Source organism: Bufo bufo, chromosome 3 (assembly GCF_905171765.1).
Source record: "Bufo bufo chromosome 3, aBufBuf1.1, whole genome shotgun sequence".
NCBI lineage: Eukaryota > Metazoa > Chordata > Amphibia > Anura > Bufonidae > Bufo > Bufo bufo.
This window is the reverse complement of record NC_053391.1, coordinates 202,729,203-202,873,381: the sequence shown is the minus strand read 5'-3', so window position 1 is coordinate 202,873,381 and position 144,179 is coordinate 202,729,203. Positions and strand designations below refer to the sequence as shown.

Below are 144,179 nucleotides of genomic sequence, written 5' to 3'. Positions count from 1 at the left end.
ACGTCATCTGAGGTCCTTGTCATCCTGGATCGCCTAGGCTCGCTCTGCCTCTGCCATCCAGGATCGTCCTGGATCGCCCAGGCTCGCCCTGCTCCTGTCCTCCTGGATCGCCCAGGCTCGCTCTGCTCCTGTCATCCTGGTTCGCCCAGGCTCGCTCTGCTCCTGTCATCCTGGATCGCCAAGGCTCGCTCTGCTCCTGTCATCCTGGAACGCCCAGGCTCGCTCTGCTCTTGTCGTCCTGGATCGACCAGGCTCGCTCTGCTCTTGTCATCCTGGAGCGACCAGGCTCGCTCTGCTCCTGTCATCCTGGAGCGACCAGGCTCGCTCTGCTCCTGTCATCCTGGATCGCCCAGGCTCGCTCTGCTCCTGTCATCCTGGATCGCCCAGGCTCGCTCTGCCTCCGCCATCCTGGATCGCCCAGGCTTGCTCTACCTCAGTCCTCCCGATCAGACAAGTTGCTGCTCATTTGCTTCCCGAATTCTTCAGGTATCATGCATACGCCTTCTGTCTGTCTTCCCTGCTTCTTGACTCACTCTCACGTCATCTGAGGTCCTTGTCATCCTGGATCGCCTAGGCTCGCTCTGCCTCTGCCATCCAGGATCGTCCTGGATCGCCCAGGCTCGCCCTGCCTCTGTCTTCCTGGATCGCCCAGGCTCTCTCTGTTTCGTTATCCTGGCTGGCCAGGGCTCGCTCTGTCTCTATCATGCTGGTTCGCCCAGGCTCACTCTACCCTTGTCATCCAGGATCGCCCTGGCTCGTTCTGTCATCCTGGATCGCCCAGGCTCGCTCTGCGCCTGTCATCCTGGACCGCCCAGGCTCGCTCCGTCTCTACCATCCTGGATCGCCCAGGCTCGCCCTGCTCCTGTCATCCTGGATCGCCCAGGCTCGCCCTACTCCTGTTATCCTGGTTCGCCCAGGCTCGCCCTGCTCCTGCCATCCTGGATCGCCCAGGCTCGCCCTGCTCCTGTCCTCCTGGATCGCCCAGGCTCGCCCTGCTCCTGTCCTCCTGGATCGCCCAGGCTCGCTCTGCTCCTGTCATCCTGGTTCGCCCAGGCTCGCTCTGCTCCTGTCATCCTGGATCGCCAAGGCTCGCTCTGCTCCTGTCATCCTGGAACGCCCAGGCTCGCTCTGCTCTTGTCGTCCTGGATCGACCAGGCTCGCTCTGCTCTTGTCATCCTGGAGCGACCAGGCTCGCTCTGCTCCTGTCATCCTGGAGCGACCAGGCTCGCTCTGCTCCTGGTATCCTGGATCGCCCAGGCTCGCTCTGCTCCTGTCATCCTGGATCGCCCAGGCTCGCTCTGCCTCCGCCATCCTGGATCGCCCAGGCTCGCTCTACCTCAGTCATCCTGGATCGCCCAGGCCCACGTTGCCTCTCTCACCCTGGATCGCCCAGGCCCACATTGCCTCTCTCATCCTGGATCACCCAAGCTTGCTCTTCCGCTGTCATCCTGGACCGTCACGTTACTAACTACCCAGTGCCTTCCCGAATCGCTCAGGTCATTTAACAACCCAGCTCCGGCCTGAATCTCTAAGGCCCTAGTTATCTCCCGTGTCGTTCGGTTCAATTAACTATTTCCCTCCTACAGCGTGGGTAGTCTTCTTGCCCACTTATTCGGGCCTACCCCGCACTGGCTCCAGGCACAGTTCAGCCAGATAGATCATGGAGGGTGATAGGCATCCCTCCCGACTCCACGCCAATGTACACCTCAGCCCCTGCCACAAGTATTAAGGCTGGTTACAGCCTGTATTTGTGGGCAGGGCTGCTGACTATATCTTCCCTCGTGTCCTCACTCATGCCCCACCCTCCCGACCCTTCTTTCTTTTTATTCCACTCTCTTGGGTGGCCCACTTATTCAGGCCTACCCCGCACTGGCTCCAGGCACAGTTCAGCCAGATAGATCATGGAGGGTGATAGGCATCCCTCCCGACTCCACGCCAATGTACACCTCAGCCCCTGCCACAAATTTGGTTTAGATGGTGTCAAGTGTTTTGGCAGCAACCAAGTGAGGAGTACAAAGACAAGTGTGTCTTGCCTACAGTAAAGCATGGTGGTGGAAGTATCATAGTTTGCGACTGCATGAGTGCTGCCAGCTGTGGGGAGCTACAGTTTATTGAGGGAACCATGAATGCCAACATGTACTGTGACATGCTGAAGCAGAGCATGATCAACTCTCTTTGGAAACTGGGCCACATGGCAGTATCCCAACATGATAACCACACCAAACACACCTACAAGACGACCACTGCCTTGCTAAAGCAACTAAGGGTAAAGGTGCTGGACTGACCAGAATGTTTCTAGACCTAAATCCTATTGAGCATCTGTGGGGCATCCTCAGATGGTAGGTGGAGGTCTCTAACATCCACCAGCTCCATGTTGTCATCATGGAGGAGTGGAAGAGGATTCCAGTAGCAACCTGTGAAGCTCTAGTGAACTCCATGCCCAAGAAAGTTAAGGCAGCTATGCAAAATAATGATGGCCACCCAAAATATTGGCACTTTGGGCACAATTTGGCCACTTTTTCGCTTAGGGGTGTACTCACTTTTGTTGTCAGCGGTTAAAACATTAATGGCTGTCTGTTGAGTTATTTTGAGGGCACACCAAGTTTACACTGTTATACAAGCTGTACACTGACTACTTTACATTGTACCAAAGTGTCATACACATTGGTCAACTGTAACCAGAAAGTGATCAATCGCTTTAAGATGAAATAATAACCAAATAACTAATTTATATAAAGCAACTTGTTACATACTGTATAACAGTCAGAAAAAGCTGCTAGGAGCTGTATATCACTTTTATATAGAGGAAGAAAGCTTCTTTAAGGTCCAGAAAAATGAAATGAAGTAAAACGGTGTTCATCGCCATTTTACTGTGCATGTTGGTTGCAAAAAGTATGAGAGAAGAAGAAGAAGGAAGCTCACATGACCCAGAAAGTGGTGTGTGGGGAGGGCTTGTGCTGAGTGGCTCACAGGCCAACAGACAGTCTGGATGAGCAAATCAGTGCTGCAGCAGACAGGGAGGTTCCCTTGCAGAAAAAGGAGAACGTGATTCTGTGTTGGGCTGTGAATAAGGGTGGTCTATGCAGCGTCTGACAGAAAACAATCTTAGGGACAGTATACAGTCATAATTAAGCTTCTATTCTAGTGTGAAGGAGATTGAAGGGAAAGGCCAGAAAGAAGAAAAATTGTGTACCATAGGAAAAGGCAGGGAAAGTTGTCAGCCAGGGAGTGCGAAGTAAGGAGCAGAGACTGGATGTTCCCCCTTTTTTTCATGCATTTTAACTTTTAATTTTTATTTTGCAATGCTAGTGTGCAACATGTGTCTTACAATACAGAAGGTAGCATTTGAAATCACTGAGTGATAACATTAAATACTAGTCAAAAATTCATATCAGGGCATCTTCAGACAGTTCTTTTTTTTGTATTGCTAAATATAGCAATACAGAATACAGACAGTTCAAGTGGGATAATCTCATAGTAGGTTGACAACCTGTGTTTTACACTTGGGAAAGCTTTTTCATGAATTTGCATATTTGAACACACATAAGACATAATTCCCAAATCTGTTAGTGGCACTGATACTGCATTATTTCTAAATTCAATTGTCAGTACTAGTGTAAGTGGCAATGTTTTCAGTGTATTTGTGGAAAGGGAAGGACATTTTATTGCACCTCTCTGTCTTTAAGTTCCAGAAACAGACTTGCAATCATTTCCATATTTTGTCTGACTGTGTACATTAGGCCCAAAAATGTCAGGCATACGGAAAGGGTTCAAACAAAAGACCAAAGGCAAGGACTTGTTCTCCCAGAGTTATAATGTGGGCAGCAGCAGCAGCACTGTCATAAATAGAATTAAGCGGACACCTGGATGTTCGGGTTCGACGAGAAAAAAAAGTTTTTGGGCACTAAATTGGCTCTAAAATAGTCCTGGAAAGGGCTAGAGGGCTGCAAAAGGCATTAAAACGTGCTGGATAGGGAAATGACTTAAAATAACATAAAATACAGAAAATTTTTAAATAACAATCTGGATCTAGGAGTAGGGATGAGCGAACCCGAACTGTATATAATTTTGGGGTGTCCGTGACACGGACCCGAACCCGAACATTTTCGTAAAGGTTCGGGTTCGGTGTTCGGCGCTTTCTTGGCGCTTTTTGAAAGGCTGCAAAGCAGCCAATCAACAAGCGTTATACTACTTGCCCCAAGAGGCCATCACAGCCATGCCTACTATTGTCATGGCTGTGATTGGCCAGTGCAGCATGTGACCCAGCCTCTATTTAAGCTGGAGTCACGTAGCGCCGCACGTCACTCTGCTCTGATCAGTGTAGGGAGAGGATGCAGCTGCTGCTGTTACGACGAGATTAGCCAGGGATTTATTTACTGAAGTGATCGATATACAGCTGTGTATCATACAACCTCTGCTATTCAATTGCTCACTGTTTTAAGGCTGCCCAGAGCGTTTTTCAGTCACTTTTTTCTGGGGTGATTGGCGGCCATTTTGTGTCTTGTGGTGCCACCAAGTCCATTTTTAACCATCAATAGTGGCTTGGCTTGGCTGTGCTTGCTATTTTATTGAGGGGTAAAATACAATTGCCAAAATAGCAGTACCCTAAGTCTGGTGTTTCAGCTGTGGCTAGCCAATTGTAATACTGTCTGCTGTCTGCCGAAGCACAGTTTTTGTTCTGGGTTGAAATACAATTCCCAACATAGCAATTCCCTAAATTAGTGGTTTCTGCTGTATCAGGCAAGGTTTAAATCTATCCATAAAAGGGTATATTAGATTGAAGGTGCGGATAGGGTCATCCTCAATAACTTCACACGCTACCGTGCATTTCCAAGTCTAATTCTGTCGGTAATTCTGTCATCCAGTGCCTAAATACTAGGCCTACAATTTATATTCAGCTAAATCTGTCGTTACTGCTGTGCCTGTATTAGTGTAATATGGTACCTAAATAGATAGCCAGATAGTGTTAGATGCCTGTAAAAAAAGGCCTGAATTTGAATTCAATACATTGGGCCAAATAATTTTTTTATTATTGTGGTGAACGGTAACAATGAGGAAAACATCTAGTAAGGGACGCGGACGCGGACATGGTCGTGGTGGTGTTAGTGGACCCTCTGGTGCTGGGAGTGGACGTGGTCGTTCTGCCACAGCCACACGTCCTAGTGAACCAACTACCTCAGGTCCCCGTAGCAGCCAGAATTTACAGCGATATTTGGTGGGGCCCAATGCCGTTCTAAGGATGGTAAGGCCTGAGCAGGTACAGGCATTAGTCAATTTGGTGACCGACAGTGAATCCAGCACGTTCACATTATCTCCCACCCAGTCTTCTGCAGAAAGCGCACAGATGGCGCATGAAAACCAAGCCCATCAGTCTGTCACATCACCCCCATGCATATCAGGGAAACTGTCTGAGTCTCAAGTTATGCAGCAGTCTCTTATGCTGTTTGAAGACTCTGCTGGCAGGGTTTCCCAAGGGCATCCACCTAGCCCTTCATTAGGGGTGGAAGAGATAGAATGCACTAACGCACAACCACTTATGTTTCCTGATGAGGACATGGGAATACCACCTCAGCACGTCTCTGATGATGACGAAACACAGGTGCCAACTGCTGCGTCTTTCTGCAGTGTGCAGACTGAACAGGAGGTCAGGGAGGAAGACTGGGTGGAAGACGATACAGGGGACAATAAGGTCCTAGACCCCACAAGGAATGAAGGTCGTGCCACTGACTTTCAGAATTCGGAGGAAGAGGCAATGGTGAGACCGAGCCAACAGCGTAGCAAAAGAGGGAGCAGTGGGCAAAAGCAGAACACCCGCCGCCAAGAGAGTCCGTCTGCTACTGGCCACCGCCATCTGGGACCGAGCACCCCAAAGGCAGCTTCAAGGAGTTCCCTGGCGTGGCAGTTCTGCAAACAATGTGCTGACGACAAGACCCGAGTGGTTTGCACGCTGTGCCATCAGAGCCTGAAGCAAGGCATTAACGTTCTGAACCTTAGCACAACCTGCATGACCAGGCACCTGCATGCAAAGCATGAACTGCAGTGGAGTAAACACCTTAAAAACAAGGAACTCACTCAGGCTCCCCCTGCTACCTCTTCTGCTGCTGCCGCCGCCTCGGCCTCTTCCTCCGCCTCTGGAGGAACGTTGACACCTGCCGCCCAGCAAACAGAGGAAGTACCACTAATACCACCACCTCCGTCACCAAGCATCTCAACCATGTCACACGGCAGCGTTCAGCTCTCCATCTCACAAACATTTGAGAGAAAGCGTAAATTCCCACCTAGCCACCCTCGATCCCTGGCCCTGAATGCCAGCATTTCTAAACTACTGGCCTATGAAATGCTGTCATTCAGGCTGGTGGACACAGACAGCTTCAAACAGCTCATGTCGCTTGCTGTCCCACAGTATGTTGTTCACAGCCGCCACTACTTCTCCAAGAGAGCCGTGCATTCCCTGCACAACCAAGTATCCAATAAAATCAAGTGTGCACTGTGCAACGCCATCTGTGGCAAGGTCCACCTAACCACAGATACGTGGACCCGTAAGCGGGGCCAGGGACGCTATATCTCCCTAACTGCACACTGGGTAAATGTAGTGGCGGCTGGGCCCCAGGCGAAGAGCTGTTTGGCGCACGTCCTTCCGCCGCCAATGATCGCAGGGCAACATTCTTTGCCTCCTGTTGCCTCCTCCTCCTACTCGGCTTCCTCCTCCTCTTCTTCCACCTGCTCATCCAGTCAGCCACACACCTTCACCACCAACTTCAGCACAGGTAAACGTCAGCAGGCCGTTCTGAAACTCATATGTTTGGGGGACAGGCCCCACACCGCACAGGAGTTGTGGCGGGGTATAGAACAACAGACCGACGAGTGGTTGCTGCCGGTGAGCCTCAAGCCCGGCCTGGTGGTGTGCGATAATGGGCGAAATCTCGTTGCAGCTCTGGGACTAGCCGGTTTGACGCACATCCCTTGCCTGGCGCATGTGCTGAATTTGGTGGTGCAGAAGTTCATTCACAACTACCCCGACATGTCAGAGCTGCTGCATAAAGTGCGGGCCGCCTGTGCGCGCTTCCGGGGTTCTTATCCTGCCGCCGCTCGCCTGTCTGCGCTACAGCGTAACGTCGGCCTTCCCGCTCACCGCCTCATATGCGATGTGCCCACCAGGTGGAACTCCACCTTGCACATGCTGGACAGACTGTGCGAGCAGCAGCAGGCCATAGTGGAGTTTCAGCTGCAGCACGCACGGGTCAGTCGCACTGCGAAACAGCACCACTTCACCACCAATGACTGGTCCTCCATGCGAGACCTGTGTGCCCTGTTGCGCTGTTTCGAGTACTCCACCAACATGGCCAGTGGCGATGACGCCGTTATCAGCGTTACAATACCACTTCTATGTCTCCTTGAGAAAACACTTAGGGCGATGATGGAAGAGGAGGTGGCCCAGGAGGAGAAGGAAGAGGAAGAGGGGTCATTTTTAGCACTTTCAGGCCAGTCTCTTCGAAGTGACTCAGAGGGAGGTTTTTTGCAACAGCAGAGGCCAGGTACAAATGTGGCCAGACAGGGCCCACTACTGGAGGACGAGGAGGACGAGGATGAGGAGGAGGTGGAGGAGGATGAGGATGAAACAGGTTCACAGCGGGGTGGCACCCAACGCAGCTCGGGCCCATCACTGGTGCGTGGCTGGGGGGAAACGCAGGACGATGACGATACACCTCCCACAGAGGACAGCTTGTCCTTACCTCTGGGCAGCCTGGCACACATGAGCGACTACATGCTGCAGTGCCTGCGCAACGACAGCAGAATTGCCCACATTTTAACGTGTGCGGACTACTGGGTTGCCACCCTGCTGGATCCCCGGTACAAAGACAATGTGCCCACCTTACTTCCTGCACTGGAGCGTGATTAGAAGATGCGCGAGTACAAGCGCACGTTGGTAGACGCGCTACTGAGAGCATTCCCAAATGTCACAGGGGAACAATTGGAAGCCGAAGGCAGAGGAGGAGCAAGAGGTCGCCAAAGCAGCTGTGTCACGGCCAGCTCCTCTGAGGGCAGGGTTAGCATGGCAGAGATGTGGAAAAGTTTTGTCACCACGCCACAGCTAACTGCACCACCACCTGATACGGAACGTGTTAGCAGGAGGCAACATTTCACTAACATGGTGGAACAGTACCTGTGCACCCCCCTAACGTACTGACTGATGGTTCGGCCCCATTCAACTTCTGGGTCTCCAAATTGTCCACGTGGCCAGAGCTAGCCTTTTATGCCTTGGAGGTGCTGGCCTTCCCGGCGGCCAGCGTTTTGTCTGAACATGTATTCAGCACGGCAGGGGGCGTCATTACAGACAAACGCAGCCGCCTGTCTACAGCCAATGTGGACAAGCTGACGTTCATAAAAATGAACCAAGCATGGATCCCACAGGACCTGTCCATCCCTTGTGCAGATTAGACATTTATAACTACCTCCCCTTAACCATATATTATTGTACTCCAGGGCACTTCCTCATTCAATCCTTTTTTTATTTTCATTTTACCATTATATTGCGGGGCAACCCAAAGTTGAATGAACCTCTCCTCTGCCTGGGTGCCGGGGCCTAAAAATATCTGACAGTGGCCTGTTCCATTGTTGGGTGACATGAAGCCTGATTCTCTGCTATGACATGAAGCCTGAATCTCTGCTATGAGACCTCTCTCCTCTGTCTGGGTGCCGGGGCCTAAAAATATCTGACAATGGCCTGTTCCAGTGTTGGATGACATGAAGCCTGATTCTCTGTTATGACATGAAGCCTGATTCTCTGCTATGGGACCTCTCTCCTCTGTCTGGGTGTCGGGGCCTAAATATCTGACAATGGCCTGTTCCAGTGTTGGGTGACGTGAAGCCTGATTCTCTGCTATGACATGAAGCCTGATTCTCTGCTATGACTTGAAGCCTGATTTTCTGCTATGACATGAAGCCTGATTCTCTGCTATGGGACCTCTCTCCTCTGTCTGGGTGTCGGGGCCTAAATATCTGACAATGGCCTGTTCCAGTAGTGGGTGACTTGAAGCCTGATTCTCTGCTATGACATGAAGCCTGATTCTCTGCTATGACTTGAAGCCTGATTCTCTGCTATGGGACCTCTCTCCTCTGTCTGGGTGCCGGGGCCTAAATATCTGACAATGGCCTGTTCCAGTGGTGGGTGACGTGAAGCCTGATTCTCTGCTATGACATGAAGCCTGATTCTCTGCCATGAGACCTCTCTCCAATTGATATTGGTTAATTTTAATTTATTTTATTTTTATTTTTATTCATTTCCCACATTTGTTTGCAGGGGATTTACCTACATTTTGCTGCCTTTTGCAGTCCTGTAGCCCTTTCCTGGGCTATTTTACAGCCTTTTTAGTGCCGAAAAGTTCGGGTCCCCATTGACTTCAATGGGGTTCGGGGCGAAGTTCGGGTCGAGTTCGGATCCCGAACCCGAACATTTCCGGGAAGGTCGGCCGAACTTCTCGAACCCGAACATCCAGGTGTTCGCTCAACTCTATCTAGGAGTAGGAGGTTGAGGAGGCGGTGGATGTGGCGGTGTAGGTTGACGTGGCGGTGTAGGTGGAAGCGGATGTGAAGGAGGAATAGGTAGCCAACACTGATTTGTGTTATTTTTTATTTTTAAATTGGGGTATCCCCCAAAATATTGGGACATATAACAAAATAAAACAAAGAATAAGTGCACTTGAGTACAAGAATGGATGGTATAAATGTCTATTCTGCACAAGGTACGGACAAGTCCTGTGGGATCCATGCCTGGTTCATTTTAATAAACGTAAGCTTGTCCACATTGGCTGTGGCCTGTGATAATGCTCTCTGCCGTGCTAAACACACGTTCACACTATACACTGGCTGCAGGGAAGGTCAGCACCTCCAAGGCTGACAAAGCTTTTCCACATTTTGGCCATGCTAACCCTGCCTTCTCAGGTGCTGGCGGTGCCCCAGCTGCGTTGGCGACCTCTTCCTTCTCCTCTGCCTTCACCTTGTGCTTCCACTGTGCCCCCGCTGTCAGGTGGGAATGCTATCATCAGCGTGCGCTTGTAGTCGCGCATTTTCCGATCAGTAACAGATGTTTTCACTAAATTTTGTTCCCGGTCAGCAATGCAGAGCAGGGGTTCATTCACGGCAAAAGAGGCTTCATGTCACCCAGCAATAGAACAGAGGATTTTGAGAGATTTAGGCCCCTGTCACCCAGGCACAGCAGGGGTTCATTCACGGCAAAAGGTGGTTCATGTCACCCAGTAATAGAACAGAGGATTTTGAAAGATTTAGGCACCTGTCACCCAGGCACATCAGGGGTTCATTCACGGCAAAAGGGGGTTCATGTGTAGTGTCCCACTAGGTAAATGTGAGCACTACACAAGGGTCAATTGGGTCACCTTGTTCTCCACCTCCTGTGGAACATGGTCCCTGTATTTTATATGGCATTTTAATGTGTATTGTCATGTTATTTATGTTATCTCCTGCGTACCAGGCCTATTAGGGGTGTAGTTCCTCCTCCTAGACAGTAGAGGGAGCTAGGGAACCCCCTAGTAGAAATAGCCAGGTCCAGATCAGAGAGATAGGACAGAGTGTGTACAGAAGCCAAGAGTCACCTTAGCCAGCAGAGTAGCTGAGGAGCAGCTTCTGACATGCAGCTAGATAGCCCAGGCTTCTAGCTTGCCACCAGGAGAAGAACCTGCCTCCTGAGAAACCCAGTTCCTACAAAAGTACAGTGCAGAGCCAAGTTTGTTCCAGCCAAACAGAGAGCTGAAGGGCAGAAGGATATATTCAAAGCAAAGAGTCATATACGAGAGGAAGTTTTCCCTAACCAAGGATAAAGCCAGCAATAGGGCATACGGGCCTTAGGATAAAGACAGACAGGATCTGAGGAAAAGTTTTAACCCTCTGAGTATTTTGCAAGAACATTGTGCCTGCCATTTGATGTGAAGCCTGCCTGTTATCAACCTATTTACATATGGAACTGACCAAAGACTGTAAATAATTAATTGTTCAGTAAAAAGAAGTTTTGGTTCACTGCAACGTGTGTTCCTCACTTATTACTACAAGAAATCGGTGTGCCACCGTTACCGCACTGGCATCACAAACTTTAAGGGATCTTGCCACAGGCACATTAAACCTACAACACCCAGGGCACCTCACCTACCACCTGGCCTGGTCCCTATACACAGAGAGTGCCCCAGAGGATCCATGTGCTAGCCTCTCCATCACTGCTGTACACCTGCCCAGGGTCTTCTATAAAAACTGTGAGTACCAAGAGCAACCCTCGTTTTGCCTATTAACCGTGACCTCACATTCGCTCACCCTGCAGGGCTGCGTACTGCATATTTTGGCGTCACGAACAGGATTTATGGATTATTCCTACGCCATTGTGGAATCTAAACTGTGTGCCGTTATTGCCCATTAAGTGATGAAGCCCTATATGTTTGTTTTCAAATTGTGGGGCCAAAGAATTGTGAAAACCGCGGTGTGAAAATTGTATTGTTGTGGACTGTTTGCCGCTTCTTAAGTCACCGCTTTCTGTCAGTGAATGGACAGCGTTATACTTAAAGATGGCCGCTTAAGCTGACTGAATTACTGCTGCGTCATCTCTGTATTGTGTTGGCGTGAAAAATTGGCGCCTTCTGCTGAAGGGAGCGGGAAAAACTGTATGTTTATGCCACCGCCTTATCAGTTAATTTGCATGTCTGCCAGTATGGACTCCGCCTCCCCATGTTGGAGTACCTAGGGGGCGACCTCCCGGAGCAGTGGGAGGTCTTGGGCGAAGTACTGGATGCCGCCCTGTCGCTCTCCAGAGAAGGATCGAGCATGTTAAAGAGTGAGGATTGCTCTGATTTAATGGCTTCATCTGTCGTCCGGACTATGGAACCTACAATGTTGGAGAAGGAAGAAGCCCCACCGGCCTATACTCCGGGACCGGTGAGGCCACCCTGCCTGCCACAGGGGTCGCAGCCCGAGCCGTGCCTTGGCTCGTGGAAAGATTTTGCAAGGCCCAGTGCGCAATGGTCTACACGGATGGCTGAGATACGAGCCTCGGCCATTCAGAAGACTACCCTCAAGAAAATATATTTTGAATAACTTGCAAAAACAGTTTATGAGCGCCACGCAAACACTCAACCCCGCCTGGAAAGGAGGATGGGGTAGTGGTGGCATTTGACAAAAGCCGGGGGTTTGGATTCATAAAGGACTACTCCACAGGCCGAGATTTATTTGTGAACCGGAGGTCTGTTAAGCGCAGCTATCTGCCGGAGCACCTACACAACCTCCGCGAAGGAGAAGAGGTGGAGTTTACCCCCGCTGAGGGCCTGAGAGGGCCGTACTCAACGGCTGTAGTCCGTCCCAAGCCGGGACCAAAAGATTGGGAGGAGCCCGAAGAGCCCGTCAGCCCGGAACGTGAGCCCGAGCGCCCGGTGGAAACGGCGCATAACACTTACCAAGAGAGGGGTTCCTTCACCGGCCCCAATGTCTTCTGGCAACCTACGGTACTGGAAAAGTGGGTGAGTCCTTACCCCTCACCTGAGTTGCCCCGCTGGGAAAAGACTCATGCAGATATGGAGAATCTGGAGAAATTCCATGCATCGCTTGATACCCTACGGAGAGGGAAAGGTTCCGACCCAGCGCCTGAACCTGCTGTAACTGTGCCGGAGACCTGCAGTGAAGCAGCACCTGAGAGACTGGAGGATCAAATTGCCAGGTTAGAGATCCACCTTCATGGCCTGCGCCAGCTTGTCGCGTCCAGAGTGGCACCGATACTACCGGACCATACTGATTTCCCAATGTACTCTAATGTCCCCGAGCCTGAGGTCAGAGTTCCTGTCCCCGCCAGCTCGGCAACCTCCATAGATGTGCCCGCCGCTGCGGCACCAGAGAAATTTTGTTATGCAAGAAGTCGGGTCCGTCGCCTGAAGCCAGCGACACCCAGACCCGTGGAGCCTCTTACAGTGTTAACCCCCAGGCCCATGGGGCCTATACCAGTGACAGGCCCATTTATGCTACAATTGCCTGCCAATACCATTTTGTGTGCCCAGCCATACATGGATCCTCATGTCAGGTCAGGATTCCGAGCAGAGCCAGGGTGTACCACTGATGACCAGTGTGAACTAGACACCTATTTGTAAGTAGGCCTGCTAGGCCGTGTTTTCTTGCTGATGGACCCTCACAGTCAACTTAACTGTTTCAGGACAGGAGTCCTTTGTTTTGGCCCAAAGAGCTGCTGCCAGTTACCCACGGCCCAGAGGTAGTTGAAAACCACTCAGAATAACAAATGCCCTACTGCCATCCTTCTATCAGGACATCCTGCCTGCTTTATAGTGCCAAACCAAGTTGTGCCTGTTATTTTTTCACTTTGCCCTTTTAACCCCCTTTTCAGGTTTAGTAGGGGATATTACAGCACTTTTTATATACTAGGACTTGCCAGGGAAAAATGTCCCTGGGATATGGACTTTTTGTGCTGTGACTTTTATGTGCAATATTAAAACTTTAAAGAAATGTGCCCAGAGATGACCACAGTGCTTGTGGGTCTCTGAGATGCTGTTTTATGGGACTATTGTATTTTTATTATCATGGACTATCCTGGTTATTCCTGATACGCTGTACCAGGTCAGCGCCCCTGTTCCCTATATTATCCTGAGTGAAGAGAACAACGCCCCTTTTCACCCCACTTGTTCCTTTGCCAGCGGATGTGCCTGATATTTGTATTGCAAATGTAGATGTATGTGCCTGCATTGCATTTTTGTCTTTAAGGTTGCAGTGTCCAGCTGGGCGGGCCCCATGTGTTGCGCCGAGGATGGGCAACGTCAAAGCAATGGGGTATGTAGTGTCCCACTAGGTAAATGTGCGCACTACACAATGGTCAATTGGGTCATGTTGTTCTCCACCTCCTGTGGAACATGGTCCCTGTATTTTATATGGCATTTTAATGTATATTGTCATGTTATTTATGTTATCTCCTGTGTACCAAGCCTATTAGGAGTGTAGTTCCTCCTCCTAGACAGTAGAGGGAGCTAGGGAACCCCCTAGTAGAAATAGCCAGGTCCAGACCGGAGAGATAGGACAGAGTGTGTACAGAAGCCAAGAGTCACCTTAGCCAGCAGAGTAGCTGAGAAGCAGCTTCTGAAAGGCAGCTAGATAGCCCCGGCTTCTAGCTTGCCACCAGGAGAAGAACCTGCCTTTTGAGAAACCCAGTTCCTACAAAAGTACAATGCAGAGCCAAGTTTGTTCCAGCCAAACTGAGAGCTGAAGGGCAAAAGGATATATTCAAAGCAAGGAGTCATATACGAGAGGAAGTTTTCCCTAACCAAGGATAAAGCCAGCAATAGGCATACGGGCCTTGGGATAAAGACAGACAGGATCTGAGGAAAAGTGCAGCCTGATCTGTAAGTGTTTTAACCCTCTGAGTATCTTGCAAAAACATTGTGCCTGCCATTTGATGTGAAGCGTGCCTATTATCAACCTTTTCACATATGGAACTGACCAAAGACTGTAAATAGTTAATTGTTCAGTAAAAATAAGTTTTGGTTCACTGCAACGTGTGTTCCTCACTTATTACTACAAGAAATCGGTGTGCCACCGTTACCGGCACTGGCGTCACAAACTTTAAGGGATCTTGCCACAGGCACATTAAACCTACAACACCCAGGGCACCTCACCTACCACCTGGCCTGGTCCCTATACACAGAAAGTGCCCCAGAGGATCCATGTGCCAGCCTCTCCATCACTGCTGTACGCCTGCCCAGGGTCTTCTATAAAAACTGTGAGTACCAAGAGCAACCCTCGTTTTGCCTATTAACCGTGACTTCACATTCGCTCACCCTGCATGGCTGCGTACTGCACATGTCACCCAGCAATAAAACAGAGGATTTTGAGAGATTTAAGCCCCTGTCACCCAGGCACAGCAGGGGTTCATTCACGGCAAAAGGGGGTTCATGTCACCCAGCAATAGAACAGAGGATTTTGAGAGATTTAGGCCCCTGTCACCCAGGCACAGCAGGGGTTCATTCACGGCAAAAGGGGGTTCATGTCACCCAGCAATAGAACAGAGGATTTTGAGTGATTTAGGCCCCTGTCACCCAGGCACAGCAGGGGTTCATTCACGGCAAAAGGGGGTTCATGTCACCCAGCAATAGAACAGAGGATTTTGAGAGATTTAGGCCCCTGTCACCCAGGCACAGCAGGGGTTCTTTCACGGCAAAAGGGGGTTCAGGTCACCCAGCAATAGAACAGAGGATTTTGAGAGATTTAGGCCCCTGTCACCCAGGCACAGCAGGGGTTAATTCACGGCAAAAGGGGGTTCATGTCACCCAGCAATAGAACAGAGGATTTTGAGAGATTTAGGCCCCTGTCACCCAGGCACAGCAGGGGTTCTTTCACGGCAAAAGGGGGTTCAGGTCACCTAGCAATAGAACAGAGGATTTTGAGAGATTTAGGCCCCTGTCACCCAGGCACAGCAGGGGTTCTTTCACGTCAAAAGGGGGTTTATGTCACCCAGCAATAGAACAGAGGATTTTGAGAGATTTAGGCCCCTGTCACCCAGGCACAGCAGGGGTTAATTCACGGCAAAAGGTGGTTCATGTCACCCAGCAATAGAACAGAGGATTTTGAGAGATTTAGGCCCCTGTCACCCAGGCACAGTAGGTGTTCTATCACGGCAAAAGGGGGTTCATGTCACCCAGCAATAGAAAAGAGGATTTTGAGAGATTTAGGCCCCTGTCACCCAGGCACAGCAGGGGTTCATTCACGGCAAAAGGTGGTTCATGTCACCCAGCAATAGAACAGAGGATTTTGAGAGATTTAGACCCCTGTCACCCAGGCACAGCAGGGGTTAATTCACGGCAAAAGGGGGTTCATGTCACCCAGCAATAGAACAGAGGATTTTGATAGATTTAGGCCCCTGTTACCCAGGCACAGCAGGGGTTAATTCACGGCAAAAGGGGGTTCATGTCACCCAGCAATAGAACAGAGGATTTTGAGAGATTTAGACCCCTGTCACCCAGGCACAGCAGGGGTTCATTCACGGCAAAAGGGGGTTCATGTCATCCAGCCATAGAACAGAGGATTTTGAGAGATTTAGGCCCCTGTCACCCAGGCACAGCAGGTGTTTATTCACGGCAAAAGGGGTTCATGTCACCCAGCAATAGAACAGAGGATTTTGAGAGATTTAGACCCCTGTCACCCAGGCATAGAAGGGCTTCATTCACGGCATAAGTGGGTTCATGTGCAATGAGCAGGACACTGGGTCAGTGGGGATGCTATGCAGTGGGTCACTTTATATGTGTAATAGTTTGTGATGCCAATTGCAGCTTGCGCAGGTACTGTAGCTGGGCCCTTTAAGATGTTATGAGCTCACGTACCAGGTGAGGAATGCCAGAGGGGGATATTGTCTCTGTATAGCAAATATGGTAGTGTCAACGGTGTCTCCTACCTTGGTACGGCTGGACTCCTGTATCCTGGCTCACATGCAATAAATTGAGTATGGTCAGTAGGAGTAATTCAGGAATAATTGAGTTCCAAACAGGTAATGGGATCCAACTCGTCTTTACTTAGTGGTTTGCAGCTTTGATCCATACAAGTTACAGCAATAGTCTGTTGTCCCAGCAGGTATTGGCAATATGTGGCAGAAATTTATATCTATTCTGCTTCTTATACATATGCTTAGTAGATCTGGCAGGTATCTGTCTTCTGCTCTGTCTGTAGTCTGCTTAGTTTGGGTCTGACTAGCTGAAGAGGTATTTAGCTTCTCTTTGTCTTTGGATCTGTACTTACAGGACTGCTTGCAGGGTATGGTGTTGTCTTCCTGGAGATCTATTGTTCTGTGGATGGCTGCTTTCTTTGTCCACCAGCTGAGATAGGTGATTTAGGCTGGGAAGGGTGATCTTGGGCCTCAGCCGAAGCTTGGATCCTAGGTTGGGATCCTTGTTTCTGGGAGCTCCTACTAACACAGCCTACCCCAGCAGGGGGGCTGGTTACTCTCCCCTAGAACTTTCCTTCCTCCCCCTGAAGTAGGATGTGGGAACATTCCACTCCTTCTCAGAAAGGGGGGAACTAGCCTGGAATGAACTATTCCTGTCTAGATACTTAACTAGCTATGATCCTGTTACATACTGCTGCTACCTGCTGGTGTACATTGAAATTACGGCATATATTATGAAACAGGCATATCATGGCAATGCACAGTGAGTTTACACAAGATGGAAATACACATTTACACTTGACATTATTGTAACAGGGATAAGAAGTTTCAGTGACATACTTCAGGATGTTACATACCCGCTTACTTTAAGTGACGCCGTCCTCTGCGTATGTTAGGCGGTGAGGAATAAGCTCTGGGTACCCAATACAATACAAAGTGCTGCATGAATATACACAAAATGACATACAAAAACAAAACATTTAACGGTTTCCTAGAGGTTCCTGCCCGCTAGAGTAAGGTGTCCAACACACAGTTTCCTTCTCTTGGTATAACCAGGTAAACCTAATACTGCACAAAGCAAACATTACTGACTGACTTTTTAGATATTGTCCACCAATACCAAAGAAAGCATGGGGGTGTCTTTACTCTGTAATCCCACCATTGTGTAATGCAAAGCCCACAAATAGAAGGGTGGCTTTATCCTGTATTCCCTTCCCTGCACCATAGCCTGAAGAAATTTGGCTTGTAGCACGATCACTATGATGTCTATGAGGAAGCTAGAATATATGGCTCTAAGGCTTGAGGCGCCTTACCTTAGGCAAACGCTCAGAATGGGATGTATTTATCGTCTCCATGTCTTCTGGCAAGTCACAGAAGGAGGGCAGTACGTTCTCATGGATCTCCTGGAAATGAGACACCTCCGGGTGGGAACAATCCGGAACATAAAACAAGCGGGAAGGAGCAGCCTAGGGCTTCTAACGATTCCCGAAGCAGCAGGGGTATCTGTGAAATTGGATCTGCCTGGACTTACCACTTGGTCCTACCCTGGGTACCTGTGGGTATATATCACCGGGTGTAGGCCATTAGTATTCAATGTCCCTATGATGACAGTCCGTATGAAGGGGGAAGAGAACATGAGCTGTAAAAAGGCACACTTTAAGTAAATTGCTACATTTTTGTTAAGTGCAATGGTTAAGTGCAATCATTGTAAACAGTGCATAAATTCACATTGCGGCATCTGGAATGATAATACACACAATGGGCAGGTTACTTGAACGTTACATAACAGTAAACTTGAAAAATTAGTGCAAAAACATTATGCAAATATCAGTGTAATAATACTCTCAAATATCACTTGAGTCCTTTTTCTTTAAGTGCTTGACTGTGGACAGGAACAAAAAGTCCATAAGTCACTTGTAATCCAAACAAGGTAGTGGGTAATTTGCTGTCTTCAGCAGGCAGCTGAGAAGAAGACTTGGAGGCTTCATCACTAACCATCCTCTGTATCTTTTTCCGTTCTTCTGCTACTTTTAGAAAGTCCTGTAATTTACTCCACCTGTAAGTTTTCCATTGGGCAAGGTTATCCTGCCAGGTGACTTCTTCATTGCTGCAGGAACTGTTGAGGAACACAAGAGGGCGCTCCTGCATCTTATATCTCAGTCTGGCTGCTGTGATGGAGCTACACTGACCTCTTGTGGCAATTTCTGGTATTGTCTAAGTAGTGAGGCTGGTCAAAGCAGCGGTGTGCTGCTGTACATCGGGAACTCCTACCGAGAAGGACTCAGAACTCCTGGCTGCAGTGGCACTGGCAACGGTATCGCCAGTGGTGGTGATGGCAGGGAAGAAGCGCTCTCTCCGGGCAGCGGAGTGGCAACTGGCGTGATGAAGGATATCTTACGGACCTCTCTGGGTAAGACGTGCCCCTGTACTCTGGGACTGAAAGTCATTACTAAGTTATTTATTTGCGCCACCTGTAGAGTTAAGGCCTCAGGGAGTTCAGGGATCACTATGGGGACCTCCAGGTTCAAGATTCCCACTCTGGCGGTATTGGTTCTGGGCAAAGCAGGCCTAGGCCTGTTTGGGGTATCGGGACCCTCAGGGAGCGGTGCAGGGGCAGGTACAGACCGGGCCTGGGCCTCAGGGAGCGCGTCTGCTCCTACCTGTTGTCGCGGCTGGGCGGCCGGTTCCGATGCCTCCTGGTGGTCATCGCGGGGGTCCAATCACCGTCTGCGGTGCAGGCTGGTCCAAAGCCTGGGCTACTGTATCAGCGGCATCCTCCGCGGGAGCAGGCTCAGCATCGGCGGCCATCTTTCTTGCTTCCTCTGTCATGAGGAGTACAGGAGGTAAGGGCGGAGCCTGAGGGGAGGAGTCTTTACTCCCTTGGCTCACAATGCAAAGTTCTAGGTGGGCAGGCTTTAGATTTCCCGCTTCTAGGGGGGCGTATTCATGTCACCCAGCAATAGAACAGAGGATTATGAGAGATTTAAGCCCCTGTCACCCAGGCACAACAGGGGTTCATTCACGTCAAAAGGTGGTTCATGTCACCAAGCAATAGAACAGAGGATTTTGAGAGATTTAGGCCCCTGTCGCCCAGGCACAGCAGGGGTTCATTCATAGCAAAAGGGGGTTCATGTCACCCAGCAATAGAACAGAGGATTTTGAGAGATTTAGTCCCCTGTCACCCAGGCATAGCAGGGGTTTGTATACGCCTGACAATTGAAAATAAGATTTTTTTCAATTTAGGGCACTAAAATCGGCACTTTTTTGCATTAAAATGACTCTAAAATAGTCCTTGAAAAGGCTAGAAGGATGTAAAGGGCAGTAAAATGTGCTTAAGAGCATGGCAACTGCTCTGCAAACAAATGTGGATAGGGAAATAACTTAAAATAAAATAAAATAACAAAAAATTACAAATTATTAACCTGCAACTCAGAGAAGGAGGTGGATATGGAGTCGGAGGTTGAGGAGGTGGTGAATGTGGTGTTGTAGGTGGAGGCAGCAATGGAGGAGGAGGAGGTAGCTAACAATGTTTTATTTTTATTTTTTATTGTGGTAGGTAGCCCCCAAAATATTGGGACAAATAAAAAAAAAGAAAACAAAGAATCATTGCACTTGACTTGAGTACAAGAATGTATGTTTGATGGTGGTATAAATGTCTATTCTTCACAAGGTACAGACAAGTCTTGTGGGATCCAAGCCTGGTTCATTTTAATGAACGTGAGCTTGTCCACGTTGGCTGTGGACAGGCGGCTGCGCTTGTCTGTGATGACGCCCCCTGCCATGCTAAACACACGTTCAGATAATACACTGGCTGCAGGGCAGGCCAGCACCTCCAAGGCGTAAAGGGCAAGCTCAGGCCATGTGCCCAATTTGGAGACCCAGAAGTTGAAGGGGGCAGACCCGTCATTCAGTACGTGTAGGCATGTGCACACATACTGCTCCACCATGTTGGTGAAATGCTGCATCCTGCTAAGACGTTCCATATCAGCTGGTGGTGCTGGTTGTTGTGGCGTGCTGACAAAGCTTTTCCACATTTCGGCCATGCTAACCCTGCCTTCTGAGGTGCTGGCGGTGCCCCAGCTGCGTTGGCGACCTCTTCCTCGTCCTCTGCCTTCGCCTTGTGCTTCCACTGTGCCCCCGCAGTCAGGTGGGAATGCCACTAGCAGCGCAACTACCAGCATGCGCTTGTACTCGCGCATCTTACGATCACGCTCCAGTGACGGAATTAAGGATGGTATGTTGTCCTTGTAACGGGGATTCAGCAGCGTGGCCACCCAGTAATCAGCACAAGTTAGAATGTGGGCAACTCGGCGGTCGTTGCGTAGACATTGCATCATGTAATCGCTCATGTGTGCCAGAATGCCCGGAGGCAACGAAAAGCTGTCCTCTGTGGGAGGTGTATTGTCTGTGTCCTCTGTATCCCCCCATCCACGCACCAGTGATGGCCATGAGCTGGTCTGGGTGCCACCATAATGTGAACATGGTTCCGCCTCCTGCATCTCCTCCTCCTCATCCTCCACCTCGTCATCCTCCAGATGCCCTGGCTGGACAATTGTGTACCTTGGGTTTGTGGGTGCAGGAACCCACCCTCGGAGCCACTTGGGAATGACTGGCCGGAAACCCTACGAAATGATCCCTCTTCCTCCTCCTCCTCCTGTGCCACATCCTCTTCCATCATCGCCATGAGCGTTTTTTCAAGGAGGCATAGAAGTGGGATAGTAACGCTGAGAACGGCGTTATCTGTAGGGATGAGCGAACCCGAACTGTATAGTTCGGGTTCGTACCGAATTTTGGGGTGTCCGTGACACGGACCCGAACCCAAACATTTTCGTAAAAGTCCGGGTTCGGGTTCGGTGTTCGGCGCTTTCTTGGCGCTTTTTGAAAGGCTGCAAAGCAGCCAATCAACCAGCGTCATACTACTTGCCCCAAGAGGCCATCACAGCCTTGCCTACTATTGGCATGGCTGTGATTGGCCAGTGCAGCATGTGACCCAGCCTCTATATCAGCTTGGGTCACGTAGCGCTGCACGTCACTCTGCTGATTCAAGCATAGGGAGAGGTTGCAGCTGCGACGTTAGGGCGAGATTAGGCAGGTTAACTCCTCCAAAAGACTTCATTCTGTGATCGATCTGCAGCTGTGGATCATTGAAGTGCTAATATCGACTTGCTCACTTTTTTGAGGCTGCCCAGAGCGTTTTTAGATCACTTTTTTCTGGGGTGATCGGCGGCCATTTTGTGGCTTGTGGTGCGCCAGCACAAGCTATCACCAAGTGTATTTAACCATCAATAGTGTGGTTATTTTGTGCTATATCCTACATCAGCTGCAGGCTGAGCCTGTGTCACCCAAGTGCATTTAACCATCAACAGTCTGGATATTTTTTGGCCATATACTACATCAGCTGCAGGCTGAGCCTGTGTCACCGAAGTGCATTTAACCATCAACAGTCTGGTTATTTTTTGGCCATATACTACATCTGGTGCAGGCTGAGCCTGTGTCACCCAAGTGCATTTAACCATCAATAGTGTGGTTATTTTTTGGCCATATACTACATCAGGGGCAAGTTGAGCCTGTCACCCAGCGCCTAAAAAATAGACCTGACATTTCTATTCAACCAAATTTGTACTGTTTTAGCTGGTCAAGTTATTTGTAGTGACCGTAAAAGCACACTTTTTGTTCTGGGTTGAAAAACTATTCCCAAATTTGCCATTCTCAAAATAACTAGTTTCTGCTATATGAGGCCTACTTGAAATCTATCCCAAAAAGGATATCTTACATTGAAGGTGCTGATAGTGTCATTCAGAAAAACCTAACACACACGCTACCGTGCAGATACAAGTCTAATTCTGTGATTAAACCTATACCTGTCACACAGCGCAAAAAAAAACCAGGCCTCACATTTCTATTCAACCAAATCTGTACTGTTTTAGCTGGTCAAGTTATTTGTAGTGACCGTAAAAGCACACTTTTTGTTCTGGGTTGAAAAACTATTCCCAAATTTGCCATTCTCAAAATAACTAGTTTCTGCTATATGAGGCCTACTTGAAATCTATCCCAAAAAGGATATCTTACATTGAAGGTGCTGATAGTGTCATTCAGAAAAACCTAACACACACGCTACCGTGCAGATACAAGTCAAATTCTGTGATTAAACCTATACCTGTCACACAGCGCAAAAAAAAAACAGGCCTCACATTTCTATTCAACCAAATCTGTACTGTTTTAGCTGGTCAAGTTATTTGTAGTGACCGTAAAAGCACACTTTTTGTTCTGGGTTGAAAAACTATTCCCAAATTTGCCATTCTCAAAATAACTAGTTTCTGCTATATGAGGCCTACTTGAAATCTATGACAAAAAGGATATCTTACATTGAAGGTGCTGATAGTGTCATTCAGAAAAACTTAACACACACGCTACCGTGCAGATACAAGTCTAATTTTGTGATTAAACCTATACCTGTCACACAGCGCAAAAAAAAACAGGCCTCACATTTCTATTCAACCAAATCTGTACTGTTTTAGCTGGTCAAGTTATTTGTAGTGACCGTAAAAGCACACTTTTTGTTCTGGGTTGAAAAACTATTCCCAAATTTGCCATTCTCAAAATAACTAGTTTCTGCTATATGAGGCCTACTTGAAATCTATCCCAAAAAGGATATCTTACATTGAAGGTGCTGATAGTGTCATTCAGAAAAACCTAACACAGACGCTACCGTGCAGATACAAGTCTAATTCTGTGATTAAACCTATACCTGTCACACAGCGCAAAAAAAAACAGGCCTCACATTTCTATTCAACCAAATCTGTACTGTTTTAGCTGGTCAAGTTATTTGTAGTGACCGTAAAAGCACACTTTTTGTTCTGGGTTGAAAAACTATTCCCAAATTTGCCATTCTCAAAATAACTAGTTTCTGCTATATGAGGCCTACTTGAAATCTATCCCAAAAAGGATATCTTACATTGAAGGTGCTGATAGTGTCATTCAGAAAAACTTAACACACACGCTACCGTGCAGATACAAGTCTAATTCTGTGATTAAACCTATACCTGTCACACAGCGCAAAAAAAAAACAGGCCTCACATTTCTATTCAACCAAATCTGTACTGTTTTAGCTGGTCAAGTTATTTGTAGTGTCCGTAAAAGCACACCTTTTGTTCTGGGTTGAAAAACTATTCCCAAATTTGCCATTCTCAAAATAACTAGTTTCTGCTATATGAGGCCTACTTGAAATCTATCCCAAAAAGGATATCTTACATTGAAGGTGCTGATAGTGTCATTCAGAAAAACCTAACACACACGCTACCGTGCAGATACAAGTCTAATTCTGTGATTAAACCTATACCTGTCACACAGCACAAAAAAAAACAGGCCTCACATTTCTATTCAACCAAATCTGTACTGTTTTAGCTGGTCAAGTTATTTGTAGTGACCGTAAAAGCACACTTTTTGTTCTGGGTTGAAAAACTATTCCCAAATTTGCCATTCTCAAAATTGTGGTGAACGGGAACAATGAGGAAAACATCTAATAAGGGACGCGGACGCGGACGTGGACATGGTCGTGGTGGTGTTAGTGGACTCTCTGGTGCTGGGAGAGGACGTGGCCATTCTGCCACAGCCACACGTCATAGTGAACCAACTACCTCAGGTCCCAGTAGCCAGCAGAATTTACAGCGATATTTGGTGGGGCCCAATGCCGTTCTAAGGATGGTAAGGCCTGAGCAGGTACAGGCATTAGTCAATTGGGTGGCCGACAGTGGATCCAGCACGTTCACATTATCTCCAACCCAGTCTTCTGCAGAAAGCGCACAGATGGCGCATGAAAACCAAGCCCATCGGTCTGTCACATCACCCCCATGGATATCAGGGAAACTGTCTGAGCCACAAGTTATGCAGCAGTCTCTTATGCTGTTTGAAGACTCTGCTGCCAGGGTTTCCCAAGGGCATCCACCTAGCCCTTCCCCAGGGGTGGAAGAGATAGAATGCACTAACGCACAACCACTTATGTTTCCTGATGATGAGGACATGGGAATACCACCTCAGCACGTCTCTGATGATGACGAAACACAGGTGCCAACTGCTGCGTCTTTCTGCAGTGTGCAGACTGAACAGGAGGTCAGGGATCAAGACTGGGTGGAAGACGATGCAGGGGACGATGAGGTCCTAGACCCCACATGGAATGAAGGTCGTGCCACTGACTTTAACAGTTCGGAGAAAGAGGCAGTGGTGAGACCGAGCCAACAGCGTAGCAAAAGAGGGAGCAGTGGGCAAAATCAGAAAACCCGCCGCCAAGAGACTCCGCCTGCTACTGACCGCCGCCATCTGGGACCAAGCACCCCAAAGGCAGCTTCAAGGAGTTCCCTGGCATGGCACTTCTTCAAACAATGTGCTGACGACAAGACCCGAGTGGTTTGCACGCTGTGCCATCAGAGCCTGAAGCGAGGCATTAACGTTCTGAACCTTAGCACAACCTGCATGACCAGGCACCTGCATGCAAAGCATGAACTGCAGTGGAGTAAACACCTTAAAAACAAGGAAGTCACTCAGGCTCCCCCTGCTACCTCTTCTGCTGCTGCCGCCTCGGCCTCTTCTGCTGCTGCTGCCGCCGCCTCGGCGTCTTCCTCCGCCTCTGGAGGAACGTTGACACCTGCCGCCCAGCAAACATGGGATGTACCACCAACACCACCACCTGCGTCACCAAGCATCTCAACCATGTCACACGGCAGCGTTCAGCTCTCCATCTCACAAACATTTGAGAGAAAGCGTAAATTCCCACCTAGCCACCCTCGATCCCTGGCCCTGAATGCCAGCATTTCTAAACTACTGGCCTATGAAATGCTGTCATTTAGGTTGGTGGACACACACAGCTTCAAACAGCTCATGTCGCTTGCTGTCCCACAGTATGTTGTTCCCAGCCGCCACTACTTCCCCAAGAGAGCCGTGCCTTCCATGCACAAACAAGTGTCCGATAAAATCAAGTGTGTACTGCGCAACGCCATCTGTGGCAAGGTCCACCTAACCACAGATACGTGGACCAGTAAGCACGGCCAGGGACGCTATATCTCCCTAACTGCACACTGGGTAAATGTAGTCGGGCGGAGAGCTGTTTGGCGCACGTCCTTCCGCCGCCAAGGATCGCAGGGCAACATTCTTTGCCTCATGTCTCCTCCTCCTCCTACTCAGCTTCCTCCTCCTCTTCTTCCACCTGCTCATCCAGTCAGCCACACACCTTCACCACCAACTTCAGCACAGCCCGGGGTAAACGTCAGCAGGCCGTTCTGAAACTCATATGTTTGGGGGACAGGCCCCACACCGCACAGGAGTTGTGGGGGGTATAGAACAACAGACCGACGAGTGGTTGCTGCCGGTGAGCCTCAAGCCCGGCCTGGTGGTGTGCGATAATGGGCGAAATCTCGTTGCAGCTCTGGGACTAGCCGGTTTGACGCACATCCCTTGCCTGGCGCATGTGCTGAATTTGGTGGTGCAGAAGTTCATTCGCAACTACCCCGACATGTCAGAGCTGCTGCATAAAGTGCGGGCCGTCTGTTCGCGCTTCCGGCGTTCACACCCTGCCGCTGCTCGCCTGTCTGCGATACAGCGTAACGTCGGCCTTCCCGCTCACCGCCTCATATGCGACGTACCCACCAGGTGGAAATCCACCTTGCATATGCTGGACAGACTGTGCGAGCAGCAGCAGGCCATAGTGGAGTTTCAGCTGCAGCACGCACGGGTCAGTCGCACTGCGGATCAGACACACTTCACCACCAATGACTGGGCCTCCATGCGAGACCTGTGTGCCCTGTTGCGTTGTTTCGAGTACTCCACCAACATGGCCAGTGGCGATGACGCCGTTATCAGCGTTACAATACCACTTCTATGTCTCCTTGAGAAAACACTTAGGGCGATGATGGAAGAGGAGGTGGCCCAGGAGGAAGAGGAGGAAGAGGGGTCATTTTTAGCACTTTCAGGCCAGTCTCTTCGAAGTGACTCAGAGGGAGGTTTTTTGCAACAGCAGAGGCCAGGTACAAATGTGGCCAGACAGGGCCCACTACTGGAGGACGAGGAGGTGGAGGAGGATGAGGCTGAAGCATGTTCACAGCGGGGTGGCACCCAAAGCAGCTCGGGCCCATCACTGGTGCGTGGCTGGGGGGAAACACAGGACGATTACGATACGCCTCCCACAGAGGACAGCTTGTCCTTACCTCTGGGCAGCCTGGCACACATGAGCGACTACATGCTGCAGTGCCTGCGCAACGACAGCAGAGTTGCCCACATTCTAACGTGTGCGGACTACTGGGTTGCCACCCTGCTGGATCCCCGGTACAAAGACAATGTGCCCACCTTACTTCCTACACTGGAGCGTGATAGGAAGATGCGTGAGTACAAGCGCACGTTGGTAGACGCGCTACTGAGAGCATTCCCAAATGTCACAGGGGAACCAGTGGAAGCCCAAGGCGAAGGCAGAGGAGAAGCAAGAGGTCGCCAACGCAGCTGTGTCACGGCCAGCTCCTCTGAGGGCAGGGTTAGCATGGCAGAGATGTGGAAAAGTTTTGTCACCACGCCACAACTAACTGCACCACCACCTGATACGGAACGTGTTAGCAGGAGGCAACATTTCACTAACATGGTGGAACAGTACCTGTGCACACCCCTCCACGTACTGACTGATGGTTCGGCCCCATTCAACTTCTGGGTCTCCAAATTGTCCACGTGGCCAGAGCTAGCCTTTTATGCCTTGGAGGTGCTGGCCTGCCCGGCGGCCAGCGTTTTGTCTGAACGTGTATTCAGCACGGCAGGGGGCGTCATTACAGACAAACGCAGCCGCCCGTCTACAGCCAATGTGGACAAGCTGACGTTCATAAAAATGAACCAGGCATGGATCCCACAGGACCTGTCTATCCCTTGTGCAGATTAGATATTAACTACCTCCCCTTAACAATATATTATTCTACTCCAGGGCACTTCCTCATTCAATACTATTTTTATTTTCATTTTACCATTATATTGCGTGGCAACCCAAAGTTGAACGAACCTCTCCTCTGTCTGGGTGCCGGGGCCTAAATGTGTGACAGTGGCCTGTTCCAGTGGTGGGTGACGTGAAGCCTGATTCTCTGCTATGACATGAAGACAGATTCTGTGCTGACATAAGGCCAGATTCTCTGTTACGGGACCTCTCTCCTCTGCCTGGGTGCCTGGGCTTAAATATGTGACAGTGGCCTGTTCCAGTGGTGGGTGACGTAAAGCCTGATTCTCTGCTATGACATGAAGACTGATTCTGTGCTGACATAAGGCCAGATTCTCTGTTACGGGACCTCTCTCCTCTGTCTGGGTTCCTGGGCCTAAATGTGTGACAGTGGCCTGTTCCAGTGGTGGGTGACGTGAAGCCTGATTCTCTGCTATGACATGAAGACTGATTCTGTGCTGACATAAGGCCAGATTCTCTGTTACGGGACCTCTCTCCTCTGCCTGGGTGCCTGGGCCTAAATATGTGACAGTGGCCTGTTCCAGTGGTGGGTGACGTGAAGCCTGATTCTCTGCTATGACATGAAGACAGATTCTGTGCTAACATAAGGCCAGATTCTCTGTTACGGGACCTCTCTCCTCTGTCTGGGTGCCGGGGCCTAAATATGTGACAGTTGCCTGTTCCAGTGGTGGGTGACGTAAAGCCTGATTCTCTGCTATGACATGAAGACTGATTCTGTGCTGACATAAGGCCAGATTCTCTGTTACGGGACCTCTCTCCTCTGCCTGGGTGCCTGGGCCTAAATATGTGACAGTGGCCTGTTCCAGTAGTGGGTGACGTAAAGCCTGATTCTCTGCTATGACATGAAGACTGATTCTGTGCTGACATATTGCCAGATTCTCTGTTACGGGACCTCTCTCCTCTGCCTGGGTGCCTGGGCCTAAATATGTGACAGTGGCCTGTTCCAGTGGTGGGTGACGTAAAGCCTGATTCTCTGCTATGACATGAAGACAGATTCTGTGCTGACATAAGGCCAGATTCTCTGTTACGGGACCTCTCTCCTCTGCCTGGGTGCCTGGGCCTAAATATGTGACAGTGGCCTGTTCCAGTGGTGGGTGACGTAAAGCCTGATTCTCTGCTATGACATGAAGACTGATTCTGTGCTGACATAAGGCCAGATTCTCTGTTACGGGACCTCTCTCCTCTGCCTGGGTGCCTGGGCCTAAATATGTGACAGTGGCCTGTTCCAGTGGTGGGTGACGTAAAGCCTGATTCTCTGCTATGACATGAAGACTGATTCTGTGCTGACATAAGGCCAGATTCTCTGTTACGGGACCTCTCTCCTCTGCCTGGGTGCCTGGGCCTAAATATGTGACAGTGGCCTGTTCCAGTGGTGGGTGACGTGAAGCCTGATTCTCTGCTATGACATGAAGACTGATTCTGTGCTGACATAAGGCCAGATTCTCTGTTACGGGACCTCTCTCCTCTGCCTGGGTGCCTGGGCCTAAATATGTGACAGTGGCCTGTTCCAGTAGTGGGTGACGTGAAGCCTGATTCTCTGCTATGACATGAAGACTGATTCTGTGCTGACATAAGGCCAGATTCTCTGCTATGGCATGAAGAGACTGATTCTCTGCTGACATGAAGCCAGATTCTTTGCTATGTCATGAAGAGACTGATTCTCTGCTGACGTGAAGCCAGATTCTCTGCTATGGGACCTCTGTCCAATTGATATTGGTTCATTTTTATTTTTTTAATTTTTATTTTAATTCATTTCCTTATCAACATTTGTTTGCAGGGGATTTACCTACATGTTGCTGCCTTTTGCAGCCCTCTAGCTCTTTCCTGGACTGTTTTACAGCCTTTTTAGTGCCCAAAAGTTCGGGTCCCCATTGACTTCAATGGGGTTCGGGTTCGGGACGAAGTTCGGGTCGGGTTCAGATCCCGAACCCGAACATTTCCGGGAAGTTCGGCCGAACTTCTCGAACCCGAACATCCAGGTGTTCGCTCAACTCTAGTTATCTGCACTGGCCATGTTGGTGGAGTACTCGAAACAGCGCAACACGGAACATAGGTCTCGCATGGAGGCCCAGTCATTGGTGGTGAAGTGGTGCTGTTCTGCCGAGTGACTCACACGTGCGTGCTGCAGCTGAAACTCCACTTTCACCTGCTGCTGCTCGCACAGTCTGGCCAGCATGTGCAAGGTGGAGTTCCACCTTGTGGGCACGTCGCATATAAGGCGGTGAGCGGGAAGGCCGAAATTATGCTGCAGCGCTGACAGGCGAGCAGCAACAGGGTGAGAACGCCTAATGCACGCACAGACGGCCCGCACTTTATGCAGCAGCTCTGACATGTCGGTATAATTTTTAAGGAATCTCTGCACCACCAAATTCAGCAAATGCGCCAGGCTAGGGATGTGCGTCAAACCGGCTAGTCCCAGAGCTGCTACGAGATTTCGCCCATTATCGCACACCACCAGGCTGGGCTTGAGGCTGATTGGCACAAACCACTCATCGGTCTGTTGTTCAAGGCCCGTCCACAGCTCCTGCGCGGTGTGGGGTTTGTCCCCCAAACAGATACCGTATTCTTCGCTTTATAAGACGCACTTTTTCCCCCCCAAAAGTGGGGGGGAAATGGCAGTGCGTCTTATAAAGTGAACACTGCCATGTTTACTTTGGTGACGCTGATACATCGCAAGCCGCGATGTATCAGAGGGGTGGGAGGAGGGGACGGAGGCTGGCAACACTCGCGGCGGGGCCCGATGCAGTCACTGTACTGTAATACATCGGGCCCCGCTCACGCCAATATTCTCATGTACAGTCTATAATCTTCAAGCAGTATCTCTGCTTTAAATTAGGGCAATCCTCTGTAGTAGTACAACTCACTATGAAAGCGGCAGCAGGGCGGCAGCGTAACCTCGCGATTCTCACTCATTCACGGTCCTCCCACTTCATTCATGAAGGAAGTGGGAGGAGCGTGAATGAGTGAGAATCGCGAGGTTACGCTGCCGCCCTGCCTGACGCTTTCATAGTGAGTTGTACTACTACTGAGAATTGCCCTAGTTAAAAGCAGAGATACTGTTGGAGATTATAGACTTTACATATGAAAACTGCTTCATTACAATCTGCTTTCTTCTATACCAGTACTCACCATGAAAGCAGCGGTCCAGCCGGCGCGTGACGTCACTCACTCGGTCATGCTTCTCCCACTTCATTAATGAAGCTGGCAGGAGCGTGACTGACTGAGTGAGTGACGTCACGTGCTGGCCTGACTGCTGCTTTTATAGTGAGTACTGGTATAGAAGAAAGCAGAGCATTTAAAAGATTTTACATATAAAGTCTACTGTGTGCCCTGTGGTGTAATGGGGGTCACTATTCGCACAGGGACAATATACTGTGACACATATGATACTGTGACCAGCATAAGATCATCTTATGCTGGTCACAGTATCATATGTGTCACAGTATATTGTCCCTGTGTGAATAGTGACCCCCATTACATAAGATGCTATATATGATGCTACATCCCCCATAGTAGTGTATCATCCACACATCCCCCTTATAACAATGCGTCATCCACAGGTCCCCCCATAACAGTGTCATCCACAGGTCCCCCCATAACAGTGTCATCCACAGGTCCCCCCATAACAGTGTCATCCACAGGTCCCCCCATAACAGTGTCATCCACAGGTCCCCCCATAACAGTGTCATCCACAGGTCCCCCCATAACAGTGTCATCCACCAGTCCCCCATAAGTGTCATCCACAGGTCCCCCATAACAGTGCGTCATCCACAGGTCCCCCCATAACAGTGCGTCATCCACAGACCACCATTAGTTCAAAAGCCAGCAAAAGCACACCTTTTGGTTAAAATATTTTTTTTATTATTTTCCTCCTCAAAAATCTAGGTGCGTCTTATCATCAGGTGCGTCGTATAAAGCGAAAAATACGGTAAGTTTTAAAACTGCCTGCTGTCGTTTACCCCTGGCTGTGATGAATCTGCTGTCGTTTACCCCTGGCTGTGATCGGTGAACTCAATCTCTTCCACTTCTTGGGCGGGGCAAGGTGGATGGCCCTTGGAAACCCTGCTAACAGAGTCATCAAAAAGCAGAAGAGACTGCTGCATGACTTGGGGCTCAGACTGCTTGGCTGATTTGCAAGGGGGTGAGGTGAAAGACTGATGGACATCGGCTGCAGGTGCCAACTGTGGTCTTTCAGCATGAGACTGGGTGGGAGACAATGTGAAGGAACTGGATCCACTGTCAGCAACCCAATCTACTATGGCCTGTACTTGTTCAGGCCTCACCATTCGTAGAGCAGCATTAGGCCCGACCAAATACCGCTGCAGGTTTTGTCGCCTACTCGCACCTGAGGAAGGGCTTTCACTTGTGCGTGTAGCTGGCACAGATCGACCACGTCCTCTCCCTGCAACAGGAGCTCCACCAGCAGCACCACGACCTGGCCACGTCCATTATTTGACGCTCGCCTTATATTTTTTGAATTTAGGATCTTGCCCTAAATGGGTGTTTAATTAATTGTAGAATAGAACGACAGTATGTAAAGGGTGTATCTCGCGTGAACCAGACTAGGCCTCAATAAAAGATTTTTTGGCCCAAAATGGCTGTATTTCAAATGCCTAATTCAAACCCCTGTATGTAGAGGTAGTATCTCAGAGGGCTTGAACCTCTGTAGGCCTGCAGTAAATATATCTTTGCACAAAAAGGCTGTATTTCAAATGGCTGTATTTCAAATGCCTAATTCAAACCCCAGTATGCATAGGGGGGATCGCACAAGCCCGGAACCAGTGTAGGCCTGAAGTAAATATATCTTTGCACAAAAAGGCTGTATTTCAAATGGCTGTATTTCAAATGCCTGATTCAAACGCCTGTATGCATAGGGGGGATCACACACGCCCTGAATCAGTGTAGGCCTGAAGTAAATATATCTTTGCACAAAATGGCTGTATTTCAAATGGCTGTATTTCAAATGCCTGATTCAAACCCCTGTATGTAGGGGGGTATCTCACACGGTCTGAACCTGTGTAGGCCTGCAGTAAATATATCTTTGCACAAAATGGCTGTATTTCAAATGCCAAATACAAACGCCTGTATGTAGAGGGGGGGTCACACACGCCCTGAATCAGTGCAAGCCTTCAGTAAATATATCTTTACACAAAATTGCTGTATTTCAAATGGATGTATTTCAAATGCCTATTTCAAACCCCTGTATGTATAGGGGGGGATCACACACGCCCTGAAACATTGTAGGCCTGCAGTAAATATATATTTGCACAAAATGGCTGTATTTCAAATGTCTAATTCAAACCCCTGTATGTATAGGGGGGTCACACACGCCCTGAACCAGTGTAGGCCTGAAATAAATATATCTTTGCACAAAATGGCTGTATTTCAAATGCCTGATTCAAACTCCTGTATGTAGGGGGGTATCTCACACGGTCTGAACCTGTGTAGGCCTGAAGTAAATATATCTTTGCACAAAATGGCTGTATTTTAAATGGCTGTATTTCAAATGCCTAATTCAAACCCCTGTATGTATAGGGGCTATCTCACAGGGCCTGTACCAGTGTAGGCCTGAATTCAATATTGGTGCACCAAATGGTGGTATTTTAAATCTCTGAATGTAACCCAAATGTATTAAGGGTGTATCTCACAATGACATCTGCATCAAAGGCTGCCAATGAAATTTTTTGCACCCAAATGAGTGTTTGTTTAAAAACTGAATTTGACAGCAGTATATAAGCCTGTAATTTCACACGTGCTGATGCTGCAAGGACTGAGAATAGTGTTTTTTGTCAAAAGAGTGTGTTTTTAAAACCTCAGAAAATGATGGGTGTATTTCTTCCTTAAATTGCACACTGACTAATACAGATGTTGTAGATTGCCAAAAAAGTATTTTTTTGCTAACAGAATATGAAAGCTGTAAATATTAAACTTGAATTTAACACTTGCAGATCTGGAAAATACTTTAAAAAAAAAAAAAAATAATAAATTGTGTGTTTTTCAAACCCCAGAAAATGATGAGTGTATTTCTACCTTAAATTGCACACTGACTAATACAGATGTTGTAGATTGCCAAAAAAAAGTCTTTTTTTGCTAACAGAATATGAAAGCTGTAGATATTAAACTTGAATTTAACACTTGCAGATCTGGAGAATACTGTTTTTGGAAAAAAATCGCGTTTTTCAAATCCCAGAAAATGACGGGTGTATTTCTACCTTAAATTGCACACTGACTAATACAGATGTTTTAGTTTGCCCCAAAAAAATGGTAATTTGCAATGTCCCAAAAGCTCAGATGCAGTGCTGGTGCACTGAGCATGCATAAAATGGCCGCAGCTGCCGCCACCCACCTACAGAACAGAATTCTAAAAGTTAGTATTTTTTGGTCAATGAGCTCAGGGCAGGGTAAAACGATAGTGCCCTGCACCCACACAACTATTTGTCTGTAGATCGCTGAGTTAGATTCTGTCCTATTCTTTCCCTGAAATCACAAGTCCAGCAGCATCCTCTCGCTACACTTGTAACAGCAGAGTGACGTGCAGCGCTACGTGACTCAAGATTATATAGAGCCTGGGTCACATGCCGCTCTGGCCAATCACAGCCATGCCATTAGTAGGCATGGCTGTGATGGCCTCTTGGGGCAAGTAGTATGACGCTTGTTGATTGGCTGCTGTGCAGCCTTTCAAAAAGTGCCAAGAAAGCGGCGAACACCGAACCCGAACTTTTACGGAAATTTTCGGGTCTGGGGTCCCAAAATCCTAAAGTTCGGTACGAACCCGAACTTTACAGTTCGGGTTCGCTCAACCCTATTCATAAATAGTAGTAATAGTATGCCACATTTCTCCCTGGCTTCAGAAAGACATAACATAATAATTAAGGAGAAAGAGTATGAGATTGCAGATTGGATGGCTGACTCCTCCTCTCAGTCACAGCAGGATGACATGGAGGTGACTTCTGAGTCAGACACCATGGTTTGCAGCCAGAGGTCACAACATTACTCCTGCTCCTGCTCCTTGCAGCCCCAGAGAAGGCTTTCAGTGGAATCTTCTCTGTCTTCACTGCCCCTTCCTAGTGGGGAACCTTCCTTTTCTTAAGAAGTGGCAAGAAAACCCTACCATGCCCTACGGCTGATAGTCAAGAGCAAGGATGGCAAACCTGTGGCTCTCTAGCTGTTGTAAAACTACAACTCCCAACATGCCCTGCTGTAGGCTGATAGTTGTAGGCAGTGTGGGCATGCTGGGAGTTGTAGTTTTGCAGCAGCTGTGCTGGTCGGGCCCATGCTGCTGACCGCAAATTGCAGTCCACAATACACAGGCACCGACCGTAGGGCAGCCGCATGCGGATCACAGACCCATTAACTTGAATGGGGTCCGCGATCTGCATCCGACGGTCCACACTGCAAAAAAGTAGTGCATGCACTACTTTTTTGCAGTGCGGAGGCACGGCCAGAAACACTACGGAAGCACGCCGTGGGGTTACGATCAGTCATTCCACACCGCATCTCTAGATGATGCAGGGTGCATACGGACGGTTCCCCGTATTATTGCGGACCATTTGTATGCGGGACGCAATACGGCCACGACAGGGCAATGGCCGTGTGCATGAGAGCTTACTGTGAACACTGTAAGCAAAGGAAATTTTCAATTGTTTCCATTTACCTGTGCAAAAAGGAAGGATATAGAAAATAAATTTAGTCAAACTTCTTATTTCAATGAGGTTTTTATTGGTGTATGATCTGAACTTTTCCTGTTTTGAATCAAGAAATTAAAAAAGCTTCAAAAGCAATGCTTTAATTAAAAAGGGAAAAGCAATTACCTAACGTCACTTCAGATCACAGAAATAACTCTTAAGCTTATAAATGCTGAAGACACAATGTAGTATGTTTCACAAAACAATTCTAAAAGTGCAATATTTCATCAAATTTATACAGTCTCTAGTTACAATATTTCTTGAAAGGAGAGGTGTGCGCACAAGTGTGGGGCAAGTGTGGGGGTCTTATAGCAAAGCTTAAAATAGGTATATTTATGTTCAATTGACAAGAAAATTCCTGGTGTAATCCTGAAAATAGTGCTAACATGGGTATGGTCTGATGTAGCCTCATCAAAAATTCATAAAAGTTTTATACAGTCCAGAAAAATCATCTGAATACATAAGCAGAATTAAATAATGTCCATGTAAACCTAGATAATCCCTTTCAACGTGTGTCTCCCAGTTCAATCAGTTGATTGAGCCAGGCGCCCCTCCTAGAACCCCAGAAAACTGCTAATTTTTTTGTTGGGTAAATTAAGTAGCTAAGCTTTTCCCCTACAAGGACTCATGAAGTATTTCTTTGCAGTTATACATGAATAGCTATGCTGCCCTTGTAACACAAAGATAATTTAAAAGAGTTGTCCGAGATTTTAATATTGATGACCTATCCTTCGGGACCCTCACCGATCAGCTGTTTGAGAAGGCACAGGTGGACCCCTACTGATCAGATACTGATGACCTATCCAGAAGACAGATCATCAGTTAAAAAATCTCAGAAAACCCCTTTAATGCCACCAGAAAGGGAGCTACTCAAACAGGTTCTTAGGGAATACCCACAATTAGGGGACCCCACTCTAAGTTGTCTACAGTCGTGGCCAAAAGTTTTGAGAATGACACAAATATTAGTTTTCACAAAGTTTGCTGCTAAACTGCTTTTATATCTTTGTTTCAGTTGTTTCTGTGATGTAGTGAAATATAATTACACGCACTTCATACGTTTCAAAGGCTTTTATCGACAATTACATGACATTTATGCAAAGAGTCAGTATTTGCAGTGTTGGCCCTTCTTTTTCAGGACCTCTGCAATTCGACTGGGCATGCTCTCAATCAACTTCTGGGCCAATTCCTGACTGATAGCAACCTATTCTTTCATAATCACTTCTTGGAGTTTGTCAGAATTAGTGGGTTTTTGTTTGTCCACCCGCCTCTTGAGGATTGACCACAAGTTCACAATGGGATTAAGATCTGGGGAGTTTCCAGGCCATGGACCAAAAATGTCAACGTTTTGGTCCCCGAGCCACTTAGTTATCACTTTTGCCTTATGACACGGTGCTCCATCGTGCTGGAAAATGCATTGTTCATCAGTTGTTGTTGGATTGTTGGAAGAAGTTGCTGTTGGAGGGTGTTTTGGTACCATTCTTTATTCATGGCTGTGTTTTTGGGCAAAATTTTGAGTGAGTCCACTCCCTTGGATGAGAAGCAACCCCACACATGAATGGTCTCAGGATGCTTTACTGTTGGCATGACACAGGACTGATGGTAGCGCTCACCTTTTCTTCTCCGGACAAGCCTTTTTCCAGATGCCCCAAAGAATCGGAAAGAGGCTTCATCGGAGAATATGACTTTGCCCCAGTCCTCAGCAGTCCATTCACCATACTTTCTGCAGAAGATCAATCTGTCCCTGATGTTTTTTTTGGAGAGAAGTGGCTTCTTTGCTGCCCTTCTTGACACCAGGCCATCTTCCAAAGTCTTCGCCTCACTGTGCATGCAGATGTGCTCACACCTGCCTGCTGCCCTTCCTGAGCAAGCTCTGCACTGGTGGCACTCTGATCCCGCAGCTGAATGCTCTTTAGGAGACGATCCTGGCGCTTGCTGGACTTTCTTGGACGCCCTGAAGCCTTCTTAACAAGAATTGAACCTCTTTCCTTGAAGTTCTTGATGATCCTATAAATTGTTGATTGAAGTGCAATCTTAGTAGCCACAATATCCTTGCCTGTGAAGCCATTTTCATGCAACGCAATGATGGCTGCACGCGTTTGTTTGCAGGTCACCATGGTTAACAATGGAAGAACAATGATTTCAAGCATCACTCTCCTTTTAACATGTCAAGTCTGCCATTTTAACCCAATCAGCCTGACATAATGATCTCCAGCCTTGTGCTCATCAACATTCTCACCTTAGTTAACAAGACGATTACTGAAATGATCTCAGCAGGTCCTTTAATGACAGCAATGAAATGCAGTGGAAAGTTTTTTTTGGGATTAAGCTAATTTTCATGGCAAAGAATATGCAATTCATCTGATCACTCTTCATATCATTCTGGAGTATATGCAAATTGCTATTATAAAAACTTAAGCAGCAACTTTTCCAATTTCCAATATTTATGTAATTCTCAAAACCTTTGGCCACGACTGTATATGACTCTGTATGGGGATAATTCTGCATAGCACTGACCAGCCACTCCTACAGTATAGTGCACATGAACTGAGTAGATCTTGAGTAGAAATGAGCAAAGTTTTAAAAAAGATATTTGGACGATTTGCCAAATTTCACCAAGAAATTTGCTTTGTTCTGAATTTATTTGTCACAAAGCACGTTAAATCAGCTATATCCTGGCCTGCAGCTAAACTGCAGGGAGAATGTATCTCAGTGTAGATCGCTGTGCATTGCAGCATCATGCATAGCTAGTTCTTTCTGGTAGTGAAACAGTTACTGTGACGGGCAGGTCTTAGGGTACTTTCACACTAGCGTTATTCTTTTCCGGTATTGAAATCCGGTAACGGGTCTCAATACCGGGAAAAAAAGCATCTGTTTTGTCCCAATGCATTCTGAATGGAAAGCAATCCCTTCAGTATGCATCAGGATGTCTTTCATTCCGTCCCTTGTACGGTATTTGACCAGACAAAAGTTTTTACGGACAGAATCCTGGAACAATACTGAACTTCTATAGAGATGTATTAATGCCGGATCCGGTACCAAGTGTTCTGGAAATTGCCGCATTGCCGGATACGGTGTTCCAGTCTGCGCATGCGCCGGGATATAGAAGGAGCGGGTTTCTCTTTTGACATTTGAAAAAAAATGTAATACCGGATCAATTTTTCCAGATGAGACGGATCATGTATTTCACCGGATCTGTCTAATGGATCTGGAGAAAAAAGCTTTCTGTTTGTATACAGATTGCTGGATTCTAACAACGCTAGTGCAAAAGTACCCTAATACAGTATATAGAACAAGATAGGTTATTTGCCCCAATTTGAGAATAAAGACCTTATAGAATTATTTATCTATTAAACAAGGTGGACACCCTAATAACAGTAGAACAAAACAGCTTATTCATCCCAATTTGAGAATCAAGGCCTAATGGAATTGTTTATCTATTAATCACTGTGGACACCATTTAATTAGATAACTCTGTGCCCTATACTACGATTAATTCAAACTGCGCTGTCTCCTATGGATTCCTTCAGCTCATATTACAGTCCCTGCACTGTCGGCACAGATCGTCAGCACTACTATCTCTAGCACAACAGCGATTCCACGTCTCTCCCTATGCTCAGCTCACAGTGAAAAAGCGGAAACCGAGTGGATGAGGCTTTTAAAGGGCTGTGATATCACAGGGGATGGCGGATTGGCTGGATGCACGGCATTATTGATGATCTCGCATTCCCGAGCTTCTTACTTTCACTTTGTGATAAGTGTAGCTGCCATTTTAGGAAAAAATCAATTCATTATCATGAATCATGAGGAAATTGGATTAGTTGCAAAACTTCGGATTGAATTTGACTTTGGATGCTTCGATTCGCTCAACACTAGTCTTGAGTATTGTGTATTGAAAGTACAGAGTGAGCTGTCAGGTGTAAGAACTTTGTGCATGGGACTGACAGTGTAGAGTAGAGCAGGACTGGATCTGTGAAGTAGAGCCCTACCACCATATGCTGAAAAAAGGTGGAGACCCTGAGAATCCTACTGAGTAATTGTGGACAGCTATCAGAACATTGATCTGGAGCCATGCTGTTGTGTTTCTCGAGTCTAATGGGGAGGAAGTGCTCCATGATTGGAAGAGAAGACTCTTTATCCTGCAAGTGGCTGTGGACCCCCCTAGCATAAGACGTTTCTGGATGCTGAGGCCCTGCATCGACTGGTACCAAGAATTGCTTTGTTATAGTAACATAAATTGTACTACTATGTTGTATTGAGACCATAGCAACCATGCTGTGTACTGTTACTGGTGACCACCAAGGTGTGTGCCCAATAAAGACTGTAAGAACTAATCTCAAAGTTGTGAGCCAATCCATGTAACCGCCAAGTTGTGTGCTCAATTTTGGCTGTTACTGTGAAGCTCTGTGCAACTGTTTGTAACTGTAATGCTTGTTGCCCCAACTTGAGTAAAATTTTGTTCTTTTGTGTCATCTTCAAGTCGTATTAGGTCTCAGTACCACGCTCAGAAAACTGACCTACAACAGCGCATATTCACAGAGGTTGAGGCTACACATTTAATTCCATATTGTCAGGGTATAAGGCGATGGCCTGGTTTTGATAATGGTACGGTATGTAAAATAAGTTTTCATCTATTTCATTTTTTAGCTTATACTTTGTTTACCTGTACAGCTGTTTAAAATAATAAGACTTTCACGAAGTACGGTACATATAAACTTTACTTGCACATTGATTATATTGTTAAATTTTTTAACAATAACGAATAAAGCAGGACTGGAGGTTGTCTTAGCGTAGTCTCTGTTATCACAGTAGTTTCCCTGAATACTAATATGTGCCGGAGGGAAGTTTAATAAAATAACAACAAGAAACCTCAGAAGAGATCAACCAATATGTGAAAATTCACTTTGGTGGTGTTTTGCCAATGGGCAAATGATCTATTAAAAATCCGTATTTTCATGATTATAAGATAAAGGAGGCTCAAATACGTTAATTCATGTCTCTAGTTCATATATTATCTTTTTAGGGAAAATAAGGATTCTAAATAGAAACTTCCTCTGCAATAAAGCAAATTTATTAACAACAGATTCACAGCAGACCATAGCTACCAGACCTCCCAACACTGTATATATTCACAAATATATACAGTACTGATCATAGGCATCAGTGCATTCCCTTGCACCTCCATATATATATATATATATTTAACTTTCCCCCTTTTATGTGCTCTGTTCATCTTCTATTCATAAGTTTTAGCCAAACTCTCACCATGTGCTCTACTCTCTCTATGTCCTATGTTTTAAGACTTTTCTAGTACCCTATTCATGTGCTCTGCTCCCCCTTTCATGTGCATTGCTCTCCTATTCCTGTTTTTGTGCACTGCTCCCCTGATTCCTTCTTCATGTGCTCTACTCCCCAGGTCCTCTGTTCCTACACTCTTTCCCTTCTCTCCCTCTAGAGTGTTAGCTGAGTGCTCCGTGACTGTGCCACTGGTCCTAAACACTGGCACGGGCGTCAGGCTCCCTCATTCCTTCCTGCTGCCGTGCACCATACTGACAAGAGCAGGCAGCAGGTAGCTTAACTGTTCTATCTATGCTCCCTACCAGAGTTTACTTCCTGCTTGAATCCTGAACTGTTGTTAGAGCATGCACTGGTGTTTCTCTCCTTCCATGTGAGGCAGCAAATACACACCCTCTATCTCGCCAGCCTATGGCTGGGTTGCAGGAAGTATTTAAAGGCGCTTCCTGCCCCAGGAAGGCGCCAGAGCAATCTTGGTCACTAGCTTGTCTAGTTCCTTGTGTGAAGGTGTTTTGTAGTTCTGCTTTTCTGTGTACCGGACCCTGCTTCTTGATTCAATGGACTTTACTTTATTGCCATCTGCCTCTGACTTCATTTATGGACTTTGCTTGAACGCGGCCTGCCCTGACCCTGGACTTCCTGACTGCATCAACCCCCTTGGTGCTTTGCACCCATATCTCTGACCCCTGGTCAGCTGCCACCGACTTGGGGACTGCTCTGGAGTGGCACCTGGTGACTACCTTAACGGCCCAAGCCTATCCTCACCATCAGAGGCTCTAGTAAAGACCAGATAGTTACTTAGTCATGCCCCTCCAGGGTATAGCTGGTCAATGGCACAGTGGGTCCACACCCGCTGTCATAACATAGAGTTCTCCTGTGCTGATCCCTCTGGTCCTGGGTTTAATTCCCTTGCTCCTCCATACTACCAAAATAATGAGAGAATAAAATAAGATAGAAGATGTTAAAAAATGAATTAGAAAATTGGCAATAACACAGCTAATATTTGTATTATTAATTTATTAGCCTGACGTTAAAAGCCTTAAAAACTCTCAAAGTGTCATTGGAAAAAGTTCTTAAATGTTAGCAGGAAAGGAGAAGGTTGTACAGCAGTGTCTAATCATCATCATTTTCCATCCATGACAGGAGTTTGTGTCTCCCCTGAGGCTGTAAGTAGCAGACCACTTATGACATATGGGGCTAAAACCGAAAACATCATGTAATGACATCACAGAGGAGGAACACAAAATTTGAGAGATATAGCTAGGGTAAAGGGACACTTGTGGGGCATGTGTCTTGGGTGCCGAGTAATACTGGGGGGGAATCATTCTGATAGGTCAGGGCTTTTAGATAGATAACTATGGCAGTAAACTGAATCTTTGCTTGAGTAAAGTAACTACTGTAGCTAGTTCCCATATTGCCTGCATGGGTGACACAAGAAGAATCTTTAATCTTGTGATAGAAGCTAAATCCTGAAGAGAGCACAAACCATACTGTCAATTTAAGGTGGGTTTGTCTTTAAGAAATGAATGAGTTTAAAGATCTTCCAACATTTTGTTATGCATATACTGGAAGTACAAACAGTTCAGGCATAGATGATTTTCTAATTCAATCTGACATCTTATATTGGGAGAACACATGAAAATAGGGATGACTTCTTTATTGGTTCTATTTGCAGACAGCATTATTGGCAAAAACATTAATCACGCCAATGACGTTCTGGGATGTAAACCAAGGAAATATATTGATTTATGGCATAACTAAGGATTAAGTGCTTAAAAATATGCTATTATGTAACATGCATAAACAGAGATAATATTTTCCAAGTTCTTAATGATAAAATTATTTGAAAATGACCCATTCGGCTGTCAGTATTAATGTAGCACTACTTATATTTTATGCTAGAGTATCAAAAATTCTGGCGAGATGTTTGACTAAAGTGATTCCTTAACTAAATATTAATTTGCAATATAGACTGCAAAAAATTATGTTGCTCTAAAAAAAACAAAAAAAAAAAACGCAGTTTTAATTATTGTCTGACCATTTTTTCAGTGGTTTTTTTTCCAGCCATGTGAAATTCATTAAAAAGAATAATTTGTTATTAATTTCACAAAAGATTGTAATTTTGTGATTTGTCTGGCAGACTTGATTTTACAGATTAGAAGACAGAGAGGAAGGCACCTGTCTCCAAAAGAAATTATTTTTGGACTTTTATTTTTGTTTTTAAAAAGCATAACAAATCTGACAGAGTAATGTGTTTTTAAATAGGTTGTTTGTTACCACTAGTGTTGAGTGAATCAATGTATCTGAAGTGGACTTCGATCCAAATTTCAGTAAAAATTTGATTTGTCACGAAGGCGAATTTCCTAGTGCAGTAATTAATAAATTTTTCCTGAAATGGCAGTAGAAAACAAAAAATACATACCACATCCATTTGCTTGCAGAGAAACCATTGCGGCCATCTTAATTGAAGAAAATGCCTCAGATCATGCTGGCTGGGCACAGTGATGTCATCAGTGGTGCGTTTTCTTCAATCAAGTGGCAGCAACGGCCTCTCCGAAAGCAAATGGATGACGTGAGTATGTATTTTTTTGTTTTTAACCACTGATTAACTCCTGAAAGGCCTTAATGTGATAGCATCTGAGGGGGTTCAATGACTGGGAGCGGCACATTTTCAGTTCCCCGTCATTGTGCCCGCTAAATACAGTGGAATGCGATTTGTTATAAAATAATTCGTAATTAATCAAATTTCTTAAGGAACTTCGCCGAATCAAATTTTTGATAACTTCGCTAATCTCTTAGTTACCACCAGCTACCAAGTACTTATCTACAGTAGAGTCCATAAATTTTGGGACATCGACACAATTGTAACATTTTTGTCTCTATACACCACCACAATGGATTTGAAATGAAACAAACAAGATGTGCTTTAACTGCAGACTGTCAGCTTTAATTTGAGGGTATTTACATCCAAATCACTCAGGTGAATGGTGTAGGAATTACAACAGTGTGTATATGTGCCTCCCACTTGTCATGGAACCAAAAGTAATGGGACAGAATAATAATCATAAATCAAACTTTCACTTTTTAATACTGGGTTGCAAATCCTTTATAGTCAATTACAATCTGAAGTCTGGAACGCCACCAACTAAAATTCTAATGGTTCTGCTAAAGATACAAAACAAGTTTACAGGTATGCCTTATAAACCCTACTGGAAAAGACATGCAAATTGTTCATTTATGCCCTTGTAGCCATTTACAGTTGCAAGAAAAAGTAGGTGAACCCTTTGGAATGATATGGATTTCTGCACAAATTGGTCATAAAATGCGATCTGATCTTCATCTAAGTCACAACAATAGACAATCACAGTCTGCTTAAACTAATAACACACAAAGAATTAAATGTTACCATGTTTTTATTGAATACACCATGTAAACATTTACAGTGCAGGTGGAAAAGTATGTGAACCCCTAGACTAATGACATCTCCAAGAGCTAATTGGAGTGAGGTGTCAGCCAACTGGAGTCCAATCAATGAGAAGAGATCGGAGGTGTTGGTTACAGCTGCCCTGCCCTATAAAAAATGCACACCAGTTCTGGGTTTGCTTTTCACAAGAAGAGTTGCCTGATGTGAATGATGCTTCGCACAAAAGAGCTCTCAAAAGACCTACGATTAAGAATTGTTGACTTGCATAAAGCTGGAAAGTGTTATAAAAGTATCTCCAAAAGCTTTGCTGTTCATCAGTCAACGGTAAGACAAATTGTCTATAAATGGAGAAAGTTCAGCAATGCTGCTTCTCTCCCAAGGAGTGGCCGTCCTGTAAAGATGATTGCAAGAGCACAGCGCAGACTGCTCAATGAGGTGAAGAAGAATCCTAGAATGTCCGCTAAAGACTTACAAAAGTCTTTGGCATATACTAACATCCCTGCTAGCGAATCTACGATACATAAAACAGAAAACAAGAATGGATAGCACAGAGGAAGCCACTGCTGTCCAAAAAAAATTGCTGCACGTTTACAGTTTGCACAAGACCACCTGGATGTTCCACAGCAGTACTGGCAAAATATTCTGTGGACAGATGAAACCAAAGTTGAGTTATTTGGTAGAAACACACAACACTATGTGTGGATAAAAAGAGGCACATCACACCAACATTAAAACCTCATCCCAACCGTGAAGTATGGTGGTGGGGGCATCATGGTTTGGGGCTGCTTAGCTGCGTCAGGGCCTGGAAGGATTGCTATCATTGTTTATCAAGACATTTTGCAGGAGAACTTAAGGCCATCTGTCCACCAGATGAAGCTCAACAGAAGATGGATGTTGCAACAGAACAACGACCCAAAGCATAGAAGTAAATCAACAACAGAATGGCTTAAACAGAAGAAAATACACCTTCTGTAGTGGCCCAGTCAGAGCTCAGTATGTGTGTCTGTCATTGAGTGTCTGTGTGTGTATGTCAGTGAGTGAGTGTATGTCAGTGAGTGTGAATGTCTGTCGGTCAGTAAGTGTCTGTGTGTTTGTCAGTGAGTATGTGTGTGTGTTTGTCTGCCAGTGAGTGAGTGTCTGTCAGTGAGTTTCTGTGTGTGTGTGTTTCAGTGGTTAGGTGTATGTCTGTCAGTGAGTGTCTGTCAGTGAGTGTATGTGTGTCTGTCAGTGATTAGGTCTCTCAGTGAGTTTCTGTGTACGTCATTCAGTGAGTGTCTGAGTGCGTGTTTGTCTGTCAGTGAGTGTATGTGTCTGTCAGTGAGTATATGTGTGTCTGTCAGTGAGTTTCTGTGTACGTCATTCACTGAGTGTCTGAGTGCGTGTCTGTCTGTCAGTGTGTGTGTGTGTGTCTGTCAGTGAGTGAGTGACATGAGGGGGCGGCAAAATGGATCTTTGCCTAGGGCGGCAAAAATCCTTGCACCAGCCCTGCTCCTGACCGTTGTGCACGTCCGATCTGCAACTACAGGAAGCGTTTGGTTGAAGTTATTGCTGCCAAAGGAGGTTCAACCAGTTATTAAATCCAAGGGTTCACATACTTTTTCCACCTACACTGTGAATGTTTACATGGTGTGTTCAATAAAAACATGGTAGCATTTAACTCTTTGTGTGTTATTAGTTTAAGCAGACTGTGATTGTCTATTGTTGTGACTTAGATGAAGATCAGATCACATTTTATGACCAATTTGTGCAGAAATCCATATCATTCCAAAGGGTTCACATACTTTTTCTTGCAACTGTATACTCTATACTGTAGCACATTGCATAAAGCACAAGTTCAGGTACTGACACATGGTAGATTAAGGAACATTTTGCATTTGGGCTCAACTTCCAGCTGAGATTTTTTTTTTTTTGAGATTCTGTCATTTTAAGCTTGGTAAAATGTAGCAATTTTGAATCATACACTTGTTTGAAATGTTGTTCAAGGAAATTGGTGTACTCCATAACATTTTAGACTACGGAATGACTGGCTTTTTCTCATCTTGAAAAATGCTATTTACCATGCAGTAACTTCTCATGCCCAAGAGATTCCTTAGTGCATTTTTAAATGAGCAAGAAAATATCACCACTAAATATTTAATTATACCCAGTTATTGATAATATCTGATTTCCAACTACATGTGTATGAATTTAAATAGTTGAGTGCAAATCAGATTACTATGATCCTATCTTTAAGATACCTTATGTAACTTACAAATAAAGGGGTTATCTGGGTTCAGAGCTGAACCTGGACATACCCCCATTTTCACCCAGAAAGCCCACTGTATATATATATATATACAGTCCTGATCAAAAGTTTAAGACCACTTGAAAAATGGCAAAAGATCATATTTAGCATGGCTGGATCTTAACAAGGTTCCAAGTAGAGCTTCAACATACAACAAGAAGAAATGGGAGTGAAACAAAACATTTTTTGAGCATTCAATTTAATGAAAACAACGAATAAACTGAAACAGGCTGTTTTTCAGCTGATCAAAAGTTTAGGACCACACCTCCAAAAAAAAAACTAAACCCCCCCAAAACAGAAATCCAACTTCCAAACATGAACTCAGTAATGAGTTGCTCCGCCGTTATTGTTATCACTTCCAAAATTTGTTTTGGCATGCTTGATGCAAGCGTTTCCATGAGGTGAGTGGGAACATTTCTCCAAGTGGTGAAGACGGCCGCATGAAGACCATCTACTGTCTGGAACTGTTGTCCACTTTTGTAAACTTCCCTTGCCATCCATCCCCAAAGGTTCTCAATTGGATTTAGATCAGGGGAACACGCAGGATGGGCCAAAAGAATGGTGATATTCTCCTGGAAGAAGTCCCTTGTCCTGAGGGCATTGTGTACTGTAGCGTTGTCCTGTTGAAAAACCCAGTTGTTACCACACAGACGAGGGCCCTCAGTCATGAGGAATGCTCTCTGCAACATCTGGACATAGCCAGCGGCCGTTTGACGCCCCTGCACTTCCTGAAGCTCCATTGTTCCACTTAAGGAAAAAGCACCCTAGACCATTATGGCGCCCCCTCCACTGTGGCTCGTAGAAAACATCTCAGGTGGGATCTGCTTGTCATGCCAGTAACGTTGGAAACCATCAGGACCATCAAGGTTAATTTTTTTCTCATCAGAGAATAAAACTTTTTTCCAGCTTTGAATGTCCCATGTTTGGTGCTCTCTTGCAAAGTCCAAACGAGCAGTTCTGTGGCGTTCAAGGAGACGAGGTCTTTGAAGACGTTTTTTGTTTTTGCAGCGCTTCAGTCTCAGATGCCGTCTGATGGTTATGGGGCTGCAGTCAGCACCAGTAAGGGCCTTAAATTGGGTCGAGGATCGACCAGTGTCTTGATGGAGAGCCAATTGGATCCTCCGGCTCAGTGCTGATGAAATTTTGGGGTCTTCCACTTGACTTTTTTGTTCCATAACCCCCAGGATCATTTAAGAAATTCCAAATGTCTTACTGCGTCCCACCTCAGCAGCGATGGCGCGCCTTGAGAGACCCTGCTTATGCAGTTCAACAACCCGACCGCGTTCAAAAAGGGAGAGTTTTTTTGCCTTTGCCATCACAACGTGTGACTACCTGACAGAAAATGACAATGAATCCACATCTTTGCACAGATTTGGCCTTTTAAAGGCATGTGGTCCTAAAATTTTGATCAGCTGAAAAACAGCCTGTTTCAGTTTAATCGTTATTTTCAATTAATTGAATGCTCAAAAAATGTTTTGTCTCACTCTCATTTCTTCTTGTTGCATGTTGAAGCTCTACTTGGAACCTTGTTAAGATCCAACAATGTAAAATATGATTTTTTATATACAGTACAGACCAAAAGTTTGGACACACCTTCTCATTCAAAGAGTTTTCTTTATTTTCATGACTATGAAAATTGTAGATTCACACTGAAGGCATCAAAACTATGAATTAACACATGTGGAATTATATACATAACAAACAAGTGTGAAACAACTGAAAATATGTTATATTCTAGGTTCTTCAAAGTAGCCACCTTTTGCTTTGATTAGTGCTTTGCACACTCTTGGCATTCTCTTGATGAGCTTCAAGAGGTAGTCACCTGAAATGGTTTTCACTTCACAGGTGTGCCCTGTCAGGTTTAATAAGTGGGATTTCTTGCCTTATAAATGGGGTTGGGACCATCAGTTGCGTTGAGGAGAAGTCAGGTGGATACACAGCTGATAGTCCTACTGAATAGACTGTTAGAATTGGTATTATGGCAAGAAAAAAGCAGCTAAGCAAAGAAAAACGAGTGGCCATCATTACTTTAAGAAATGAAGGTAAGTCAGTCAGCCGAAAAATTGGGAAAATTTTGAAAGTAAGGGCTATTTGACCATGAAGGAGAGTGATGGGGTGCTGCGCCAGATGACCTGGCCTCCACAGTCACCGGACCTGAACCCAATCGAGATGGTTTGGGGTGAGCTGGACCGCAGAGTGAAGGCAAAAGGGACAACAAGTGCTAAGCATCTCTGGGAACTCCTTCAAGACTGTTGGAAGACCATTTCAGGTGACTACCTCTTGAAGCTCAGAGAATGCCAAGAGTGTGCAAAGCAGTAATCAAAGAAAAAGGTGGCTACTTTGAAGAACCTAGAATATGACATATTTTCAGTTGTTTCACACTTGTTTGTTATGTATATAATTCCACATGTGTTAATTCATAGTTTTGATGCCTTCATAGTCATAAAAATAAAGAAAACTCTTTGAATGAGAAGGTGTGTCCAAACTTTTGGTCTGTACTGTATATATATACACTGTTCAAAAAAATAAAGGGAACACAAAAATAACACATCCTAGATCTGAATTGATTAAATATTCTTCTGAAATACTTTGTTCTTTACATAGTTGAATGTGCTGACAACAAAATCACACAAAAATAAAAAAATGGAAATCAAATTTTTTAACCCATGGAGGTCTGGATTTGGAGTCACACTCAAAATTAAAGTGGAAAAACACACTACAGGCTGATCCAACTTTGATGTAATGTCCTTAAAACAAGTCAAAATGAGGCTCAGTAGTGTGTGTGGCCTCCACGTGCCTGTATGACCTCCCTACAACGCCTGTGCATGCTCCTGATGAGGTGGCGGACGGTCTCCTGAGGGATCTCCTCCCAGACCTGGAATAAAGCATCTGCCAACTCCTGGACAGTCTGTGGTGCAACGTGACGTTGGTGGATAGAGGGAGACATGATGTCCCAGATGTGCTCAATTGGATTCAGGTCTGGGGAACGGGCGGGCCAGTCCATAGCATCAATGGCTTCGTCTTGCAGGAACTGCTGACACACTCCAGCCACATGAGGTCTAGCATTGTCTTGCATTAGGAGGAACCCAGGGCCAACCGCACCAGCATATGGTCTCACAAGGGGTCTGAGGATCTCATCTCGGTACCTAATGGCAGTCAGGCTACCTCTGGCGAGCACATGGAGGGCTGTGTGGCCCTCCAAAGAAATGCCACCCCACACCATTACTGACCCAATGCCAAACCGGTCATGCTGGAGGATGTTGTAGGCAGCAGAACTTTCTCCACGGCGTCTCAAGACTCTGTCACATGTGCTCAGTGTGAAACTGCTTTCATCTGTGAAGAGCACAGGACGCCAGTGGCGAATTTGCCAATCTTGGTGTTCTCTGGCAAATGCCAAACGTCCTGCACGGTGTTGGGCTGTAAGCACAACCCCCACCTGTGGATGTCGGGCCCTCATATCACCCTCATGGAGTCTGTTTCTGACCATTTGAGCAGACACATGCACATTTGTGGCCTGCTGGAGGTCATTTTGCAGGGCTCTGGCAGTGCTTCTCCTGTTCCTCCTTGCACAAAGGCGGAGGTAGCGGTCCTGCTGCTGGGTTGTTGCCCTCCTACGGCCTCCTCCACATCTCCTGATGTACTGGCCTGTCTCCTGGTAGCGCCTCCATGCTCTGGACACTACGCTGACAGACACAGCAAACCTTCTTGCCACAGCTCGCATTGATGTGCCATCCTGGATAAGCTGCACTACCTGAGCCACTTGTGTGGGTTGTAGACTCCGTCTCATGCTACCACTAGGTTGAAAGCAGCGCCAGCATTCAAAAGTGACCAAAACATCAGCCAGGAAGCATAGGAACTAAGAAGTGGTCTGTGGTTACCACCTGCAGAACCACTCCTTTATTGGGGGTGTCTTGCTAATTGCCTATAATTTCCACCTGTTGTCTATCCAATTTGCTCAATAGCATGTGAAATTGATTGTGACTCGGTGTTGCTTCTTAAGTGGACAGTTTAATTTCACAGAAGTGTGATTGACTTGGAGTTACATTGTGCTGTTTAAGTGTTCCCTTTATTTTTTTGAGCAGTGTATATATATATATATATATATATATATATATAGTGGTAATGTGAACAGAAGAATATATAATAAAGTCCTGGAAGGGGTGTATATCTCACCCAGGTTCCTCAACTGGGTGAGGTAAGTAAGATCCAGGATGGTGGCTGGCTTCAGCAAACATAGTTGCTGAAGCTATTTTCTTTAGTAATTCACGGGCTGGATTTTATTGGACTGGGGAAGGTAGGTTTGGTGATGGGACCTTCCCAGTACACCCCATTCCAAGGCGTGTTTTCCCCTAGCCTGAGGGATCTCTAGCTGTAGTCATCTGGGATTGTTAAGGGGAAATGAAACATGCCCCAGGCTGTCAGTCTAGAGAGTGATGTCTTGAGATAAGTCCAGGAGGCTGGCTGCCGTCCTGCCTAAGAAAAGCCTGATTCTCAGTGTGACCTGTGTTTAATAGGTGAGCAGGATTTGGTTTTGAAGTTTTTGCCAAAAATGTAAAGGCTCTTTATTTTGCTGTTTGTACCACAATAAAGTGGAACCTTATTTAAACTTTATCCTGTTGGCTCCACAAGAATCTGTAATCGCCGCCCTGCTTGAGAGAGCAATCCGTGACAATTGTTGGAGAATGCGGACAAGAGAAAGTTGCTAAGGGCAACGGCGTGGCAGTTGGTGCTTTAATGTTCTGGGTGAAAGCTGCTGCAGCTGTATAAAGTTCATTGGATACCATGGAGGAAATGATGATGATGTTTTTGCAGGCTAATGCACAGCAACAACAGAGGCATGAACAGGCCATGGAACAGCAACAGAGGAGACATGAAGAGGCATTACATGCACAACGGCAGGCTCAGGCCTAGCAGCAGGAAACCAACCTCTTACTGTTGGAGCAGGTTGCTGTATTGAGAGAGGCTGTTGTAGCACCAGCCCAGCGAGTGGAGGTAAGCCCCCCAGAGACTTTTAATGTGAGGAGGGCTGTGCAGCAGGCCTTGCAAAAACTGATGACCGTTGACGACATCGAGGCCTATCTGACCGTGCTTGAGCCAGTGGCGGAGAGAGAGAGACTGCCAGAGTGGGTAGAGGTCCTTGTGCCCTTTTTGTCCGGTGAACCACAAAAGGCCTACTATGACCTCAGGGAGCAGGATGTCCGGGTCTATGCCAAATTGAAAATGGAAGTCCTTGCTCGCCTGGGCGTTACGCCGGCTGTTCGGGCCCAGAGGGTCCACACGTGGAGCTACCCCATGGACAAGCCTGCCTGATCTCAGATGTTTGACCTCCTCCATCTCGTAAGGAAGTGACTGGAACCTGAGTCTTCTACGCCAGCCCACATTGTGGAGAAGGTAGTGGTGGATCACTAGTACTACTTCAGTGCCCTTCCTGAGGAGCTACAATGGTGGGTCGGACATGGAGACCCCAAAACAGCAGATCAGCTCGTCAACCTGGTGGAAAGGTTCCTGGCAACTGAGGACTACCTCCGTGATGTCCCTGCATCACCAACGCCTCCCCGGAGTACCCGACCCGTGTAATCTGTGGGTAAGAGAATTCCAGCTGTGGGGTGTGTGTGGAAGGGTGCGAGAGGGAACAAGGCTCTGGAGGTTGGGTGTGGACATAAGACTGAGTCCCATGGGCAGTATGGTCCCGAAAAGGTTTTCCCACCGAGGAGACCTGGGATAGTGTGCAGTTAGCCAGAGACAGTCGCTGTATGCAGTGCCAGTGTGTGACCTTACCGGGACTAGAGACTGAGTCGCAGATATGTCCCCTGGTGATAAATGACTGCTCCGTCAAGGCTCTGTTGGACTCCTGTAGTCTTGTCACCTTAGTGCATGCTAGCTTTGTGGCTGGAAATTATGTGCCGGACAAAAACATAACTGTGCTGTGCATCCATGGGGATGCTAAATCTTATCCGGTGGCTCGAGTTAAGCTGGTGACTCCAGCTGGGATTGAAACCTCTGAAGTCAGGGTAGTAAAAAACTTCATGCATACTGTAATATTGGGCCGGGACTTCCCATTATTTTGGAAGTTATGGGAGAAGAAAAAGACTTCTGCAGCCAGTAAGGTGCACTTTGAACACCCTGGTATAAGTGAAGTGTCCATAGGGAACCATGGTATCAATATGGGACAAAGTGAACATGTTGAGCTTGATGAAATGCATAGTGAAAATGTGGGGTTATGGGACATGCCTGATGTTGACACTTTTCCGTTGCAGGTGTTAGCTGGGGAAGAAGAAACTTCCCCATCTGGGAAAAATGTCTTGGACTTAGAAGTGTCTTGGGGTAACTTTGGTACGGAGCAATTGGGAGACCCACTCTCCTGAGTGCTCACGGAAATGTTACCGTGATAGATGGTGTACCACAGGAACCAGAAGCTGACCAGAAATTTCCGCATTTTGCCATGAATGGAAACATACTGTATCGAGTTACCAAATGCAACAATGAAATTGTGGAGCAGCTTCTGGTGCCTAAACCCTATCGACGTATGGTACTAGACCTTGCACATAGCCACTTACTTGGGGGTCATTTGGGTAGTAGCAAAAGATAGGAAAGGGTGCTACAAAGGTTTTACTGGCATGGAGTGTACAGGGAAGTAGAATTATACTGCGAGTCCTGCCCCACCTGCCAGATAAGTGCCCCGACCTCACGTTTTCGGAGTCCCTTGGTGCCTATTCCCATCATTGAGGTACCTTTTGAAAGAATTGCCATGCATTTGGTTGGTCCAATTGTTAAGTCGGCTAGGGGATGCCAATATATCCTGGTTGTGTTGTACTATGCCACTCGGTATCCAGAAGCGGTGCTCCTACGAAACATGGCATCCAAAATATTGCCTGGGAATTATTTTTCATGTTCTCCTGCACGGGAAACCCTAAAGAAATTGTCACCAACCAGGGTACACCTTTTATGTCAAAAGTCATGAAATAATTATGCTAATTATTTAAAATTACCCAAATGCGTACATCCGTGTACCACCCCCAGACCAACGGCTTGGTCGAGAGATTTAACAAGACCCTGAAACAAATGTTAAAGAAAGTGGTAGAAAAGGATGGTCGGGACTGGGACTGCCTCCTACCCTACCTTATGTTTTCCATCAGAGAGGTGCCCTAGGCTTCTACAGGGTTTTCGCCATTTGAGTTACTGTATGGCCGTCACCCAAGGGGTTTACTAAATGTGGCCAAAGAAACCTGGGAGACCGAGGCTACTCCCTATAAAAGTGTCATCAAACATGTGGCTCAAATGCAAGATCGGATAGCGACCGTGATGCCCATAATTAAAGAACATCTCAGATGGACCAAAGCAGAATCTATAACAGGTCAGCCAGGGTAAGGGGCTTTAATTCTGGAGACAGGGTCCTAATTTTAGTTCCCACTGTAGAAAGTCAATTTCTGGCAAAGTGGCAGGGTCCCTACGAGATTGTGGAAAAGTAGGTGAGGTGAATTATAAGGTGCACCAACCAGGAAAGAGGAAACCCTTCCAGATTTACCCCGTAAATATGAACAAGCCGTGGAAAGATCGGGAAACATTGGTGGCCACACAGACCATGATTAAGGAGGTGTCGCAACCAACTCCTCCAGTAAAAATCTGTGAGGCACTGTCAGTGCACCAGAAACAGGAAGTAAAAGAGTTCCTGCAGAAAAATAGAAGGAGGTTTTCTGACCTACCAGGCTGTACCCACCTAATAAAACATTACTTAAGAATTGAGCCCCACAGTAAGGTGAATCTGAAGCCCTACAGGATACAAGAAGCATGCAGAAAAGCTGTATCCTCTGAGGTTAAGCACATGCTTTAACTGGGGATCATTCAGGAATCTACCAGTGAGTGGTCGAGCCCTATTGTATTAATCCCGAAGCCCAATGTTACTTGGAGGTCCTGCAATGATTTTCGGAATCTAAATGAGGTATCAAAATTTGATGCGTACCCCATGCCCAGAGTAGATGAACTGATTGAGAGGCTTAGGAAAGCAACGTACATCACGACCCTTGACCTTACAAAGGGTTATTGGCAAATACCATTTTCAGATGAGGCTAAGGAAAAGACGGCATTCTCCACTCCAGAGGGGCTGTTCCAGTACACAGTGATGCCGTTCGTTTTACATTGATCTCCTGCTACATTTCAGAGGTTGATGGACCTAATCTTGAGGCCACATCGTGACTACGTTGCCGCTTAGCAGGATGATGTGGTCATTTTTTCACCTGATTGGAAAAGTCACCTCTGGAAAGTACAGGCCGTGATAGACTCCATTAGTGATGCGGGCCTAACTATAAACCCTGAAAAGTGTGCGGTAGGTCTAGAGGAAGATAAATACCTGGGCTACATTATTGGAAAAGGGCTGGTTAAACCCCAGGTCAATAAACTAGAGGCAATACAGAACTGGCCTAAGCCCTAAACGCAAAAAACAAGTCAGGGCCTTCCTTGGCATAACTAGGTACTACTGTCGGTTCGTACCGAATTTTGCCTCCATCGCAGCACCATTGACTGACTTAAAGAAAGACCCTAAGTCAGTAAAGGTAAAATGGACCCCAGAGGCAGAAAAGGCTTTTCAGAGCCTAAAGTCTGCCCTCTGTCAACAACCAGTCCTTATTTCCACAGATTTCGGATAAGAGTTTTTGGTCCAGACTGATGCATCTGATACAGGCTTGGGAGCTGTCCTGTCACAAGTGGTAAATGGGAAGGAGCACCCAGTGATGTACCTAAGCAGAAAACTGAGCCCAGCAGAGAAAAATTACGCCATAGTGGAACGAGAATGTCTGGCCATTAAATGGCACTGGAGTCTCTGAAATATTATCTGCTGGGTAGAAAATTTGTCTTGGTGACAGACCATGCTCCTTTGGCCTGGATGAAGCAAAACAAGGAGAGAAATGCAAGAGTGACAAGGTGGTTTCTCTCCTTGCAAAATTTAAATTTCAACGTAGAACATAGGCCGGGGAAATTGCTGGGAAATGCAGATGCTTTGTCCAGGATCTGCTGCATGGTTGCTGAAAGTGCCCAGACCTCCAGTCTGGAGAAGATGGGGGGGGGGGATATGTGTTAATTAGTGTTGATCGCGAATATTCGAATTTCGAATTTTTATCGCGAATATAGGTACTTCGAAAATTCGCGAATATTTCGAATATAGTTATAAATATTCGTAATTTCGAATATTCAAATTTTTATTTTTTTTGGGGGGATTTTTTTGATTTTATCAGTACACATGATCCCTCATTGCTTTTAGCTTGTGGGCCAATAAGAAGGCTGCAATATACTTGACTTTAGGAGTAGTAGTGTTTGCGAATTTTGCTCTATATTAGTTTTTTTCGAATATTCGCTATATTGCTATATATTCTTGTTTTAGAATATTACGAATATTCGAAAAAACAATGTTATAGCAATATAGCGAATATTCGAAAAAAATCGAATATAGAGCAATTTAGCTAATATAGTGCTATAATCTTCTTTGTCTAATAGTTGTAAGTTGAAAATTCGCAATAAAAATTCGAATCCGAAAATTCGAATTACGAAAATTCGCATATTACACAATCATTACCTTTCCAATTTTTCAAGAAAAAAAAAAAAACGCGAATTTTCGAATTTGCGAATATTCGACGAATATTCTACAAAATATTTGCGAAATATCGCAAATTCGAATATGACCCCTGCCGCTCATCACTAGTGGTAATGCAGCGTACTCAAGTTGTGTGTAGAAATGTGTTCCTGGGTGTAGTAGTGCAATAGACACTAACCTGAGACGGCTGACTCTCTGCATAGGCAGGTGATGGTAGGAAAATGTTCGTGACGCCAGTGCCAATTAAACGGTGGCACGCCGTTTGCTGATAGCAGGAATAACTGAGGAACCACGTGATGTTAAAACAAAACTCCAACTTTAGTAGTTTCCATATAGAGACATTAACGGAAGCACAGTTCCTTTGCATACAGTTGATTTTTCAATACGGTCGATGCAGGCAATACAGATTAAGCAAGGTGACTTCAGAGTGTGAAACACAGGACTTGCAGTACAGGAGCTTGCACTCTATTCCTGACTGATCCTGGGACATCGAAAATCTTCTCCAAGGCCCAATACCTTAACTCTGGCGTATATCCTTGGTTCTCTCTTTATAAAGTACTTCCTCTGTTATCTTGAATACCTCTTGCTTTCCTTGACATGCCTCTGTCTCTCCCTCAGCTTCCTCAGGCTCTAGAAACTTCTGAGCTCTACACTAGACTGACTTTTTCTTCCCTGACTGGGCCTTATATAAACTAGGGCTCTCTAGCTCCCTCTAGTGACTAGAAGCTGGAATGACACCCCTAGCAGGCCTGTACATGCAAGTGTCACAGTAACAGGGAAATACATAACATTACATTACATGACAATTTATAAAGATGACATATACCGACTTCCCCATAAATAAGGGGGGACGACAGCACACCAAGTGACACTTTTGTAGTGACGGGCATTACAGTCCCCGTACACTACACACCCCACTGCTTTAAGCTGAGTACGACCTCGTACTCCATCAGGGCTCGCCCAACTGGAATCTCTACCTGAAACAGAAAAAAGAGACATGCAGGCATACATACATGTAATTCATCTGCATTTACGTTCATATCAGGTCCAATTGGCAACGGTGAAGGGTGGTGACAAGGGGCGTCGTTCTCTTCTTCTCAGGATAGTGAATGGAACTGGGGCGCTGACCTGGCACAGCGTAACATTATAACCAGGATAGTCCATGACAATGAATAAGTCCATAATAGAACAGCAAAATAGATAAAACAGTATAAAAACGGAACTACCCAGGAGTTTCCTGTGGGTGTATCACAGGCAAGGGCTCACGTGGAGGAGTCCATTCTTGCGCACAAATGTCAAGTAAGGTATTGCCAGTGGCAACTGTTTGGGAGGAGACACCACCAGAATAATCAAAGTCTCCTAAACGGACTGGCGGGCGTCCCCTGGTCATCCGGGTAGACCTTCTCAAAACAGGGGTCTCCTCTTCCCTTAGCAACGAGGTAGAAGAGAGAGAAACAACAGGAGGGTCTCCATCAGTGAGATCTTGGTCAGGAACAACTGGAACAACTGGAACAATTAGATCCACTAGAGGGGGAACTGGATCCGGGGCATCTTGAACCAGCTCTTCCGGAGGTGAAGTTACAGTAGGTGCCGGAGCAGGCACCAGCAAGTTCAACCAAGGTGTCAGAAGCCAATGCATGGGATCAGCGTCATACCTCAGATTACTAACAGCCTGCATAGGATCCTCGGGCTGTATTGCTGACTCTGACACAGGATATTCAGATCCAGAACTCTCGGCACTAGGTTCTGGTGTCAGGCAGAGCTTTAACCGGTTTCGGTGTACAATTTGGGATCCCTTGTCTTCCCGGGTGATCTCATAAGTGTGAGTTCCAACATTTGGGATTGCCGTGACAACATAGGGACTTCGCTCCCATTTACTGTCCAATTTACTGGTACGGCGGTTATTCTTTAACCATACCACGGCCCCTATTGTCAAGGGTTCTGCATGGGCTGCTTGATCATAGTCTCTCTGCTGTCGGTCCCTAGCATAGTCCATACGCTCCTGAACAATGGCTTTGGCTGTATTCAATCGCCTTTGATGTTCAGCAACCCAGTCGGTGTTAGGTAATGGGTTAATGCAATCAGGTACGTGTATGTCCAATGAATGATCAGCAGGCAATGTCCCTTGGCGCCCAAACATCAAGTAAAAAGGGGTATACCCGGTGGAACAATGTATGGTATGATTGTATGTGAACATGAGCTGTGGCAACAGACTGGGCCAATCTCCTCTGTTCTCAGGAGGCACGGCCCTCAGCATCTCTATCAAGGTCTGATTTATTTTTTCACATAATCCGTTACTTTGAGGATGGTAGGCCGTTGTCCGGATCTTCTTACAGTTGTGTAAGAAGCACAGTTCATGGAACAGATGGGACTCAAAAGCAGGTCCTTGATCGGTGAGGATCTTTTCTGGACATCCGTAGGGCAGGAGGAAGTGCTTCCAGAACAGTTCGGCTGTAGTCTTGGCTGTCTGGTCTCTCATAGGCACCGCTACAACAAACTTAGTGAAATGGTCAATAATAGTCATGGCATAAGCATACCCTGAGCGACTAGGCTCCAGTTTCACATGGTCGATGGCGACAAGTTCAAGAGGACGGGTACTTACAATGGGTCTCAGTGGTGCCCTCTGATCATGGTGCTCACTCCGTTTTAAGGCACAGGCTACACACTCCCGACACCACTTCTCCATGTCCTCTCTCATGCCCACCCAGTAAAACCGCTGGCGGATAGTAGCCTCAGTCTTTTGGACCCCAAAGTGACCGGATTGATTGTGGTACATCTCCAACACCATACCTGCATCTCGTCGGGGTATGAGAATCTGGTGCACTCTCTCGTTGGACACTGGGTCTAGGCTTCTCCGTAGCAATAGGCCCTTTTGTATGAAGAGTTGATGGCGCTGTCTCCACAGTTTGATGAGCTCAGGATCTGCACTCTTACGCCGAATCCTCTCAGGGGCTCTGCCACTAGTAATGAAGTCCAACAACTCACCCAGCACTCTACTTTCAGACTGTAGTTTCACCCACCTTTCTTCTTTAGGATCAGGCCTACTGGAGGGTGAAGGAACTGCAGCTCTGTCATTGGTAGCTCGAGCCTGATCCTGTTGAGCAAATTTGTTATAGAAAGCCGGCATCTCTACATCTTCCCAAGCATCTCGCACATCATCAGGAGCTGTCTCTGTGGGAAGCCTGGATAAAGCATCAGCATTATCATTAGTACGTCCAGCACAATATTTTACAGAGAAATCATAGTTGGCGAGGCGAGAGGCCCATCTCTGCTCCAAGGCCCCTAATTTAGCTGTATTTAGATGTGCCAGAGGGTTATTGTCAGTGAATGCAATGAACGGGGTGGCGGCTAGATAATCCTTGAATTTTTCTGTCACTGCCCACACTAATGCCAGGAACTCTAGTTTGAAGGAACTATAATTCTGGTCATTTTTCTCAGCTCCTTTCAGGGAGCGGCTTGCATAAGCTATCACTCTTTCTTTCCCCTCTTGGATCTGGGCTAACACAGCTCCCAGGCCTCGCTTGCTAGCATCAGTATACAGATGGAAGGGCTTGCTGTAGTCTGGATAACCTAACACAGGAGGCTCGGTCAGTTTCTTTTTTAGCAATTGGAACGCTATCTCTCTTTCCTCATTCCACTCAATGGGCACAGGAGTTCTAGGACTCTTTTTGGGTTGCCCCCTCAAGAGTTCCTGGATAGGATCAGCTATTTGAGCAAAATGGGGGATAAAACGTCTAAAGTAGCCGGCAAAACCAAGGAAACTCCTCACCTCTTTGACGGTAGTAGGAACCGGCCAATTACGGACAGCTGCTAATTTATCAGGGTCAGGTTGCACTCCCTCTCCGCTTACTACATGCCCCAGGTATCTTACTGCAGGTTTGAGCAGGTGACACTTGGATGGCTTTACCTTCAAGCCATATTTGATAAGGATTTCAAATACTTCTGCCAAATGTTTCAGATGGTCCTCATATGTTTTTGAGTACACAATGACGTCATCTAGATACAGCAGCACTGTTTCGAAGTTTTTGTGACCCAAACAGCGTTCCATTAGTCTCTGGAAAGTTCCTGGGTCATTACATAGCCCGAACAGCATACAATTGAATTCGAACAGGCCCATGGGAGTAGTGAAAGCAGTCTTTTCCCTATCTGCAGGGGCCATGGGTACTTGCCAGTAGCCACTGGTCAAGTCCAATGTGGAGAAATAGGCAGAGGAGCCCAGAGCAGTTAGTGACTCCTCAATGCGGGGCAGTGGGTATGCATCTTTGTGGGTTATTTGATTAATTTTCCTATAATCCACACAGAAACGGATACCACCATCCTTCTTCTTTACAAGGACCAGGGGTGCAGCCCACGGACTACGGCTGTCCCGGATTACATTAGAGTCTTTCATCTCTTGGATCATTTCTTTTACAGTCTGATATGAAGTAGGTGGTAAGGGTCTGTATCTCTCCTTGATAGGAGGATGAGAGCCAGTAGGTATGGTGTGTTGTATGGCACTCACCTCTCCATAATCCGTAGCATGCTTACTGAAGGCCTGGTGGTACTCTTTGACAAGCTGTATAATCCCTTCTTGTTGTTGTTGGGGGGTAGTCTCGTCCCCGACATGGAGCTCTTCCCACCAGGGTACTTGTGGCTGGGTCACCGGCGAACATCCGCTGTCTGCAGCTGGCGGCTTTTCTGTCACTGGAAGACGAATGATGTCTTGGAAGGACACCTGGGACAGCTGGGCAACACGGCAATGCTTAGTAAGTGCAACAGGATGATTGCTCAGGTTAATCAGACGGACAGGTACTTTACCTTGGGAGACGTTCACCAGGCACTTGGCAGCTCTCACATAAAGGTAATCCTCCATCTGGATTGGTTCCACCAGGGCTGGATAATCTCGGCCTTGGACTCCCAGGACAGCACGACACCATAAAAGAGTTTGAGAATTAGGAGGCAAAGTCACAGGCTTAATATCACTAATCCTGGCAGTACAAATTTCTCCTTTCCCATTAGCAAACCTCTGCTGGGCACTTAACACAGTAATAGTCTTTTGAATCACCCTCCTGGATGCAGAGGAAGCAGTGGGCAAAGTCTGGTGTAATACGGCAAGTACTTCTGAATAACAGTTTTTGAAGACATTGGTGCCTAGAATGACAGGATGTCCTCCTCTGTCACCGGCCTGTACTACGATCACTCCCTGTTGAGGCAGGGTTACTTCTCCCACCTGCAGGGTGGGTTCCCAGTATCCATGAATCTTTACTGGTTTGCCATTGCTGGCGATAATTTCCACCCAGGATTCAGGCGGTTGGGTCAACTGGTTGGTGTCCCAGAACTTTTCAAATGCAGGCAGCTGAATAGTAGTGACCTGAGACCCAGTATCTAATAGGGCTTCAAAGGGGACCCCGTTGATCTCTATATTGATTTTAGGATGGGATCCTACATAACGTGGCATCCAATTTGGATCCTCTGGACCTAGTGTTCTACCTCCCGAGGGGTGGTCCTCAGCCTCAGGGGTTGCCCGTTTAACTGCCAGCACATGGATTCTGTGTGTCCCAGCTTTTTGCAGTATGTACACACGGGCCGCTTGCGATCTCTATTACGCCTCCCAGGATCCCTGGGGTGAGTCTCTTGGTAAGGAGGTGGGAACGGCCTAGGAGGTGACAGGAATTCTTCTTCTAGCATTATGGGTTTTTCCCATTCCTCGATTTTTCTGCACACTTTCTCTAGACTTTTAGTGAGGTGATTTACTTGCTCTGTCAGCATGGCAATAGTATCGGTAGCTGACACTTGAACAGCTTGGCCGGCCTCAGCTCGGTTAGTGATAAGCGGTTTTGGCCTGCAGGCTGGTGACTCAGGTGGGGTGCTCAACTCAGGAGATACTGCGGACCCCAGAATTTTTATAGCCAGCTCTTTAAAGTCCAGAAAGGTACTGTTAGGGTGCTGGGCGGACAGCATCTTTAATTGGGTCCTTATTTGTTCACTAGACACCCCGTTGATAAATTGTTCCCTCAGGGTCTGGTCCTGGTTATCAGCCTCTTTGGGATCTATCTGAATTACAGCCCCTAAAGCCTCCTGAAGTGATAAGGCATAGTCACGGAGGGACTCACCGGACTTCTGTTTCTTGCCAAAGAAGTGCATCTTTATCTCTGAGGCAGTCCTAGTTTCAAAAGTGGCCCTGAGGCGGGTGAATATCTGTTCTAGAGTACTCCGCTCAGTAGCAGGCCAGGATAATACCTCCCTGCGGGCAGCTCCCTCCAGCTGCGCTAGCAGGATTTCCATTTGCTGGTCTGCATTTATGGGGTACAGTTTGAATAATGCCAGCAACTTTTCTTTAAAGTCCCTTAGGGTATGGGTCTCTCCTCTGTAGCGGGGGAACCATGGGGCCCCGAAATAGTAAGGCATGGTAAAGGGCATCATGCTGGGGGCTGTAGGATGATTAGGAGCCGCGAACTCTCCCGGGGCCGGCTGCTCAGGCACTCCTGGCTCTGACATGGTAGTCTATTGAGAGGTGGCCACTGGCGACTAAAGGGGCTGGAACACTCCCCTTCCCTCCGGTTACAAGTGCTTACCGGTATCGCCGGGCTTGCGCAGGCCAAGTCTCGCGAGATTCCGGACGTCCTGAGCACCCGATGACGTAGAAGAAGCAGGGCCGCGGCGGTGCGATGATGAAGAGGGGCGGGATTCTCTGTGTCCTTGCAGGGATCCGCCCACGAAGGTCCTCCGCAGCGCGGGAAACTTTACTCCAGGCGGCCGGTGGCCATCTCCATTCACTGACAGCAAGCAGGATTGTACATGTACGTGATGTTACAGGAAGAGGTTAATAGGTGAGCCAGATACTGACCTGTATTAGTTAGTGCTCAGACAAGCAGGATTTGTTTTGCAGTTTTTGCCGGAAATGTAAAGGCTCTTTATTTTGCTGTTTGTACCACAATAAAGGGGAACCTTATTTGAACTTGATCCTGTTGTCTGCACAAGAATATTGCATCGCTGCCCTGCTTGAGGGAGAAATCCCTGACAATATATATATATATAACGGCAACTACAACAACTACAACAAAAAAGGTAATTTCAACCCCAGGGGAAGAATGACATCAACAACTGAGGAGGGACGCATACCTATCGATCAACGACCAGACGACTGTTTTTTAGGCCCAGTGCTGGACTTAAAAGAACCAGACGTGGTAGACAGAGACAATACAGATGGAGAAAAAGAGCAATGGAGTGTAAGAAATCGGCCGACAAGGAAAAGAAATCCACAGTGGTAAATATATCTTCACAAGTACTGACTACCGCACAAACCGAGTTGTTATCTAAAGGTTTAACATTTTGCCCTGCAGTGGGTATTGATTGGTTCCAACTAGAAGTGGACTTGCAGAACTTTTTTAGAAGCATTAAATTGAAGGTTTGGTTCTCTGAAACTGACAAACAGGTGATTGGTGGTGACATTGAACGGTGTTGTGAACTCTCTCTTCGCGGTGTGGGCTTACATGCCAGGAGCGACTTCACACCACAGATCAAATGTCCAGCTATAGACGCGTACATCAATGCAGTGAGGGCTGATATTGAGAGCCTTAAAGGCACATTGCCGACAAGGGGGGAGCCGTCGTTGTGATGGACACCGAATGGTATATCTCCGAAATACAGAGACAACTGGGTGATACCCAGGTGTACAGACGGCTCAACCATGACCCTAAATTTGAAGTGATGAAGGTTATCACTAGAGTATTGGATAGAGCCAAAATGGGGGGTCTGATTGATGAAGCTCTGTATAAGTACCTAATAATAACTCAGCCTAAGACACCATTGATATACGTGTTACCTAAGATTCATAAGTGTGTAAAAAAAAACCCGGGGAGACCCATTGTCTCCGGGAGGGAGTCCATATTCTCCAATCTGGCGATCTTTCTAGATAAGATCCTACGGAAGTTTGCGGTTGGGGCTAGATCTTACATACTTGATACAGGTGACTTCCTGGATAGAATCGCTAACGTGGGGGTAACGGCAAACACACTGCTAGTTTCATTTGATGTGGTGAGCCTCTACACCTCTATCAATCACGATAGGGGTGTAGAGGCAGTCAAGAAATGTTTGATTGAGACAGAATACACTGACGAATGCAGGGAGTTCATTTTGGACCTGCTCGGTGTAGTACTGAGATATAATTACTTTGCGTTCCAAGATGGCTACTACCTTCAACAGCGGGGAACTGCAATGGGTTCAAATATGGCGCCAACTTACGCCAACATTTTCTTGTCGGGCCTGGAGGCTGAACACGTCTATGTGTCCCACCACTTCAGCCATGTGCGGGGGTGGTGGAGATACATAGACGATGTTTTTGTCATCTGGGACGGCACTGAGAACGAGTTGGCTAGTTTTCATGGATTTCTAAATGAAATGGATCCTGAGATCCAGTTCACTCTCACGTACTCCACCGAGCAGGTCCAATTTCTGGACACCATGGTTATGAAGCAGGACACTGTACTTGTAACCGATTTGTTTACCAAGCCGACGGACTGTAACAAACTATTGAGGTTTGAGAGCTGTCATCCGCGGTCTATGGTTAAGACATTGCCACGGAGTCAGTTCCTCCGTGTGCAACGTATAGTAAAAGACTCACAGGTACGAACTAAGAGACTGTCTGAGATGGCAGATAAGTTCATCAATAGAGGGTACCCCAGAAGACTGGTTCGTAGACAATTGGATGAATTGAAAACAGAGAGTCCGAAGGAAGTAAACAAGCAGGCGAGGGTGCCATTCATTTCGACATACACTGAAGGCAGTTACAAAATAGCAGGTGCCGTTAAAAAACACTGGCCCATACTAAGCAGCAACTTTGGTAAAGTGAAAGAATTCACTGTACCCCCTCTAATGTCATATAGGAGAGCAGATAGCCTGAGGGACAAGTTAGTCAGAGCAGAGGTGGCTGGTGATAAGGCTAAAGTCCAGACGTATATAGGTCGCAAAAAATACGGATGTTATCCGTGTTTGAGCTGTGTTAACTGCAGCTATATGCTAAAAGGGGAGAAATTCACACACCCAGTATTAAATACGCAGTTTGACATACGGCACTTTCTAACCTGTGATAGCTCATATGTGGTCTATCTCTTGTCTTGCCCCTGCAATCTTTTTTATGTAGGGGAGACCATATGTGATGTCAAGACCAGGATGAACTATTACAGATATTCTATTTGCCAAAAGAGGAAAGATCTTCCTGTGCCCAAGCACTTTATTGAAGCTGGACACAGGGAGAAGGACCTCAAATTCAGGGTGATAGATCATATCCCACCACTGAAAAGGGGAGGTAACAGGGAAAAGCTTCTCAAACAACGTGAGATTATGTGGATACACAGGTTACAGACATTGAAGCCTGATGGCCTCAATGCAGAATGCAGATGGGAACTATGTGGATAGTGGATGTGCAGTTAGCTTGCCGGATGTGGGGGTCCTCTTCCATTTTGCTTGGTGTGGGGGATATGTAACAGTGTACACTCTTTCTTGAATCTAACACATTGTTTATAAGTTGATACATTTTTTCATCTATTTCAGATAAATCTGTAGATGAGCCCAATGACCCTTTATCTGTTTCATTACATGGAGCCACCTATGGACCCTTGAACACGCCGGTGAATGAAGTGACCATAGTGAGGAGATTAGATGGACGGTGGCGGATGTGTGTCCAAGTGGGCGACTTGATGCGCAATGTGTCTATTGACTTCGATAAATTATTTTACAACTAGCGAACTACATGAGTTGATATACGATGTTCACTTGCCACAAGCCGGATAGCGAGTGGATATATACTGATGTCAGAGTTCACGGTGCAGATAGATGGGAAGGGTTTGTCCCATTGTAATTGCACATATAATGATTTTGACAGTTGGGGACCCGGTGGAGGAGATGGGATCGCCTCTGGCTGGGGGCCGAGTTCATTTTTTTCACCCCGTCCGCCCTTTATGCACTGAGGTTGTAGATTTATTGTAGCATGCAAGGTTGCGCACTGTTACTACAGGCACCTCCGCGATTGTCCGCATTTAGATATTTCTTATCTCCTTGGACACTGAACACGCCCTCTGATGCAGCGAGGTGTTTTCGCCGTGTCACATGACCTGGCCCTTCTCCCTCCTATGCTGTTGTCCCTGCGATGCGCTCCATTGGATGACGCTGCTGTCCATGGAGTTGGCATGTAGGGGCGCGGCGACGTTGGGGGCGGGACCAGTGACGTCTGACCCGGAGCATGAACACGCCCTCGGATGTTGAGTGATGCTAGGCCGCAGCGATGGACTGGCCATCGGGAGTACCGGGAGAATCCCGGTGGGCCGATCGAATTATGGGCCGGCTGTCAATCACTGTAATTTTCTGTGTGATTTTGATTCATTTACCTGGCGGCTGGCGTCGGCGGCGCCGTCAGCCAATGACCGGCGTCCATCAAGCTGCGCTGGCCTGCCACTTCCCTCCGGCTCCGCCTCCTCCTATGTTTAGAGCGGCCCTGATCACTTCCCAGCGACGTGAGGTATCTCAGGGGTCACGCTCACGGCCGTATGCGGGAGGAGAGGAGGAGTATGGGAGGAGCCGAGCCCGTTCAAGCAACAAGAGGAGGCGGAGCCAGCGCCGCCGATGAGGAACGAGGAGGAACGAGAAAGTGTACGAGTACAGCGATAATTCAGTGCCACCACCACAGCGTCAGCAAGTAAGGTTAACAACAAGTGTTACCTATTGCCATTAGGTGTGACTTGCAACAACAAACATGTTAAAACACAAGACTAAACGTAAGGGAGGAGCCGAGAAGTTAAGAGACAAAAAAAGGCAAGCACTTGAGGCAGATGCCACTAAATGTGTAAAATTAGATGCATTATTTGCTGGAACGTCCGCAAAAGCTGAGAGCAGTGCGGGCCTGACTGCTATGGTAAGTCAGACATTATTATTTATTCCTTCTTAAACCACATACAGATTTGTGGACTTTATGGAACATATTTAGCCTACAGTTGTGACTTACTATATGTCTATTCTCAGGCTGGGTCCACAATAGAGGAGAGTGGAGAGGAGAGGGAGCATGAGGCAGGCGATGAATGTGAAGACGATAGAGGAGATGAGCAGGAACATGAGTGTAGACAAGAGAGAGAAGTTCTGAAAAAAGACAGAGGATTAGAGAGAGGAGAAGACATAACGCATGAGATAGTAGATGACAGAGGAGATGGAAACATACTTATACTTACAGTGGAATGTTTTTACTTATGTTTTTTTTTGAGTGTGTTTGGGAAAAATAAAGTGGGCCGGTCTGGCTGAAGTCCAGGGCCACTTTATTGTCCCAGTCCATCCCTGCTAGGCCGTGTCACATGACCTGGCCCTCCTCCCCCCTTTGCTGTTGTTCCTGCGATGCGCTCCATTGGATGACGTTGCGGTCCATGGAGTTGGCACGTAGGGGCGCGGCAACGTGGGGGGCGGGACCAGTGACGTCTGACCCGGAGCATGAACACGCCCTCCGATGTAGCGTGACATTTTTCTGTGTCACATGACCTGGCCCTCCTCCCCTCGTTGCTGTTGGTCCTGCGATGCGCTCCATTGGATGACGCTGCGGTCCATGGAGTTGGCACGTAGGGGCGCGGCGACGTAGGGGGCGGGACCAGTGATGTCTGACCCGGAGCATGCGCGCTGCAGACTGAGGGACGCCAACGCCGGTTTGTTCTATGGGTCCATGAATGGTGAGCTCCAACAGGTTGATTTTAAGTTTAGATATGATGCAGCTGCATCACAAATAAAAGATTTTAACTCTTTATGCACGGAGCACTTAAGCACTTTATGTACATCTTGGGGTTGTGTATGCAGGGGACATAAACTCTTTTTAAAATAGATGTACGTACATATATTGATTGAAATGCACATATCTATTGTAATCAAGGATGATCACTATTTGTAATTTTTATATCTTTGTATGACTCTTTTGCAAATGTTTACTATGCACAAATGTCACGTGAAGATGGAGTTGGAGATCATGTGACCTGATTGATGACATGTGTAATCACTGATTGTAATTATTTTGTATTGGATTGTGGGTATATATACCTGGTTGTATACACTGTTATGTAGCTTGATAAAGGCCTCATTGAGCAGGCCGAAACGTTGCCGGATTAAAGTCTTTTGGGGTCTTCACCCTGTCACCTTAAAGCTGGAAGTGCTGCCTCGTCATTTGTAAAGTATATATATATATATATATATATATATATATATATGTACAGTACAGACCATAAGTTTGGACACACCTTCTTATTCAAAGAGTTTTCTTTATTTTCATGACTATGAAGGCATCAAAACTATGAATTAACACATGTGGAATTATATACATAACAAACAAGTGTGAAACAACTGAAAATATGTCATATTCTAGGTTCTTCAAAGTAGCCAACTTTTGCTTTGATTACTGATTTGCACACTCTTGGCATTCTCTTGATGAGCTTCAAGAGGTAGTCACCTGAAATGGTCTTCCAACAGTCTTGAAGGAGTTCCTAAAGATGCTTAGCACTTGTTGGCCCTTTTGCCTTCACTCTGCGGTCCAGCTCACCCCAAATCATCTCGATTGGGTTCAGGTCCGGTGACTGTGGAGGCCAGGTCATCTGGCGCAGCACCCGATCACTCTCCTTCATGGTCAAATAGCCCTTACTTTCAAAGTTTTCCCAATTTTTCGGCTGACTGACTGACCTTCATTTCTTAAAGTAATGATGGCCACTCGTTTTTCTTTACTTAGCTGCTTTTTTCTTGCCATAATACAAATTCTAACAGTTTATTCAGTAGGACTATCAGCTGTGTATCCACCTGACTTCTCCTCAACGCAACTGATGGTCCCAACCCCATTAAGGCTGGGTTCACACGAGCGGATGCCGTGCGTGGCATCCGCTCCGTGAAAGAGTGCCAAGACCCGATGCAGACTGCAGAGGCACGGAGCATTAACATGACTGATAATGCTCCGTGCCTCTCTGTGACCTCTTTACTACGAAATCACAGTCACTGTGATTTCGTAGTAAAGAGGTCACAGAGAGGCACGGAGCATTATCAGTCATGTTAATGCTCCGTGCCTCTGCAGTCTGCATCGGGTTTTGGCACTCTTTCACTGAGCGGATGCCACGCACGGCATCCGCTCGTGTGAACCCAGCCTTATAAGGCAAGAAATCCCACTTATTAAACCTGACAGGGCACACCTGTGAAGTGAAAACCATTTCAGGGGACTACCTCCTGAAGCTCATCAAGAGAATGCCAAGAGTGTGCAAAGCAGTAATCAAAGCAAAAGGTGGCTACTTTGAAGAACCTAGAATATGACATATTTTCAGTTGTTTCACACTTGTTTGTTATGTATAGAATTCCACATGTGTTAATTCATAGTTTTGATGCCTTCAGTGTGAATCTACAATTTTCATAGTCATGAAAATAAAGAAAACTCTTTGAATGAGAAGGTGTGTCCAAACTTTTGGTCTGTACTGTAAATATATATATTGCTGTGTATACTGAATTATACTGTGTTGTAATTTGATACATACTATACATTAGTGATGGATGAACATTGGCTGGGACAATTCGCGAACGTGCATTCGCAATCAAATGTTTGCGAATCGCGCGTTAGCGGCAGGCCCCATTCACTTTAATTGCAGGCCAACCTGAAAAACCTTCAGGTAATATTTGCAGCCAGAAAACACTTACTAGAAGTACACAAATAGTCCCACAACATGGACAGTGATATACCAGAGGGGGATCATTGGCAACAATTCCCACAAAAAATATGTATTTTAATCAGGGGCCATTTTCATGCATCTTAAAGGGAAACTCTCAAAAATGAGCCCCGCTGGAGCCTAGAAAATTTTAATTTCCTATTGGTTTGATGTATAGAAATGTGCAGCACTCCACGTTTTTGTATGCTTCAGAGTCCATGAAAAAAATTGCATACATTAGCGTAATAGTTTTTTCTACCATGGAACTGTATGGTGAATGGTCGGAGGCATCTGTTAATGCATACATGCATACATTTTTGGTATGCATTAAACGGATGGCAAAAATAGGATGTGAACCCAGCCCTAGTGTCAGAATAAGCACGAATACACAGCGGAGCAGCGTGGCGGAGAGGGGAGGCCGTCATGTACTGACAGAGCGCTACCTGGTCCTGGTGGTCAAGGATGAGGACTGTGTTTCCCAAGAATCATTTTCTACTGGGAAATACAGGGCACAGTATAATACAGTAGAATCTATATAATATAAAGATATTAGTCATATCCCCAAATAATAATACAATAAGGTGGTCATTTATTATATAGAAATATGTCTATGTTAGGCGTATTTATGACACAGATTGTGGCGCAAAGGTCCTTAGCACTGCAATCTGCACATTTTTCCGGCTCATGCCAGGTCGAAAAAATGATGGCGTGGGCAGGGAAAGGGATACAGTTATGGCCATCCAGTTATTGGATAACACCGCCATACCATGACCGGATAAAGGGGTATAATAGGGCACAGTACAGGGAATGACTAGGGGCACTGCACAGGGTGTTATAAGAGGGCACAATTCATGTATAAGGGGACACAGTATGGGGTGAGGGGCACAGTACGGGGTGGGGGGCACAGTCACATGACCCTGTGACATTATAAGGTCCTTATGGTGAATGCAGTTCATACGCCACCATAATGAGAGGTAGAGGAGTGAGACAAGGGTGTGATTATGTGGCTAGAGATAAAAAAAATTAACTATCGGCCAGTACAGGCCCCAAAACTTAGTCAAAAGGCATTCACCTGACAGCAAAGAACTTTGGATTCTGTGGCTGGAGGTACATTTGGCGGTCACAGGATAAATATGTAACTGTTGGCCAGTACAGGCCAAAAAAATTAGGCAATAGGCATTCACCCGACAGCAAAGAACTTTGGATTCTGTGGCTGGAGGTACATTAGGCGATCACAGGATAAATATGTAACTGTCGGCCAGTGCAGGCCCCAAAAATTAGCCAATAGGCATTCACCTGACAGCAAAGAACTTTGGATTTTGTGGCTGGAGGTGCATTAGATGGTCACAGGATAAATATGTAACTGTCGGCTAGTACAGGCCCCAAAAATTAGGCATTCACCTGATATAAAAGGCCTTTTATGCCGCTGTATATATATAAGGCAAGGACCATTCTTTGTTCTGTGTGGTGCCGGATATGTGTGGGCTGGCATGAGGAAATTCAATTACACGTGGTCGTCACAGGTGTTGAATTCCTCCAAGATCCATGCCATCCATGGTAGTCCACACTGTCGTGAGCTAGGCGAGTGCGCAATGGGCATTTACCTGGCAGCAAAGAACTTTGGATTCTGTGTCTAGAGGTACATTAGGCGGTCACAGAATAAATATGTAACTGTCGGCCAGTACAGGCCCCAAAAATTAACCAATAGGCATTCACCTGACAGCAAAGAACTTTGGATTCTGTGGCTGGAGGTATATTAGGCGGTCACAGAATAAATATGTAACTTTCGACCAGTACAGGCCCAAAAATTTTGGCAATAGGCATTCACCTGGCAGCACAGAACTTTGGATTCTGTGGCTGGAGGTGCATTAGGCGGTCACACGATAAATATGTAACTGTCGGCTAGTACAGGCCCCAAAAATTAGGGATTCATCTGACATAAAAGGCCTTTTATGCCCCTGTATATATATAAGGCAAGGACCATTCTTTGTTCTGGGTAGTGCCGGATATGTGTGGGCTGGCTTGAGGAAATTCAATCCATGAGATCTATGCCTCATGAATTTTTAGAAATATGAGGTAGTCCACAATGTCAAGAGCTAGGCGAGTGCGCTTATTGGTCACGATCCCCCCGGCTGTGCTGAACGTCCTTTCAGACAGGACACTCGACGAGGGGCAAGCCAAGAGTTCCATGGCAAATTTTGCCAGCTCTGGCCACAGGTCAAGCCTGTACACCCAGTAGTCAAGGGGTTCCTAGCTTCTAAGAGCGTCCACATAGGCCGTTAACCCGATGTAGTCGGACACCTGTCGGTCTAGGCATTCCCTGAGGCTGGATCTGGAGGGTGGCTGTTGATGGGTTGGATGCAAGAATGATCTTATATTCGAAGTGACCAACATATCTTCAAACCACCCTCTTTTTGCAGGCGCCCGCACCTGTTTCGCTGAGGGTGGAAATTCCTCTGCCAGTGCTCACAACAGCAGAATGCAGCATCTCTCGCAGCAAGTCCTGGAAATGTTGTCTTCTGACAGCCCTTTGTGATGCTGGTAACATGTCCGCCATTTTGTGTTTGTACCGGGGGTCTAAGTGCGTTGCCACCCAGTACAGGTCCTTGACCTTTATGCTTTTTATACGGGGGTCCCTCTTCAAACACTGGAGCATGAAGGCCCCCATTTGCACTAAATTGGAAGCAGTGGAGCGCTCTGGCTCCTGCTCATCGCCCAGGAGAATGTCGTCCGCAGAGATCCCCGACAAGTTTAAAGCCTGCTGTTCTTGCTCCTCCTCCCCCCAGACACCATCCTCTTCTAACTCCTCTTCAGACTTCTGCTGACTTGTATCAGATGGAGTAGCCCCCCGTCGGAATTCATTCAGCATTGTGACTTCCTGATCTTCCAGCTCCTGCTCCTCGACGGCTTGATCAATGACTCGACGCAATGCACGCTCCAGAAAGAAGCCGTGAGGTACGATGTCACTGATGGCACCCTGGCTGTGACTGACCAGTTTTGTGATCTCATCAAATGGCCGCAGAAGTCTGCATGCGTCATGCATGAGAAGCCACTGGCGCGGTAAAAAAAAAACAAGCTCCCCAGAACCTGTTCTGCCGCAGAGTTCGTACAGGTAGTCGTTAACGGCGCGTCAGCAAGGCAAGCCATGGCCGTGTAAGATCTTCTAAAATGGCCAGAGATTTTCCTGGCCTGCCATTTTTCCCTGTTTCAGCGCACTCAATAGATTGGCACCGTTGTCGCACACCACTTTACTAACTGTCAAATTGAGCAGGGTTAGCCACTGATCAGCCTGTGATCGCAGAGCTGAAATTAGTGCAGGACCGATGTGGCTCTTGGCTTCCAGGCACAACAGCCACAGCACAGCATGGCAACTTCTCACCTGGCATGTCGAATAGGTTCTGTGGAGCTTGGGGGGTGCAGCAGAAGAGGCGGTGGCAGTGGAAAAGGAGGAGTCAGCTGAGGAGGATGGAGTAGGATGGAGGAGGAGAAGAAGAGGCAGGCCTGCGTGCAATTCGTGGCGGTAACACCAAATCCACATGAGTGCCATGGGTTACATGCTTGACAGCGGTCAGAAGGTTTACCCAGTGGGAAGTAAAATTTATGTACCTTCCCTGCCCATGTTTGCTAGACCACGTGTCTGTGGTCAGATGTACAGTGGGATGCGAAAGTTTGGGCAACCTTGTTAATCGTCATGATTTTCCTGTATAAATCGTTGGTTGTTACGATAAAAAATGTCAGTTAAATATATCATATATGAGACACACACAGTGATATTTGAGAAGTGAAATTAAGTTTATTGGATTTACAGAAAGTGTGCTATAATTGTTTAAACAAAATTAGGCAGGTGCATAAATTTGGGCACTGTTGTCATTTTATTGATTCCAAAACCTTTAGAACTAATTATTGGAACTCAAATTGGCTTGGTAAGCTCAGTGACCCCTGACCTACATACACAGGTGAATCCAATTATGAGAAAGAGTGTTTAAGGGGGTCAATTGTAAGTTTCCCTCCTCTTTTAATTTTCTCTGAAGAGTAGCAACATTGGGGTCTCAAAACAACTCTCAAATGACCTCAAATGCATTGTGTCATTGATCACCATCATGGTTTATGGGAAGGATACAGAAAGCTGTCTAAGAGATTTCAGCTGTCTGTTTCCACAGTTAGGAACATATTGACGAAATGCAAGACCACAGGCGCAGTTCAAGTTAAGGCTCGAAGTGGCAGACCAAGAAAAATCTCAGATAGACAGAAGCGACGAATGGTGAGAACAGTCAGAGTCAACCCACAGACCAGCACTAAAGACCTACAACATCATCTTGCTGCAAATGCAGTCACTGTGCATCATTCAACCATTTGGCTCACTTTACACAAGGAGATGCTGTATGCGAGAGTGATGCAGAGGAAGCCTTTTCTCCGCCCACAGCACAAAAAGTGCCGCTTGAGGTGGGCTAAAGCACATTTGGACAAGCCAGCTTCATTTTAGAATAAGGTGCTGTGGACTGATGAAACTAAAATTGAGTTATTTGGCCATAAAAAGGGGCGTTATGCATGGAGGAAAGAGAACACCGCATTCCAAGAAAATCACCTGCTACCTACAGTAAAATATGGTGGTGGGGCTGTGTGGTCAGTGCAGGGGCTGGGAATCTTGTCAAAGTTGAGGGACGCATGGATTCCACTCAGTATCAGCAGATTCTGGAGACCAATGTCCAGGAATCAGTGACAAAGCTGAAGCTGCGCCGGGGCTGGATCTTTCAACAAGACAACGACCCTAAACACTGCTCAAAATCCACTAAGGCATTTATGCAGAGGAACAAGTACAACGTTCTGGAATGGCCATCTCAGTCCCCAGATCTGAATATAATTGAAAATCTGTGGTGTGACTTAAAGAGAGCTGTCTATGCTCGGAAGCCATCAAACCTTAATGAACTAAAGATGTTTTGTAAAGAGGAATGATCCAAAATACTTTCAACCAGAATCCAGACTCTCATTGGAACCTACAGGAAGCGTTTAGAGGCTGTAATTTCTGCAAAAGGAGGATCTACTAAATATTGATAAGTGAAACTTCATTTCACTTCTCAAATATCACTGTGTGTGTCTCCTATATGATATATTTAACTGACATTTTATATCGTAACAACCGATTTATACAGGAAAATCATGAAGATTAACAAGGTTGCCCAAACTTTCGCATCCCACTGTATCTTGACACCGACACTGTGTGACAGAGATATATTAACTTGCTGCTGAACTTGGTCATATATTTAAGGGATGCCCTTATGAGAGAAATATTTCCTTCTGGGGACCTTCCATTGCAGTGTGCCAATGGCCACAAATTTTCTAAAGGCTTCCGAGTCCACCAATTTATATAGCAGTAGTTGCCGGGCTAGCAGTTCCGACAAGCCAGCGGTCAGCCGTTGGGCAAGAGGATTATCCAGCAGCATAATTTTTCTACACTCAAACATTTGGGCCATGGAAGCCTGCCTTGTGCCAGATGAACGTGACAACGGCACGTTGGAAGGTGGACTGGAGGACAAATGGGAGGAGAGCAGAGAAGAGGCAGGACATGGAGTGCCGGGAGTGCTCCCACTGGGCTCGGTGATGGGAGGCCAGGTGCCTTCTTAAGGCGGTCGTCCCTAGGTGGGTGTTGGGCTTACAGCGACTTAGGCGTTGACAGCACAGGCTGCAGATGGCAACACTATTATCAGCAGCTGACACATTAATAAAAGCCCACACTGCGGAGCCATGTGCCGGCATCCTGGGAGTGAAAGATGTGATCGTGCATGGTGGATAGCTCGCTCCAGATAAATTTGCAGTCTTCTTTTTGCCTCCTGTGCACTGTGAGTTCTGCCTGATTCTCCTCCTTCTCCTTCATATCTGCTGCTCCGTATCTCTCTCTAAACTCCCCTCCTCTTCCTCTCTTGTGGGCACCGATGTGACATCCATCTATACGTCATCATCATCACCTTCACCAACACTGACTTTAGCGATCTTGGAGTAGGCAGCAACAGCGTGGACCTGGGTGGATCTGGATACTGTCTTCAGACCGCTAGTTGGCGGCAGTTACTACCTCCTCTTCCTCATCCAATGCCAAGAATGGCTGCGCATCGGTAAGGTCTGGGAATGGATGGGAAAATAATTCCTCTGACTTGAGTGGAAAGGCTATGGTGGTGGTGGTGCTTTCTTTGGGGGTGCACACAGCAGAGCGTGAGGAGGGTGCAGATACAGAGGATGAGGGGGTGCAGAAGCAGAAGGCTGAGTGAGCCACTCAACCAACTCTGGTGCGCCTTTGAAGTTATCGCACGCGCCTTCTCCAACTTTCCACTTAGGCTCCGACCTGGTGCACCTGCCCGACCCCACTATCCCTGCGGAACGGTCTACCTCTTCCTCTGCCTGTCATTTTCTAAATAACTTCTGCCTAAGTCCGTAGAGAAGAGCAGTATTTGTGGAAGAAGGTAAATCGCAGTCCTCAATCAGTATTTGGTGGAAGAAGGTATATAGCACCCCTCAATCAGTATTTGGTGGAAACAGGTATATGGCACCCCTCAATCAGCATTTTGTGGAAGCAGGTGTATCGCAGCCCTCAATCAGTATTTGGTGGAAAAAGGTATATAGCAATAGCACCCCTCAATTAGTATTTTGTGGAAGAAGGTATATGGCACCCCTCAATCAGTATTTGTCGGAAACATGTATATAGCACCCCTCAATCAGTATTTGACGGAAACATGTATATGGCACCCCTCAATCAGTATTTTGTGGAAGCAGATGTATCGCAGTCCTCAATTAGTATTTGGTGGAAAAAGGTGTATACGGTAGCAATAGCACCCCTCAATCAGTATTTTGTGGAAGAAGGTATATGGCACCCCTCAATAAGTATTTGGCTGAAACAGGTATAAGAGCACCGCTCAATCAGTATTTGAAAGGAAACAGGTATATAGCACCCCTCAATCAGAATTCTGTGGAAGAAGGTAAATCGCAGCCCTCAAGCTGTTTTTTGGGGGCAACAGGTATATCACACCCATTCCAATTAGTTACTCCAATAGCATTTGTACCTCTATCTAGCTGCGGTATTGCAGCAGAACCACACACAACTGTTGCACAATACAAATACACTATATTATAATTTATATGTTAGAAAGTATATTATGAGTATATCACAACCCTCTATATCACACCTATCGATAGCACACCTATACCAGTTCTTAAAAGGACTTTTGTGGCCCTATTAGCTAGTGTTTGGTGTCCCTAACTGTCCCTGCTCCAAAATGGAACCTCTCCCCACTCTGGCAAAACATATAATGTAAAATGGCTGCCAGATCCGGTTTTGTTCTAGGGTTGGGGGTGTGTCCATGTGCTGAAACGTCTCAATTAGCTGTCCTGTCCCACCAGATGGATGTGTCATGGGTCAAAGTTTGGCGCTATGAAAAAAAATATGGCACTTGCGAATATCTCCATATGTTCGCATGTTTGGCGAATCACGAACGCCGCAAAACGACCGCCGGGCGAACTGCAAGGCCATCTCTACTATACATATGCTTATAATATTAATTGCTGCCTCTAGATGCTATTATAATACCCTAGACTATAAAAGAGCTGCAGATCAGGAAGTGAGTGTAGGTGTGGCAGAGACCACATGGAGTGCTTAAGGAGTTTGCATAGTTGAAAGTAGATAGCATGGTTCATGTTGCTGATTCAGGGAAGACAAGTCAGTATATGGCAATTATGCGCACAGTGAGTGCATGGTATGCTGTGAGACCTGCTGTGAGACTTGGAGGAGCTCAGAGCCTGATTAACAAGTGAGAAGCATGACAGTGGCTGTGAAAGAGAAAGGTGCTGTAGTGGTCTTAGAGTGTGACCCAGGATCAAGTATAATGGAAATGAGATCTGCAAGAGTTCCCAGGACTAAACCCTTCACCCAAAAAATAACTTCCATCCTCCCTCCGCTGGTTTTAACCCCGTCCTAGCTAAATCATGTTCCATCTTTCATTTTTGTTTTTCACACCCTGCCTTCCAAGAGCCATAACCTTTTTCTTATTCTGTTCACATAGACATATAAGGGCATTTTTGTGGGACAAGTTGTACTATCTAATGTCATCATTTAATGTTCCATGCAATATATTAGGAGGCTGGACAAAAATTATTAATGGAATGCATTTGAAACAAATGTGTGACTGTTTTATAGGTTTTAAATTTCTAGCATTCACAGGGTAGAAACAGGACACATTGAAGGGCATTTGTCATGACTGATATACCCATACCAGTTTTGATCTCCCTGCTCTGGAGTGAGATACACCTAATTTATTTAGAGGCAGATGCCTCTTAATAAATTAGGCGCATTTCTGACCCTTCGTATGACAGAAACTGAATAGTGTTGATCACGAATATTTGAATTTTGAATTTTTATCGCGAATATAGGTACTTTGAAAATTTGCGAATATTTCGAATATAGTGATATACACTCACCTAAAGAATTATTAGGAACACCTGTTCTATTTCTCATTAATGCAATTATCTAGTCAACCAATCACATGGCAGTTCCTTCAATGCATTTAGGGGTGTGGTCCTGGTCAAGACAAATTCCTGAACTCCAAACTGAATGTCAGAATGGGAAAGAAAGATGATTTAAGCAATTTTGAGCATGGCATGGTTGTTGGTGCCAGACGGGCCGGTCTGAGTATTTCACAATCTGCTCAGTTACTGGGATTTTCACGCACAACCATTTCTAGGGTTTACAAAGAATGGTGTGAAAAGGGAAAAACATCCAGTATGCCACAGTCCTGTGGGCAAAAATGCCTTGTGGATGCTAGAGGTCAGAGGAGAATGGGCCGACTGATTCAAGCTGGTAGAAGAGCAACGTTGACTGAAATAACCACTCGTTACAACCGAGGTATGCAGCGAAGCATTTGTGAAGCCACAACACGCACAACCTTGAGGCTGATGGGCTACAACAGCAGAAGACCCCACCGGGTACCACTCATCTCCACTACAAATAGGAAAAAGAGGCTACAATTTGCACTAGCTGACCAAAATTGGACTGTTGAAGACTGGAAAAATGTTGCCTGGTCTGATGAGTCTCGATTTCTGTTGAGACATTCAAATGGTGAGTCCGAATTTGGCGTAAACAGAATGAGAACATGTATCCATCCTCTGATGGCTACTTCCAGCAGGATAATGCACCATGTCACAAAGCTCGAATCATTTCAAATTGGTTTCTTGAACATGACAATGAGTTTATTGTACTAAAATGGCCCCCACAGTCACCAGATCTCAACCCAATAGAGCATCTTTGGGATGTGGTGGAACGGGAGCTTCATGCCCTGGATGTGCATCCCTCAAATCTCCATCAACTGCAAGATGCTATCCTATCAATATGGGCCAACATTTCTAAAGAATGCGATCAGCATCTTGTTGAATCAATGCCACGTAGAATTAAGGCAGTTCTGAAGGCAAAAGGGGGTCCAACACCGTATTAGTATGGTGTTCCTAATAATTCTTTAGGTGAGTGTATATTCGTAATTTCGAATATTCAATTTTTTTTTTAATCAGGACACATGATCCCTCCCTGCTTCTAGCTTGTGGGCCAATGAGAAGGCTGCAGTATATTTGACTTTAGGAGTAGTGTTGTTTGCGAATTTTCGTAATGCGAATTTTTGTCATGCGAACTTTTATTGCAAATTTTTCAACTTACAACTATTAGACAAAGAAGATTATAGCACTATATTAGCTAAATTGCTCTATATTCATTTTTTTTTTTTTGAATATTCGCTATATTGCTATAACTTTGTTTTTTCAAATATTCGTAAAATTCTAAAACAAGAATATATAGCAATATAGCGAATATTAGAAAAAAAACTAATATAGAGCAATTTAGCTAATATAGTGCTATAATCTTCTTTGTCTAATAGTTGTAATTTTTTTTTCATCTGAAGTTCAGATTGGAAAAAAATTACAACTATAAAAAAAGATTATAGCACTATATTAGCTAAATTGCTCTATATTAGTTTTTTCTCGAATATTCGCTATATTGCTATATATTCTTGTTTTAGAATATTACGAATATTCGAAAAAATGAAGTTATAGCAATATAGCGAATATTCAAAAAAAACACAAATATAGAGCAATTTAGCTAATATAGTGCTATAATCTTCTTACAAAAACTCGCATATTACACGATCATTACCTTGCCGATTTTTCGAGTAAAAAAATCTTAGAATATAACGAATATTCGAATTTGCGAATATTCAACGAATATTCTACAAAATATTCGCGAAATATCGCGAATTCGAATATGACCCCTGCCGCTCATCACTAAAACTGAAGTCTACACCAGCCAGGGGCTGGAGCGGACTTCATAATATATACCTTACGTCAGTTTCTGGTGCAAGTTACAGTAAATCTGGCAGGCCGGATTAAGCTCTACACCCTTTCGCTAAGCCCCATTCTCTTTTCTCACCACTTTGGAAAAGTGGAGAAAAGGTTAAAAAAGTCGTAAATTATGCCATAAATGTGGCATGCTACATCATTTGCAACTTTTTTAAACCACTTTTGTGACGCTGATAAATGTCCTGCATGATCTTTATTCTGTGTTAGTACAATTACAGTAATATCAAATGTACCGTATATACTCGAGTATAAGCCGACCCGAATATAAGCCGAGGCCCCTAATTTTACCCCCAAAAAAGGGAAAAATTATTGACTCGAGTATAAGACTAGGGTGGGAAATGCAGCTATAATGCAGAGTGTATGTGTATATAATGCACACACTCTACATTATATACACACATCTGCAAGAGGGTGACTCAAATTGATGGGAGTCTGACTCTGACTCCCTGTATTTAATGCAGAGTGTGTGCATTATATACACACACACTCTGCATTAAATACAGAGAGCCATCCACAGATCTCCCCCCTAAACAGTGCCATCCACAGATCTCCCCCCTAAACAGTGCCATCCATAGATCCCCCCTAAACAGTGCCATCCACAGATTCCCCCCTCCCCTAAACAGTGCCATGATGGCACTGTTTAGGGGAGGGGGGATCTGTGGATGGCACTGTAGGGGGATCTGTGGATGGCACTGCCATCCACAGATCCCCCTACAGTGCCATCCACAGATCCCCCTCCCCGACGCTCACAGCAGTATATTTATAAACTACCGTAATCAGTAACTACTTTAACTTTAATCAACAGTCATCGCTCATTGCTGAGCTCTTTACTCTGATTATTTGGATATGGGATATCTTACCGGTACTTTGTCTTAGCTCCGGTAATAACAGGCAGTGCGGGGGGCGGCGCTCACTTACTGACGTCACGCGCCTGCTCCCACTAGGCGGCGCAGGCGCGTGACGTCAGTGAGTGAGCGCCGCCCCCCCCCCCCCGCACTGCCTGCTATTACCGGAGCTAGACTAGACTCGAGTATAAGACGAGGGGGCTTTTTGAGCACAAAAATATGTGCCAAAAAACTCGTCTTATACTCGAGTATATACGGTATATAATTTTTATCTTTTAATACTTAAAAAAAATAACTTGATTACTTACTTGCAGCCTCACGCTGCAGTCTCAAAATGGCCCCTGATGGAGGGACATTTGACAGCCGTATCTTCTATGAGATGAGCGAATCGAAGCTGACGAAGTGGAATTCGTTTAGAATTTCCAAAAAAATTTGACTTGCAGCGAATGCGAAATTCCTTGCGCTTCGTGGTAACAAATCGCAATTTTTCTGTACATGTGAGGACTAAAAACATGGGGCAAGAATCTCTGGGAAGGCGGAATCACCCAGATTGGCATTCATTCCAGCGTTCTGAATGCAGGGATAGACGTGAGAAGGAGCTAGGGACAGCAATAGGAAAAAAATAATTGTGAAAAAAGAAACTGAAAAGGGGCGGAACTAGCGTCTGAGCCGGATGGCTGTGTGAACTGCTGCTCTGCAGATAGCGATTCCCACAGAAGCTCTTATACCCAGCTAATTCAGCCCAAAATGGTCAAGATCGGGGGACCGAGACCCGCTGATGCCCCTGAACCATCTAAATCTAATCCACAGGCGGGCGGAATAGAGAAATTTATAAAGAAAGCGGCACAAACCTATGTAGCCAGAGATTCCAAAATGGCGCCGGAACCCCCGCGCACACCGAGGAGCAAGCTGCAAGCAGAGGACGCAGCTGAGAAGGTGAGAGATGAATCCCCTGAGGTGGACACATTAACGCTCTCCAGATCCTTCCTAAAGAAAGCTCTATCTGAAGCCCTAGAACCGCTCAAGTCTGATCTTAATTCCATTAAGGAAGATGTGAAGCACATAGGGAGAAGAGTGGAAGCGCTGGAAGAAGCAAACACTGCCCTTACCGCTCACCAGATCGCGATCTCAGATAATATGGCCACTCACCAAAAGCACTTAAATACCCTCTATATGCAGCTAGAAGACCAGGAAAACAGGGGCAGGAGGAACAACCTCCGATTTAGAGGAGTCCCAGAATCAGTAGGCCCAGATGACATCCCTGAAACAGTCATGCAGATTTGCTTGAAACTCCTGGGCCCTGACTCCACTCATGAAGTGTTCATAGAACGTGCTCACAGAGCATTGCGCCCCAAGCCGCAATCCACAGACCCTCCCAGGGACATAATCTGCAAATTTTTGCACTTTCCTGTTAAGGAAGCTATCCTGAAAGGCGCAAGAGATTTCCCCCAGCTATCATGGGATGACAACCCTATTTCCCTATATCAGGACTTAGCTCAATCTACGCTGAAAAAGCGCAAATCCTTAAAACCCCTCACCGACCTGCTGAGAAACAAAAAAGTCATGTATAGATGGCTATTCCCGTTCGGGCTGTCCTTCTTCCACAATGGACGCAGAATCTCTATTCAATCCTTCGCAGATATGGATAAAGCGTACGACATCCTGCAAATTTTGCCACTACCCATTGAAAACTGGGAGCTTGTCCGAGATGCCTCTGATATTCCCACTCTGAGTTCAGATGGTCCATGGGAGACCCCTCGTACTCAAAGACCTCATAAGATAAGAAGAAATCGTCAACCATCTTCTTCTAAACGACTGACACTCACAGATGATTGATAGTTTTATCTCACGATCACCTTCTTAATATTAGGCTGTGAGAAAAGTTGCCTTGTCTGATTTGTATGTTAGCAGTCATCTTACGATTGATTTTATATAAAAATCACTCAGACAGACCATTATAAGATGCTAATTTGTTATTCTATATCTCTAGCTGGAGTTAAATCCTAAGAAATTTTCTCCTTAAAGAGGAATCGTCATGTTTGCATTTTACTGAAAGTAATGCAATATCCCCCCTTGCCCTTAATGCTAGTCTGCTCTTATTTCTTAGCAGCATGCTGGCGCTATTTTTTGTTGTGTTTCTGTTTATTTTGTTATGTTGTTAACCTTTTTTTGTCCTTTGATAGGTCTCAAGAATTCTTTAAAATGTACTGTCCATATACTGATGTGCATCTCCTGTCTGGTGAATTCCCTTTCCTATGCTGGAGCCAACGCTTGCCTCGAGGTGGTACCCTCCCTTCATTCTGGTTGGTCGATCATACACACTTTGCACTCATACTTATAGCTGTACCCTCTACTTACATCTACCACAATTATGGCAGACTTAAGAGTGGCAACTTATAATGTTAAAGGGATGAGATCTCCATCAAAGAGATGCCAGATCTTCTCCCTTTTAAATAAGGAAAGATGTTCTTTAATTTTCCTCCAGGAAACACACTTTAAACATGGAAGTTATCCCAATCTTTCTTTTTCTAAATTTCCCACTTGGTATCACTGTGGTGCAGGGGGTGCCGCCTCGAGGGGAGTCAGTATTGGCTTCCATAGAAAGCTCCCTTTCCTTTATAATTCACATATACAAGACCCAGAAGGCAGATTTCTCATTCTCAAAGGTCTGATAGGAAGTTCTCTATATACTTTAGTAAATGTATATGCCCCAAATACGGAACAGATCACTTGGCTTTCCACGCTAATAGACCTAGTAGAAATCCACAAAGAAGGCACACTGATAATGGCTGGAGATTTTAACCTAGCTTTTAACCCGCTTCTAGACACCACCTCAAAAAAATCAACTACTTCCCAGAAAGCCCTTAATTTCCTCCAAACGAAACTTTCAAACCTTGGAGTTACTGATGTATGGCGCTGCCTTAACCCCCATGGTTTGGACTACTCTTTTTACTCTGCCTCTAATAAATCTTATAGCAGGATTGACTATATCCTCATCTCAAAAGAACACCTTCAGTTATGCTCACTTGCCAGGATAGGAGATATAACTCTATCTGATCATTCCCCTATATTCTGTGATATACACCCTCCCCATAGATCTAATAGAAAATCGAACTGGAGATTTAATGAATCCTTACTAGGAAATGCTAAATATACAACCCAAATTTCCTCCTTTCTAGAAGAATACTTCTCAATCAACAACACTAAAGATATATCACCTCAAATAATTTGGGATGCCCACAAGGCCTTTATTAGGGGCAGACTAATTAGCTTATGTTCATATCTGAAAAAACAATCCGAGAAAAAGCTCTCCAACTTATTATCTAAAATCCATACTTTGGAAAAAGCACATAAACAATCTCTGTTAGCCCAACATCTCTCAGAACTCACCTCCCTCAGGACAGAACTGAAGAACTTTCTTAATGAGAAATCTGCTAAATATTACCTATCTGCACAACAGAAAGTCTTTGCACATGGAAATAAAGCATCTAAGTTTGCAATGCAGAGAATTAAACAGAGAAAAACCGCCCGCTATATACAAAGCATTAAATCGCCCCAAAACACTCTCCTGTATAAAGCAAAAGAAATTGCAGACCAATTTAAGAAGTTCTATGAGTCTCTGTACAATCTCCCCCCTACTATACTCCCAGACCCCTCGCTAGACAGAAACTCTAACATTAATATCTTTCTATCTTCCCTTAAACTGCCATCACTATCTATATCCCAAAAAGAATCCCTGTCCAAACCATTTACCATTCCAGAATTATTAGCTGCCATTAAATCGACCCCTAAAGGAAAATGCCCAGGCCCAGACGGATTTACTATAACCTATTACTCAACTTTTAAAGAAATTCTCCTCCCCTTTTTGCTCCCAGTCTATAATCTGGCCTTAGACAAACATCCACTTACTGCAGATATGACAAAAGCCATTATTACAGTTATCCCTAAACAAGGCAAAGATCCCACCTTATGCTCAAATTTTCGTCCCATTTCCCTCTTAAATGTGGACCTTAAATTACTTTCAAAAATGTTAGCCACTAGATTGCAGTGCCTATTGCCTCAATTGATCCACTCAGATCAGGTGGGTTTTGTCAGAGGCAGAGAAGGCAAAGACAACACCACTAAAGTATTAAATGCCTTATATTACGCCTACCATAGATCCTCCCCCTTGGTTTTGCTTGGCACAGACGCCGAAAAAGCATTCGATAGGGTGGATTGGACTTACATCTCTCTAACCCTGTCGAAATTTCAAATACCAACACCATTTATTAATGCAATTTTCTCTATGTATACCCACTCTTCGGCGTCTGTGTCAGTCAATGACACATTATCTTCTAGCTTCCCCATTAGCAATGGAACAAGACAGGGATGCCCACTTTCCCCCCTTCTCTTTGTCCTGGTTATGGAAACCCTGCTACAATCCCTTAGACAAGACCCTGACATCAAAGGCCTACAGATTAGCGGATATGAATTTAAGCTTGCTGCATTTGCAGACGATCTCTTAATAATCACTACCAACCCACTTAAATCTATACCTATAATCTTATCTAACCTCAATTATTTTGGCTCGTTATCAAACTTCAAAATAAATGCAACTAAATCCCAGATAATTCACATGGGCCTTTCCCCACATAGCCTCACATCTCTCCAAAACAATTCCCCCTTTAATTGGCATACCCAACAGTTGACATATCTAGGAGTGAAATTATCCCCTTCTCTTGGAGACTTATTTAAACTTAACTATAAACCTCTTTTAGCTTCCATAACCACCCAATTAGACTCCCTTAATTTTCCTTATTTATCCTGGTTTGGTAGAAAAAACATCCTTATGTCCTTGGTAATACCTAGACTTACATACTTGATGCAGGTACTTCCTATCGAAATCCCCAAATCCTATTTCTCCTCCCTTAACAAGAGTATACGCAAATTTATATGGCAGGGGAAGAAGTCTCGTATTTCTTTTGAAACTTTAACAAAACCAAGATCCAGGGGAGGTATCGGACTCCCTGACCCAGAGACATATATGAAAGCCATTCAACTTGCAAGAATAGTGGATTGGATCAGAAATCCCCCCCATAAATCGTGGTTAGTGCTAGAGAACGCTTTTCTACCTTCCCCTATTAGGGCCCTCCTTTTGGCCAACAGGCCCCCCCCAGTCCTCAGCTCTATTCCGAACTCCTTGATCAGGAACACCTTTAAAGTCTGGGGGTGGTTCTTGGCCAACATGGGGGCTCTGACCCTTCCTTCTCCTTTCATTTCTATAAAAGACGTGATTACCCTAGCTCCCAAAGAATTGAGAGACAGTTGTCCCCCCGCTCTTGAAAAAATAGAGATGGAGGTTTCAAAACTGTTTAAGGAAGATGGAGGTATCCTTTCGGATCAAGATATTTGTGACCTTCTCAAGGTTACACTCAAAAACCCTTTCCTTTTAAACTTTATTAGAAAGGAATCGCTCCTTATTGCAAAAAAAACCTCTCCTGTTCAAGACCTTCTTTGGTTTGACAAGATGATTGGAACTTCTATATATCCCCCAAAAGCCATATCTAGTATCTATAAACAACTTAAATCTCCGCCCTCCGCTGTTAAGCCTGCTGCGATTGGACTCTGGGAAAAAGACTTACAACGTAACTTGTCTCCCCCTGAAATATCAAAGATCTTGATAACCCCACATAAGATATCTAGATGTATTCTGATTCAAGAAAACAGTTATAAAATACTGATGCGCTGGTACAAAACCCCAGATAAGACTTGTCTTTACATACATATTTCACTGATACCTGTTGGAGGTGTTGTAAAGAGAGGGGTTCCTTTCTCCATATATGGTGGTTGTGTGATCTTATCCAGCCATGGTGGTCTGAGATTGTCAAACTCAGTAACAAAATTTGCCAGACCTCCTTCCCTTGCACCCCGGAGATTTTATTACTCAGTCTTGGTATTGGAATATCCAAATCCCGCAAAACAATACTTTTCTCTTTCATGATAGTAGCAGCCAGACTACTAATTCCTAAACTCTGGCTGTCAACTGATGTCCCTTGTCTAGAACATTGGATTAATAGACTAGATCAAATTTATCGTCTAGAAGAGATTTCTCATTGGGAACAGCGTACCAGGCATGTCTTTCTTCAAATTTGGGCCCCTTGGAGAGAATATAGAAAATTCCCATAGATACTGCTACCTAATCCAAGCTATATAGACCTTATCTAAACTGCTACCTAATCCAAGCTATATAGACCTTATCTAAATTTTATTCTAGTTCTACATTCTATATACAACTCCTGATTTATAATTGCTGACACTTCAGTACCCTTTATCGCAGAGATATATCTAAAAAAACAGTTAAAATGCATTTATGTAAAATGTTTCTTCAATATTGCTTCACCTATCTTCTTGGACCTCATGGACCCTCTTGATGTTTATTTTAATTTCTTTTGTATGTTTAAATGTTCTATTTTATTTCAACAAAGATTGAAATGTAAAACTACTTGGTCTAACAAGATTGTACATCTGCGATCTCTCGTGCAATGTTTCTGACCATTGCTTTGTTTGTATGTTACAAATAAAACAATAAAAATTGTCAATATAAAAAAAAAAAAAAAAAGAAACTGAAAAAACGTTATATAAGTGCAGGGAAAGATTATTTGGGGATCCAAATAGCAATTAGACAGCTGTCGGAGGAGGAGGAGGAGAAGGAGGAGAAAAACGCAATAATGCAGAATATGGTAAGAGAAAGTCATCGCTCACAATTAGAAAACATTAATATACAGACTAAGACCTCTTGCACACGACCGTATGGCTTTTTAATTATTTTGCGGACCGCAAAAAACGAATCTGCAAAAAATACGGATGGCGTCTGTGTGCATTTAGTTTTTTGCGGAACGGAACAGCTAGCCCCTGATAGAACAGTACTATCCTTGTTTGTTATGCAGACAATAATAGGACATGTTCTATCTTTGAACGGAATGGAAAAATTGAAATACTGAAACGGAGTACCTTCCGTTTTTTTTTTGCGGATCCATTGAAATGAAGCTCACCAGAGATACACGGCTTGGCGGCGCTGCTCATCGCCGAATAAATACAAGACGGTACCCTGTATTGCATTCTTTTCAGTTGAACCAACATACAGTGCTTACCACTTAAATCTACTATACCACAGCAGTGCGATTCAATATCATTTGCAACATCAAACTGCATGTCTCCACTTGGTTAAAACACTATATCACAGGGGTTTTTTTTGTCTGCGCATCGCATTCCATCTAGCTGAACTAATACAAGGTGGTGCTGTGTATCGCATTCTCCTTAACCAATATATGTTTCTATCTCTTAAATCTACTAAAATACGGCAGTGGGATACTAGTGACATCATTGGTGACTGTGCCCCTAAACAACAGGGTTAAAGTGAGGTTGAAAAATACATCCTCAGTTAACCCAGCAGAAAGTTAAAAATATATGGGAGACATCCATCGCTAAAATGACTATTTATGTTTGCAGAAAGAGACTTGGAATCGTGTTGAATAGTCTTGGAATATTTTTGATCACATCTTGGTTACCTCTGACAATAAATACGGTAGGTTGCATATTATAAATATTACCTACTACTCTACGACTACGGGTATATGCAATCTATATATCTCATTTACATATACAGTCGTGGCCAAAAGTTTTGAGAATGACACAAATATTAGTTTTCACAAAGTTTGCTGCTAAACTGCTTTTAGATCTTTGTTTCAGTTGTTTCTGTGATGTAGTGAAATATAATTACAGGCACTTCATACGTTTCAAAGGCTTTTATCGACAATTACATGACATTTATGCAAAGAGTCAGTATTTGCAGTGTTGGCCCTTCTTTTTCAGGACCTCTGCAATTCGACTGGGCATGCTCTCAATCAACTTCTGGGCCAATTCCTGACTGATAGCAACCCATTCTTTCATAATCACTTCTTGGAGTTTGTCAGAATTAGTGGGTTTTTGTTTGTCCACCCGCCTCTTGAGGATTGACCACAAGTTTTCAATGGGATTAAGATCTGGGGAGTTTCCAGGCCATGGACCCAAAATGTCAACGTTTTGGTCCCCAAGCCACTTAGTTATCACTTTTGCCTTAAGGCACGGTGCTCCATCGTGCTGGAAAATGCATTGTTCTTCACCAAACTGTTGTTGGATTGTTGGAAGAAGTTGCTGTTGGAGGGTGTTTTGGTACCATTCTTTATTCATGGCTGTGTTTTTGGGCAAAATTGTGAGTGAGCCCAATCCCTTGGATGAGAAGCAACCCCACACATGAATGGTCTCAGGATGCTTTACTGTTGGCATGACACAGGACTGATGGTAGCGCTCACCTTTTCTTCTCCGGACAAGCCTTTTTCCAGATGCCCCAAACAATCGGAAACAGGCTTCATCGGAGAATATGACTTTGCCCCAGTCCTCAGCAGTCCATTCACCATACTTTCTGCAGAAAATCAATCTGTCCCTGATGTTTTTTTTGGAGAGAAGTGGCTTCTTTGCTGCCCTTCTTGACACCAGGCCATCTTCTAAAAGTCTTCGCCTCACTGTGTGTGCAGATGCGCTCACACCTGCCTGCTGCTATTCCTGAGCAAGCTCTGCACTGGTTGCACTCCGATCCCGCAGCTGAATCCTCTTTAGGAGACGATCCTGGCGCTTGCTGGACTTTCTTGGACGCCCTGAAGCCTTCTTAACAAGAATTGAACCTCTTTCCTTGAAGTTCTTGATGATCCTATAAATTGTTGATTGAGGTGCAATCTTAGTAGCCACAATATCCTTGCCTGTGAAGCCATTTTCATGCAATGCAATGATGGCTGCACGCGTTTCTTTGCAGGTCACCATGGTTAACAATGGAAGAACAATGATTTCAAGCATCACCCTCCTTTTAACATGTCAAGTCTGCCATTTTAACCCAATCAGCCTGACATAATGATCTCCAGCCTTGTGCTCGTCAACATTCTCACCTGAGTTAACAAGACGATTACTGAAATGATCTCAGCAGGTTCTTTAATGACAGCAATGAAATGCAGTGGAAAGTTTTTTTTGGGATTAAGTTAATTTTCATGGCAAAGAAGGACTATGCAATTCATCTGATCACTCTTCATAACATTCTGGAGTAATGGCTATTCTAAAAACTTAAGCAGCAACTTTTCCAATTTCCAATATTTATGTAATTCTCAAAACTTTTGGCCACGACTGTACTATAACAGTGAGTATGCTTAGATGACCAACTGTTTTATAATAACATATCTTCAGGAAATATTTCTGCTTGTCCACCTGCGCTCTTTGGGAACATTTTAGACATTTTTGTGTTTTAACATTTTTTGTGTTTTAATTTTATTAATATTATACATTTTTCTACTTTTTACTCAATAAATAGACAATAATATGCACAACTCTCTCCGTGTGACACTAGATGCAGAGTGCCTGTCTGATTAAAGCCTCATGCACACGACCGTTGTTGTATTCCGTTCCACAAAATGGGGTTCCGTTGTTCCGTGATCCGTTTCCGTTTTTGTTTCCGCGCGTCTTCCTTTATTTTAGGAGGATCACCAGACATGAAGGAAAGTAAAAACAAATCTAAGACAGGTTTGCCATGCAAATGATAGGAAAAAAACGGATGCGGACGCGCGAACGCGGATGACAATCTTGTGTGCCTCCGTATTTTTTAGCGGTCCCATTGACTTGAATGGGTCCGCAAACCGTTTTCCGCGAAAATAATAGGACAGGTTATATTTTTTTTACGGACTGGAACCACGGATCATGGACGCGGATGACAAACGGTGCATTAGCCGAGTTTTCAACGGACCCATTGAAAGTCAATGGGTCCGCAGAAAATCACGAAAAAAATGGCACAACGGACACGGAATAAAACAACGGTCGTGTGCATGAGGCCTAATAGAGATATATATACCTTGGTGACTGGGTGAGTCAAGTAGACATAGAGCACCTGTACATGACAACAGTTAGGTGAGCCACTAGACTTAACTATATATCACAAAAGGGTTTAGTGGCCTATTTCAGTACAGAAAGAAAAAAATATACTCGCTTCACTGGTGCATTTATTTCTGCTAAAAGCGTTTACTGGCCTTTTTCAGTACAAAAAGAAAAATACATTCTCAGTTCACTTCTGCAGTTATATGTCTTGAAAGCGTTTACTGGCCTATTTCAGTACAAAAAGAAAAATATATTCTCAGCTCATGTGTTAAAAGCGTACAGAAAGAAAAAAATATACGCACTTCACTGGTGCACTTATTTGTGGCAAAAGGGTTTGGTGGCCTATTTCATTATAGAAAGAAAAAATATACGTACTTCACTGGTACAGTTATTAGTGGCGTATTTCAGTATAGAAAGAAAAATATATATGCACTTTAGTGGTGCATTTATTTCTGCAAAGAGTTTTTACTGGCCTATTTTAGTACAAAAAGAAAAATATATTGTCAGTTCACTTCTGCCGTTGTCTTGAAAGCGTTTACTGACCTATTGCAGTGCAAAAATAAAAATATATTCTCAGTTCACCTCGGTGGTTCTTTGTGTTGAAAGCGTTTAGCTTTCGCAGTCCTCAATCAGTATTTGGTGGAAGAAGGTATATAGAACCCCACAATCAGTATTTGGTGGAAACAGGTATATGGCACCACTCAATCAGTATTTTGTGGAAGCAGGTGTATCGCAGCCCTCAAACAGTATTTGGTGGAAAAAGGCATATAGCAATAGCACCCCTAAATTTGTTTTTTGTGGAAGAAGGTATATGGCACCCCTCAATCAGTATTTGGCGGAAACATGTATATAGCACCCCTCAATCAGTATTTGATGGAAACATGTATATGGCACCCCTCAATCAGTATTTTGTGGAAGCAGATGTATCGCAGCCCTCAATTAGTATTTGGTGGAAGAAGGTGTATACGGTAGCAATAGCACCCCTTAATCAGTATTTTGAGGAAGAAGGTATATAGCACCCCTCAATCAGTACTTGGTTGAAACAGGTATAAAAGCACCGCTCAATCAGTATTTGGCGGAAACAGGTATATAGCACCCCTCAATCAGAATTTTGTGGAAGAAGGTAAATCGCAGCCCTCAAGCAGTTTCTTTGGGGCAACAGGTATATCACACCCGTTCCAATTAGTTACTCCAATAGCGTTTGTACCTCTATCTAGCTGTGGTTACTGGCCTTTTTCAGTACAAAAAGAAAAATACATTCTCAGTTCACTTCTGCAGTTATATGTCTTGAAAGCGTTTACTGGCCTATTTCAGTATAAAAAGAAAAATATATTCTCAGTTCATGTCAGCGGTTATATGTGTTGAAAGCGTACAGAAAGAAAAAAATATACACACTTCGCTGGTGCACTTATTTGTGGCAAAAGCGTTTAGTGGCCTATATCTTTATAGAAAGAAAAAAATATACGCACTTCACTGGTGCAGTTATTAGTGGCCTTTTTCAGTACAGAAAGAAAAATATTATGCACTTCAGTGGTGCATTTATTTCTGCAAAGAGTTTTTACTGGCCTATTTTAGTACAAAAAGAAAAATATATTCTCAGTTCAATTCTGCAGTTGTCTTGAAAGCGTTTACTGACCTATTGCAGAACAAAAAGAAAAATATATTCTCAGTTCACCTCGGTGATTATTTGTGTTAAAAGCGTTAAGTGGCCTTTAGTACAAAAAGGAAAAAAATATATACGCACTTCACTGCTGCATTTATTTCTGCTAAAAGCGTTTACTGGCCTTTTTCAGTACAAAAAGAAAAATACATTCTCAGTTCACTTCTGCAGTTATATGTCTTGAAAGCGTTTACTGGCCTATTTCAGTACAAAAAGAAAAATATATTCTCAGTTCATGTCAGCGGTTATATGTGTTAAAAGCGTACAGAAAGAAAAAAATATACGCATTTCACTAGTGCACTTATTTGTGGCAAAAGCGTTTAGTGGCCTATTTCATTATAGAAAGAAAAAAATATATGCACTTCACTGGTGCACTTATTTGTGGCAAAAGGGTTTGGTGGCCTATTTCATTATAGAAAGAAAAAAATATACGCACTTCACTGGTACAGTTATTAATGGCCTATTTCAGTACAGAAAGAAAAAAATATATGCACTTCAGTGGTGCATTTATTTCTGCAAAGAGTTTTTACTGGCCTATTTTAGTACAAAAAGAAAAATATATTCTCAGTTCACTTCTGCAGTTGTCTTGAAAGCGTTTACTGACCTATTGCAGTACAAAAAGAAAAATATATTCTCAGTTCACCTCGGCGGTTCTTTGTGTTGAAAGCGTTTAGCTTTCGCAGTCCTCAATCAGTATTTGGTGGAAGAAGGTATATAGCACCCCGCAATCAGTATTTGGTGGAAACAGGTATATGGCACCACTCAATCAGTATTTTGTGGAAGCAGGTGTATCGCAGCCCTCAATCAATATTTGGTGGAAAAAGGCATATAGCAATAGCACCCCTCAATTCGTTTTTTTGTGGAAGAAGGTATATGGCACCCCTCAATCAGTACTTGGCTGAAACAGGTATAAGAGCACCGCTCAATCAGTATTTGGCGGAAACAGGTATATAGCACCCCTCAATCTGAATTTTGTGGAAGAAGGTAAATCGCAGCCCTCAAGCAGTTTTTTTGGGGCAACAGGTATATCACACCCGTTCCAATTAGTTACTCCAATAGCGTTTGTACCTCTATCTAGCTGCGGTTACTGGCCATTTTCAGTACAAAAAGAAAAATACATTCTCAGTTACTTCTGCAGTTTTATGTCTTGAAAACGTTTACTGGCCTATTTCAGTACAAAAAGAAAAATATATTCTCAGTTCATGTCAGCGGTTATATGTGTTGAAAGCGTACAGAAAGAAAAAAATATACGCACTTCACTGGTGCACTTATTTGTGGCAAAAGCGTTTAGTGGCCTATTTCAGTACAGAAAGAAAAAAATATACGCACTTCGCTGGTGCACTTATTTGTGGCAAAAGGGTTTAGTGGCCTATTTCAGTACAGAAAGAAAAAAATATACGCACTTCGCTGGTGCACTTATTTGTGGCAAAAGGGTTTAGTGGCCTATTTCTTTATAGAAAGAAAAAAATATACGCACTTCACTGGTGCAGTTATTAGTGGCCTATTTCAGTACAGAAAGAAAAATATATATGCACTTCAGTGGTGCATTTATTTCTGCAAAGAGTTTTTACTGGCCTATTTTAGTACAAAAAGAAAAATATATTCTCAGTTCACTTCTGTAGTTGTCTTGAAAGCGTTTACTGACCTATTGCAGTACAAAAAGAAAAATATATTCTCAGTTCACCTCGGTGATTATTTGTGTTGAAAGCGTTTAGTGGCCTTTAGTACAAAAAGGAAAAAAATATACGCACTTCACTGCTGCATTTATTTGTGCTAAAAGCATTTACTGGCCTTTTTCAGTACAAAAAGAAAAATACATTCTCAGTTCACTTCTGCAGTTATATGTCTTGAAAGCGTTTACTGGCCTATTTCAGTACAAAAAGAAAAATATATTCTCAGTTCATGTCAGCGGTTATATGTGTTAAAAGCGTACAGAAAGAAAAAAATATACGCACTTCACTGGTGCACTTATTTGTGGCAAAAGCGTTTAGTGGCCTATTTCAGTACAGAAAGAAAAAAATATACGCACTTCGCTGGTGCACTTATTTGTGGCAAAAGGGTTTAGTGGCCTATTTCTTTATAGAAAGAAAAAAATATACGCACTTCACTGGTGCAGTTATTAGTGGCGTATTTCAGTACAGAAAGAAAAATATATATGCACTTCAGTGGTGCATTTATTTCTGCAAAGAGTTTTTACTGGCCTATTTTAGTACAAAAAGAAAAATATATTCTCAGTTCACTTCTGCAGTTGTCTTGAAAGCGTTTACTGACCTATTGCAGTACAAAAAGAAAAATATATTCTCAGTTCACCTCTGTGATTATTTGTGTTGAAAGCGTTTAGTGGCCTTTAGTACAAAAAGGAAAAAATATACGCACTTCACTGCTGCATTTATTTGTGCTAAAAGCATTTACTGGCCTTTTTCAGTACAAAAAGAAAAATACATTCTCAGTTCACTTCTGCAGTTCTATGTCTTGAAAGCGTTTACTGGCCTATTTCAGTACAAAAAGAAAAATATATTCTCAGTTCATGTCAGCGGTTATATGTGTTAAAAGCGTACAGAAAGAAAAAAATATACGCACTTCACTGGTGCACTTATTTGTGGCAAAAGCGTTTAGTGGCCTATTTCATTATAGAAAGAAAAAAATATATGCACTTCACTGGTGCACTTATTTGTGGCAAAAGGGTTTGGTGGCCTATTTCATTATAGAAAGAAAAAAATATACGCACTTCACTGGTGCAGTTATTAGTGGCCTATTTCAGTACAGAAAGAAAAATATATATGCACTTCAGTGGTGCATTTATTTCTGCAAAGAGTTTTTACTGGCCTATTTTAGTACAAAAAGAAAAATATATTCTCAGTTCACTTCTGCAGTTGTCTTGAAAGCGTTTACTGACCTATTGCAGTACAAAAAGAAAAATATATTCTCAGTTCACCTCGGCGGTTCTTTTTGTTGAAAGCATTTAGCTTTCGCAGTCCTCAATCAGTATTTGGTGGAAGAAGGTATATAGCACCCCGCAATCAGTATTTGGTGGAAACAGGTATATGGCACCACTCAATCAGTATTTTGTGGAAGCAGGTGTATCGCAGCCCTCAATCAGTATTTGGTAGAAAAAAGCATATAGCAATAGCACCCCTCGATTAGTTTTTTTGTGGAAGAAGGTATATGGCACCCCTCAATCAGTATTTGGCGGAAACATGTATATAGCACCCCTCAATCAGTATTTGACGGAAACATGTATATGGCACTCCTCAATCAGTATTTTGTGGAAGCATATGTATCGCAGCCCTCAATTAGTATTTGGTGGAAGAAGGTGTATACAGTAGCAATAGCACCCCTCAATCAGTATTTTGAGGAAGAAGGTATATGGCACCCCTCAATCAGTACTTGGCTGAAACAGGTATAAGAGCACCGCTCAATCAGTATTTGGCGGAAACAGGTATATAGCACCTCTCAATCAGAATTTTGTGGAAGAAGGTAAATCGCAGCCCTCAAGCAGTTTTTTTGGGGCAACAGGTATATCACACCCGTTCTAATTAGTTACTCCAATAGCGTTTGTACCTCTATCTAGCTGCGGTTACTGGCCTTTTTCAGTACAAAAAGAAAAATACATTCTCAGTTCACTTCTGCAGTTATATGTCTTGAAAGCGTTTACTGGCCTATTTCAGTACAGAAAGAAAAAAATATATTCTCAGTTCATGTCAGCCGTTATATGTGTTGAAAGCGTACAGAAGGAAAAAAATATACGCAATTCACTGGTGCACTTATTTGTGGCAAAAGCGTTTAGTGGCCTATTTCAGTACATAAAGAAAAAAATATACGCACTTCACTGGTGCAGTTATTAGTGGCCTATTTCAGTACAGAAAGAAAGATATATATGCACTTCAGTGGTGCATTTATTTCTGCAAAGAGTTTTTACTGACCTATTGCAGTACAAAAAGAAAAATATATTCTCAGTTCACCTCGGCGGTTATTTGTGTTGAAAGCGTTTAGTGGCCTTTAGTACAAAAAGGAAAAAATATACGCACTTTAATGCTGCATTTATTTCTGCTAAATGTCTTTACTGTCCTTTTTCAGTACAAAAAGAAAAAAAAAAAATATATATATATAAGGATTTCACTTCTGCAGTTATTATTTCAGTACAAAAACAAAATCTATAATATATTCAGCATTTATTTTTGCAGTTATATTAGGTAAAACCTTTAGTGATGTATTTCGGTCGAAAAACTTTATATATTCAGCGTTCAGCGCCGCAGTAATATTTGTGGTAAAATCTTTATTGACGTATTTCGGTAGAAAACACATTTTATTCAACATTCAGCGGTGCAGTTATATGCGCTAAAATCCTTACTGAAGTATTTAGGTCGAAAAACAAAATTAATTGAGCGGTTATATGCGGTAAAATTTTCATGATGTCTTCTAGATAAATCTGCAGCATGGGGGCCCAGTGTGGCATCTACACACTTTTAAAATAATCCTTCAGTGGAGCAAATAGATGCCGGATGCCCGGGACGATCCATGACCTTTCGGGAGCAGAAGTTCATTTTTTAGACGTCCGTATAGTGCAGGGAAAATCCGAAGACACTCTCCATCTCCATGCTCCGTTATATGCGGTAAAATCTTTTGTGATGTATTTCGGTGGAAAAACAAATCTTATTCAGCGTTCCGTGCTGTAGTAATATGCAGTAAAATCTTTTGTTATGTATTTCGGTGGAAAAACAAATTGTAATCAGCGTTCAGCGCTGCAGTTATATGTGGTAAAATCTTTTGTGACATATTTCAGTGAAAAAACAAATTTAATTCAGCGTTCAGCGCTGCAGTTATATGCAGTAAAATCTTTTGTGACTTATTTCGGTGGAAAAACAAATTTTATTCAGCGTTCAGCGCTGTAGTAATATGTGGTAAAATCTTTATTGAAGTATATCGGTCGAAAAACTAAATTTATTCTGCGGTCAGCGCTGTGGTTATATGCGGTCAAATCTTTAGTGACGTATCTTGATTAACTTCACGACTCTTCCGGGCTCAAAGCTATCTTTACGCTTTGTCTTCTCATTGTCTGTAGCTACTAGAGGCCTGTTCATGCCAGGCAGGTTCTCCCAGAAGTATCTTGGTTGATCGACACTCTGTCATTGTGCCATTCTGTGGCTTCCTCATGCTGCTGCCACCTCCACACTATGTCATTGTGTCACTTTGTGGCCTACTCATGCTGCTGCCAACTCCAGACTCGGTAATTGTGCCACTCTGTGGCCTACTCATGCTGCTGCCACCTCCAGACTCGGTCATTGTGCCACTCTGTGGTCTACTCATGCTGCTGCCACCTACAGACTCGGTTATTGTGCCACTATGTGGCCTATTCATGCTTCTGCCACCTCCAGACTCTGTCATTGGGCCACTCTGTTGTGTCCTCATGCTGCTTCCACCTCACCACTATGTCATAGGTCCACTCTGTGGACTTCTTATGCTGTTCCCACCCTTCCCCACTTCATGACTGGTCCACTATTTTGGCTTTTGGCCTGGCTGACATAATTTATTTGACACTTATTCTGATCTGTCAGAAGGAAGGAAAAATGAGACGCACACCGGATCCTGTCTTTGTAGCTGCTTTAAGGCCTGTATGGTCCCATCAGAATTGGCTTATGATTTGGTAGCCAAAAGCAGGAGTGGGTATAAAACACAGAAGACATGCAAATAATACCCCTATAAAGGCTCTCTGCAGCCCTGAAATAGCTGTTTTTTAACGCGATTCGCCGCAAATAAATTCAGATCGAAGCAAATTTTTCCCAAAAATTTGGTGAACCGGCCAAATGGAATTTTTGAAAAACCTGCTCATCTCTAGTATCTTCCTTTGACTACACTGAAGACTGACTGTGCATGCACTAGTTTCCCTTTTCCATCCACAGAGTTAATCAATGGAGGATGTTGATGGACAGGAGTAATCACATGACCCTCCATCAGCAGCCATTTTGGGAGCGCCGGTCTGCGGATAAGTAGGTAAAAATGTCCACAGTAATAGGGCATATTAAGCCATCTGACATTAGAGCTGTTCAATAACAGTCTATTTCTAGCAGCTTAATGTGCTGTCCTCAGGATATCTGCAGCAATACATATACAGCAGCCAACCCTATTAAGTGGAACAGCTAATTAAAAAATGGCATGATCCACTTCATTTATATATATATATGGCTCTCATTCTGAACACCATATTTATCAATGTACTTACACCTTCTTAAACCTCTGCTTCCCCTCACATAATAAATTACAAAACTGGCTGCCTGAAGCAACCACTAAGGGGAGTTCAGTGCATAGAAATGTATACACTTCAAGAAAATTTAGACTAGCACATTCATGGTCACAGGTGCATATCCATAAAGCAAGCTTACAGAGAACTAATAAAAGCATGGCTGCACAACATTTCACATGCAAACAATAGAACTGAGAAATAGGGATCATTCTAAATTAAAGTGGTATTACACCTACTATAAATGGAAAAATATCTCTTTGCGCACATTTTTGATCAAACGTGTGTCAGGCCAAGGGGCGTCGTTAGGTCAAAACATTCAGGGCTTGAGCCCCGGATGTTTTGACCAGTGCCCTGAATGTTATGCTGGCAGCAGTGGCGTAACTACCAGGGAAGCGGCTGCTTTGGGGCCCGGGCTGACAAGGGGCCCGGCGCCCGGCAGCCTGACACCAAGTGTCTTGATTATCTAATGCAGATTTTCGTGCCAGCGCAGTCATTTCCACACAATCTCCTGCACAGCCAGGAGCCTGACTCCGCCCACTCATGTGACTGATCATGTGCTCCTGACATCATGAAATGTCCTTTTGCCCACTAGGAACTATCATCTCCTGAGGTAGTGTTCTGGTTCTGGCCAAGCTGCCAGTTCGGTTGATGTACTGCTCCAAATTAATTAATGTACGTGCACGGAGAGATCAAACTGAGACAACACACTGCTCGGAGTTATAACAGGATCTCTGGTTTATTTTCTGAAAACAGCAGACAATACATAGGTTTTACGACAGGAAGAAGTGGGAGGGGGGGGTGAAAGATAGAGTATATCTTTTCTATTGGCTACGAACTCTATACTTTTCTGTAACCTTGACGGCCAGAGGAAATTCCTCCCCCCTCCCCTCTTGCTCGTGGGTGAAACCGTTACTTCTTCTTTCTTTGTAACTGCTTGCTTGAGCTGAATGGAAACCACAAAGAAACACATGATAAAACACAAAGTAAGATTCTAGTTTATAGGTGTTGGCTGAATGCCTGGCCGCCATCTTAGCTAAACATAGTCCTCAACAAGCAAGTATCCATTTTGTATCAATAGTCCATAACAGTCCCCCCTTGGAAACTTGATTGTAGACTTTCCCTTCGCCTAGCGAATCCCCTGGGCATACCATTCGTATCCTCTTCACCTGCAGTGGCGACAACCTACCCCTTATAGGTAGGCTCCCGGTTGCTCGGACTTGTGGTAATACCCTGGGATTCATCTCACCCTATCTCAGCCAGGCATCATTGTGAGGAGGGGGAGCTGTGTTGAACGATGTTTCCTTCTGTCCTTCCTCATCGTAGAGGAGCATAATAGGTCGTTCATCAGTTTTCTTCAATCTTTTTGAAAAGGGGGTCACACAAATAAGAACGAGCTTAATCACTACATATATCACCAATATTATTAGGGCTACCTGCAATATTACTTGGACAATTCCCATGAACCAACCCCCAATACTTTTGAACCAGTTATTGGGGTTAAGGGAAGAGAAGGTATCAGACCACCATGTATCTTTATCAGCTTTATGTGCATCCAGCCATTTATCTCTTAAATCCGCCATCTTCTCTATATCCACCTTAACTTGCAAATTACCTTGCGGGTCTATGTAATGGCAACAAGAGTCCCACAATCTGGCACATACCTTCATCTTTAGCTGTAACATAATCTAGAACTAATGTGTGTTGGTTGGTGACGATGATTAACTGGTTTTGCACAATGTTTGAGGTATTCATAAGTCTCATCACCTCCCATATTTGGTCATCCAGGTAGTCTGTTGCTACTACCAGATGATCCCACATCTGCATTATCATGGGATATATGAAGATGGAACTAACAATTTTGTTGGTAATGCTCATCTCTACTACATGTGGCTTGCCATTTGGTCTGGGTGTGGCGATGGTGCACAGTCCTGTGACATTCTCGGATAACCATTTGTATGCTTTGTGTCCACAAACTAAGTATATGTCGTCTGGAACTGCTACTGCTGTGCCATTGAATAATCGGGTAATTAGTTTGGCTAATTGTGTCCCTTTCACCAACTCATATCCTTTTGACTGACTTTCGGTGTCGTTAGCTAATATACCTGTCCGGAGATCCTGTACAGTACGGTTGTTACAGGGCAGATCCTTTCCGTTCTCAGCATCTACACCAATACACTGCACGTGGCTGTCTGTTTTTGAATCATTGCAACCTGAGTGTATGTGTGGACTAAATGTCATACCTTTGGTTTGTACTTGGAGACAATAACAGTGTGTCCAGCTAGGAAAACATGTGACATTAGCCCAGTGTCCCTCTTGCCAAGGAGTAGAGCTATAATCTACCGAGGGTCCTGATCTGTTTATCATGAGCCATGGGGCATCTGCCCACCCTGCAACAGGTAAGGCTACTTCCCTGTCCTTGTTTGTACTGGATTTAACTTGGTGTATACTAGTGAGAAAGATGGTAGAATTAGACAGGTCAATCAGTTCAGAAAGGTCCAGGGGTATTGCAAAATAAGGCATACTGGTTGAACTCACGGGACTGTGGGTACAGATCCAACAATCTCTCAGAGTTTCAGTCTCCTTCAACCCCTGGACTAAAATTTCATGGTGCCGTATCAGTGAATTGTCCCATTCATCACCCAGTGGCGTGAATACTGCAGATATGCCCACTGTCAAAGTCATGATCAGTATGTGAATCCTCATGGCTTATGGTTCCTGGGACGGTGGGACAGCCTTCACTCTTTTACAATGTGAAGCGTGGATCCAGGTGGGTCTCCCTTCGAGTTTCACAGAGGTTGGGGTGGTCAGTAACACCCGGTAAGGTCCCTCGTATCGTGGTTCGAGGGTGCTTCTGACGTGTTTCTTGACCACCACCCACTCTCCAGGTTTGAGAGTGTGGCTTCCCTCCAGGGAGTTAGGATCTGGAATGGAAGAGAAAACTTGTGCATGTATATTAGACAATTGCTTGCTCAAGGCTATCACATGTTTTGCAACAGATTCATAATGCATTTGTAACTGTTGTGGGAAATACTGTCCCATTCTTGGCCCTGTTCCAAATAAGATCTCATATGGGGATAGTTTGTGTGGGGGCCGTGGTGTATGCCTAACTGAAAAGAGGGTTATAGGCAAACACTGAACCCAATTAAGCCCTGTCTCCCTGGTCATCTTCAGCATTTTAGATTTTAACACCCCGTTCAATCTTTCGACTTTGCCGCTGCTTTGGGGCCTGTATGGGGTATGATACACCAGGTGTGACCCTACCATCTTCCAGACCTCTTTGGTTAGACTAGCAGTGAATGCTGGGCCCTGATCACTCTCAAGGACCTCAGGTACTCCGAACCTACAGACAAGCTCCTGCATCAGTTTTTTTGCAGTAGTGGTTGCTGTCTGGTTTCGGACGGGGTAAGCTTCTGGCCACCCAGAGAACAAGTCTATCACTACTAGCACATATTGAAACACCTGGCACATTGGCATCTGGATATGATCGATTTGTATCCTCTGAAAGGGATATAAGGCTTTCGGGAGACATTTTCTGGGAGTGGGCTCGGTTCTGCCGGGGTTACACTCTGCACAGATGAGACACGCTTGAGTATGTCTCACCAGGACAGGGGTTATCCCTGGGGCCACCCATATTTTGTCAATTAGTTCTTTCATGACGGTTTTGGATTGGTGGGTGGGCCCATGGGCCACTGAGGCTATTAGGGGATAAAGAGCTCTGGGTAGGCAGACTCTCTTTCCTTGTGTCCAGAGTCCAGATTCTTCTTCGAGGGCTGATTCTTTCAGCCAGATTTCCTTTTCCCTGGGAGTGGCCTGTTTCTGCATTTGTTTCAGTAGGTCCCATGTGATTTCTTCTTGTTCCAGGTCTTCCTGTGTTATCATAATCTGGTCTGACTGGACTCTTTCCTCTTTCACTGCTGCTTCCTTGGCCGCTTGGTCAGCTAGGGCGTTTCCTCTGGCCTCAGGGGTGTCAGCTCGAGTATGGGCCTTTACTTTGATCACTGCCACTTGGTTGGGCAGGAGTACTGCTGCCATTAGGGCTGCTACTGCTGCAGCATTCTTAATCGGGGTTTCTGCAGCTGTGATGTAATCCCGGGCCTTCCATATTAGTCCAAAGTCATGAACCACTCCAAAGGCATATCTAGAATCTGTGTAGATATTGGCAGTAGAGTCTTTTGCCATGAGGCAGGCTTCAGTGAGGGCAATGAGTTCAGCTTCTTGTGCTGACTGGTCTGGGCGCAATTGTCTTGCACACAGCACTTCATGTTCACTTGTGACTGCCATGCCTGTATGGAACTTCCCCTTGTCATCGGCGTACCTTGAGCCGTCCACAAAGAGAATCCAATGAGGGTTTGTCAGAGGAGTGTCTTGGACTGATGGTGGTGTCCCTACTTCAGCTTCCATCATTGTGATGCAATCATGTTCTTGTTCCTTGTAAAGAGAGTCGGTTGAGGCCCATAGTTCTTCTTCCTGAAGATCCTCTTCAGCATGTAGATCAATAAAATCTTCAGAATCTCCATTATACTCCCCCCTTGGAAGAGGAAGGAGTGCAGCAGGATTGAGGATGTGGCACCTCTGAATGGTGACATTATCTGGCAGAAGCAAACTACACTGAAGCCGGAGGTGGCGCTGTGCAGTGAGGTGTTTAGGTTGAGTCTGCTGGAGGATGGCAGAAATGTCATGGGGAGCCAGAATAGTGAGGGGATGACCCAGCACAACGTCAGATGTGACGTTTAGAAGAGAGCTGGCAGCATGGATAGCTCTGACACAGGAAGGGGCAGCTCTGGCTACCGGGTCAATACGCTTAGAATAGTAACCCAAGGGTCGATTGCGGCCACCATGAGTTTGAGTGAGGACTCCAGTGGCGTGACCTTGACGTTCCATGACATACAGCCGGAAAGGAAGGTTGTAGTTGGGGATGCCAAGAGCAGGGGCAGATGCAATGGCGGCCTTCAATGACTGAAAAGCTTCTCCGGCCTCCATTGTCATCTGGAAAGGAGTAGCAGCATTACGAGGTATACAGTCATATAAGGGCTGCATGAGGACAGAAGCATCAGATATCCAAGGCCTGCAGTAGGAGATGAGTCCCAGAAAGGTTTGCAGCTGATGAGGAGTGTCCGGGAGTTGGATGTCAGAGATAGCCTTCTTCCTCGCCTCAGTTAGGTGCTTGTGACCTTGAGAGATGCAATGACCTAGGAAGACAACTTTGGGAAGACACAGTTGTAGTTTGGCTTGTGAGACTCGACATCCAGCAGAGGCTAAAAACTGGAGAAGTGAGACAGATTTTGTCATGCAGATTTGGGGAGAGACCGCACAGAGGAGAAGGTCATCCACATACTGGAGGAGTTCCACATCCGGGTGATCTGCTTGCCAGGGTTGCAGAACAGAGGACATAGCCTTGCTGAAGCAGGAAGGGCTGTTTTGAGCCCCTTGAGGCATAACAGTCCAGGTGTACTGTTTGCCTGCATGTGTGAAAGCAAAAAGAAACTGACATTTCTCATGTAAGGGAACAGAAAAGAATGCATTGGCCAGATCAATGACAGTGAAAGTAGTGGCAGTGGGTGGAATGCCAGCAAGGAGTGTGTGCGGATTGGGGACAATAGGTGTCTCAAGAACAGTAGCCTCATTGACAGCTCGGAGGTCCTGCACCATGCGGTACGTTGGAGGCTGTCCTTTCTCCCTTTTCTTCCGTACTGGGTAAAGGGGTGAGTTACAGGGAGAAGTAGTGATCTTGATTGCCCCATTCTGCAGGAGGGCCTGCACCTGGAGGGTAATAGCATCCTGTTGTGAGATAGAAAGCGGATATTGCGCTTTGTATGGCAGAACCTTGGGATCCTTCAGGGTCACAGTGACCGGTGGGACATTGAGGCGTCCGATATCATGGGGTCCTTTGGTCCAGAGAGTATCGGGGATGAGGTGCAAAATGGTTTGCAGCGAATCCCCTTGTTCATATGAGTCAGCGTCCTGAAGTGTGGTTAATGCCATAAGGAGGCAAGTATCCTCCGGGTGTAGGGCTGTACCGAGGGTGACTGTTCCATCCTCTTTGAACTGTATGTTAGCCTGGATTTTCTGAAGAAAATCAGAGCCTAACAGATTGAAGGGGCATGTTTGGCTGACAACAAACTGCGACATGACTCCTGCAGGGAGGTGGAGTTGGGGGGTTTTAGTCCGGGAGAATCTAGGGGAAGTGACTGTGAGTGGCTTGGTCACGGAGTTATGTTGCACAACCCCCTCTAGTCCAGAACAAGGTAATTGAATGTCAGTGAGCCAAGAATGAGGTACGGCAGTCTCACATAATACACTGCGGGCTGCACCAGTGTCCACAAGAAATGAAAGTTCCTTCCCTGCAACCTCGAGAGTCACTCGAGGGGTGGGACCGGTAGGAGGGGTAGAGACTGTCATATATGGAATGTCCCCTCCCTGCACTGGTTTGCCAGCGTCCTATTGCGATGAAGGGGGCTGAGTGCCCCCCTGTCGCCGTTGATTGGTTGGCCACAGATGTTTGCTACGGCAGTGCCGTTTTATGTGTCCGGGCTTGCCGCACCCATAACAGACATAAGGGGGTGGGTGTTCTCCACCATCTTCTCCTGACATTACGGCTATCACAGTAGCATGGGTTTTCTTTGTGTTACTCTCTAGACCCTTTGCAATCTGCTCCAACATATCTAGTGTCAAGGATTTCCACTCGGGGCGACAGGTCACAAGGGCTTTGTTTATCTCTGGTCGTAGACCATCGACAAACGAGCGGGCCAAGAGTCTGAGATGAACAGGCTCATTCTGACTAAAACCCATGTCTTTGTAATTTTGTTTAATCCTCTGAGCAAATTTCTCGACAGTTTCAACTTTTTCCTGTGTCATATCCTGTAATGTCGTGGATTGGTCTGCTAATCTTGCTTTCGCCCATTTCTGTAGTTGTTCTATAAAGAATTCTCCAGACTCATGATCCCGGGGGTCAAAGTTAGCACCTTTAAGTTCAGGGATGTGGATTTGATCCATTATCAGTGTGGAGTATTCACCTGTCTTGTTTTCCACTATACTTTGCAGGTCTGACCATGTGCACCCATAGGTTTGATGTACTTGGGACAGTTTCCTGAAAAAGGGCATGGGATGGGTCTCAGGTACAGGCAGTAAATTCACTATGGTGAATAACTGTTGTGGGGTGAAAGACACATATTTTGGTGGTCCCTGTGGCCGGTTAAGTGCTAGGGCTTCTTTCAGTGTCTCAAGGTTTCCCTGCTCAATTTTCTGTAAGTTCTTTTGTAACTCTGTAATCTGACCCTGCAGTATTTGATCTTGTGAACGTCGTGATGGGCGCACGACCATGGGCACAGTCCACTGTGGTGCCAGGGATAAAGTTGGCGGATCACCGTAGTCTGTCGGGGTACCCCGCGAAGGAGTCTGCATATTACCCGGTGCATTTTGTATGCCCATTGTGGATTCTGCAGCACCGTCTGCATCCCCCTGTTCTGCTTCATCAGGTTGCCCTCCTACCATTATAGGAGTAAGGGTGGCAGGTGAGTGTGGTAGCATGAATGTACCGTCCGGGTTAACCATAGGGTACAAGGTAGTAGGAAGGGGCAAGGGTGACATAGGAGTGACTGGGGGGTCCGGACCGAATGATATTAAAGGTCCGTTCATGGGCGTTGCCTGGGGACAAGATGGCGCTGTAGCTAACACGGGAAGTGATGGGACGTGCTGGGGAGTAGTTACCAAAGTGTGGTTTTGTGGGTGGGGAACCCCACAGGGAAGGCACGTATCACGGGAGGAGGGATTCTGTTGACCACATGTTTTGCAGGTCCACCCACCTGCTTTCTTCCCGGCGCCATTATAGGGTGGTGGCAAGTCTGTCAATTTATCATCTTCTAACTTCCCCCTCTTCTCGTTTAACAACACTTGCCAGGTGGCACTACATAGGATGCCTCCTTTACAGACACTATAACTCTTCTCCAACTTAGTTAATCCTTTTATAAAACGTTTGCCTCTCCTGTCCGCCACGTACTGTTCAGGTGAACAGTAGCCCTTCTGGACACTTTCCTCATTTCCCATTATCTCTGAAGCCGCCTAAAGACCTCTGTATAGAGTAATCACTGGACGTGAAGACCTTTGAGTCCCGGTCAGCACACTCTGGGCTACCGCGAACCTCTCTCCCCCTTCTGTGATCGTCCCTTTTATGGAGATTCGAGTCAGACACCGGGCTGAACTCCGATACAGGCACACAGGAGAACTCCGTGTCTCAGTCAGTGATACTTGTCAACAGGGTCTTCACAACTTATAGGCACAACACAGTACATCAAGACTTTAAAAAAACATATGGGGTTCTTACTTTCATGCCCTCGAGGACGTCCCAGACTGCTTCCGCACCCCTCCCTCAGACGAACACCAAGAGGCTACACCAGGGGACACTTTATGGGCAAGATGACTCAATTTTCTTACCTCATATCACGAATTGCGATCCCGGTGTCCGTTAGTGCGCCTCTCCTCGTCTGGTCTCTGGGGGTACGGGAACAGAGGGTCCAATCCTCGAGCCCCACGATTGGGCGCCAAAATTGTTCTGGTTCTGGCCAAGCTGCCAGTTCGGTTGATGTACTGCTCCAAATTAATTAATGTACGTGCACGGAGAGATCAAACTGAGATAACACACTGCTCGGAGTTATAACAGGATCTCTGGTTTATTTTCTGAAAACAGCAGACAATACATAGGTTTTACGACAGGAAGAAGTGGGAGGGGGGGGTGAAAGATAGAGTATATCTTTTCTATTGGCTACGAACTCTATACTTTTCTGTAACCTTGACGGCCAGAGGAAATTCCTCCCCTTGCTCGTGGGTGAAACCGTTACTTCTTCTTTCTTTGTAACTGCTTGCTTGAGCTGAACGGAAACCACAAAGAAACACATGATAAAAAACAAAGTAAGATTCTAGTTTATAGGTGTTGGCTGAATGCCTGGCCGCCATCTTAGCTAAACATAGTCCTCAACAAGCAAGTATCCATTTTGTATCAATAGTCCATAACAGTAGGACATGTGAATGGAGCATTTCTAGGTGCATGTTTTGGCTGTATTCTGCACCCTGCCCTGTACTGTACCCCTTATACTGCACTGTGTGTGCCTCCTGCCCTGTACTGTACCCCCCATGCTGCATTGTGTATACCCCCTGTGTATACCCCCTGCCCTGTACTGTACCCCCTATGCTGTATTTTGCCCCTGCCCTGTACTGTACTGTGCCCCCCCATGCTGTATTCTGCCCCCTGCCCTATGCAGCACTGTGTGTGTGGCTCCTGACCTGTACTGTGCCCCTTATGCTGTACTGTGTATGCCTCCTGCCCTGTACTGTACCCCCTATAATGCACTGTTCCACCTATGCTGCACTGTGTGTGCCCCATGCCCTGTATTGTGCCCGCTATGCTGTACTGTCCCCCTGCCCTTTAGTGTGCCTCCTATGCTGCATTGTACCCCTTATCTTTCACTGTGCGTCTTCCCCCCTTGCCCTGTACTGTACCCCCTATACTGTACTGTGCCCTGTACATTGCAGCCTCTCTTCTCTGTCTCTAGTGCTTGCCACTATCATGGCACACTAAGGCCGGTTTCACATCACGTTTTGCCATTCGTCTAATGCAGAAGTAGGCAACCTATGGCACTCCAGCTGTTGTGAAATTACAACTCCCAGCATGCATTATTGCTCTGCTCTTCTCATAACTCCCATAGAAATTTACGGAACATGCTGGGTATTGTGGTTTCACAACAGCTGGAGTGCCGATGGTTTCTGACCCCTGGTAATGTATATATAAAATGTATATGTTAACAGGTGACTCAGACTGACACCATCAAAAAAAAATCATACGTTAATGTATAAGTTATTTTTTTTAACAGACTTTGCAGGATACAAAAGCGTAGTGTGCTGCGCTTTTGTATCCCATTTTCCAACGTAAACATCAAACGGAAGGCAAAAATGTGATGTGAACTCTCCCTTACATATGCACATATAGGATGCCAGGATAGTCATGGAGGGGGGGCCCCATACAAAATTTTGCTGTGGGGCCCAGTCAGTTCTAGCTACGCCCCTGGCTGGCAGGGCCGGCCGCTCTGACTCTCTTCCGCTGCCCAGCCCCGCCATCCTAATCCGTATCCTGCAGTAACTGAACTTTAAAACAGCACTCATGATCTCAATACCATCTTACACACTCAGCTCCGGAAACATGCAGTGCGGGTGGCGCTCGCTCACTGACATCACGCGCCTGCTCCTCCCACTAGGCGGCGCAGGTGCGTGACGTCAGTGAGTGAGTGCCAACCTCACTGCCTGTTACTGGAGCTGAGTGTGTAAGCAAGATAGTAATGAGATGAGCGCTGATTTAACCACCTCCGGACCGCCTAACGCAGGATCGCGTTCCGGAGGTGGCAGCGCTGCGCAGAGTCATGCATATACGCGTCATCTCGCGAGACGCGAGATTTTGCTCAAAACCGGCCCGCGCATGCGCATCGCGGGCCGGCAAAAGTTAAAGAACAAGTTCGTCACCAGCCTGCCAGCAACGATCATTGGCTGGCAGGCTGGCGATTTTCAAAAAATCCAATCACAAGCCATATAACAGATCATATTAGTAAATATGATCTGTTATATGGCTTCTCTGCTCCTCTGCTGGTCCTTTTCGTCGGTTGGATCCAGCAGAGGAGCAGACTGAACTGTGAGTACACCAAACACTTCACTGTAGCCCCAGATCACCCCCCTGCACCCCAATTAACCCTTTGATCACCCCTTTGATCGCCCCTGTCAATCACTAGTGAAAGACAAAAAGTGATCACTTTTTTTTTTCACTAGTATTGGCTGTTAGGTTTTAGGGATAGTTTAGGCCCCTTGGTTAGGTAGTTAGCGTCAGTTAGCGCCCACCCCACCGCACCGCAGTCACTTTTATTCGCTGATTAGCGTATCGCTAATCAGCATTTGTACTTTTATAGTATCTGTAAGTGATCAAACCTGATCACGGTCAGATCTATAATTGTATTAGTGTCACCTTAGCTCGCCCTCCACTCAAAACGCATTGTTTGCCCGATCAGACCTGATCGGTCGCCCACACGTGCGTTCACCCACGCCCGCCCCACCGCAGTGACAAAAAAATATTTTTTTTTGATCACTGCACATTCACTTTACACGCACTGCGGCGATAAAAAAAATCAGTTTTGATATTTTTTTATCAACCGCAGCGTCCTCCGGTACTTCGCTAGCCTCCCCTTTGTAAGACAGGCTTGCTTTTTTTCTTGGGTAGTCTCAGGGAATACCCCTAAATTTAGTAGTCCAAAATGTCAAACAGGGGGTATTCTTCTGAAGAGGCCTACAGGATTCTGACCCAGTCGGATGAGGAGTGGGAACCCTCATCTGACTAATCTAGCGGGTCAGAATATGAACCTGTGGAAAGCAGTGGCTCTCTGACCCAAAGTTCGGACGAGGAGGTGGAGGTCCCTGGCAGCACCAGGCGTACCCGAACCCCGTGTCGCTAGACCACAGGTTGCGCAGGATCCGCTTCAAGAGCAGCAGAGTGGGGCTGTCGCTGCCGGATCACGTGGTGAGGCATACACCAGCAGCGCAGCCCTTCCTGGACCTAGTACCAGCACTGCCGTACAACCTGGTGAAGTAGCGAGCACCAGAAGGGCAGTTGAAGCTGGTACGGTGGCACGTGCAATAGTTACCCCGTCGCAGCCACCGCACAGACAGGCCCGTAGAGCCCCTAGAATCCCTGAGGTGCTGGCAAACCCTGATTGGCAGTCACCAACTTCAGCCGCACCAGTAGTTCCCCCTTTCACCGCCCAGTCTGAAGTTCGGGTTGAGACGGCTCAAATCGGTTTGGCCCTGGGATTTTTTGAGCTGTTCTTGACTGCGGAGCTCTTGGACTTAGTCGTGGCAGAGACAAACCGGTATGCCACACAATTTATAACCGCAAACCCGGGAAGCTATTATGCCCAGCCTTTCCGGTGGAAACCAGTCCAAGTTTCCGAACTTAAAATTTTTCTGGGCCTTCTCCTCAACATGGGCCTGACAAAAAAGCATGAATTGCGGTCATATTGGTCCACGCACCCGATCACATGCCCATGTTCTCTGCTGCTATGTCCAGGACACGATTTGAGACCATCCTGTGTTTTCTGCATTTTAGCGACAACACCACCTCCCGTCCTAGAGGCCACCCTGCTTTTGACCGGCTCCACAAAATTCGGCCCCTCATAGACCATTTCAACCAGAAATTTGCAGATTTGCATACCCCTGAGCAAAACATCTGCGTAGACGAGTCCCTAATACATTTTACCGGGTGCCTTGGCTTCAAACAATACATCCCAAGCAAGCGTGCCCGGTATGGGGTCAAATTGTATAAGCTCTGTGAAAGGGCCACAGGCTATACCCACAAATTTCGGATCTATGAGGGAAAAGATCAGACCATGGAGCCGGTCGGTTGCCCTAACTACCTGGGGAGCAGTGGGAAGACAGTCTGGGACTTGGTGTCACCCTTATTCGGCAAGGGGTACCATCTTTATGTGGACAATTTCTACACAAGTGTGGCCCTCTTTAGGCATTTGTTTCTAGAACGGATTTGCGCCTGTGGCACCGCGCGAACTAGTCGCGTGGGCTTCCCCCAACGGCTTGTAACCACCCATCTTGCAAGGGGGGAGAGGGCTGCCTTGTGTAACGAAGAACTGCTCGCGGTCAAATGGAGAGACAAGCGTGACGTTTACATGCTCTCCTCCATTCACGCAGACACGACAATCCAAATTGAGCGAGCAACCCGTGTCATTGAAAAGCCCCTCTGTGTCCACGACTATAATGCGCTCATGGGAGGGGTGGACTTCAATGACCAGATGTTGTCTCCGTATTTAGTTTCCCGCAGAACCAGACGCTGGTATAAGAAGGTGTCTGTATATTTAATTCAATTGGCGCTGTACAATAGTTTTGTTCTCTACAGTAAGGCTGGGAGAACGGGATCTTTCCTCAAATTCCAGGAAGAGATCATCGAGAACCTCCTTTACCCAGGAGGTTCCGTGGCCCCATCCACCAGTGTAGTTAGCCGTCTACACGAGTGACATTTCCCCAGTGTCGTTCCTGGTACCTCAACCCAACCGTCACCCCGAAAAAGATGTCGTGTCTGTAGCAGGAGTGGAATAAGGCGTGACACCCGCTATTTCTGTCCTGACTGTGCTGACCACCCTGCCCTATGCTATGGAGAGTGTTTCCGGAAGTACCACAGACAGGTACACTTAGCATAGGGATTGCATCTCACAGGACAGGCACACAGGGCTATTAGGGCCCTTTTACTCACAGCTGCTGCAAACCTCTCCTTTCACCTGGGATAAAGTGCATAACGTACTTTGCCACATCTTTGGGCGATTTGCGCTTTGCACATTGTCCCATGGGGAAGGAGAGGTTTGTTCTATAAAGGTAAAAAAAACTAAACAAAAAAAAAATTACCGGTAAGTAAAAAAGTTAAAAAAGTTAAAAAAAAGTTAATATGTTCTGTTCTAAAGTTAATAAAGTTATTGCTTTGCGGCCTGGTTTTTTCTTTTTTGTTTTGTTTTTTTTACCTTCCAGGTGGACCAACCGATCGACTAGCTGCAGCACTGATGTGCATTCGGACAGAAGCATTGCGCTGCTGTCAAATTACACGCAAGTCGGTGTATGCGGCGCTGCAAGACGAGATTTCTCCTCTGCAGTAAAAGATACGTTTGCCGAGGCATATGAGCTGAGGAGGTGGCGGTGTTCATATACTTTGGCAAACACTTTGTATATATAAAAAAAAAAATCCCGGCAATGATTTATTCATCCACATCGATTGATGTGAATGGAGAAATCTGGTTTGCCAGGGCATACGAGCTAAGTGGGTATGGATGTTGGGCGGAGCTCCTATGTCCTGGCAGAAGCCTTTCCCCTCCTTTTTCTTTTTTTGGCAGAGATTTTTTCATCCACATTGATCGATGCGAATGAAGAAATCTGTGCCGTTCATTTTTTTCTTTCAGCCCAGAGGCTGAACGGAAAAAAAAAATCTCATTACCTGTATGCTCAATATAAGGAGAATAGCAGAAACTCCTAATGCTGGGCATACATGTAATGATTGCGGAGACCCTCAAATGCCAGGGCAGTACAAACACCCCACAAATAACACCATTTTGGAAAGAAGACACCCCAAGGTATTCGCTGAGGGGCATATTGAGTCCATGAAAGATTGAAATTTTTGTCCCAAGTTAGCGGAAAAGGGAGACTTTGTGAGAACAAAATCAAAAAAATCTATTTCCGCTAACTTGTGCAAATTTTTTTTTTTTTTCTATGAACGTGCCATGCCCCTCATTGAATACCTTGGGGTGTCTTCTTTCCAAAATGGGGTCACATGTGGGGTATTTATACTGCCCTGGCATTTTAGGGGCCCCAAAGCGTGAGAAGAAGTCTGGTATCCAAATGTCTAAAAATGCCCTCCTAAAAGGAATTTGGGCACCTTTGCCCACCTAGGCTGCAAAAAAGTGTCACACATGTGGTATCTCCGTATTCAGGAGAAGTTGGGGAATGTGTTTTGGGGTGTCATTTTACATATACCCATGCTGGGTGAGATAAATATCTTGGTCAAATGCCAACTTTGTATAAAAAAATGGGAAAAATTGTCTTTTGCCAAGATATTTCTCTCACCCAGCATGGGTATATGTAAAATGACACCACAAAACACATTCCCCAACTTCTCCTGAATACGGCGATACCACATGTGTGACACTTTTTTGCAGCCTAGGTGGGCAAAGGGGCCCACATTCCAAAGAGCACCTTTCGGATTTCACAGGTCATTTACCTACTTACCACACATTAGGGCCCCTGGAAAATGCCAGGGCAGTATAATTACCCCACAAGTGACCCCATTTTGGAAAGAAGACACCCCAAGGTATTCCGTGAAGGGCATGGCAAGTTCCTAGAATTTTTTATTTTTTGTCACAAGTTAGTGGAAAATGATGATTTTTTTTTTTTTTTTCATACAAAGTCTCAAATTCCACTAACTTGTGACAAAAAATAAAAACTTCCATGAACACACTATGCCCATCAGCGAATACCTTGGGGTCTCTTCTTTCCAAAATGGGGTCACTTGTGGGGTAGTTATACTGCCCTGGCATTCTAGGGGCCCAAATGTGTGGTAAGGAGTTTGAAATCAAATTCTGTAAAAAATGACCAGTGAAATCCGAAAGGTGCTCTTTGGATTATGGGCCCCTTTGCCCACCTAGGCTGCAGAAAAGTGTCACACATCTGGTATCTCTGTATTCAGGAGAAGTTGAGGAATGTGTTTTGGGGTGTCTTTTTACATATACCCATGCTGGGTGATATAAATATCTTGGTCAAATGCCAACTTTGTATAAAAAATGGGAAAAGTTGTCTTTTGCCAAGATATTTCTCTCACCCAGCATGGGTATATGTAAAAAGACACCCCAAAACACATTCCCCAACTTCTCCTGAGTACGGAGATACCAGATGTGTGACACTTTTTTGCAGCCTAGGTGGGCAAAGGGGCCCATATTCCAAAGAGCACCTTTCGGATTTCACTGGTCATTTTTTACAGAATTTGATTTCAAACTCCTTACCACACATTTGGGCCCCTAGAATGCCAGGGCAGTATAACTACCCCACAAGTGACCCCATTTTGGAAAGAAGACACCCCAAGGTATTCCGTGAGGGGCATGGCGAGTTCCTAGAATTTTTTATTTTTTGTCACAAGTTAGTGGAAAATGATGATTTTTTTTTTTTTCATACAAAGTCTCATATTCCACTAACTTGTGACAAAAAAAAAAACTTCCATGAACTTACTATGCCCATCAGCGAATACCTTGGGGTCTCTTCTTTCAAAATGGGGTCACTTGTGGGGTAGTTATACTGCCCTGGCATTCTAGGGGCCCAAATGTGTGGTAAGGAGTGTGAAATCAAATTCTGTAAAAACTGACCAGTGAAATCCGAAAGGTGCTCTTTGGAATATGGGCCCCTTTGCCCACCTAGGCTGCAAAAAAGTGTCACACATCTGGTATCTCCGTACTCAGGAGAAGTTGGGGAATGTGTTTTGGGGTGTCATTTTACATATACCCATGCTGGGTGAGAGAAATATCTTGGCAAAAGACAACTTTTCCCATTTTTTTATACAAAGTTGGCATTTGACCAAGATATTTATCTCACCCAGCATGGGTATATGTAAAAAGACACCCCAAAACACATTCCTCAACTTCTCCTGAATACAGAGATACCAGATGTGTGACACTTTTTTGCAGCCTAGGTGGACAAAGGGGCCCATATTCCAAAGAGCACCTTTCTGATTTCACTGGTCATTTTTTACAGAATTTGATTTCAAACTCCTTACCACACATTTGGGCCCCTTGAATGCCAGGGCAGTATAACTACCCCACAAGTGACCCCATTTTGGAAAGAAGACACCCCAAGGTATTCCGTGAGGGGCATGGCGAGTTCCTAGAATTTTTTATTTTTTGTCACAAGTTAGTGGAAAATGATGATTTTTTTTTTTTTTTTTTTTTTCATACAAAGTCTTATATTCCACTAACTTGTGACAAAAAATAAAAACTTCCATGAACTCACTATGCCCATCAGCGAATACCTTGGGGTCTCTTCTTTCCAAAATGGGGTCACTTGTGGGGTAGTTATACTGCCCTGGCATTCTAGGGGCCCAAATGTGTGGTAAGGAGTTTGAAATCAAATTCTGTAAAAACTGACCAGTGAAATCCGAAAGGTGCTCTTTGGAATATGGGCTCCTTTGCCCACCTAGGCTGAAAAAAAGTGTCACACATCTGGTATCTCTGTATTTAGGAGAAGTTGAGGAATGTGTTTTGGGGTGTCTTTTTACATATACCCATGCTGGGTGAGATAAATATCTTGGTCAAATGCCAACTTTGTATAAAAAAATGGGAAAAGTTGTCTTTTGCCAAGATATTTCTCTCACCCAGCATGGGTATATGTAAAAAGAAACCCCAAAACACATTCCTCAACTTCTCCTGAATACAGAGATACCAGATGTGTGACACTTTTTTGCAGCCTAGGTGGGAAAAGGGGCCCATATTCCAAAGAGCACCTTTCGGATTTCACTGGTCATTTTTTACAGAATTTGATTTCAAACTCCTTACAACACATTTGGGCCCCTAGAATGCCAGGGCAGTATAACTACCCCACAAGTGACCCCATTTTGGAAAGAAGAGACCCCAAGGTATTTCGTGATGGGCATAGTGAGTTCATAGAACTTTTTATTTTTTGTCACAAGTTAGTGGAATATGAGACTTTGTAAGAAAAAAAAAATAAAAAAAAAAATCATCATTTTCCGCTAACTTGTGACAAAAAATAAAAAGTTCTATGAACTCACTATGCCCATCAGCGAATACCTTAGGGTGTGTACTTTACGAAATGGGGTCATTTGTGGGGTGTTTGTACTGTCTGGGCATTGTAGAACCTCAGGAAACATGACAGGTGCTCAGAAAGTCAGAGCTGCTTCAAAAAGCGGAAATTCACATTTTTGTACCATAGTTTGTAAACGCTATAACTTTTACCCAAACCATTTTTTTTTTACCCAAACATTTTTTTTTATCAAACACATGTAGAACAATAAATTTAGAGCAAAATTTATATATGGATCTCGTTTTTTTTGCAAAATTTTACAACTGAAAGTGAAAAATGTCATTTTTTTGCAAAAAAATCGTTAAATTTCGATTAATAACAAAAAAAGTTAAAATTTCAGCAGCAATGAAATACCACCAAATGAAAGCTCTATTAGTGAGAAGAAAAGGAGGTAAAATTCATTTGGGTGGTAAGTTGCATGACCGAGCAATAAACTGTGAAAGTAGTGTAGGTCAGAAGTGTAAAAAGTGGCCTGGTCTTTCAGGGTGTTTAAGCACTGGGGGCTGAGGTGGTTAAAGTTCAGTTACTGCAGGATACGGATTACTGAGGGGATGATCTGTGGGGTTGCCCAGACGGCTAGGCCCTTCAGTGTAGTTATTAACCCCTTTCCGCAGTCCTCCATTCACTGAAGGGGAGACTGCTGAAAGGGGTTAATAACTACTGTGAAGGGAGAACTGCTGAAAAGGGTTAATAACTACTGTGAAGGGGGGACTGCTGAAAGGGGTTAATAACTACTGTGAAGGCCCATGGGGGTGTGGCTTCATGGGATGGGGGTGTGGCTTCACAGGGGCGTGATACAATGGGCTTGTGCCCCGGATGTTTTCAGACCCTAGCAACGCCCCTGGTCAGGCCAATCTACCAGGCGTCAAGGTGTCTTCCGCAGATGGGTACCTAACACTAATATACTGCCTCTCCTAGACTTATCTAAGCCTACAATATTCAGGGCAGTATAGGAACCAGCTACATTTATACTCTGCTCAGAAGCCCCAGGCAGATAGGCGTTGCTTAGTCTAAAAGAGGCTGCTACCCTCAATATATACTACAAGAAAATTTAGACTAGCACATTCATGGTCACAGGCGCATATCCATAAAGCAAGCTTACAGAGAACTAATAAAAGCATGGCTGCACAACATTTCACATGCAAACAATAGAACTGAGAAATGGGGATCATTCTAAATGAAAGTGGTATTAAACCTACTATAAATGATCAAAAGTGTTTCGGGCCCATCTACCAGGCATCAAGGTGTCTTCCGCAGATGGGTACCTAACACTAAAAGAACTGCCTCTCTTGGACATACCTAATAGTGTTGATCGTGAATACTCTAATCACAAATTTTTATTGAGAATATCGGCACTCCGAGAATTCACGAAGATGTAGAATATAGTGCTATATATTCGTAATCGCGAATATTATATATATATATATATATATTTTTGTATCAGTAACCTCCCTTCTTGCTTGTGGGCCAATGAGAAGGCTGCAATATCTTTGTCAGAGCTTAGCAACATCCCTAGCAACCAATAGCAAAGTTGCCTACCCCTTTACTATATAAAAACCTCCCCAGCAGCCAATTTTCTGATTTTTTTTGCAGTTCTGAGAGAGAGAGCAATGACATTGCTGTGCTCTGTGCTTTGATCTGGATCCTATTCCTTATGCAATTACATTAGATAGTTAGTTAGTTAGTTAGTTAGTTAGTTAGCCTCTATATATAATACAGATATTTAGTGGGAGATAGTCAGTGTACAGTAGGTTAGATCGTGATATAGTGTAGCTGATAGGTTCCAGTGCAGGGTGTTAGGTAGTGTGATAGGAATTACTGTTTCTCTGCTGTCCATATATAAATGCTACAGACATAGTGCTGTGATGTCACAACAATACCTAGTGCACCAATCAGTAATATCTACTCAGACCTGATAAAATGTGAAGTTGCATGTATTGCGCAAAAAAATGTGCATCATTAGTGCCGATTTGCGCAATCGCGATAATAATGACTGGAGATCACGAATTCTAGCATTCGCTAATTTATTGCGATTATTATGCGAAAAATTTGCGAAATATTGCGAAAACGAATATTGCCTATGTCGCTCATCACTATTACCTAAGCCTACAATAGTCAAGGCAGTGTAGGAACCAACTACATTTATACACTGCTCAGAAGCCCCAGGCAGATGGGCGTTGCTTAGTCTAAAAGAGGCCGCTACCCTCAATATATATTAGAAGAAAATTTAGACTAGCACATTCATGGTCACTGTCAGGGGCGGACTGACCGGTCGGGCACTTCGGACATGGTCTGAGGGCCCGGCCGAGATGGGGGCCCGCCGCAGAATAACATAATGTGTTCTGCCCAGCGCCCCGATTCCGAATGTTATGCTGGCCTGGTAATGGTTGTAATGGCAGCGGGGCCCGGTGCAGTCACTGTATTCTATCGCACCGGGCCCCGCTCCCTGTAATACTAATTTTCATTAGTATTAGGCAGGCCGGACGGCAGTGCAACTCACTGACGTCACGCACCCGCTCCTCCCACTTTATAAATGAAGCAGGCGGAGTAGGCGCATGACGTCAGTGAGCTGCCGCCCGGCCTGCCTGCTACTGAGTTTGTGAGTACAGAGAGGGAGAGGATCGCAGAGGATTTCTCTTGTTCTTGTTCACATATGAAAATTAGTATTACAGGGTGCGGGGCCCGGTGCGATAGAATAAAGTGACTGCACCGGGCCCTGCTGCCATTACCACACCAGATGCCGGCCCCCAGACCCTGTATTGGGGGTCATTCACTCACAGGCACACTGTTATGGGGGGATCTGTGGATGACACATATATAGCATAAGGTGCTATATTTGTGTCACCCACAGTGCCATCCACAGAGCCCCCACAACAGTGCCATCCACAGAGCCCCCACAACAGTGCCATCCACAGAGCCCCCACAACAGTGCCATCCACAGAGCCCCCACAACAGTGCCATCCACAGAGCCCTCACAACAGTGCCATCCACAGAGCCCCCACAACAGTGCCATCCACAGAGCCACAGAACTGCGCGGGCATGAGTTCAGTCACTTCGGTGCGCAATCCCGTCCTGCAGCGTGTGATCCCGCGAGACCCGGATTGCGCACCGAAGTGACTGAACTCATGCCCACGTAGCCCGCAAGTAGCAGATCAGTGGAACAAGTACAAGGTGGAGGGGACTGTTTCTAACAGAGGCTCACTAATAGACGCTGAGATTAGATCACCCCATACTAAAGCATTGAATCAATGCTTTCCTATAGGGAAAAATCTGACCCTGGAGGTCATCATGCAGAGTGTGAGGACGTCCAGCGTCACATACCAGACCAAAGGTCTGTTTTAATCCAGGAAGGCTGACTTATTGCTGGAACGTAAACAATGCAGTTTCTCTAGAAAATTGCAGCTCGATTTGAAAAAGGGACACTGTACCCAGACCACTTCAATGAGCTGAAGTGGTCTGGGTGCCTTTTGTGTCGCTTTAACTTTGAAATCTTATTAAAGATTGCGTAGGGTGTAGCTGGAGGCGGGGCATGGAGGCGGGATAAGGGTGGGGCTTGCACAGAACATGGGTGGGGCCTGTAAGGGGGCCCTTGATTTATTTTGCCCGGGGGCCCTGAGGGTTCTCAGTCCGCCCCTGGTCACTGTATACAGTTACCACTGCAGTCAATGTAAGGCTGAGTTCACATCATTGTTAAGCCTTTCCGTTCTCCTTCTCCATTTTAGGAGCAGGAGAACTGAAAGGACGGATTCGGCACACAACTGAGGAAGATTTTTGAAGCAGAGACAAAAGTTGTGCATGCAGGACTTTTGTCTCCGCTTCTAAAATCTTCCTCTGAGCGGAAACCTAACGGACCCTATCATTGTCTATTGGGTCTGAAGGCTCAATTCAGCTCAGTTATGTGCCAAATCTGTCCTTTCTGTCCTCCTGCTCCTATAATGGAGTAGGAGAACAAAAAGGCTGAACACTGATGTGAACTCGGCGTAAGCCAGTGATGGCTAACCTCTAGCACTCCAGCTGTGGTGAAACTACGACTCCCAGCATGCTCAATTAATTTCTATGGAGTTCTGAGAACAGTCAAGCATGTGTTCATGTGTGAGTCGTAGTTTTACCACAGCTGAAGTGCCGGAGGTTAGCCATCATAGGCCTAAGAAGTAGAATCTCTGGGCACTGAGCTCCACTTATTGGCCACTGCACAAAAATGCCCTGGATTAAAGGGGTTGTCTCATCATGGACAATGGGGGCATATCGCTAGGATATGCCCCCATTGTCTTATAGGCGCAGGTCCCGCACCTATATCGAGAACGAAGCTCGGCAAGGTGATGGCTGGAGGACTCCGGTCCAGGCACCACCAAGCCACCGACGGAAATAGTCGAGCCAGTGCTCGGCTATTTTCTCCGGCCCCATAGAAAATTAATGGAGGGTTGCTGCGCATACGGAGTGCATCCTCCAACAATTTTGGGGCTCCGTTCTCGCTGGGACCTGCACCTATAAGACAATGGGGCCATATCCTAGCGATATGCCTCCATTGTCCATGATGAGACAACCCCTTTAATGTCAGGATGCAGCAGGAGAACTGCTCCCAGCCTCCTCTTACCTGGCCCCTCAGTAGTCATGTGGTTTTCTACCATTTTAAATATACCACAGTGGCACGAGGAGATGATTAGACTCTATACTTAATGGTCATCACACAGTACATTATGACAAGTTGGCAGTAAAGCAGCTCACACAAGAAATTATCAGACGTTGTTTTAGGTCTTTGTGGCTCTTGGACAGCTGGTAAAATTATGTAGTTTATATCATGCAGGTCAGTGTTTGTCAACCTGAGGTACATCTATCCTAGGGGATACATGTTGCAGGGTTGCCAGGACACTAATGTGAGTCCACTTCACATTCAACTATATTGCTGTCCTCAAGATAGTGATACAGTTGGATACCGCAGTGGGGCACTAGAGCCGATGTCTCCATGCCCTGCTGCTCACCTTCACACACCACAGGCCATTAAGCCTGGTGCCAATGCATGGTCAGAACAAGTTGTGCAATGAGTTCATCATGATCAAGTGAGACAGTTGTAGGCAACTCAAGGTCAAAAGACGGGAAGAATGGGAATGAAGTGATTTTTTTTTTCCACTTTGGGGAAGCATACTACTGTGAGCACCAGAGGGCTAGATTTGTATTACTGGGGGCACTTTGTTACTGCTGAGGGAATTATGGTGGGCTTTACTGCTACTGGTGGCATTACGGGGGAAATATTACTATTACAAGGGGTTATCTGAGGCTGGAAATGTTCCCCATATGCCCAAGCACCTCACACTGATTCTACTTACATGGCTCCCCGCTCCCTGCATCACTCCTGGTCTTCACACGGCCACCACAACTTCTCCCTGTGCACGTATGAAAACATCCGGTGTCGGGGGTAGCAGCCAATGGCAGGCGGTGATGGATACGAGCCTGCCCAGCATCATGGCTGATGCTAGGGTGGATCTTCCCAGTCACTGCCTGCCATTGGCTGCCCCCCCCTTGACTCCAGATGTTTTCATCCGTGCACAGGGAGAAGCAGCGGCAGCCGTACAGGGACCAGGAGCGGTGCAGGGAGCCAGGTAAGTAGAATCAGTGTGAGGGGCCTGGTTGTATGGGGGGGGCATTTCCAGCCTCGGATAACCCCTTTAACTACGGGATTTTTTTTTGTTGCTATGGGCACTATATTGGCATTATTAATATACTAATGGAGACAATTGTGGGAGAATTATTACTATTGGGGGAACTGTAAGGGGAACATTACTAATAAGGGTTTTCTGGGAGAGAATTATTGCTATTGCTATTGCCGTGTAATGATCAAAAGGACTCTGAGTTCTGAATTAAAAACACTTTATTTATAGTGGAAAAAAATATGATATGCATGACAATTATGGGGAAAAAAGAATTTGGTCATTTGTTACTTGTTAAAAAAAAACAGAATGTAGCTGCCAAATAATAGTTATACATATTTCAAGGCTAAATCTGGTTAACAGATTCGCTGAGGCAGTAAGTCAAAAAATATATACCTATTATCTATGCCAAGGCTTATGAAACTTGAAAGTTTAGTATAATCAAACCATGAAGGAAAAAACTTAAGCTACTATACTTTAACTCTATAGGTGGGAATTTTCGCATCAGCTTGGCACAATAATTTTTGGGTGGACTTGTTTATGGCACTATTAATGTAAGGAGCACTATTTACTTTGCACAACTATTTTTTAGACACTGTGCATCAATAATTATCGAAGGGACACTATCTATGTCATACTAGTATATTCAGGCAGACTATCTGTTTCTGAAGAATAAGATTTGGGGACATTGGGGAGCACAAAGGAACCTAAGATGTCTGTGTAGCAAACTTTGCAGAGATGACACATGGCTGGTAGAAATCTTCATGGCAGTCTTGGCTGAATGCAGAAGATGAGGAAGGAGTATGTCTACAATTAGAGAAGATGTCACTGGAAGTAATAAGTATGTAGTTCTGTATTCTATGTTTTGTAGTGCTGAATGTAATTTGAAAAGAAAATGGGTTCAAACGTGGTGTTAGTCATTTTGCTGCACTATTCTTTCCATATAACAGTCTCTATGATTATCAGTTCCTTGTCAATTTTTTCCTAACAATTTTTTATGTGGCTACCTTGCAATATGTAATCAAAAGATAAAATAAAGAAGCAAAGATTAAGGGGATCATTTATTAAACTGGTGTAAAGTAGAACTGTTGCTATTAGTTGCCCATAGCAACCAATCAGATTCCACCTTTTATTTTGGACAGCTGCTTTGGAAAATAAAAGGAGGGATCTGATTGGTTGCTATGGGCAACTTAGCCAGTTCTACTTTACACCAGTTTGATAAATGACCCCTGAAAGGGGTTGTCTGAGTAAATCTGATGAGCAACAATATATAACTAAGGCTACTTTCACACTAGCGTTGTTTAAATCCGGCATTCAATTCCGACACCGGAACTGCCCGCCGGATCCGGAAAAACGTGTGAAAACGGAAAACATTTGAATCCTGATCAGGATTTTGATCACAATGAAAAAATGCATTGGAAAAAACAGATCCGCCATTTATGGACTTTAACTTTTTTAAAAAAAATTTTAGGGTTTAACATACAAAAGCCGGATCCGGTTTGACTGAACAGACGGCGCCGGATCATGCTAGTCAATGGGAAAAACAGCGTTCAGTCAAAGTGTTCAGGCTTTTTGGCCGGAGGTAAAAATACAACATGCTACGGTTTTCTGAAAAGCCTGATCAGTCAAAAAGACTGAACTGAAGACATCCTGATGCATCCTGAACGGATTACTCTCCATTCAGAATGCATTAGGATAAAACTGATCAGTAATTTTCCGGATTTGAGCCCCTAGGACGGAACTCAGCGCCAGAAAAGAAAAACGCTAGTGTGAAAGTACCCTTAGCTAAGCAAGTTTTAGGAAAAAAAATCTATATTTCCTCATTTCCCTGGTTCTCTTCTGGCCCTTTGTTTACCTGCAATAACAACTATCTCTGCCCCTCCCCATGATCTGCAAAGGGAGTGAATACAAGTGCTGCCCTGAGTGACATGTCTGCCTGCTGGGAGACTCAGCAGCATGATGTATTTGTAGAACTACAAGTCCCAGCTGTTCAATGATACTGCTGATACACACAGAATCTTTCCCCTACCTGTTCTTGTGCAAAGCTCTAAAGGGTTATTGTGATTTGCAGTCAGAAAGTAATTTTACTGGATAATAGGCTGAACTGGATTGTCATATGTCCATGTTTGTCAAAATGGTGTCTGAGATGGCAACATTTGTGCTCACTTTCCATATTTCTTTCACAGCCACTAGAGAATCTTTCTGTCCTTAGTTTGGTCAGATTGTCCCTGAACACAAATCTGCATTACAGCACAGTATTGATATTACCATAGCTTTTATTTGTCTACCGTATAACTGTGTATGATTAATGGTTGCTGTTGTTTTCATATGAAATATCATCCATTTCCATATATTCATTGAGGTTCAAGAATAACATTTTCATCTTGCCATCAGTTACTGCATAATATAATATTATGCTTTACAGTGATGGAATACTTAATATTGTTATTAGTCAAAAGAAAATGGCAGAAAATACCATGCTGCATGTAAAAAGCATAGCACACAAATCAGCAACATGAAACTAAATGCATGGCTGTTGAAATTGAGAATGACTAGAATGACTGATTCCCCACTTGTATGTGGTTAATATGTATGCACAAAACTTGTCTGCAAATGTTACCCTTCAAACCTGATTCTTAAATCCAGTCTGTGCCGATTTGATGCTATAAATTCACAAAGTGAGCTATTGCTAGAATGTGTTTATACATTCTTTGACTGGATTAAGGACTATCTGACTTTACCGAGGACATACACAATGGCTGTGATTTCTTTTATAGGTGACAGATTTACTGGAACATGCAGGCCTAGACTGTCCAGCAGGATGATTCATAGTGCTATATGACCTCACTTAAACAGCCACATTTCTGTGCTGAGGGAGAAGAGATCTGGCCATTATCTACAATGTTTCTGGGAAAAAAACATGATACCAGCTGCTTTTGCTACCATAATATTGCCTATATAAATGCAGCAGTGCAGAATTTATAGTTCAACTGTTTTTGTTGTTTTACTACATTGCGTAGGTTTACTTGCATCCCTACAGGAAACCGCAGGTAACATATTCTAATGTCAAACTTGGGAACACATCTGTATTTACTATGTTCTTTTATATCTGTACATATGGAAGGATATTTATATGCATAGATAACAATCTGTATTCACACAGCAGTGGTATATTCCGTAGCTCTGTACAATTCAGTAAGCAATGAAAAAGTAAAATCATCATTAGTAAAAACAAATGAGTGTCACACAATTGGACAAAAGGTTAGAGAATCCTCCCTATAGTACCTTACAATCTTAATGCAATGGGAGACATGACACAACAAGTACACAACATTAGGTTTGTTGAGATGTCAAGACCCTTGTGTTCACAAAGAGGGGGTTGTATGAACCCCATCAATAACTAAGACAATATGAATATACACTCACCTAAAGAATTATTAGGAACACCATACTAATACGGTGTTGGACCCCCTTTTGCCTTCAGAACTGCCTTAATTCTACATGGCATTAATTCAACAAGGTGCTGATAGCATTCTTTAGAAATGTTGGCCCATATTGATAGGATAGCATCTTGCAGTTGATGGAGATTTGAGGGATGCACATCCAGGGCACGAAGCTCCCGTTCCACCACATCCCAAAGATGCTCTATTGGGTTGAGATCTGGTGACTGTGGGGGCCATTTTAGTACAGTGAACTCATTGTCATGTTCAAGAAACCAATTTGAAATGATTTGAGCTTTGTGACATGGTGCATTATCCTGCTGGAAGTAGCCATCAGAGGATGGATACATGTTCTCATTCTGTTTACGCCAAATTCGGACTCTACCATTTGAATGTCTCAACAGAAATCGAGACTCATCAGACCAGGCAACATTTTTCCAGTCTTCAACAGTCCAATTTTGGTGAGCTCATGCAAATTGTAGCCTCTTTTTCCTATTTGTAGTGGAGATGAGTGGTACCCGGTGGGGTCTTCTGCTGTTGTAGCCCATCCGCCTCAAGGTTGTGCGTGTTGTGGCTTCACAAATGCTTCGCTGCATACCTCGGTTGTAACGAGTGGTTATTTCAGTCAACGTTGCTCTTCTATCAGCTTGAATCAGTCGGCCCATTCTCCTCTGACCTCTAGCATCCACAAGCCATTTTTGCCCACAGGACTGCCGCATACTGGATGTTTTTCCCTTTTCACACCATTCTTTTGTAAACCCTAGAAATGGTTGTGTGTGAAAATCCCAGTAACTGAGCAGATTGTGAAATACGCAGACCTGCCCGTCTGGCACCAACAACCATGCCACGCTCAAAATTGCTTAAATCACCTTTCTTTCCCATTCTGACATTCAGTTTGGAGTTTAGGAGATTGTCTTGACCAGGACCACCCCCCTAAATGCATTGAAGCAACTGCCATGTGATTGGTTGACAATTGCATTAATGAGAAAAAGAACAGGTGTTCCTAATAATTATTTAAGTGTAGAGTGCAAAATGCAGAGAAGCAAGAAGAATGGAAAAGACATCAATGAAAAGGTCAAGCCATGTGTGAGCCATAAACTACAGTGGTAGATAAAAAGGATATGTGGCACACAGATGTGTGTTTTTCTAACATCAACATTTATGTCATTTCAGTATCAGTTAGATATATCACAAATGTCAGATAAGTGCAGGTCACACCTCTGGGACCCACTCCTATCTCCAGAATTGGTCCCCCGAAGTAAAGGGAGAAAAGCAACGCATGCGTGGCCACAATCCATTCACCGTTGGGTGAGTTATGAAAATAGCCCATTGTTAGCTTGGCTATTTCCAACAGTCCCATAGCAGTGAATTGAGAAGTGACCACGCTTGAACGGTTTGCTCTCCATTCTCTGCTATTAAACCTCTGACAATCTGAAAATCACTGTCTGACAATTTGAAAATCACCAAGCACTCTCACTCAACTATTTTCAGAACTCTCATAGCAGTAAATCAAGAGAAGAATGCACATATGTGGTGTATTTTTCTTCACTTCGGGGGCCCTGTTTTGGAGATGGTAGCAGGTCCCAAAAGTGGGACTAACACCTATCTGACATTTGTGGCATATCCTAGTGATATACCATACATGTTAAGATGGGAATACACCGTTAACGTTACACTAATTATCCAGGAAATTATCTAGGAAAAAATAGTTATGGCTTATCCTCAGGGTAGGTTATCAGTAGATAAGCAGGGATGTGACACCCAGGAACCCCAGCCGGTCAACTGTTAGAAGTGGCCTTGAGTGCTGTAGCCTCTTCCTAGTCCAGCAACATCACTGTACATTGGTCATGTGGCCTAGCTGCAGCCCTGCCCCATTCAAGTCAAAGGGGCTGAGCTGCAATACCAAGCACTGCCACTATCCGATGTACAGCACTGTCCTTGGAAATATGCCAAGAGCCTGCATCGCTCATCATAGATTCGGTGAGCGCAGAAGCTGCCTAAAACAGCAGATCGGCAGGGGTGCTGTGACTTGGACCCCTGCTCATGTGATAATGATGACCTATCCTGAGGGTAAGTCATAATTATCTTTTCCAGGATAACCCCTTTAACCACCTAACTGTTTTGCCCGAGTCAAGCTCGAGCAGTGGGAAAAGTAGCTAAATGGAGGGAGAAGGGCTGCTTTAGATGCTGCTATCTCCTGACTGATAGCAGCTAGAAACATGCAACTTGTCTTGTTTGAAAGCTGACAGTGCAGGCTTTCATACAAGATCATTACAAATTACAAGTCCAAGCAACAGAGGAAAAATAACTGTTAGAAATCGAATCTGGAATAATCGCGGGTGAAACCTGTTTTTACTTTCACCTTCAGCTGTATTTACTGCATCCCGAATTCTATCAGGGATATCTTCCCACATATTGCTGTCATTCTGGTTTTGCCTGAAAGCTTAAAATGTCAGCTTTCAAACAAAAACATGTTTCTAGCTTCTACCATTCAGGAGATAGCAGCATCTAAAGCAGCCCTCCCCCTCCAGTTAGCTACTTTTCCAACTGCTGGAGCTGAACTGGGGCAAGCCAGTTAGGGGGTTAAGGACTCCAATTTTTCATGATGCAAATTTGCAACATGTTAACAAAACCCTTGACTAGCTGCAATTAGGTCACATATAGAAAAATATAGCATATATATTTTGTGACAGTGTATCACAAAATCATGTGTATTTCATAGCTAGCCATCTTTCCCCACACATGTCAAGAGGGAAGTTAAAGGTTGTCCAAGATATGTAAAAATAAATATATATTTACTCATTTTCCTAGTTCTGTTCTGGCCTCTTTGTTTACATGCAGTTGCAGAGCTATGGGTAAATATTTGTGAGTGCCAACAAAGACTGCCTTTCCCCTTCCCTTTGCTCTCAAAAGGAGTGAAGGATATTGCTGCCCAGGCTGCAGTGTGTCTGCTGAGATACTCAGCAGCATGTTGTATGTGTAGGACTACAAGTTCCTTCTGCACAGTACTATAACATTGCTGATACACACAGGATCTTACCCTATGATAAAAATTATTGGGGGGGCACTCTAATATCTGATCAATGTATGAAGCAAACATATAATTGTGTTAAAATATACATAAACTTTAATCATATATGACAATAACATGTAAAAAATCTTACTATATTTTAGAAAAGTATCTCGCTATACATGATGTTCAATAAAAATAACTGAAGTATAGTTGATCAACTAAAAAATGTATTAAAAACTTGAAAAATGAAAAACCAAAAATAAAAACGGTAAAAAAGTATATATAAAACAATTGAGACACAAGGAATGTATAGTTCCTGTTATGCAATCCTGCGTTATGGTGTGTATTCAGCCCGTTGGAATATATGCAATATTAATCACATCAATTGAAGTTGCAGATGATAAAGTGACTATGATAGTATTTAGTCAGTTCTTATGCATATTATGGATCATTTGTATTATTATCCAAAAACAGAAGCAGTTCTTTCTAGAGCGAGATTGATGGAGAGACCTCTCTCTATATATGTATGACCAGGACTGATAGTCCACAAATGTCGAGTGGATAATAATGACGCACACTGTGCAGAAACGGCAGTGAGGAAACTCTTATTAAAGTTTCTTAATAGTTAACGATCTTAATTATTATGTTGCAGAATAAAGTGTTATAAACACCGGTTAAACTGGCCAGATGGTAGTACATTACCAGTCTTGAGATCGCTGATGACTCCAAAGTAACAGACTTGTACCATTTTTCATTCCATATGTATCGATCTGTGCAGCAGCTTCCCATGGCGTCCCACGTGACTTGATGGAGCCGTGCAACGAGACCTGGTGATGCCGGGCTTTTCTGTTTGAACCCTGGAGAGTCGGTTATCTGCCAAAGGTTTTCGAGTGTGGATGTTATTTAATACAGCCGGATAAGCAGCAGAGATGGTGGTGCACTTTATAAATGTGCAGCGTCCCACTCAGGACACGTGGGAACTGCAAAATAGCTTTAAAACGGCATTATCCTATTGCATGTCATTTTGTACTACAACACCTGTTGTATTCCTGTTCATAGGCTGGTCTGGTGTAATTTATACATTCCACCACTAGATGTGGATAGTACTTAAGGTCATATATATACCTAGGTCAGGTCTAGTGGGTCAGACGAGAGAGATTAGACAGGTCAGTTCAGTGGTTGCTGATCAGTAGTCAGTCTACTGAGTTTGAGAAAGTGCAGATCAAGCACTTCTGCTCAGATGAAAGTCTAGTCCAGAAAGGGACAAAGGAAAGAAAAGACAAAAAAAATCCAAAGGATAAAAGCCACAAACCAGGCATAAAGGACCTTTGGGTACCCAGGTGAAGGATACTATAGCCACCGGCAACCTCACCAAATTACACTGGTTCATAGGGGACCTTCAAGCTAAGTTAAACCCAGCCAAACCTATTAACAGTGGATCAACAGGATTCCTTTTAAACTGCAAAAGACTGTATTCTGTTTGATGTACCTATTGCAACTGGAACCAACATCAGTAAAAGCTGTGAGTTGTATCCTACCACTGTCTACTTCATTCTTACCATTGGTTGTGCCACCATTAACGGTACTGGCATCACGACAAATACCATCAAGGGACTCAGCCGCAACAAGCACCCTAAGCACCCCTGACACCAAGGGCACCTCAACCTCCATCTTGGCTGAAGCTTCCCTACCACACGGCGTGCCCCGGAGGATTTCGTGCTGTCTTCCTCACTGTGCTGCCAGCCCAGGGAGGCTTTCTGCTAACCGTGAGTAAACTGATGAACTGTGTTGTTATTTGGCCCCTCATCGGCCCACCGTGCACCTCATGTGTTGCCCCTGCGGTTCTGGCTGGCTGCATATCATCGTAATCTTTCAGAGTAGATATAATTTCACTGATGATAGTATGTAGGCCATAAACCAAACGCGTTTCGGAACTAGTGTGTTCCTTTCTCAGTGGCCTGCAGTGAAAATACTTAATGCATGAATTTAAAAGCATTCGATCACAAGGGGAGGTGCCTTGTTTTGGAAAAATGTTGTGGAAAGGTGAACTGGAATAATATTCCACTTAAGTATACTAAAGGGAGAAAAAAATATTACCTCCTTTATATTCATATGCATTGATCAGAAAGGTATATAGATCAGTATATATTGATGTGTACAAATGTCATATGCAATATTGAGTTATTATTACATAAAAATCCACTTCTAATCATATATACAGTATATACAAACCGGATTCCCAAAAAGTTGGGACACTATACAAATCGTGAATAAAAACTGAATGCAATGATGTGGAGGTGCCAACTTCTAATATTTTATTCAGAATAGAACATAAATCACGGAACAAAAGTTTAAACTGAGAAAATGTACCATTTTAAGGGAAAAATATGTTGAATCAGAATTTCATGGTGTCAACAAATCCCCAAAAAGTTGGGACAAGGCCATTTTCACCACTGTGTGGCATCTCCCCTTCTTCTTACAACACTCAACAGACGTCTGGGGACCGAGGAGACCAGTTTCTCAAGTTTAGAAATAGGAATGCTCTCCCATTCTTGTCTAATACAGGCCTCTAACTGTTCAATCGTCTTGGGCCTTCTTTGTTGCACCTTCCTCTTTATGATGCGTCAAATGTTCTCTATAGGTGAAAGATCTGGACTGCAGACTGGCCATTTCAGTACCCGGATCCTTCTCCTACGCAGCCATGATGTTGTGATTGATGCAGAATGTGGTCTGGCATTATCTTGTTGAAAAATGCAGGGTCTTCCCTGAAAGAGATGATGTCTGGATGGGAGCATATGTTGTTCTAGAACCTGAATATATTTTTCTGCATTGATGGTGCCTTTCCAGACATGCAAGCTGCCCATGCCACACGCACTCATGCAACCCCATACCATCAGAGATGCAGGCTTCTGAACTGAGCGTTGATAACAACTTGGGTTGTCCTTGTCCTCTTTGGTCCGGATGACATGGCGTCCCAGATTTCCAAAAAGAACTTTGAATCGTGACTCGTCTGACCACAGAACAGTCTTCCATTTTGCCACACTCCATTTTAAATGATCCCTGGCCCAGTGAAAACGCCTGAGCTTGTGGATCTTGCTTAGAAATGGCTTCTTCTTTGCACTGTAGAGTTTCAGCTGGCAACGGTGGATTGTGTTCACTGACAATGGTTTCTGGAAGTATTCCTGAGCCCATTCTGTGATTTCCTTTACAGTAGCATTCCTGTTTGTGGTGCAGTGTCGTTTAAGGGCCCGGAGATCACGGGCATCCAGTATGGTTTTACGGCCTTGACCCTTACACACAGAGATTGTTCCAGATTCTCTGAATCTTCGGATGATGTTATGCACAGTTGATGATGATAGATGCAAAGTCTTTGCAATTTTTGCTGGGTAACACCTTTCTGATATTTCTCCACTATCTTTCTGCGCAACATTGTGGGAATTGGTGATCCTCTACCCATCTTGGCTTCTGAGAGACACTGCCACTCTGAGAAGCTCTTTTTATACCCAATAATGTTGCCAATTGACCTAATTAGTGTTAATTGGTCTTCCAGCTCTTCGTTATGCTCAAATTTACTTTTTCAGCCTCTTATTGCTACTTGTCCCAACTTTTTGGGGATTTGTTGACACCGTGAAAATTAGAATCAACATATTTTTCCTTTAAAATTATACATTTACTCGGATTAAACGTTTGATCTGTCATCTACGTTCTATTACAAATAAAATATTGACATTTGCCATCTCCACATCATTGCATTCAGTTTTTATTCACAATTTGTTTAGTGTCCCAACTTTTTTGGAATCCGGTTTGTATATATATATATATATATATATATATATATATATATATATATATATATATATATATATTTCTATGTTTAGTGCAGAATAACAGAAAAAATGCTCACATGGATGATTTATCTCTAAAATAGATATATCTCTAAAATAACTAAGTTCCATGTAAATACAAACCAATATATTCATTTCTACGTGTTTGTCTCTTTGAATGTATAGTTATAGTATACTATTCTCAAAAAACGCATATGCGTCATCCATGCATTTTTTGTGTGTTTTCCGCATAAAAGAATCTAAACTATATAGATTTATCAGTAGTGTTGATTGAGCACCGAAATGCTCGTGTGCTCTGGCCGAACACATCGGTATGCTCGAGTGCTCTACCGAGCACCTGAGCATAATGGAAGTCAATGGGAGAACCCCAGGCACCCCCTGCTCGGAAGAGAAGAGGGTGTCTGGTTCTCAAAAAAAAGGTTAGAAATTGATGGAAACCCCATTAAAATGGTTTGGAAACAGCATTAAGAGGATGGCTGGATTCGTCTTGGACTCCTATTATCTATGACATACAATAGACAACCACTCAAAGGCTATATGCTGAAAGCCAGGTATGTGGAAGCCAACAATCTATCCATGAGACAGATAACAGTCAGCATACCTTACAATGGCAGACGTGTGCACTATGAGACATTCTAAACCAGCTCTCATCTGACTGAGAGCCAGTAAGCCTCAAAGTTGCTTCACATCTGTTGGATGGCTTGGGTGGACCTGCGCACCTAGATCAATATCACTAGGGTGATAAAAAGTTTTCTGATTGTCCTAACATAATATTCAATAAACTTTGTAAACAGTTTTGTCATGTAAAAACTCATTTGCATAAACATGGGAATATGGGAAAGACATGCAAATGAGCAGAATCTGCCTTGTTTTTCACCTGAAAAAACATTTGCATGGAAAATTCACGATATGCACTACTCATGAACAGCACCATCTATTGGATTCATAGTCTTGTCATAAGACTATCAAAACAATAGATGGCACTGTTAATGAGTCATGAACAGCACCATCCATTGGTTTCATAGTCTTATGACAAGATTATTAGTCTTGTCATAAAACTATGAAACCAATAGATGGCGCTGTTCATCTTGTTTGTGTGCTAGTAAGCGGGGCACCCTGCTCAACAGAGTCCACACACCGTGTAGCACTTAGCCTATAATAGCCTGCGCTATCGGATTGCTGCTATCATTCTCACATGTTCTAGCACTTTATCTGCGGTAATATAAGCTTGCTAGGGTGTATCTGAGGACTATTGCCCTGCTTGTAATGACTCATGAACAGCGCCATCTATTGGTTTCATAGTCTTATTACAAGACTATGAATCCAATAGATGGCGCTGTTCATGACTAGTGTAGATCGCAAATATTCTAATTGTGAATTTTCCATGCAAAAGGCTGAGTGATACACGGTGTGTAGACTCTGTTGAGCAGGGTGCCCCACTTACTAGCGCCCCAACAAGATGAACAGCGCCATCTATTGGTTTCATAGTCTTATGACAAGACTAATATTCTTGTCATAAGAATCATAGTCTAATATTCTTGTCATAAGATTATAAAACCAATAGATGGCGCTGTTTATGACTAGAGATGGCCTTGCGGTTCGCCCGGCGGTCGTTTCTCAGCGAACTTTGCGTGTTCGCAATTCGCCGAACATGCGAACATATGGAAATATTCGCGCCCACCATATTCTTTTACATTGTGAAGAATGTTGACCCATGACACATCCAACAGGTGGTACAGGACAGCCAATTGAGACATTTCAGCACATGGACATACCCCCTAACTTATAAATAAACCTGATCTGGCCGCCATTTTACATTCAGTGTTTTGCCAGTGTAGGGAGAGATTGTTGTGTGGAGCAGGGACAGGCTGTTAGGGACACCAAAACGCTAGCTAATAGGGCCACAAAAGTCATTTACAGGACTGGTATAGGTGTGCTATCGATAGGTGTGATACACAGGGGGGTGTGATATACTTATAATATACTTTTATAATGAGTCAAAAACACATAGATCTATATAGTGATCACCTGGAAGTCAGGGGCCTAGGGGCTAGGGGCTTACTAAGGCAATTTTTATATAGGGTAAGGTTCCGGACGGGGTCGCTCTTATCAGGGCAGGTGGTCTGTGGTTAGGCTATTAGGACCAGAATAGCACCCCCCTGTAGGGCAATATCAGGGACAGTTCTTTGCCCACCCTGTCCTTCAATACCACATCATCATCTAGCCCAGGGATAGATTTTTTTGCTTTCCCTCCAGGATTCATGGATGTGCACTGGAACCTCCGGGATTGTGGTAGGACATATGGTTCCTGATTTGGTGCCACCGAGCACCTGATTTAGTGCCGCCGAGCACTTGTTATTGTCTACCACATCTATGCTTTTTGCTTAACTTTAATAATTAAATTTATTTTCATTTTGAGGGATATCTTTTCCATTCACACGTCTGCAAAATGGGTCCGCATCCGTTCCGCAATTTAGCGAAATGGGTGTAGCCCCATTCATTTTCAATGGGTCCGGAATGTGCTGTCTGCAACCGCATTTGCGGATCCGCACTTCCGCATTCGTGCTTTCGTTTCCGCAAAAAAATAGAACATGTCCTATTCTTGTCCGCAATTTCAGACAAGATTAGGCAATTTCTATTATAGTGCCGGCGATGTGCGGTCCGCAAATTGCGGAATGTACATTGCCGGTGTCCGTGTTTTGCAGATTTGAAAAACACTTACGGACGTGTGAATGGACCCTCATAGTAACATTATTAAAGGTTACATTTTATCTTTATGTATATTCTAATGGATTGCCTTCCGTGTACAATGTTATAGTATACTTTCTATGTTAAAAAGTATATTATAGTGCATTTGTATTGTGCGACAGTTGTGTGCGGTTCTGCTGCGATACTGCAGGTATATAGAGGAACAAATAATTTCTACTGGTGTGATATAACAGTCGCCCCCCAAAAAAACTGATTGAAGCGGGGTGTCATATACCAATATACTTTCTTTATAGTGCATTTGGGTACTGTATAGTGTATTTGCGCATGCGCGTACGCGGAAAATATATTGCCGATATTTCGCATTTAAAAAAAATAATGAATGGAGATTGCAAATTCGAATAATACATCTGGTATGTCACTGTTCATGTTGTGGGACTATTTGTGCACTTCTAGTAATTATTTCTTGGCTGCAAATATGAGCTGAAGGTTTTTCAGGTTCGCCTGTCATTAAAATGAATGGGACCCACCGCAAACTTGCAGTTCGCGAACATTTGATCACGTTCGTGAACCGTCCCGGCAGATGTTTGTCCATCACTATTCATGACTCACCCCTGCAAACACAGAGCTGACAAAGACTGGAGGAGTGATCTCTCCTGTACTATTCAGCTGGATTTCTGTATAATGCTCTGCAGATGCTTCCTCACAGCCAGCTGAATAGTACAGGAGAGATAACTCCTCCAGTCTGTCAACTCTGTGTTTGCAGGGGTGAGGATGTAAGGAAGATCCTGCGCACAGCATTTGTCTCTTCAGTGCCTGGAGAAGAGGAAACCCTGAAGCTGCTCGGTACCTGAGGCAAAGCCTCCAACCCTATGTCTGTGCCACTGATGGTAGAAGGCGTTAAACTGTGCTAAAGAATCCAGTGGGTGGGGAGACACAGGGCAGACAGCTAAGCCAGCAGATCAGGGTGTGCAGGGAGTGTGAATTGTCATCCCAACTAGCACAGCCTACAGTGAGATTTGGTGCACAGATGCTTACCTGCTCTCTCCTGCAGCCCAGGTTTGTGCATGGGACATCATCAGAGCAGGAAAAGAAGCTGACATCAAAGATCATGTGATGTTCAGCTAACTAATTATGAGAAGCAAGCCACTGTAGATAAAGTAAATGAATTGAAAATCCCTTAAATTTGTTTAGTTGGATGGAAACATACAAAGAAATAGAAAAAAATAACTTCAACAACCCCTTTAAGAAAATAATATCTGTAGGCCTTTTCAAGGTACAATTAAAACTTGAAATGTTTGGAGCAAGTCTAATAGTTTGGGGCAAAAGCTTCCACAGAATGTTTGAAGCACGAGACAAGTCTTGACGACAGGAGTGAAAAAATGTAATAAGGCTGCGAATTACTGTGGGTAAGCGCAGAGAGCATGAGTGGGTTGAACTGTATGCTGAAATACATACTAGTTTAGCATTGTGGAAGTAAATAATAAAGGCTCCCATTGAGTAACTGCAAGTAGATATTGTGAAAAAAATTAATTATTGATATAGAAAGTCTATTGAACAATTGTATACCTTCATCATGCAATGAACACACAATATTTGGTGAAACCATAATACTGTTTAAAGCGACTAACTGGTTCAACAAAAAAAATAATAATAATATTAACTGGGAAATGAACAGAACACTTACCTGGTACCTTTCTTTCTACCTTTTCAGCTGCAGATCTTCCAAATCCCAGGCTCCTCTTCTGCCATTTAAGATGGCAGTCTAATAGAGCCATATGGTGCATTTGATACTCCAAGACACTTCCTGCTTCCCTCAGATTCAGAAATGCTGGTCAATCCAAGAGCAGGGCTGAAGTATGGAGGAAGGTTGGATGGCTGCAATTTAGCACTATCAGGTCGAGACTTGAGCTTTAGCTGACCTTACCTAGTGATAGTTGATGGATGCCTGAGCTAAATTTACCTTACCTTACTGCATTGTCTTTAATGCAGGTGGTCAGCTGTTCACTCTACTATCTTGTCTCTCAAGTATGTTCTTTAGGCTGATTAAAGTTGATTTCTCTGGAGAATCTTTTAACAGGAGCTCTGCAGTCTGCTTCCTCTCCCTTTTTTGTCTCAACGGGGAATATTTCTCCTGACAGGAAGCAGAACCAGTTTACTCCTACCAAAACGGGAGGAACAGGTTGGTTAGCCCTTTTCCTGTCAAACATTTGCCAACCATATTCCTTAACTGAAACAAACTGCCAAAACAAGAACAATACATAATAATACAAAGCGAAACTATTTAGAATAATTGCAGATACTCCATGCAACAATGCAAGTGTTCTGTTCATTCCGAAGTTAATATTAATTTTCTTTCTTGAACCAGAGGGTTGCTTTAAAAGCAGCCCTTATGCATGGCATTGCAGGCCAAAGTTATAAGTGGGAGTAGTATAATGCATTTGTATGACATGACATGACAATGTTTTACCATTTCTATGTAGAGCTAAACACCTGGCTTTAAAATGGATAGAACAAGGTAAAAATCTCCAGGTGGTCATCATAGGTTCCCAACTTCATGCTACAAGTACCTAACAATTATACATTGTATAATGGCACCTGCATTATGTGGTAAAATCCTAGCATGCAATTAACTGTAGGTTCAGAACCATGTTAGAATTTTCCCTGTGGGATATAAATGTAGCATTTCAAGAATACTTCTTGTTTTTCATAAACAGCATTGAGGCTGCTACATCCATCAAGTTAATCTTTTTCCAGGGAAATAGTTCTGTTAGTTGTGAAACAGCAGCAAAAACCAGAGAGGAGGGGAGAGGAAAAGCAAACAATTCTATTTCAATTTCTTAACGGCAACAATGAGGCCTTTTTCGTGAAAACAATGCAGTGCGCATCCCCTACGTGTAATATGCTACAGAGAGAAGGATGAAATAAGCAAAAAGAAAAACAATCCAATTGATCAAAACTGACATTTCACACGTATAGCAAGGCAATAAAAATGACAATGAAACAAAGAACCAGAAATGTCATTAATTTAATTGGCGTTTAACATCTGCAAGTTGCAGAACACCAAAGATTCAGTAACAAGCAGAAAGTGTATTTGCATCAAAGTGAAATGAAAACTTCTTGGTAGGTCTTTTTTTCTGGCAGTTTATTAAATGAAAGAAGCTCTGAAATTTCAAGAAGCAATATTTCACTTCTCATTGCGACTGATTTACAGTTGCTCACAAGAAATGAGCATCTTCTTAATGGCTTGGTGCTTTGAGATTTTATTTGATAAATTTGTGGCCAGGAGAGAGCTTTATGGCAGGTACTTGACTCAGAATTTCTGTGGATAATTCTTTCTGGTCCACAAAACAAATGTTTATAAAAAAAATTAAGGAAGTAATAGGCCCGATAAAGAAGATGTGTGGAATAATATGCATTCCAATGAGCTGTATGTTCTAGGACAGCAACTAGTAGATTGAGAAGTACTTTAGGTTTTTGGTAGGCAGCCAGTACATTGGGATATTTCTGAAAAGATACCCAATGCTTGAACTCAAAGCCTTGAACCTAAAAGGTAAGAGTGCAATGTGTTGGACTACAGCACTACTTATACTTATAGGTAAATGGGTTGACTTAGTTTTAGTTTCTATTCTTACTGAATTGTAATGCCACATTTTTGCTCTGATTTCGGGCTTAAAATTGGTGAGCAGAGAGTTTTTTTTATCACGTTTGTCAATTTCTATATTGAATGAAAACATTTTAATACAAGTGCATAATTAAGAAGAGCTACTTAACACTATTGGGTTAATTTATTAAGACCAACGTTTTAGACGCCTGTCTTAAATAACCCTGCGCTGACACTTGATGCGCCTAAGTTATATTACAACATAAATTAGATGCAGCCACCTCCGGCCTAAATCTACGCCAGTTGATGTAGATTTAGATCATTTTCTACACCTAAAACAGGCCGCCACCTTTTTTAGAACTGGTGTACGTGGTGTGGAAGAGGAAGAAGTTGCAGATTCAGCCATATCTATTCATAAATGACGCCCTATGTTTTCTCCTGAGTTTTTAATACGGAATCTTGAGCTGGCATGCAGTCTATGATTATCAGGCCTGGTCCATTTGATAGCTCTTATTCCCACTGTACTCTTGTGGGATGAGCTTTACTGTAAGTTTAGAAGAGCATGAACTAAAAGACAAGTGAACGAATATCTGAATACCAAATATCTGCAAATAGAGAATTCTTCAAGAATATAAAGGTGAATAATAGAATAGTTATAGGAGATTTAAATAATAAACTTCAGTATGACTGTCTATAATTTAAACTCAATGATATCTTGACACAAAATTAAGTAAAAATCCTAATCCAAATATACAGTATAAAGTATTAGAGAGAAATGCCATTAAAGGGTTATACCTATCTATGGATTCAGAACTATGGACAGCTTTTGTCCAGGAACTGTATGCTTTTGAAAGTGAAATTAACTTTACATATGTTCGAATCTGTGTAAAAAGAAACTGACAACCAATGTAAAAAAAATAAACTTAAAATTTTGTTTCTGATTAATAATTTTGCAAGGGGTTTGTCCCTGTCATCTCCAAGTAAGTCTGAATATAAAGTACCCATTAGAGAAGAAAAATCACTTTAGCTCTTCTACAATGGAAAACATCAAGTAAAATGTAAAAAGCATTAGAATATGTAATGCTGGCAATGTGAATGGCTGGTACGGCACTCACACTATGAAAGAATTTGGATGAATAGCACTCATCCAAGCATAAATTATATCTGCACACAAATATATAAAGTGTACAGGAACTGATTTACTAATCTGTTCATCAAACACAATGCTTTAGTGCAGGATATATGCTGCAATGTCACATTATTGAAATGCAAAATCATATGAAGTTGAAATGATCCATGACTCAGAATGAAGTACACACTGCATCTAATATCGGTATTCAGCCTAGTTGCTCTACAGAAGATTTATTACTGTATAGCACTGGCCTAGATTTATTATTCATTACTATTCATTTTGGTTTCAAAAACTGCATAGGTTAAAATTTACATCTAAAATTGTACCAAATTTTATTTTCCACTTCAAAAAGAAAACAGGTAAGAAAAGTGTATATGATTCATAAAGATAGAATGGGAAAAAAGTGAAAAGAAGTGGATGCTCATTGCAGGCATTTCTAGAAAAATGAGCACTCAGCCCCTTAGTATGTTTGTGTTGAATATGTTGTACATTCACATGACCGTAGTGTTTTGCGGTCTGCAAATTGTGGATCCGCAAAACACGGATACCTGCCCATGTGTGTTCGGCATTTTGCGGACCGCACACGACCACCACTATGATAGAAAACGCCCATTCTAGTCCGCAATTGTGAACAAGAATAGGGCATTATCTTTTATTTTTGTGGGACCGCGGAACAGAACTACGGATGCAGACAGCACACGGAGTGCTGTCCGCATCTTTTGAGGCCCAATTGAAATGAATGGGTCTGCATCCATTCCGCAAAATTACCGAATGGATGCGGACCTATTCATACAGTCATGTGAATGAGCCCTAAAATTTTCAGTAACAGAAAGGGTAATGACTCTTCTATAGAGCCCTTTCATTGTGAAAATGTTTGGAAATTCAAGATAAAAGTTTATGCCTATGTGGAACATTGTTTATGATTTATCAAAATAGTCTTTTCAGCAAATTTTCCTTTTAAATAACTACAATAGTACTTCACAACATGTAAATTGGTTGGCATATATTTTCTTTTGCACAAAATTAGATTGTATTACAAGTGTATATCCAACTATAAACTTTACATAAATTAAGAGCTATAAATCACGGAAAAAAATGCACCAAACGGATATGCCACTGACTATACTAGCTAGTCATACAAGCAGATATTAAAAGCTGAGACTTTTGCCAATATATTCCTGTCAGGAACACATCGGAGCCCATCATGCACCACGTCACGGTCTCTCAGCATGGCAAGGGTCCTACCACTACGCTAACTATGGTGTGAACAAGGTCTGAAGGTGATGAAAGCTCCCAGCTCACAGCCAAGCTTCCACACAACCGCATAGCAGGACAACTAATGCAATGTGAACAAAGCAAGACTGTAAGCCACACCCATATCAGACCGTGTGATGGAGGCTACCAGGTGCAAAATGCCAGGTAAAGGCACATTCAATATACAGTATATAAAACAAAATCACTGAAATATAGTGGCAAATATGGGGGAACTGCTCAAACCCCAAACACTGTAGCGTGTTTCTCATTGGGGGAGCAGTCCCACCGCATGTGGACCGCAGCAAACGACCATCCCCAGAAAAAAATGCATACAATGGAGGATGACGGCGCGGTCCACATGCACCACAAAGGCATCCTACACAAAATGGAGCATTGTGCGGAAGACAATATAATTATATAAATCACGGGAAAAAAAAAGTAAAAAACACATATGCCACTGACTATACTAGCTAGTCATACAAGCAGATATGAAAAGCTGAGACTTTTGCCAATATATTCCTGCCAGGAACACATTGGAGCCCATCATGCACCACGTCACGATCTCTCAGCATGGCAAGGGTCCTACCACTACGCTAACTATGGTCTGAACACGGTCTGAAGGTGATGAAATCCAGCTCACAGCCAAGCTTCCACACAACCGCATAGCAGGACAATTAATGCAATGTGGATAAAGCAAGACTGTAAGCCACACCCATATCAGACCGTGAGATGGAGGCTACCAGGTGCAAAAGAATGTTTAAATTCCAGGTAAAGGCCCATTAAATATACACTCACCTAAAGAATTATTAGGAACACTATAATAATACGGTGTTGGACCCCTTTTTGCCTTCAGAACTGCCTTAATTATACATGGCATTGATTCAACAAGGTGCTGATAGCATTCTTTAGAAATGTTGGCCCATATTGATAGGATAGCATCTTGCAGTTGATGGAGATTTGAGGGATGCACATCCAGGGCACGAAGCTCCCGTTCCACCACATCTCAAAGATGCTCTATTGGGTTGAGATCTGGTGATTGTGGGGGCCATTTTAGTACAGTGAACTCATTGTCATGTTCAAGAAACCAATTTGAAAAGATTCAAGCTTTGTGACATGGTGCATTATCCTGCTGGAAGTAGCCATCAGAGGATGGATACATGTTCTCATTCTGTTCACGCCAAATTCGGACTCTACCATTTGAATGTCTCAACAGAAATCGAGACTCATCAGACCAGGCAACATTTTTACAGTCTTCAACAGTCCAATTTTGGTGAGCTCATGCAAATTGTAGCCTCTTTTTCCTATTTGTAGTGGAGATGAGTGGTACCCGGTGGGGTCTTCTGCTGTTGTAGCCCATCCGCCTCAAGGTTGTGCGTGTTGTGGCTTCACAAATGCTTTGCTGCATACCTCGGTTGTAACGAGTGGTTATTTCAGTCAACATTGCTTTTCTATCAGCTTGAATCAGTCGGCCCATTCTCCTCTGACCTCTAGCATCCACAAGGCATTTTTGCCCACAGGACTGCCGCATACTGGATGTTTTTCCCTTTTCACACCATTCTTTGTAAACCCTAGAAATGGTTGTGCGTGAAAATCCCAGTAACTGAGCAGATTGTGAAATACTCAGACCGGCCCGTCTGGCACCAACAACCATGCCACGCTAAAATTGCTTAAATCACCTTTCTTTCCCATTCTGACATTCAGTTTGGAGTTCAGGAGATTGTCTTGACCAGGACCACACCACTAAATGCATTGAAGCAACTGCCATGTGAATGGTTGACTAGATAATTGCATTAATGAGAAATAGAACAGATGTTCCTAATAATTCTTTAGGTAAGTGTATATAAAACAAAATCACTGAAATATAGAGTCAAATATGGGGGAACTGCTCAAACCCCAAACACTGTAGCGTGTTTCTCATTGGGGGAGCAGTCCCACCGCATGTGGACCGCAGCAAACGACCATCCCCAGCAAAAAATGCGTACAATGGAGGATGCCGGCGCGGTCCACATGCACCACAAAGGCATCCTACACAAAACGGAGCATTGTGCGGATGACAATATAATTATATAAATCACGGAAAAAAATGCACCAAACACATATGCCACTGACTATACTAGCTAGTCATACAAGCAGTGCATGATGGGCTCCGATGTGTTCCTGACAGGAATATATTGGCAAAAGTCTCAGCTTTTAATATCTGCTTGTATGACTAGCTAGTCTAGTCAGTGGCATATGTGTTTGGTGCATTTTTTCCCGTGATTTATATAATTATATTGTTATCCGCACAATGCTCCGTTTTGTGTCGGATGCGTTTGTGGTGCATGTGGACCGCGCCGGCATCCTCCATTGTACGCATTTTTTGCTGGGGATAGTCTTTTGCTGCAGTCCACATGCGGTGGGACTGCTCCCCCAATGAGAAACACGCTACAGTGTTTGGTGTTTGAGCAGCTCTCCCATATTTGCCACTATATTTCTGTGATTTTGTTTTATATGTATTGAATGTGCCTTTACCTGGCAATTAAACATTCTTTTGCACCTGGTAGCCTCCATCACACGGTCTGATGTGGGTGTGGCTTACAGTCTTGCTTTGTTCACATTGCATTAGTTGTCCTGCTATGCGGTGTTGTGGAAGCCTGGCTGTGAGCTGGATTTCATCACCTTCAGACCGTGTTCAGACCATAGTTAGCGTAGTGGTAGGACCCTTGCCATGCTGAGAGACCGTGACGTGGTGCATGATGGGCTCCAATGTGTTCCTGGCAGGAATATATTGGCAAAAGTCTCAGCTTTTAATATCTGCTTGTATGACTAGCTAGTATAGTCAGTGGCATATGTGTTTGGTGCATTTTTTTCCGTTATTTATACAATTATATTGTCATCCGCACAATGCTCCGTTTTGTGTAGGATGCCTTTGTGGTGCATGTGGACCGCGCCGGCATCCTCCATTGTACGCATTTTTTGCTGGGGATGGTCGTTTGCTGCAGTCCACATGTGGTGGGACTGTTCCTCCAATGAGAAAAATGCTACAGTGTTTGGAGTTTGATCAGTTCCCCCATATTTGCCACTATATTTCAGTGATTTTAAATTAAGAGCTAACAGCAAAAATTTGTACATTTGTAGTATATCCTATTAATTTAATTAGCTTCTTTCTCCACTTATCAGACTCTTTTACTGACCTGCACCCACTCATGCTGCCTCAACTGAATTCTGATTCTCAGAATTCACTGATCAAACTTCTCTCCAGAGAGAATGGAAAGAGATTATTTAGCATGGTTTCACAGCTACAGTATACCATTGCCAGTAACTTACCCAGCCATGTTCCAGTGCCAGTACTAGGAGAGATTCCATGCTGACTAGACAAGCTCTTACTGGTCATCATATCACAGAATCTGGACACCAGGCCAATCAAGTACCTGTCTTGATGTCCAAACCCAGGGGATTTAAAGGCTATGTACACCTTTGGGGGCATTTGTTTAATTATTGCATTGTACTCATTTTTCTGTACATATCTGAGATGTTTTAGTAGCAGCTTCTGGATTTTCTTTCTTTTGTGCCAGTCAGGGAGACGGGCTCCTTATCTCTGCTCTCTGACACTATAAACACTCATTATAGCTCAGTTCCCATATGGGATCAGATTCACCTCTATTTTTTAATTTATCAGATTACTTATGAATTTCACAAAAATGAATCTACCAAACAAATCCAAAGTTTTGGCCGAATCATGCAAAAACTACGCCCATCACCATTTTACAAAAAAAAT

The 144,179-nt window shown here is 44.5% G+C and overlaps 2 long non-coding RNA genes across 2 annotated transcripts; both read right to left on the bottom strand.

Annotated features, from left to right (window-relative positions):
- Positions 1 to 79,648: 79,648 nt before the first annotated feature.
- Positions 79,649 to 98,642, bottom strand: LOC120993307. Its single transcript, XR_005777206.1, has 3 exons — positions 98,480 to 98,642; positions 95,989 to 95,992; positions 79,649 to 79,659 (listed from the first exon to the last, which is right to left on the bottom strand). It is a non-coding gene; the product is annotated as an uncharacterized LOC120993307 (long non-coding RNA).
- An 18,109-nt stretch (positions 98,643 to 116,751) lies between these two features.
- On the bottom strand, positions 116,752 to 121,735 carry LOC120993306. The gene is made up of 3 exons (XR_005777205.1): positions 121,720 to 121,735; positions 121,108 to 121,111; positions 116,752 to 116,880 (listed from the first exon to the last, which is right to left on the bottom strand). It is a non-coding gene; the product is annotated as an uncharacterized LOC120993306 (long non-coding RNA).
- Positions 121,736 to 144,179: the final 22,444 nt, after the last annotated feature.